Source organism: Natrix helvetica (genome assembly GCF_964273705.1).
Source record: "Natrix helvetica genome assembly, chromosome: 1".
Lineage (NCBI taxonomy): Eukaryota > Metazoa > Chordata > Lepidosauria > Squamata > Natricidae > Natrix > Natrix helvetica.
In genome coordinates this window covers 169991127-170135305 of record NC_138548.1, presented here as the reverse complement: position 1 = coordinate 170135305, position 144179 = coordinate 169991127, and the positions used below count along the sequence as shown (strand labels likewise).

The 144179-nt window shown below is 41.6% G+C and overlaps 2 protein-coding genes across 6 annotated transcripts in view; both read right to left on the bottom strand.

The window, feature by feature from the left end:
• The window catches only part of PPP1R1C (protein phosphatase 1 regulatory inhibitor subunit 1C), a 63779-nt gene extending 18114 nt beyond the window's left edge, over positions 1–45665 (bottom strand). Inside the window, exons 1-4 of one of the 2 annotated variants that reach the window (XM_081940962.1) lie at positions 45276–45665; positions 42881–42938; positions 20267–20307; positions 16583–16654 (exon numbers count right to left, since the gene is read on the bottom strand). In XM_081940962.1, the coding sequence (XP_081797088.1) occupies positions 16583–16654; positions 20267–20307; positions 42881–42938; positions 45276–45356 (252 nt within the window). In that variant the 5' untranslated portion in view covers positions 45357–45665. The remainder of the gene's footprint in view (positions 1–16582; positions 16655–20266; positions 20308–42880; positions 42939–45275) is intronic. The other variant, XM_081940961.1, reaches the window with a different exon arrangement.
• A 12247-nt stretch (positions 45666–57912) lies between these two features.
• On the bottom strand, positions 57913–131446 carry ITPRID2 (ITPR interacting domain containing 2). 4 transcript variants are annotated; one of them, XM_081934109.1, is made up of 19 exons: positions 131333–131446; positions 130307–130676; positions 129495–129540; positions 110126–110175; positions 109005–109061; positions 106562–106601; positions 104605–104703; positions 102421–102629; positions 100420–101108; positions 88280–88352; positions 81980–82071; positions 77156–78355; positions 74654–74731; positions 73059–73186; positions 70714–70864; positions 69048–69113; positions 66589–66975; positions 60387–60510; positions 57913–59069 (listed from the first exon to the last, which is right to left on the bottom strand). In XM_081934109.1, exons 2-18 carry the CDS (start codon positions 130506–130508, stop codon positions 60400–60402), a joined length of 3678 nt encoding a protein of 1225 aa, XP_081790235.1. In that variant the 5' UTR covers positions 130509–130676; positions 131333–131446; the 3' UTR covers positions 57913–59069; positions 60387–60399. The 4 variants fall into 4 exon arrangements, with proteins under 4 accessions (XP_081790235.1, XP_081790234.1, XP_081790236.1 ...); XM_081934108.1 differs by lacking the exon at positions 131333–131446 and having other exon boundaries at positions 130307–130990; XM_081934110.1 differs by lacking the exons at positions 130307–130676; positions 131333–131446 and adding an exon at positions 129944–130055.
• Between the last annotated feature and the right edge of the window lie 12733 nt (positions 131447–144179).

Below are 144179 nucleotides of genomic sequence, written 5' to 3'. Positions count from 1 at the left end.
GTTTTAATATCTGGTGTGTAACAGAGCTATCTATCAGCCACATTTAGGTTTCGTTTCTCTACTAGTGTTAAGTTTTGTTTCTAGGCTTTACTAGTGTTCAGTTTCGTTTCTAGGATAAGTTTCCTTTTCTTCTAAAGTTTTAAGTTTCTGTTACGTATGCAATGAGTCATGCTTTTCTGTGATTTCTATATGCTACTCTCTTATGCGTGTATCTCCCCCCGCCCTAAGGAAACTGCTCAATAAAAGAGTCTGTTGCGATCTATTCGGGGGACATAACATCACCCCGAGCACATCGTGCTCTCTCACTCCGAGAATCTTTTGTGTGGTGTCTTTTATTGGCTAATCCACCCTTGCGAGGGGCCCTCTAAATTCGCTCCTACGGGAGTTATCGACAAGGAAAGTCTGAAGAACCTCGGACAACGAGTGTGTTGCAGGCTCGCTGCGACACCAAATCAAATACAATGGTTTATGGCTGGAATGCATCTAGTTCAGGGTGTCAAACTCAATCTCATTGAGTGCTGCATCAGAGTTGTGTTTGACCTTGGGGGGGCCAGGTGAGTGTGGCAGGTCAACGTCAGTCATGTCAGGGGCACCTATGGTGCCCGAGCACTTTCCAAGCAAAAATGTGTGGCCCTATCATGCTTCATTTTTGTTGGCAGAAGCTTGCAGGAGGCTGTTGTAACCAAAAACGGAGCTCAGAGGGCAGACACGGCCCTCCTGAGCTCCATTTTCACTGGCAGAGGCATCCTGGGCCGATCCTTCGCTGTTTCCAGGGTGGCCTCGTGGGCCAGATCTAAGCATCCCATGGGCTGGATCCAGCCTTGAGTTTGACACCCCTGGTCTAGTTGATGGCTTAGCATGATTAGTCACACATTTATACCAACGTGTTGAACCAAGTGAATGTATGATGGGATCTTTTGGTTAAATGTTGTACAGGTAATCCTCAATTTACGACCACAATTGACCCCGAAATTTCCATTGCTAAGCAAGACAATTGTTAAGTGAGTTTTGCCCCATTTTATGACCTTTCTTGTCAGAGTTGCCTAGCAAATCGCTGAGGTTGTTCAGTTAGTAACATGGTTGTTATGTGAATCTGGCTTCTCCATTGACTTTGCTTGTCAGAAAGTCGCAAAAGATGATCACATGACCTTGGGATACTGCAAGCCTCATAAATACTTGCCAGTTGCCAAGTGTCCAAATTTTGATCATGTGACCGTGGGGAATGCTGCAACGGTCTTATGGATGACAAAAAAAGTCATAAGTCACTTTTTTCAGTGTGCTTCATACAGTCACTAAATGAATGGTTGTAAGCAGGGGTGCAATTCAGTTGGTTCTATCCGGTTCGGGCTCCGCCCACCCGCCCGAACATCATCACATCCCGTTTTTGATGCTCTGCGTATGCGCGGAATGTCTTTGGCATGCGTGGAGGTGGCGCGTGTGAGCGAAGCAAAGGTAAGTTGATCTCACTCCTGGTTGTAAGTCAAACGCTACCAGCATATGAAGAAGCAGTTTATCTCATGCAGAGATTCCTCTGCACATCCTACTGGTAGTGATGACCTGTCCCCAGTAAGGAGTGGTTCTTGGAGATGTAAAGGCTGTTTTAAGCCAGTTGGCATGTTGCTTATTGAGACTGCAGCAATAGCACTTAGACTTATATACTGCTTTATAGAGCTGTACAGCCCTCTCTCAGTGGTTTTACAGAGTCAGCCTATTGCCCCCAACAATCTGGATCCCCATTTTACCCACCTTGGAAGGATGGAAGGCTGAGTCAACCTTGGGCCTGGTGGGATTTGAACTGCTAAAGTGCAGGCAGCCGGCAGGCAGCCGGCAGGCAGCGGAAGTAGCCTGCAGTACTGCACTTTAACACTGTGCCACCGAGGCTCTTAACCACTGCAAAATGTGAGGTTTGAATCCAATGCAAGCTCATTCAAACCTATCACTCTCCAGAGTTAGATGTAAAATATCTATCACAAGCTCATAACTAAGCACAGTGCAGTCATGGAATTAAAAAAACATCATTTGGTGTATTTGTTCAGTTGCAGCACCACTTACCCTGGGAACTTTGAGGAGGCCCAAAAGAACCATGCCACTGATCCTTGATTGTCCTATCTTGGGGGGTGAAAAAAAAGGGGCTTTTTATCTGAAGGACTGTCAGTCTTCTATAGTTTTTTGCCCATCCAGCAGAGTCAGCATGTTCTGAGTCCCATTGATTAAGCCATGCTCATCTGATGGGACTTAGGAAGTGACCGTCTCTGTCCTAGCATTTCCCCAGAGATCTATTTGGCCTCAACCTCATTTAAACAAGCCCTGAAAACCTGGCTTGTTGTACCAGATTTTGGGCTTGAATGGGTTCTTTAGGGAGTTGTTTGTTATTGGACTCTGCTGTTTATCACATGCTCCTTTTGGGGTTATTGCATTTTATCATTGTATTTATTCGGGCTGCAATAAAGTTAGACAGCCTATTGATCAAGTAAGTAAGTAAGTAAGTAAGTAAGTAAGTAAGTAAGTAAGTAAGTAAGTAAATAAATAAATAATACATACATACATACATACATACATACATACATACATACATACATACATACATACATACAGGGTTGACCCCTCCCTAATTGTAGAAGCCATCCCTTCAGATAACTTAGTTCCCTTTGCTAGTCAGCTGCAGGTGTCCAGAAATCATTGATGTCACATTTGAGACATCTAGGCTTGCTTATAGCTGCCCACACAAGTGAAGCTAATTCCTCTTTATACTGAAGTGAATCTCTAGATTCAGTCTGAAAATAATCACTGTTCCTCTCACTATGAACAATGAGACTTTAGCCTTCTGTGGCGTTTTGGGGGGGGGGGGTCGTGTGCAGGACTGCAAGTGCAGCAAACTCTCTGAAGCACTAGAGGGCGCTTTGTCCCTAAAGAGCAAGCCATTTTTCAATTAAACATAAGGAATCCTTCTTTACAGTGGCCAAGCTGATAGCCATAGAAAGGCATTGCTTTGACGTGTTCCTGCCCAAAAGTCTCTATTTAACCAAACATTCCAGACGGAAACTAGAACTGATATAGAAAGTACATGTGTATGTATGTAGAAATGCTTTAGTGTTTGTGTCTACTTTCTACTCCTTATGCCTAGTCCCTCAAATCATGAGACATTCTGTTTATATCGTCCTATAAACAGAAGCCATTTTAATCTGTGATGTGTAATCATGTTTGGGGAAATTTCTGGTGACTTTACTGTTTATTTCTTATTCCCTGTTCAAAGATAGTTTCTTTTGGTATGATTGATTTTACAAGGAATCCTTCCAATACACCAGTCTTTGGTTTTATTGCCTCAAACACTTGTTTCACATCTTGTTTTATTTAATCAACTGCAATATGCATTCCAGCATAATAAACTGGATCCAAAGATTTCATCCCAGTTTTGGAAAGCTTTAGTCCATTTGTGGAAAGGAAACTTTAGTTGCTGTCCAAACTATCAGCTGTGCTATCTCCACAATAGCCTCAGAACTGGCTTTGAGTCATTTATAGGTGATTTATGGCCTTTCTGCTTTGCTGCATGACATCACACACACAAAGAGAAATACACATCTGTCTAAACTGAGCTATAGGGAAGGTTTTTGGGAATAAAAGAATTCCTAAAGGATTAATCCAGAGGCATGAGGACAATAATGAGGACATTATTAGGTTAAGAGGACAAACTTCACCTTTTCACCCTATTTTCAGAGACTTATAGAATCTGTTAGATATTAGCATATATCGTGATAAGTCTTCACTCAGGTCCTCCGCTAGGGGGGGAACTTGGGATCACTCTGATTGGACGAGAGGTGTACCCGATCCCTATAAAAGGGGAGCTCTCAGACCACACGTTAAGCTGGATCACTACTACTACTAATAAAGAGCTGTTAAGTCACTACTTGTCCGGAGTCTGTTCTCTCGTTGCCCGAATCTAACACTGGCGACGAAGGTGGGATCGAGAGACAGATAGGATGAAGAAGCTACCTCCAGAATCCAAGGATTCGATCCAGCCTAGGAATTCGGCGGAAATTCCGGCAGCCATCTCAGCGCGGCAAATTCAAACGCAGACAAGATGGCGATGCACACTCCTCCAGCTCCATTCGACCCAATCGCCGATCATTGGGAATCCTACATGCTCAGGTTCGAGTGTTTTCTCGAGGCAAACGAGTACACAGGAATACCGGACTCTCGAAAGAAGAATATATTCCTGAGCTACTGCGGCCGAGAGGTTTTCGAGATGGCCAGGGACCTTTCAGAGCCAACCCCCATTCAGGCGGTAACATGGACGGCGCTGCAACAGACGCTGCAAACACATTACGCGCCAAAACCTTCCCGCCACGTTTGCCGCCAAGGATTCAACACGAGGAACCAGAAGGCGGGAGAATCTATCAACCAGTACGTTGCAGCTCTACGGAAAGCAGCCATGCATTGTGGATTCAGGGACCTGGACAAGCAAATCCTGGATCGCCTCATATGCGGGTTGAGAGACATTTCCCTACAGAAACGGTTGTTGGCCAAACCCAACTTAAGCCTACAGATTGCACTCGATGAGGCAAGAGCTTCTGAATCAGCGGACAGATCGTCCGAGACCATACAACGCGGATACAGCGCGATCCAGACCGGAGCCAGACACGCCAGAGTACATTATGAGGACACCGATCAAGAGGTCGAGGACAGCGAGTTCGAAGACAGCCATCGTATGCGGAGCAGTCACACAAGACCGGTGGGGAAACCCGAATTCCGTTTGCCACCATGTGCAAGTTGCGGAGGGAACCACCCCCGGTCTACCTGTCATTTCAGAAACGTTGTTTGCTCGCATTGCGACAAACTTGGGCACATCGCACGAGTGTGCCGGAGCGAAGTCCCTGCCTCACGAAGGCAGCCTCCATTGTACCGCCAACAGAAGCCCAACCCAGGGGCTTGGCGGAAAAACAAAGGGCGCCCAGAGAGAGAACCGAGGGAGTTAGCCGAGAGAGAATACACACAAAGAGCTGAAAGGGCGTATTACCAGAGAGCCAAGAGAGAGTATTCCCAGGATACCGATGCGGAGAGAGAGTTGACCCAGAGAGAACCAATGCGAACCTATCTCACAACGATAGGTCAGGTCCGCACCAAGCGGCCAAAAAAGCTGAAAATCACTGTCCTCCTGGAGGACTCCCCTTGTGAGCTTAAAGTTGACACGGGATCGTCCCTGACAATCATTTCATGGTCCGCCATGAAAAAGGCAATCCCTAGCCTTAAGAAGCACCAACTGCGAACACCAGACATCCTGCTACGTGACTACCAGGAAAACAGGGTCCTCATTGTGGGTCAAGGCACGTTTCGGGTGCAGTTCAAGGACATCGTAGCCCAGCTGCCTGTGACCGTCACCAGCGCGCCATTGCAGAGCCTCCTGGGACTGGATTGGTTTGAAGCCCTGGGGCTAGAAGTCACCGGAATCAACGCCGTGGAGAACAGCAGCGCTGAACAGATTTTTAAGGAGTTCGAGGATGTGTTCAGCCCTGGTCTTGGTAAGTATGTGGGTAAACCTATATCATTCAATCTAGACCCCAACGTGGCGCCAATCCGACTCAAACCAAGAAGAGTGCCTTTTGCGCTCCGTCCCAAAATTGATAAGGAAATAGATAAGCTCGTAGAACAAGGGATCCTTGAACCGGTGGATCACGCGCGCTGGGAAACCCCCATAGTGACCCCAGTTAAACCAGATGGGTCAGTCCGCATCTGCGCGGACTATAAATGCACAATTAATGTCGCCCTACAACAAAGCGCATATCCTGTGCCAGTAGTACAACTCCTATTGCACTCGTTGGGGCCAGGGAAAATATTTGCAAAGTTAGACATGGCACAAGCGTATCAGCAGCTGCCTGTGGATAGCGCCACGGCGGAGGCCCAAACTATAGTTATTATTTATTATTTATTATTATTTATTAGCGCTTATAGACCGCCCCCTCTCCCGAAAGGGACTCGGGGCGGTGTACAGTCCGTATCAAAATACAACAAATTAAAACATAATAAATAGATACATAAATACGTATATGGTGACGCATAGGGGTGCTTTCAAATGCAACCGGTTACAATTCGGTGTAAGCATCGCTCCCGGTCTGTTCCAGAGCATCATGGAACGGCTTTTGCAGGGAATACCTGGAGTCGTCCCTTATTTCGACGACATCTTGGTGTCAGCTGCAAACGAGGAGCAACTACTAAAAAGAGTTAGAACTGTTTTGGCCAGAATCAGAGAAAAGGGTCTCCGCCTTAAAAAAGAAAAATGCCAAATTAACGTGCCTAGCGTAGAATTCCTGGGGTATAGAATCGATGGATTGGGCATACACCCAACATCGAAGAAAATCAAGGCGGTCCAGGACGCCCCCACACCACGAAATCAGACCGAGTTGCAGGCATTCCTCGGACTTCTTAACTTCTACAGCATTTTTCTAAAACAGAAAGCCACAGTTGCTGAGCCGCTACATCGACTCCTCGCAAAGAATGCGAAATGGACATGGGGATGCCCCGAGGCAGCAGCTTTCGCCGCAGTCAAGCGCCTACTCACGACCGACTCGTTACTCATCCAATACAGCCAAACCCTACCACTGGTATTGACCTGCGATGCATCACCGTTTGGCGTCGGCGCGGTTCTCAGCCACAGAATGCCAAACGGAAACGAAGCACCCATAGCATTCTACTCAAGGACTTTTATCATCAGCTGAAAGAAACTACAGCCAAATGGACAGGGAAGCGTTAGCCGCTGTGGCTGGAGTCAAACGTTTCCACGAGTATCTCTACGGCCGCGATTTCGAACTCATTACGGACCACAAACCACTGCTGGGTCTCTTGGCAGGAAACCGCCCCACACTGGTCTCACTCTCCCCACGCATGACCAGGTGGACTGTTTTCCTGGCTGCGTATTCCTACAAACTGATACATCGATCGGGATCCACACTAGGGCACGCAGACGCACTCAGCTGTTGCCCACTCCCAGAACTATTAACAGACCCCACTCCCGAGGTACCGGTTTTATTGATTGACTGTTTGGACTCAGGACCTGTTTCTTCTTTGGATGTTGCTAGATTTTCTGCTAAGGACAATGTAATCAGACAAGTACAAACTTGGGTATGGAGGGGGTGGCCCAAGGGAAATGTGGGACCCGAATTCAAACTGTTTTGGTCAAAATGTGATGAACTGTCGGTTTTACAAGGTTGTTTATTGTGGGGGGATCGAGTTGTTGTTCCATACGCATTGCGGAGAAATGTTTTAGAAGCATTACATGTTGGGCATCCGGGGATTGTAAGGATGAAGGTGTTAGCTAGGAGTTACGTGGCCAAACATGGACAAAGGGATAGAAGAATGGGTAGCCACTTGTGATCCGTGCCAAGAGTCTAGACCAGCACCCCCTGAAGCGCCCGCCACAGAATGGGACAAACCAAAAGGACCCTGGTCGCGAATACACATTGATTTCACAGGACCAGTCCAGGGGCAAACGTTTCTAATAGTTGTGGATGCATACTCCAAATGGTTGGAAGTAGTCCTGATGACTTCAATCATGGCAGAGGCAGTCATCAAGGTACTACGGCGACTTTTCGCCACTCACGGCCTGCCCGACCTCCTGGTTTCCGATAACGGGCCCCAATTCACGGCCATGCAATTCGAAACGTACTTAGCAAGTCAGGGAATTCGGCATGCCCTTGTCGCGCCATTCCATCCGGCCTCGAATGGACAGGCAGAGAGAATGGTGCGATCTGCAAAAGAGGCCCTCGCTAGGATGGGCCCAGGTGATTGGCAAACACGAATTGACCATTACCTACTAATCCAGCATATTACCCCTAGCGCCACGACGGGTAGGAGCCCCGCTGAACTCCTCATGGGCCGCCGTCTACGGTCTCACCTGGACCGACTTCACCCAAATTACTCTGCCACATCACCCCCAGACTCTACCAGCAAAATTTGGAATTTTAGCATAGGGGATTCAGTATACGCCCACAACTATGCAGGGGGAACACTGTGGATACCGGCAAAGGTAATTGGTATCATGGGTCCGCGATCATACTTGCTGGAACTAGAGGATGGTAGAAATTGGAAAAGGCACATAGATCAACTCCGGCGTCACCTCACACACTCCAACTTGCGGTCTGCTAACGAGGACTACATTCCGTCGGAAGACCAGCAGCCAGAGACTCCACACGCAGAGGACTACTGCATCGCGGAGCCTGGAGTGGAACCGGAGATCAACGACAGAACGGAACAACATCCGAGCGAAGAAAGTCTTCCACCCCCCAACTGCGAAACGGAACAAGCAGGACAAGCTGATCTCACGCCCACTCCAACTCAACCTGAACTCCGACGATCCACCCGCGTAAGACAGAAACCAACATACTTAAAGGACTTTGTTACGAACAGGAACACGCCGTCTAAAAGGGGAGGGGTGTTAGATATTAGCATATAATGTGATAAGTCTTCACTCAGGTCCGTCGCTAGGGCTGGAACTTGGGATCACTCTGATTGGACGAGAGGTATACCCGATCCCTATAAAAGGGGAGCTCTCAGACCACACGTTAAGCTGGATCACTACTACTACTAATAAAGAGCTGTTAAGTCACTACTTGTCCGGAGTCTGTTCTCTCGTTGCCCGAATCTAACAGAATCATCTTTGCTTTTCTTCAGTATTATAACAAGAGCTATTAGAACACCATGTGATGGACATGTGGGTGGGCAGGGACTTGAACTTTGGTTTGGGTGGGGAAAACCTGGAAACTTTCAGATTCTAGTTTTCCCAGATGTGCCAATATAACATCTCTAATGAAATGGAACTTTGAGGAGACTCAAGCTTCGGAGTCTTCTTTTGTTGGGGGTGTTACTTGGAATCCTGACAGAAGTTGCATCTAACAACTGGAGGTGATTTGCTTAACTGATATCGGAAATCTGGTGCAGTCATGTGATATTTCACTTACTGACTGTGGCTTAGCAATGGAATTGTGGTTGTTAAGTCTAGTTGTGGTTGTTAAGACTACCCGAATGTGCCTTTTAAATTAATAAATCTATTTTTATTCTACTTCTTCTCTAACAAATTTGTTGATTAGATTCTTATTCTGCCTTTTGTTCAAGAGTTCAAGAGAACATATATAACACCCCCTTCTCCAATGTTTACCCATAGCAACAATACTATGAAGTGGATAATAGAAAATATAGCCAGGGGTTTGTTGTTGGGTTTTTTTTTAGTGGGTTATGGGAATTAGGGTGAAATTAGTTATGTATTGTCCTCCTTCTGTGTTTGGAATTAATGGAAATAATACATATTGGGTTTGACATAGATATAATACTTATTATGTTACATATGGGCATCTGTTGATTGTATTATATCTAAGGAGATTCTATAATCTGGGAAGGTGCTTTTACCAGATATATTTTGATATTTTCCTCCAACAATCCACACCACATAATGCTAAATCACACGCATACACGCAGGAGTGGTCTGCTGGGGATTCGCAGGGCTTCAGGAGAACCTCTAGCTAACATTCTGTGCAGTTTGGAGAACCCCCAAATCCCACTCCTGGCTGGCCCCGCCCCATCCCTCTCACCCCTCCCAGGAGTCCCCACATGGCCTGTTTTGGATGCAGGTAAATGTAGGGCATGCAAGGAGCCTCGGGGAGGATGAAAAATGGGCCTATCAGAAGTTCAGGAAGACCGGAAATGAGCCCATTTCCAGCCTCTAGAGCGAATCCAGAGCCCGGGGAAGCCATTTTTGCCCTCCCAGAAGCTCAGGAAAAGCCAATGGAGCTCGGGGAGGACAAAAATACCCCCCCACGTGGTGTAGGAATCCAACTAGGCCACGCCCACCATGACCACACAAACACACACAGAGCAATTGGGCAGAGAACCCCTTGCTAACCCCTGTATACATCCACATATAAAAAGAGGGTGGGAAGCAGTGGTGGGTTCTGGATCCCATTCCAACCAGTACAGTTGAAACAGGCCCGGCATCGTCCACATGGACGTGTGCAGCACACGCATGCATTGTAGCTGCAAATGACGTTTCCGTAAGCCTCTGCAACACTCCAGCTGCTCGGCAGAGCGTCGCAGAGGCGCTGTACATGCGATGCGCGTGTGCGGAAGTGCCGAAAGCTTTAAAACATGGTAAGGAGCTCAGGTGGGCAGGTGGGCCCTCTGGAACACTGTACCAGAAAGGTATCTGGTACTCCGGGCAGGCTCCGGTACGCCTGCAACCCACCACTGGTGGGAAGCAACCTGAAGGTTGGGAAATGCTTAGAGGTGTCTCACATTATGAAAAAGAGGAGTTCTCTTTCTGATTTTTTCTTTGATGTCTAATGTTCATGCACTCCTTGGTGAGAGAAGACCTTCTGCCCAAGAACTGAAACTAGTTCACATGAATCAATTAAGAGCAGAGTTCTACCGTGTTTGCAATATTCGGAGCTTATGACAAATGAAAATCTTTTCCTGTACTAAATTCCATGGGCATGCCTAGATGATCAGCGGATGCCTTTAGAACTCCCCCCCCCCAAACTTTGCATCATTACATCAAAACTGTACAATATGTATAGGTGGCTGAGAGGAAGTGTGTATGTTTGTATCAAAAGAAGTTAATTACTTGGCTAGGACATGGGGGGAAATCTGCTAAAAACAGAAAGTCAGTCAGCTACCCCTGCTAAGCTCATTTTGGAAGGAGACAATCAGCACCGTCTGGAAGACCCAAAATGTAGAGGCCTTTTGAACAATGAAGGTGTCTCCCAACATCCATTAAGCATAGAAATACAATCTGCTCAAATATCCTGCCCTGAATAGGTCCACAGGCTGTTGCCTACCTCATTCTGCGATCAATAGCACTCACATTGATTTTTCCAGGGGCTGCATTCCAGTAAAATGCACGTGTGCATAAAAGAGTAAGTCATTTCCCACTTAAAGTTATTTGCTGATACCATGCAAAAATGCAGAGGAAACCAAAATACATCAAAAGGACTTGAGAGAAAGAGAGAAACAATGAATTTGTGTGATACTTTGATGTGTTGTTCATGCCTTATTGCAATTTCCAATACAGGAAAGAACGATCTATAATTTTGGACAACTCACATCCATTAAGCAATCAATCAGTCAGTCATAGATAATTAAACCAAAAAAAACCCCATTCCTATGCCTTATATGGAGAGACTAACTTTGTTGTTTCATCAATTGTTCAACAGATTGAAGGATATGCTAAGATTCTTGTAATAGCTTCATAGGCCAGACGATATGGCACCAATTGTTCTTTCTGCTTAAAACATTCTTTTTTATGGCTATGAATGAGATAAGAGTGTGTGTACAGTATGCTAACGCTGATTTAATATTTTGCATTAGGTTCAACTCAGCATTACAGAATACAGAATAACAGAGTTGAAAGGGACCTTGGAGATCTCCTAGTTCACCAACCAGATCAAGCAGGAGACCCTATATCACTCCAAACAAATGGCTATCCAATTTCTCCTTAAAAACCTCCATTGATGGACCAAACACAACTTCTGGAGGCAAGTTGTTCCAGTGATTAATTGTTCTCACTGTCAGAAAATTTCTTCTTCATTCTAAGTTGGATCTCTTCTTCATAAGTTTCCATCCATTACTTCTTGTCCTTCCCTCAGAAAATAGGTTGACCTACCTCTTCTCTGTGACAGTCCGTAAAGTAGTGGAAGACTGCTATCATGTCAACCCTAATCTGTTTCTTTGTCAAACTAGACATACCCAATTCCTACAACGATTCATCCTATTTTAGCTCCCAGATCTCTAAGAATCTTTGTTGCTCTTATCTAGGATTTGAACATCTTTTTTTATTGTGGCAACCAAAACTGGATGCAGTATTCCAAGTGTGGTCTTACCAAAGCAGTATAAAATAGCATCAACACTACATGTGATCTTGATACTATTGTTCTGTTGATGCAGCTTAAGATTGCATTGTCTTTTTTTTGTCAGATGTGGCACCCTACTTCCTCATAGATATGAGCCACTTAAATAAGTGGTTGTTTACTAGGAATTTTAGTTCCCTCCCAAAGTTACTCCTGTTGAGCCACATACCACCTATTCTATACCTATGCATCTGGTTTTTCTTACCTAAGTGTAAAACCTTACTTTTTTCATCACTGAATTGCATGTTGCTGGGTGGGGCCCAGTGTGCAAGTTTGTCCTTCTGGATCTTGAAACTATCTTCTAACGTGTTGGCTATTTCTTCCCCTGCAAATTTGATGAGTTCCCCTTCTATCCCCTCATGTAAATCATTTATGAAGATATTGAACATTCATTGGACTTACTTGGGCATTCTGTCTATCATCCAGCAAAGATTATTTGGATGCATTAGCTAGTTTTGGTGAACAGATCAAAACGTGCTGATCAAGGCCACCCTGCCCAAGGAGCTGAATTCAAATTCTCAAAAAGGGAGGACCCCTTAGGATGTTAAGCAGTGGTGGGATTTATTTATTTTTACTTCTGGTTCTGTGGGTGTGGCTTGGCTTGGTGGGCGTGGCTTGGTGGGCATGGCAGGGGAAGGTTACTGCAAAATCCCCATTTCCTCCCAATCAGCTGGGACTCAGGAGGCAAAGAATAGATGGGGGCTGGGCCAGTGAGAGGTGGTATTTACCGGTTCTCCGCACGACTCAAAACTTCCGCTACCAGTTCTCCAGAACTGGTCAGAATCTGCTGAATACCACCTCTGATGCTAAGGCATTGGACTAGGCTTGGGGCAATCTAGCTTCATTCTGTCACCAACCAGAATGGAAAATTATAGAGTGACTTGTTCTCTCTGACCAACACAACTCACAGGAACTCAAAAGAAAAATTGAAGGATAAATTCTGGATAGTTTCTGAAATCCAGAGAGGATGTAAACCTAGCAAAATCCCTGGCACATACAAAAACTTACTTTGCACATTGTTAGATCAGATAGAGAGTGTGCTCAGCTGAGAGAAAGAGGACCAAAGGCAGCTTCTCTGTTCTGCCATGAACAATATTAGTGTTAGCCATAGTGACTAGTGGGAAGTTGGCATGGGAGAAGCCAGTTGAGAAGTGGGCATTGGAATAGGCACTCCTGTGTTCAAGAATGTTTGGTCAATCTCAAACATGTTTGGATCAGTACTAAAAGATCCCACTTCTACTCCTGTGTGGTAAATCTTGGGCTCAATTTATGTTGTGGCCCACCAGTGGCCAGCAGAGCTGACAACAGATTCGGACAGTGAGGAGTTTGGGGGTAAACATGGACCAGTCCTGGAGTCTGGGGAAAGCTCTGACAAGTGCTCTGCATTGGAGGCAGAGATAGGGCCAGGGTCATCTGACAGTTATCAGCTGCCTTCAGAGTCAAACATCAGTGAGGCAGACAAACAGCTGGAGCATGTTCCCAGTGTGCGCATGCACAGAGTTGCCAAATGAAGGGAACAGCTAAGGAACAAGAGTCGACTTGGGAGTAAAGCTACAGGTGGATGATGAATAGCCCCTCCCATAGGGAATAAAAGAGGAACGAAAGGGGAGGGGTGTTTGCAGGAGACAATTAGTTCATTCCTGCATTCTTGCCAAGTATTGTGACGTCTGAAAGATATCAGCCTGGCCACTCTCCAAGCCTGATTAATTATGACCTATCTTGAAAGACTGTGGGCCAGGACTTGGCTGGAGAGGAATTCACTGTAAATTAAATAAAAGGAGTTTATCGGAACAAGGACTCAGCTTCGTGCTGTTGGGGAAGCCTAGGTCAGAGCAATTTACTAGATTGCAATTTTGTGCATATGTCTTTACTTGGGAGATTTATGTTATATATGAATATTAAAGAAGCAAATATTAGCATTTCCAGTTTATAGTTAAAGCCCCTATACAGTGTTGTGGCCCAGCAGGAGCCGTTGCAGCTGCCACCAGACTCCGAGAGTGAGGGTCCCTATGAGTCGGCTCAAGAGGAGGTGGAGGACCGTGGACAGGGTTCCGACTCTGAGCAGGGATCGGAGAGTCTGGTCGGCCACCAGGAAGCACCTGAGGCATGGAGCAGTGGTGAGAGCCAGAGGAGGGGGGCTCCCGATGCCATGCCTTGGAGCAGTGGGGAGGAGTCACGAGACAGTGAGTCTGAGCTGAACAGGGAGTTCCTGGACGCGCGTTATCGCCGCGCCCATAGACGCAAGGAGCGTGGGCGTAATTATCGGCGGTAAGGGCTCTCAGCTGTTGATCAGGAGACTCCTCTCCAGGCTATAAAAGGGTTGACTGTGCATACACCCTTTGCAGCAGTCAACAAAGGACTCCTGCAAAAGTCTTGGTTTTGAAACATAGCCAGCTGGATAGCTGCTTTCGTGTCTTGTCATTGTGAGCTTTGTCGTGGTGGTTTACTGCCACGGAACTGTCTGTCTGTTTGTAAAATAAACCCTGTTCCCTTGTATTGTTCCGGAGCGTGTTCTGTGTGGATGAAGGAGGAAGGGGGGGGGGGGGTTTCAGAACAATACAGTATAAACTTATTTTGTGGAATATGTAGGCTTTGGTTTTTTTTAGGGACATAATATATCTTGGCACTTTTTTTTCATAATCGAAAGCATAAATGAAGAAGTATCATGGCTCTTTATCAACTGTTGATTGTACTGGAAATAAAATGAATCAGAGTCTATAGTTGAGACTTCCTGGGGAAATTCAGCCCAGTTACGAACCACTAATTTCCTTCGCTATTAGGGAGTAATAACATATAGCAATCCCCTTTAAAGCTAAAGGCGAATGTTTTGCCTTGAGCCATGCTAACTACCCATATTTTTTTAATTTAAAGAAAGATTTAAATCATAAGGGCAGATAGAATAAGGGTTAGGGTTACATGACAGACATCAAAAGAGACTTATGCAGGCGTATCATTGTGCGCCTTTGAAAAAAGTGGTATCTCTCATTATGAAGAAGGTTCTCCGTTATTTTATTATAATTTTTTTAAAGCTTTGTGTGTTTCCTTGAAATCTAACCAGCTAAAACCCCAGTCTCTTGTATCAAACAATTCCACCTAATAGGATTCAGAAAGAATAACTTCCCAACTCCACCCTGAGTGAGATGTCCTGACTCTGTTAGGCTTTTTTATAAGGCATGGAAGACCTAGTTCTCTTCCCCACCTCCCACCCCCACCCCCACGCAATAGGCCAGGATGATTGCAGAGCTGTTCTTTGGTGAGGTATGGTTTTTATAACATCCTGGAGGTGATCTCTGGTTTTAATTTTTTTAAAAAAGATTTATGGTTGTTGTTAATGGATTGTTAGCCACCCAGAGTTGCGTGGCAAGTGATCAGCCCTATCAGCTGAATAAATAAATAGAGAGATAAGATCAGGGCTTGGAAGTGAATGAGGGAGGAGCCCATCCTTCACCTGTACAGGTACCAGAGAAAGGGTTATGATCTGGGTTTGAAGTCTCAGCCTTTCTGAAATCCCCTCCTTTCAATCCCAAAGGTGCTTCCCCCCCCGCCCCAAAAGGCAACTGGACTTCTTGGTTTTTTTCCCCTTGAAAACATTTTGCTTCTCATCCGAGAAGCTTCTTCACTTCCGGCTGAATGGTGGGGAATGGAAGGATTTATATTCCTTAGCATTCATCTAGTCATTAGCACTCTGGAGGTTGGTTGCTGACTCCCTGAGAGTCTTTGATGTCGGTTGCATGTTTACCTGTACTCTCAGGGCCTCCTGAATCGGAGTGCAAATAGGCGTGGAACAGAGGTGGGTTGCTCCTGGTTCAGCCCGATGCAGCCGAACCAGCAGTGGTGGCAGCAGGAGGCTCCGCCCACCCGCCTGGATGCTTCTGCTCATGCGCAGAAGCGTTGTGCATGTGCAAAAGTGTTGCGTGCGCAAGTGCGCATGTGAGCACAAGCGAACCAGGAGTAAACCGGTTAGCAACCCACAGCTGGCGTGGAACCTTCTTGGGACTGCTGAAAGGACAGTGTTGTAGACAGGTGATAGGTAGCATCATATCCCTCCCCCTCTGTTGAGAGAGGACCAGGAGTGGTATTCACTTACCTTCCCTCCTGGTTCACAAATGTGAGTGCGTGCATGAGCTCTGCCTTACGTGCATGTGCTTTGCCTTTAAAAAGGGCCTAAATGGGATGCTGTAGAGCTGGGAGGGGTGGGCAGGGCCAACCGTGATTTCCACTACCGGTTCAGGCGAACTGGTCAGAACCAGCAGAATACCATTTCTGGAGAGGACTAGTCAATTCTAATAGAGATGGCCCCTTTGACTCCTCTTTTAAACCAATGGAGACCAGCTGAGACTACAGATAAACCCCCAAGTGGCCCCAACGAGGCCATTAAGGAATATAAATATGAATCCTTCCATTCCCCACCATTCAGCCGGAACTAAAGAAGCTTCTTGGATGAGAAGTGGAATGTTTACAAGAAGTGGGGGAGGGGGGGAGACCAAGAAAGCCCAGTTGCGTTTTGAAAAGCACCTTTGGGACAAACATGGATAATTGAGAATCTCCATAGGCTTCCTTTCCATCCCTCTTCAAAGAACATCATCACAGACAGAGGCCTCTTTTGACCTTCATGGGATCATTAAGTACTCCAGTAACGACCGAGAGAGATGGTGACATCCAGACCCAAGAGGTGTTTGCATAAGAAGAAACAGTACCTGAACAGTACCTTTCATGGCAGGCGCAGTGTAGACACTCTGCTTCCTCTGTTTAGGGGAGACATTCTGTGACTGTCAATGAAACGAATGACCTTTTAGTGCAATCAAGAGCTAACGATAAAGGTATCACATGCCAGATTACAGGGAGGGAGCTTCTATAGCAGTGATGGCTAACCTTTTCGGCACCAAGTGCCCAAAGCGTGCACGAATGTGCACATCCATAATGCAATGCGCGCGCAGCCCCCCTGCACCCCCTACCCCCATGCATGCATGCACAACCTCTGCCCCATGTATGTCTGTGTGACCTTCATGTATGCGCGGGAGAAACCAAAAAAACTGTTGGTTAGCAGGGAGGCACACGCGCATGCGCAGTGGAGCTGAGTTGGGGCGGTGGCTCACATGCCCGTAGAGAGGGCTCTGCGTGTCACCTGTGGCCCGCCTACCATGGGTTCACCATCACGGTTCTATAGGCTCTTTTCTCAACGCAGGTCCATACTGAGTGTAATGGTATAAGAGAAAGACCTTCAGAGGTAGATCAAAGAATTGCTTCCTAGGGAATGATCAGATAAAAGGGAACACAGCCCAAAGCTTTATAATGGGTGGAAAGAGAAGCTCATGAGGGACCTTCCTTAGCTTCTCAGCCTGTGAAGGAGACGGCATTTTTAAACTAGTTAGTCTTCCCAGGCAGATTGTAAGAGGAAACATCTCCAAATGATCTAATTCTACTTTATTGTAAGACTATATTAACCAAATCTTGAAAGTCTGAAAGTGCAAATGTTCTGCCATCTCTTTTGCAGTCTGAGAAGCTAGGGAAGGTCCCTCACATGAGCCTCATTTTCCACCCATTATGCAGCAGTGGGCTATGGTCTCTTACCATTTTTTTGCATTTCTTTTGCCTCTTCTCTGAAGGTCTTTCTCCTATACCTGTGATGGTGAACCTATGGCACGCATGCCTGAAGTGGCACACGGATCCATGTTGCCTGGCACGCACGCCATTGCCCATTCCTCTTCCAGGTTTCTGGCATGCCACTTCGCACATGACGATCAGCTGGCCTTTGTGTGTCCAGCAGTGCTGGAAATGGAAGAGCTGGTCTTCCATTGAGCATGCATGCCGGCTAGCTGATCGGAGCGTGCGCATGCGCAGCAGTAACTGCAAGACTTGCTGACCAGCAAGTGCATGCCCCCTGGGCAGCTCCTCTTCCAGGATGTGGCCTAGACACATGCGCGTGAAGTATTCCCTTTTCAACATTCGGTGCCATTTGCACGCGCTCCCGTTTCGGCACTCAGTGCCAAAAAGGTTGACCATCACTATCCTACATCATTACACTGGGGAAGCCTCTTTGTTTTGGCTTTGAAGCATCCTCTTGACCTGGTCTGCTGCAGTAGTTGCACCGCAATATTTCTGCCTTGCAGTTTGAAGCAACCTAATCCATTCCTTATTTGTCTTTGAGAATTTTCAAAAAAGAAATCTATATAACTATTTTAGGGGAAGGCCGACTTCTTTATTCCCCTCTCCATTTGGGGGGGAGGGCTACACAATCAGATTGTAAAAAGAAAACCAGATGGAAACTGGTGGCATCTTTTCCAACTAACAATTTTTATTAAAAGGAATCCGTTTCATGAGCTACAATTCACATTTCATCAGATGCCACCATGTATTAATAGAGCCCTCCTCCAAAGGTGTCTACCACCTGGCTGTATTGCTCTTTTTTTGGCTTTGTTCCCCAAATCTAGAAGTTAGCATCAGATTTTTAAAGCTGCCCAGAGTTGCTCAACTAACAAATAAAGAAATACTGCTGGGTTCAGCTAATGGCATTTCGGCAAGGTGAAATAATCAATCCGCATATTGCTTCTTTAAAGAATCTCAACCATGCCCCAATTTGTTGTGTATATTTTAAGCATATCCCTTTGAATCAAGGAAGATTCAGCAGCTCTATAAGCTGCTCTGTGAAATGTAAAATGGCTCATAATATTTTATGTTAATGGATGGAAAGATGCTTTGTATGAATAAATTATTGGATGCATTCAGAGAGTGCTAACCATATTCATTGTGCGATAGGAGGTTGATTGCCATGATTTATTGCTTTTAAATGTTTGTACCTAAATTTTGGGGAAAAAAGAATCGATAAAACTTTCTTGCTATTAAAAGTAACACAGTAAAAAATTAACTTGGCCTGGACCATACTGTATAGAGGACAGAAAAATGGGAGAAACCCATTTCATAACTGACATTATATTGTCTGGATAATTATTTTTCTTTCCTCTATTTCAGTGATGGTGAACCTTTTCTGCACCAAGCGCCCATACTGGAACGTGTGCACATGCGCGCATGCGCTGGAGTGCCAGAAACCTGATAACCAGCTGGCCGGCAGGTGCATGAGCACTGGCCGGCTGGTCTTTGGGTTTCCGATGCTCGGGTGCGCATGAAGAGCAGCTGGCTGGTGCTCATTCAGAAGACCAGCTGGCGATGGCGCATGTGCCCACAGAGAAGGCTCTGTGTGCCAACTCTGGCATGCATGCCGTAGGTTCGCCATCACGGTTCTATTTTCTATAATATTTTTTTTCAATTTTCAAAATTCAGAGGCAAGCATGAATCCTTGTATAATTAAAACAGCATTAATGATACACAAATGGAAGATGTTAATCAACTTGGTGGAAGATTTGTTAGTTAAGAAGTACATTAAACAGGGATGGATGTCATCCAGACTGTCCAATGAGGATTGCACATGTAGTACTGATGATGGAGGAGGGAGAAAATAGAGGAATAGAATGAAATATCCTGGAAAGTGGGCAAAATGGCTAGAAAATTGAACAGGCCACGGCAACTATTTTACAGCCCCCATCTTTTTACAGCATAATAGCAATAATAATTTATGATTTAATTTTCGGCAAATGTACAGTATATCATGTGTACTAAATCTTTTTATTTTTATTTATATTGCGGGCCTAATTCGCAAAAGAGAGCTCGGGACTGTATGGGTTGAAAACATGTGGAAGAGGCCTTCATCCTGCCATAGGTAGACAATGCCTAAAATGATGACGATGATTTATTTATTTTTAATAATTATTGGAAGGATACAGCCTTTCGGGGATTAGAAAATGTTTTTCATATCTAACTGATTTAAGATCTTTTTTTCCCCCTGAAAAAAGTTTCATAATTTCAAATTAATTTTGAAGTCATGTTTACAGATAATCATTGGGTGTCAACAAAGAGATACAGAAAAATCAAAATCTTTGCTGCTATCTAGTGGCTGTCTACATTTTTGCATCTCAAATGTGGTAACCCTAAGATGGGTGTCAGAATGAGCCTATGCCTCTGATCTCAGTTCAAATATCTGGGTCTGTAGAAACAAAGATTTTTCTGGCACTCTCACCCGCCTTTAATAAATTGATCAAATTAAGCCAAAGCCGAATCAGTCATGCAAAGACCATAGAGGGCAACATTATTAAGAAAATATTGTAGGATCAGAAGGCTGACTTTAATAAATGACATTTATTAATAATAAATAAGTGATTTAATAAATGCCATTGAGCTGACTGTGTCTTCTACCCCCTGTATATCCCAACAGACAATTTAAGAATTAATATCTCTGCTGCGGTACAAGAAGGAAAGAAATAAGACATTTCTGAATGGTTGTCAGACAATGCAACAGTAATTTATTTTTTAAATTGCAATTAACTTACTTCATCTTGGGAGTTGTTGTTCATTCTCTTCTCATCTATTTCTGCAGAATACAAAAGCACAAATTAGAAGAAGAATTATATAATAACATCAAGACACCATAAATCTATTCTAAAGTTGGTCTCTGGTGAATCCAATAAATTTTACTTTCAGGACAATAGGTGCAGAAGCACAATTCAAAGAATGCAGCTAAAAGTCCAATCTAAGCAACTGTGATGTACTGTTCCATTCATGCTTTCTTGGAAGCAATCCCTGTGTTTTTTCTGAGAAAATATTATGTTGTCAGGTTACATTAAATTGGCTTCCTTATTACACTGTAATACTTATGATGGGCTGGAGCATACAATTATTGTCAGGGTTCGATACAAAGGGGGAAAAGATTGAGTTCTGAGGTAAAATTTTGCAGCCATTTATATTCTCATTATGAACCCCAATTTTTATTATGAACCCCAATGTAAATTGGAGTTCATAATGCTTTGATTAAACATTGTGCCTGGGGATATAAGTAGTTTTTTTCTTTTTCCTTTCTTCTTTTATTACTAAGAAAAGCATCCTTCAATTGGTAAAAACACTGCTAGACTGTCTGTCATGTAAGGCGTTGCAAGAATCCGGGGTCCATGAAGAGTTTCATTTCACTGTGGAAAAGCTAAACAGAGATCAACACAATACAATTCTCTTTCTCTCACACACACACACAAAGTCTCGGTTTAAAATTCATATTCTGTACCCATTTAAGGAATAGAAGCCATTCAACTCAAGTAGGTATAACTTAAAAATCTATCTTGACTTCCAATCCCATTTTGATTCCATTAATTCCATAAGCCTACGTCTGTTTTTAGCAAGATCTTGTACTTTTATTCGTCATTTGACTTACGAGACATTTCCTGTGTCAGTGTCTCTTCAGGCATTTGACTCTGTTTTTCCACAAGGCGTCTTTTTACAGTGAGAAACTGTAAAGTGGTTCAGAATTCAGAATTTTTATTTTCACTTTATTTACATCTTTCTTCAGTGTGTCAAACATCTTTCACCGCCAAAAACCTCGTGATGTTTTATTTTTCAAAACAAACAGGCAAACAAACAAATGGTGTGTTGTTCCTCAAGGCACAGAAATAGTTCATTATGGTTCATGAAAATAAACTTCCATTTTTGGAGAGTGAAAAAAGATTTCGAACAGATGGTCCAATTTATGCTAATGTTTGCATAAGAGATGAGTATGAGATTAATTATTATTACCTGTGAAACTGAACTGGTTTTGCTATCTTTTTTTTAAAAGGGGGATAAAACTAGCAAGTTATTTAAAGTGAAATACAAGTAGTCCTCAACTTATGACCACAGTTGAGTCCAAAATGTATGTTGTTAAGTGAGAAATTTGTTAAGTGAGTTTTGTCCCATTTTATACTACTAGAAGGGGTATTTGCCAGTTCTCCGAACTACTCAAAATTTCTGCTACCAGTTCGCCAGAACCGGTCAGAACTGGATGAATACCACCTCTGATTTGCAGGTGGTATTCTTCACTCATTCATCTTTTGTTGGCACTGATAGATTATGTATTACCAAACCCTTAATGCATAAATTGTTGTTTGGTTAAATTGCTTTGTTTTGGTGCCTTTGAGTCAGTATTGACTCCTGGTGACTATGCTCCTGGTGGTATTTTCAGAATTGGTTTGCCAATACCTCCTTCCTAGGGTGACTGGCCCAAAGTCACCCAGCCAGCTCAGTGCCTAAAGTAGGACTAGAATTCAGAGTCTCTTAGTTTCTACACTGGTGCCTTTAATCATTGGATCAAATTGGTTGTCAAAAAGATATTTGTAAAAGACACCATTGGCTTCATTTTTACAACCTAAAGCGACTGAAGAAAGCTCAAAGGAACTATCAGTTGAGCAAATGTTTCAAACTCTCTTAAAGGGACAGGACGAATTGAAAAAACATCTGGCAGACTTAAATGATCAGCTCAGAGAAACACAACAACAAACAACACAAAATAAACAGAGAATAGGGGTGCTGGAGGAGGGCGCGACTGGGCTGAGGGAAGAGTTTAAGGTAATCCAGAAGGGGAATGTAGAATTTGAAAACCATATGATATAGGTGGAATTTGAGAGAATGTCTTTTTTTCTTAGATTCCAAAACTTGCCAGAAACAGAGAATGAAGATCTCAAGGAGATTATGACCACAATTTTAGCAGAATATATTAAAAGAAACAAACAACAGCTATGGTGGGATATTGATTTGATCTATAGGATTAATTCAGTATACGCTAGAACACACAATGTGCCAAGGGAAGTACATGTTAAATTTCTTAGAAAGACCACAAGAGATGAGGTTTTAGGAGCTCAAAGGGTGGGACCACTAAAATATAAAGACAAAGAAATAACCATTCTTAAACAGATTCCAAAGAAAGAAAGAGATAAGAGGAAGAAATACTCCTCTTTAGCAAAGAAATTATATAACAATGGAATTTGGTTTAAATGGTTGTTTTCCAGAAGGAATGCTAATTTTCTGGGAGGGCAGTAGAATTAGAATTAACACAGTTGCGGAGGCGGAGGCCTTTATTAAAAAAAATAGTGCCCTCCTAGATCAAACAGGGGACAGTACACAAGATGTGAAGGAGGGAGGGGCCGCGGCTCTGCCAGCAGACAGGGGGGAGGACACAACACTTAGAAGACAGATCACAAAAATGAGTTGAAACATTTTTGCAATTGTTGTTATAATGTAACTCTCGGAAGTGATACAAAAGATGATTGAATATATTGATGATTGAATGTAAAAACAAAAAGCTGCCAATGTTTATTCAAATTTTGATGTTTTTTCTTTTCTTTTTGGTTAAAGTTGTGAGATTCAGGGGGATTTCTACCTCCTGCATGATGTAGCTGTCAAAATTTTTCTACACCTATTTACCTTTTCCCCTAAAACATTTGTAAAAAACCAATAAAAAATGTTACAATTAAAAAAAGATATTTGTAAAAGAATCTTAAGTTGAAAAATGTCAGGGATCGATTCTGGTTAGAAGGAAAAGGCATCTTATGTTGGTTGTGACTGCCAAAACACACAGAGGCTGTCTAACCTTGATGAATAACACACGTGCCAACTTTCAACTTTGGCCACCATTGAACCTGTTGAATTATCTGTCAACCGAGATGAAGAGCCTTCCCATCCTTGCATCTAGTGACAGCATGGATATGCTTTGGCAACATCTGTTTTATGCCATGTCCCCTGACTCTATTTTCAACTTGTCCTCAAGCCATCTGAAAAGCAGCTTCAAAGTATTTTCTCTTCAAAGCAGCTAATAGGTTGCAACAGTTTTATCATGGGTTCAATGCAACATTCTTCACCCAGCATTTTGTCAGGGTGGCAGTCAGCTGGTGGCATCAGAGAGAGAGAGAGAGACATTTTCTGAAAAATCTAGTCCAGTTTATATTTAAAAGAGTTTAAAGAATAACTTGACTCATTTAAAAAAGGGGGAAAAACACAGTTAAACAGAAATGTAAATGAACAAGTGGGTAAGTATTTATGTTCCTGATATGGATCTCTGTTGTTTCAGTTTTCGTGGTGAAGGCAGCAGGGAATAACATCACTTAATGGCTATTATCTCCTGCAAAGGCTTGTAAAGATAAAGAAATTATGTCAATTATAAAATGACAAATAGAAGTTGCTCTGCTTTGAGGATTAATAAATCAGCCCCTGGCTAATTAAATTAACAAAGCCAGCAAAGTGGAGGGAGAGAAGAATGAATGTGGAGATTTTAAGTTCTTTTTGAGATGTGAGAACCATAACTTCTCTTTCATGGAATGAACTGTCTCCAAAATTGCCACTGGCATTGCATCCTTTCTACCTTCAGCTTGGGATGTTAATTTCTGTGAAATCAAACCAGGGCTTCAAAATGAATCCTTTGACAAATTAAATCTAGCAATGGCAAGGAAAGCAGAAAAATATTTTTCTCACATGCAACATCTAATAAAATCTAATCCAATTTTCAGCAAAGAATACTGTCACTGTAATAGTAAGACTATAGTAAATGATTTTCTGTTCTATCTTCTGGTAGAAGATAGAACTGCATTACATTAGGAAGAGTTCCTGATTCTTTGTCATTTCTCACCAAGAGAAAGAAAATGATTTTTTCTACCTAAAGCGAGGTCGCTAGAATTAAGAAAGCTTGGAATCAGAATTAAAAATGTGTGAAATTATTGTAAGCCAATTCTATGCCAAGAATGTACAGAGAGGCATGCTTTGATTTATTATGAAGCACAAATATTTGGATAGTAGCATTCACGGAGGTACAGCAGTACTCAAAAAACAATCAGGTGAATTGGGAAGAAAAGACAAAAGAAGCAGGTAGAGTTGGATTGAGATTATTTTTTAAATCCTTGGAGTGCACAAGAACACAGATCCTTCCATGCCCTTCATCCACTTCTAGCCTTTGCTGGTCAGTATTGCTTTCTGAGGGCATGTGCTGAGGAAACAGCAAAGGTGAAATATTAGGTCTTATCCTGCCATAAATTGGTCATGTGTGCCATCCACCATTTTGGTGAGGTAACAGATCCCTCACATCCTGGACATCAATTGTTTCAACTTCTCCCCTCAAAATACACTATAGGGCACTGCACACCAGAACAACTAGACACTAGAACAGTTTTTTCCAGAATGCCATCACTCTGCTAAACAACTAATTCCCACAACACTGTCAAATTATCTACTAAGACTGTATTACTATTATTATTCTCTTCCTTCCTAGTACCTATCTCTTTCCTAGTATCTATCTCTTTCCACTTATGACTATAACCATGTTCCTTCTATCTTTAAAATTTATATTGTTTTATTTGTTTCCTAGTATAATTTGATTGCTTATTAGTAACCTATGACTATCACTAAGTGTATCTTATGATTCTTGATGAATGTATTCTATTTTATTTTTCTTTATGTACACTCAGAATATACACACCAAAGACAAATTCCTTGTGTGTCCAATCACACTTGGGCAATAAAGAATCCTATTCTTTCTAAAGTTGAGAAAGATTGAAGGCGAAAGGAGGAGGGGAAAGGCAGAGGATGAGGTGAAAGATACTGGCATGAACAGCGCTGGAGAGAACAACAACAAAATAACAACAAAATAACAATGAGGAGGAGAGCTTCCGGTGATGGCGGTCGCCTCCTGAGCTCCGGAGAACGCAGCAGAGTTCCCCGATGGATTAGGGCTGCTGCCGGGCCTCATGCCATCCGAGGCCCGAGGGATGGATAGCCTGTCCACCCTGGCTTGTTTTGAGGCCATTTTGGGCTGCCAGGGTGGTCGGAGGAGTTCGGAGTCTGGCGGAGAGCGCGGAGAGCGCTGAAATGGAAACAGAAGGAAGGCTGTTTGGAGCGAGGAGAAAGCGGAGCTGCAATGGTGGCTACAGTGAGAACAGTAACACGGAGCGGAATAGCAGCACGGAGCGGACTGCGGGTTGCCCCAGGACGAATGGGCAAGGTGAAAGATACTGGCATGAACAGCGCTGGAGAGAACAACAACAAAATAACAACAAAATAACAACAACCAAAAAAGGTCAGATGGGTGTGAGGCTTGAGGCGCAAGAGATTTGCAAGAGATTTGCATTGCTGCTGGCAACTAACCTAAGACCGGGGGGGGGAGAATAAGGAGAACAAGATATGGCTAGGAGTTGGTGAGTTAGCCGGGAGAGACCAACTAGAGGTGGCTATGGCGGCGGGTGAGGGAAAGGAAGGCCGCCATTGCCTGGACTTCTGCTGTTTTTTCCATCATACCCTGGCTGCTCCCAACGCCCCTATGCCCCCCCCCCCAGGCCTTGTCAACGCCAGCAGGGGACACCAAACTCTAACTGTAAGTCTCTGTGGACCTCTAGGAAGGAACCACCCTGAACCAGCGTGAATAATCTCCCACGTTTGGGTCACTCTGCCATGGAACATCCTGAACATCTTGAACAATCTCTCACCTTGTGGTCACCTTCGTCCTTTTATGCAATTTTATGTAATTGGGGGTATTCGATCATTCCCACCCCCTTCTTCTCTATCTAAATATCTTAACATCTCCTTTCTCCCTCTAAGACCCCGACTCATTAACCATCAACTTTTATGAACTTTTACCAACTTTCTATCAACCTTTATTAGCATCCTGATTCCATTGGACTTTTAACGAACTATTTATTCGAGGTTGGACCTGCTCCGCCTGCGGGAGGCCCCGCTCTCGCAGGTATGGCCCTTGGCTCTCTCAAGGGCCTGCCTTGATGACGGGTTTGTGAACCCCGAGAGGTGGAAGAAACGGAGGCTGAGGGGCTTTTTATCCAGAAGTTTTTTATTGTTATTAAGGGGTTCCAGGGAGGGGGGGTGTGATAACCAGGCCGGGAGAGGCGCCAGTGCCAGACGGACAGGTGAGTCCGGGAAGGAAGTGAGCGGAGCGGGGGGGGAGAGGGAACAAGTGATTCCAATAGAGGGTTGTTTGATTACAACGGTCGCGGGGAGGGGGGGATGCGAGGACAAGAGAAGATTACAAGGTCGGTTGGGAGACCATGGTTGTTGGCTATGCCCGGTCGTTTGCACCAACCCCCGCAACCTAGGTGGCCAGGAACTACAGAGCCCAGGCCTACGGCTGATGCTTTGCAATGCAAGGTCCGTAACCAACAAGGCCCCCCTCATTAATGAGTTGATCTCTGAGGGGGAGCTAGACCTTGCAAGGATAACGGAAACCTGGTTGGGCCACGAGGGTGGTTTACCCCTCGTGGAAATGTGCCCACCAGGTTTCCGTGCATTCCATCAGCCTCGGGCCCTGGGTAAGGGTGGTGGGGTGGCGGTAGTTATACGGGAAGGTCTAGAGCCGAGGGAGTTCACTGTTCCTCAGATATCCGGGTGTGAGTCCCTTGGTGTGAAATGGGGCCCAGGGAGGCAGTTGGGTTTGCTGATTGTATACTTGGCTCCTCGCTATACATCAGCAGCCCTGCCCGAGCTCCTCGAGCTGATCTCGGAGACGGCGGTTGAGATCCCCAGGCTTGTGGTTATGGGGGATTTCAACCTGCCGTCGACGGGAGCAGCATCTGAGGTAGCTCGGGAGTTCATGGCTTCCATGACAGCCATGGCCTGACCCAGTTAATTCAGGGCCCCACACACGAAGGAGGCCACACATTGGACCTTGTTTTTGTATCTGAGCAGTGGACGAGTGATCTGGGTAGAGGGGATTTTACTGTTACACCCCTGTCATGGTCAGATCACTCATGTCTCCGGCTTGACTTCCCTGGCGCTACCCCCCACCGCGAGGAGGCGGGACCAGACGGTCCACGCTGGTACCGCCCCAAGCACCTGATGGAGCCGGATAGGTTCCAGACGGAGCTTGGGCCATTACCTGTAGCCCTGACCCGCGCTCGGTCGGAGGACCTAGCGGCCGCCTGGAATAGGGCGGCGGCTGGGGCCTTGGACCGGGTTGCGCCTTTGCGACCTCTCCTGCAGCAGCGACCCACCCAGGCTCCTTGGTATACCGAGGAGCTGAGGGTGATGAAGCGCCACAGGAGACGTCTAGAGAGCAGGTGGAGGTCCTCACCCTCCGAATCTGATCGAACACAGGTAAGATCCTACTTGCGGACCTACCTTGTGGCATTAAGGGTGGCCAAATGTAGATATTGCGCCACCCTTATTGCGTCCGCAGATAACCGCCCTGCCGCCCTGTTTAGGGTGACCCGCTCCCTCTTGTCACAGAGGACACAGGGGGTACCCTTACAGGGCAGAGCAGAGGAATTTGGGGAATATCTGCAGGACAAAGTCGCTCAGATCCGGAGCGGATGGGCCCCACTCAGTGGACCAGACGGGCCGCCAACAGCGAGTCTTGTGAGACCATCCTGGGAGGAGTTTGATTCTGTTGCCCCCGAGGATTTAGATAGGTTGCGTGGATGGCTGCGACCCACCACATGTTTAATGGACCCGTGTCCCTCCTGGTTGGTACTGGCATCTTGGGAGGTGACCCGAGGCTGGCTTCTGGGCCTGGTGAATGCCTCATTGGGTGAGGGATCCTTACCAACCGCCTTGAAAGAGGCGGTGGTGAGGCCCTTGCTTAAGAGGCTTTCACTCGACCCAATGGAGCTAGCTAATTATCGTCCAGTCTCCAACCTTCCGTTTCTAGTGAAGGTTGTAGAGAATGTGGTGGCGCAGCAGTTTCCACGACACCTTGACGAATCCGAGTATCTAGACTCACGCCAGTCCGGCTTCCGACCCGGGCACAGCACAGAGACAGCCTTGGTCGCGTTGGTTGATGATCTCTGGAGGGCCAGAGATAGAGGTTGTTCCTCTATCCTGGTCCTATTAGACCTCTCGGCGGCTTTTGATACCATCGACCATGGTATCCTATTGCGCCAGTTGGAGGGGATAGGAGTCGGAGGTACCGTTTTGCGGTGGTTTGGCTCCTACCTCTCCGACCGGAGGCAATGTGTGTTGACAGGGGGACAGAGGTCGACCCCGAGGCCACTCACTTGTGGAGTGCCACAGGGGTCAGTCCTCTCGCCTCTCCTGTTCAACACATATGTGAAGCCGCTGGGTGAGATCATCCGTGGTTTTGGGGTTGAGTATAACCTCTACGCTGATGATACTCAGCTGTATATTTCAACTCCAAACCACCCCAACGAAGCTGTCGAAGTGATGTCCCGGTGTTTGGAGGCCGTCGGGGTCTGGATGGGGGACAACAGACTTTTAAACTCAACCCCTCCAAGACTGAGTGGCTGTGGCTACCGGCACCTCGGTTCAGCCAGCTGATCCCATCGCTGGCCATAGGGGGCGAACAATTGCCCCCTGTGGAACGGGCGCGCAATTTGGGCATCCTCCTTGATGCCCGGCTGTCAATGGATGACCATGTGGCAGCCGTGGCAAGGGGGGCGTTCCACCAGGTTCGCCTGGTGCGCCAATTGCGCCCCCTACTGGACCGGGATGCCCTACGCATGGTCACTCATGTGCTGGTGACGTCCCGCCTGGATTACTGCAACGCTCTCTACATGGGGCTGCCCTTGGGACGCGCCCGGAGACTGCAGTTAGTTCAGAACGCAGCCGCGCGGGCTGTGATGGGGAGTACGAGGTACTCCCACGTAACACCTCTCCTGCGCGAGCTGCACTGGCTGCCTGTGGTTTTCCGGGTGCGTTTCAAGGTGCTGATTACCATCTTTAAAGCGCTCCATGGCACGGGACCTAGTTACTTGCGGGATCGCATCCTCCCACATACATCCCTGCGGCCAATACGCTCACACAGGGAGGGACTTCTCCTGGTGCCGTCCACTAGGCAATGCCAGTGGGCGACACCGAGGAGTAGGGCCTTCTCTGTGATGGGCCCAACCCTCTGGAATGACCTTCCCCCCGACATTAGAACCACTTCTGACCTCCGCTCCTTCCGGCAAAAACTGAAGACCCACCTGTTCCGACTAGCAGGCCTGGCATAATTCAACTGTCCCTCCTGGCAAATGTATTATATCTGGTTATTTTAGGGGTTTTTTAATTTACTGTATTTGTTTTTAGGGGTTTGAATTTATTTTATATCTGCTTTGTACAGTTCTTTTAACTACATTTTAACCTCCTCCATGTCAATTGTCAACTGTACATATTTAATTTAATCTGATTGTATCCTGTTATATTTTGTATGAACTGTACACCGCCCCGAGTCCCTTGCGGGAGAGGGGGCGGTCTAGAAGCATTAAATATTATTATTATTATTATTATTATTATTATTATTATTATTATTATTATTATTATTATTATTATTATTATTATTATTATTATTGTTAGATAGTGTCATCAGTACAATGAACATGAATTTAGGCAACTCAGGAAATAGTGGAAGACGGGGAGCCTGGCGTGCTGTGGTTCATGAGGTTGTGAAGAAGTGGCTACAGTGGTGGGATTCAGTCAGTTCACACCTATTCGGGAGAACCAGTTGTTAACTTTCTAAGCAGCTCAGAGAACCGGTTGTTGGAAGAAATCTTATTTTGTTTTTTTTCCCACATTACAGGGCTAATCCTGAAAGGAAGGCAGGAAGGAAACATTCTGCTGTTGTTTCCAGCCTAATCTTTATTGCCCTGCCTACTGAAACTGCCTCTCTGGTTAACCCTTTTTACATTGCAACAGCTAAGGCGAAGAGCCCATCAACATGAGTGATGTTGAATTGGCCACACCCATCCAGTCACATTACCACTGAGCCACACCCACCCAGCTAGTCATTAAGGCAGAGAACCAGTTGTTAAATTATTTGAATCTCACCACTGACTGGCCCAACTTAACAACTAAACAACATTTTATTACACATATATTTCCCTTACATGCAAACCAAGGGTCATCCTTTGAGAAGAATAATGTTCATTTATACATAAATGAAAGAAAAAGGAATAGAATAAGGTCCTTCTTGAGTTTTTACAATGGTGGAATGTATTCATATGGATCTTGGAAAGGAAAAGCCATCTGTCCATTTTAACTGCCTTTCTGATGGAGGTTGTGAAGTCATGAACAGCCTGAGAGATCTTTCAGAAATGTTTAAAAAATAAGGTTATCATCCCTAGCCAACACAGCTGTCCCAAACCGAGAACAATAAGAATCCCCTTGTTTCAAAAAATCAAATTGACTTGCTAATGATTGCATTAGCAACAACAGTTTCGTTGTCGAAGTTGTTGGTGGTCTGCATATTTATAATTGTAATATAATTTTTATTTGCATATTTCTGTGCCCTTTACTGTCTAAAGCTGAGTCACAATTGTTACTGTGTTTTCTTCATTGATTGTTTTCTTTAACAAATTAGACTGGTGAAGAAATTTTATAAAGTTCAAATTAATTTCAGAGTGTGACTTATTTTTTCCTCCTTTAAAAAATGATTGGTCTCTCTCAGCTCTCTGTTTTTGCTCTTAGTAGCTGCTAAAATCTCCAGACACCAATTTTCTAATTAAATTAATATAAAGAGCATTTTGCTCCATTGTATTGCTATCACGGAGAGAGAAAAACAAAAGAACTTGTAAAATCAGTAGTCCGTGAAGACTGTTTTTGCTGATATATGGCTTTGTCAGAAGAGTTTATGATTAACAATTATGTACAATATTGAAAGCAGCTGGTGTTAGTTCTGCTAGGTTCCAGATTCCTGTGCCAAAGGAAGTTTGTGTGGTTGAAAATAATGTTGTTACAGGAGACATCTTCCCCTCCCTAAATCTTCACTGAAAATTGAGCAGCCTGTAATGCACTCAAAGAAAGCAGTGTTTCTCAATCTCAGCAGCTTCAAGATGTATGGATTTGCTGGGGAATTCTAGGAGTTGAAGTCCACAAGTCTTTAAGTTGCCAAAGTTGGAGCCGCCTGATCTAGTGGCATTTTTATTCTCTTTTGAGAGCTAGAGTTTTCTAGACACAAATGCCAATTGCCAAGAGCCACATGACCCCAACATAAAACAGGGTTTCCATTAAGTGTTTCAGACCGGGATCTCCCCTGAAAGTGAAGGAGAAAAGCCACTTATTTTCAGCTGAGGAGCATAAAATATGGGTCGCAGCCTTAACTATAAGAAGGCATTAAACTGATTTAGGCAACTTCATTCTCAGCTGCAATCAAGATTGTTTCCTTTTTTAATTTTTTAAAATTTTATTTTAAACACTTAAACACATCAACAAAAACAAACACGTAACTTACAAACAACACCGGAACTGAGCGTTCCTTCTCACAGCAGATATCTATCAGTGCATCTTTACAGTTATTATTTCCCCTCCTATACATTTTAATTTTGCATTTGTGGTCATCTTGTTTCTTACTCCTTTAGCCATTTGTATCAGACTATAATATTACCTTTATTATATTGTGTATATTTTTCTTACGTTTGTGTGTCTTAATTATTTTCCTATCCCCAATCTTATCGCTGTATCCTAATTCTCCTACTATACATTTTACATTTCCTGATTTCTTATTTCTATCATCTAACCATTTGTACCATTTTTCCCAAACTAAATAGTATTCTGATTCCTCCTTTCCTTGAATTTCCTTTGTCAATTTATCCATCTCCATGCATTCTACAATTTTCCTTATTACCTTGTCTTCGTTAAGATACTGTGTTATTTTTCCATTTTTGTGCGTATGATATTCTGGCCACTGTAATAATATATAAAATTAGGTATAATATTTCTTTATTGTACTTTGTTGAGGTTAAACCTAGTAGAACTATCTTTGGTTTCCAGCAAGATTGTTTCCTAATCCTGCTATGTGGAGTTTGGGGAAAGCTTTGACCCAATTCTTAATTGGCCCAGAGCCTGACCCTCTGGAGATATTGAACTGCTAGCATTGAGACTCACAACAGTGGTAGACCCACACATCTGGAGAACACCTGGTTAGGGAAGTTATTACCAACAAAGCTAAATTACACTTTAAATCAGTGGGGGGCCATGATTTTTAGGACACAAGTTATCATCCAACTTCATAGCACAACCCAGAAATATTCTCCATCGTTGTGGCTGACCTGCATCCATCCCAGAAAAGAGTTTACTTCCCAGATGAGCATCTCTGTAGCCAGAGCTTCCTGCTGTTTTCTGCCTTGGTTGGACTTTGAGTTCCCGCTGTTTCCTACAAGCAGCTCCAGTGATCTGAATCTTCCCATCTGCAGATTGTATGATGCACCACAACTCATTAATTTGCCTTGAACATTTTTGGGAAAAAATATTGCGGTCTTGTTGCTGGCATTTTGTCTCGATTCATTTTTTAAAGATTTTCCTATTGAAAGCCAAGTTGTTCAAAAGTAACAACACTTAGTCATCCATCTTCTGCACAGAGTGTTGCAATGATTCTTTGACATCTGTTCTTCATCTACTTTGGTGCAGCAGAGAAAGCCTTCTGGACAACGGAAAAAATATTTCAGGGAAAAACAAGGAAAATCACCTGCTGCCATTCTACAAGTTTAATTTTGTGGTTTCTCGGAATGGCCTGAAATATTAGGAAAATTCTATTTTGATCCCTTCTCAGGGGATGTTTGGAGGAAAAATTATTTCGTTTCTCCAATTTCTTTTGGGGTTCAGCAAAAGCCATATAATCCCTGACTACATTCTGCTGCTTCACTCTTAACATTTGAGGCAACTGCTGAATTTATTAAGCTTTGTCTCATGAAAACAAAATTTGTGGCAAATTATGACATTTTTCATTCAACAAAATTCTCTGCTGGAATTGAAAATCATTAGAAATAATATTTCACCACCAATTACTATGGGAAAAAAGAGAACCCCACATGTTTGTCATATACAGGATTGAGCAGCAGGGTGGCCTAGAGGTGGAGCTCTCATCTCACAATCAGAAGGCTATGAGGAAGTGGCAGATATTTCTCTCTCTCTCTGGGCATAAAGAGAAAATATCTGCTGTGAACTCCACTTAGGCATCAGGAAGGGTATCCTGCCAGTAAACGCTCAGCTCCATTAAGTGGTCCCAACTCCACCCTGACGCAAGGGATGACAGGGTTGTCAAAAGAAAAACAAATTTCATATACAGGATTACTTCCTGGATTCAGGATTATTTCCTGTATGTAATTTAACTTTCTCCATGTGATTCAAACTGTTCCCATGTGATTAAAATTTCCTCTATGTATGATTAGAGTCTGGCGGGGAGCAGAGACATGCTGGTCGGTCCAGTCTTCTCGAACATTCCTTGTCCCCAGCCCCACAATCCTTCATGTTCAGGAAGTTGTTTTACTTGAGAACTGAATTGCAAATTTCAGAGAAGTATGTGACATTTTCTTTCATTGGGAAATATAAATATCTATGTTTTCTAATTACAGTGGTGTCCAAAGGCTTCAGAATGACAAAAGCAACATCACACTGTAAGCTCTAATTCTTTGTGTGTGAGGTGTGGGGAAACAGTGATGTTTCAAAGCTCATAGAAAAGAGTCACAATTGTAAAACAGAGCTTGTATCACACTGCTCCTTCCTTCTGCCTCCCTTGCAGACACTACTTTCCAGATGCTGACTCTTTTTTTGTTTCAAGTTTTTTATTTTGTTTTACAGATACATATCAATGTGTGAACAGTGTGGCACCTGGGTGTCATACATCCTAATACAAATAGAACTAGTGAAATGAATCATAGTTATTACATTCAACCAACTTATATATTTCTAATAATAATACACATTTATATTGAGTTACAGTCTATCATTATTTAATTATTCCATGTTTTAATATATTGCTCTAATGCCACACACATTATTTATTCATACATAATAATACCGCCATTCAATGTCTAAGCTTCCCTCTTGTTATTGCTTTTATTTTGTTATGTAAAAATGCATACACTAATATTCCCCCTTTCTCTTATTTCTATCTCTATTCCAACTTTTAATCATGTCACTCTTTTATTAAAAGATGTTTTCTTTCTATCCTACCTAGCTTCTAATCATGCCACCATTCTAAAAAAGAAGAGAAAGAAAGGGGGGGGGGGGAAGCAAACCAGAACAACAAAAAAGAGAAATTCTTTCCTTTCTATCCATTGTCTCTTGCCCGCTTCAGTACTTTAGTTGCTATGCTTTTTTTGACTTGCCTCCCATATTCCTCTCTTGGATCTTTATCTCTGTCTGCATCTACTTCTGGGCTAGTCAATCTAAGTATTTCTCCCATCTCTACCCTCTTCCACTGCCTAGCTTCCAAAATATCAGCCCAAACTCCTATCTCCCTTTCAAAAGTATCTTCCTGTGTCTTCAGTTCTCTTTTCAACTCTCTTAAAATATTTCCCCCCTGGTTTAATTCATCAGTCACAGTTGTTTTTATTATTAACTCCTCCTTATATTCTTATTTTATTCGCTGGTTCTTCAGTTCAATCTTTTCCTCCATTCCTTCTATTAGCTCCTCCTTTTTCTGAGCATCCTGATCTTTACTCATCATCGTATTGTATTTTCCATTTTTTTCATAATCTCCTTAAATCCTTTCTCCATGATGTCCTTTGTGCTTTGGAAAATCAATGCTAAAGTTCTACTCATTTCTTCCTTGTAAAGCATCTTATTTTGTTTTTAAAAATCCAACTTTTGTCCAGTAATCCAAGAACCATTTATTCAGCCCTAGAGTTGCCCTTCAAGAAGTACATTAATCACAGCTCTTTGTATCCCATAGGTAATCAATCAATTCCATTTAAATATTCTCAGGAGTTATCAAAAGCCTCTTTACGTCCCCTTTGCAGATTCAATCTTCTAACGTAACATTCAGGGGTCACTTTAATTAAATAACTTCCTTGTTCTCATATTTGAGTCTCCAGTAGTCATGGGGTAATTAGATGCTTACACTCATAGCCTCATTGCTCAGAGATTATGAGAATTGTGATCCAAAATCTCTATAAGAGGCAAGGTTGCTCACCTCACAAAATTTATTCATCTAGGAAATATGATCAGGCTGATTTCTTTAGACAAATGAAATCCTCACACATTTTTAGCTAGCTTGGAGCTTATGGACTCAGTAGATAGGCTCACACATTGCATTGCAGATTGTTTGATTTGGTTTTAGCAATATGGGTAAACTCAGTCACAATGGTTGTAAACCATGACTTATGGACTAAAACGTTGTGCAACTTGTGTAAACCAACTGTGATTTTATTCAGTAAATAAACTTTTACAGTCAGAATTTCAACAGATCACAATAAAATAGCTAATAGTATCCTCCCATCAGCCTTAGTAAGGACTTTTATTGCAGTAGTAAAATCTCCCACATAAAATTCTATGGAGGGTGGTTTTATAGCAGATGGTAGTATTTTTCTTGCTATTTTCTTTATGTCTACAATATATTCCTTCCCAGGGTGTTCCTCAAGGCCTCATTACCATGGCATTCTCCAGTCATCGAATCAGGGATGTTTGTGTCAGTATATATTCTGCTGTCATACCAGCTGAACCCCAACCTGCTACTGGAACACAAAGATCTAGTGATGGGTTTGTAGAGAGTTAATGCAGGACTAGTTAAAGAAATACAGAAATACAAGGACATGGTGGCTCAGTGGCTAAGACGCTGAGCTTGTCCATCAGAAAGGTCGGTAGTTCGGCAGTTCGAATCTCTAGCACCACGTAATGGAGTGAACTCCCGTTACTTGTCCCAGCTTCTGCCAACCTAGCAGTTCAAAAGCATGTAAAAATGCAAGTAGAAAAATAGGAACCACCTTTGGTGGAAAGGTAACAGCGTTCCGTGTGCCTTCAGTGTTTAGTCATGCTGGCCACATTACCACGGAGACATCTTCGGACAGCACAGGCTCTTCGGCTTTGAAACGGAGATGAGCACCACTCCCTAGAGTTGGGAGCAACTAGCACATATGTGCGAGGGAAACCTTTACCTTCAGTTAAAGAAAATAATTGGTGGTGTCTCATGTTTTCATTTCCCTTCCAGCTAGCAGGAAAAAACCTGCCAATTAATTGTTCTCCTTAACATATAGTAGAATAAGATTAGGCATGTTGCCTGGGTGATGAATCACATATGCAGATTAGCCTTTGATCATTCAGGCTATTTCTGAATAGTAGAACACTTTTTAAAAAGTGTTCAAAAATAGCCTATTTAATGGGTGTGGCAGAAACACTTCACTCTGTGCACCTGTCATTTAGAATGTTTATGATCATGGGTCTAGCATTCTTTGGAATGTAGCCCAGGTAGAGCACTTCCAAGGTAGAAATGCAGAGGAGGGACTTTACGGAGCAAGAACATTGGAAAAACATTTTTTGCAAGGATATTTCCGGGTTTTGCAATATGACCTTTCTTTCTCCACTTTCATCTGACATTTTGTTATTGAGCAATAATATCCATGGCTATGTAATTCCTCTGCAATTCTCTCAGAGATCGAAGTTGACTGTCTGAAGCTTCACAAGCGCTTTGATCTGCAAAATTTCCTGCAACACAACTGTCTCAATTTTTTTTTCTCTATCCCACACAGTAGATATCCCCTTTTGGCGTTTTGGTGAGATGAGTTCCTGGCAAAATTATGGGGGGCAGAATTAGCCTAGGTATGAAAAAGTTGTCAATATTGAAGATCTAAGCAAGAGGAAGCAAGTTAAATGCATCCTTGTATTCATGTTGTATAGAAATAGTAGCCACCAAGAAATCCAGCTGTGAACTTGGGGTCAGAAGTACTTGGAAGTATCCCATGAATGCAATTGGGATGGTTCCATATGTAAGAACAATAACTGACACCTTGACACTGGTGCCATCAAAGCTAGAGTAGAGTAGGAAAATTGTTTATCCCTTTCCCTCCACCCACTCCCAACACCAACAGTGTTGAGGGCAGCGTAGGTAGCAGCACAATGCCACAAACACAGCAGCTTCATGATACACCAATAATGTAGACCACTCAGTTGTAGTAATCATGAGTTATTCCCCAGAAATAATAAAAATGGTGTAAATGGTAGAGCAACACATAACCTATATTATAATTTTTGCTAACAGACTCACCAACAGAGAGCAAGAGGGACATATTGGTGCAGTGCAGGAGCGGGTTCCAGCAGGCACAATTGCCGGTTCGCTCGTGTGCGCTTCGCGTGTGTGTGCTACGCATGCATGCACAGTGCAATTAAAATTGTTCTGCGCATGCGTAGAACTGAAAAACCAAATGGTGCTGCCTATGGCGCCACCCAGGGAACCAGTTCAGGGGCGTGGCAGGCCTGAGTCATTGCCTGTTCCAGCGACCCAGGCCACCAAACCACTACCAGTTCAGCCAAACTGGTCTGAACTGGTAGGAACCCACCACTGGTTCGGTGGTTAGGATGCAGTATTGCAGGCTTATTCTGCCCACTGCCGGGAGTTTGATCCTCACCTGCTCAAGGTTGACTCAATCTTCCATTCCTCCAAGGTCAGGACCCAGATTGTTGGGGGGCGATATGCTCACTCTGCAAACCTCTTAGAGAGTTCAGTAAGCACTATGAGCAGAATATAAGACTCAGTGCTATTGCTACTGCTGTATGCATGAGCTATGAAGTGTAAGACCTGAGAAGTACCTTGGAAAATGTGAGTCAGGGTTTTCAGAGTCAGGTGTCTCTGCAGAAGCCAGATCTCTCCAATAGTCAAATTCAAAGTGACCTAGGATGGTAGCTGGAGTGTATCTCAGTAATCTGAATCTGACATATCCCAGTCCCTGACCATATTATCAGCCATCGCACCAATCAATTATAATGGCTCAGATCCATGGCAAAGTAACCTTAAAAATAAAAGAGATTATTTTGAGATGTTTCCACTATAGGCTGAAGAGGAGACGAAGCCAATGTCACAAGCAGCCGACTAAGAAAAATGGCATCTTTGTGCTATCGGTTAGGCAGGCATGAAGTCGACTCCTTAGAAAGTCCCACTATTTCTGAGCACAAGACATACGTTCCCTGGGAAAATAAGTGGGCTTCTTATAACTATCATTCAACAAGTTAAAGTGTGCAAAGGAATAATTTCCAGTCAATTTTCTTCATGTTCCATGAGCCCATTCCTTGAAGCCAAATGTATTGCCAGGCTTTAAACAACTTAATGTGGTTTTTAATTATTTGCCTCCATGGGAGTGGAAATAACACGACCATCTCTGAGTGCCCTGGTTAGTAACTCTGTTGCTGTGTCTCAAGCAGAAGAATATTTAGCGCCTGTTTTGGGGGTTTGACGCTTCTGCTGTGGACAAAGGCTCTTGGTCCAGGTAATCCAATGCTTGGCTTTCACAAGTGTTTCATTTTTCTTGGGATGAAGGCTCAAACACTTTCTCCCAGTAGAATGTTTCCATTGAGTTAGCCATGAGGTTATGTGGCTTTCCAGAAGACTTTGAGATGGCCAAGAGATTTCCATCTCCATCTCTAAGCACATGCCTAGAAGATATATCTTCTTCCCTTCCCCTTGACTGCCTAAAGACATTCTGAAGTTGGGCTTACCACAACTTGCTCAATTACGTCATGTTTCAGGCTCACCAGCCAATATGTATATTGGAAGAGCCTGCCAGATTGGGCTTAAAGTCCAATTTCTCCCAATCTCCTGTTATGTACGTTGTTTCTGCTAGCATATCAGGAATTTTTGCTGGGCAAAAAATTGGCTTGTACCTTTTCTGGACCCCAAAGTGTCTTCTCACTTAGATTAAAAATCAATCCGTTCTTTATGGTCTGCTTCAGGACTGGGAATTCTTCTAAATATCAGCCTCACCTCCATTAGAAATTATTGGAGTTGTATACTAACAACTAAAAGTTACTGATTGCCATCCCTGATTCACACTCATTCATAATGTTTTCCTAAATAGCTTCCATAAAGTTTTGGTTAATTTTAAATTATACATTCATTCAGTAGATGTAGGAGCAGAAAATAGCAGCAACAAAAATCTTGTTGCATTCTTAAAATGAATACTTAAAATGGTATGTAAGAGAACAAAAAATAAAATAAAAATCTGAAAAAAAAAATCGTTGCATTCTGGTGTAATGCTCTATTATAGTTTTAAAAACGTTCATGGTCATTTGCTAATACTGCCTCCCCCCCCCTTGAAAGTAGATTTTGTTTGAGAGGAAAAAGTGGCCTATTGTTACCCAACCTCCATCTAGAGTCCGAGCAGGGTCAATTTGCCAGAGCTGGAACCAAGTAGTCTAGCAATGCTTAATGGGCATGAAATGCCGTAAAGCTTTTATAGAAAATGTGGAATAAATGTAAGAGAGAAATGAGGTTGCTTCGCAAATAGTTTTTAAATGGACAGTGGTAAAAATTGATTAGGAAATCTGTCAGTAACATGACTTTGAGGGCATGGTATACGGAGTAGATTTGGGCTGGCTCCTGAACTGCTGTACATCTCAGATGGGAAAAAAACATATTTATTGCATAGACATTAACATACTGAAAGCTCTTTTGTATCACAGTTCCAGGCAGAGCTGTCAGCAATTACAGACATCAAACACTTACATAGAAATGCCAGAAATCTCAAAGGCAAATGTTGCTTTGGGCTATATAATGTATTGGTAGATATATAATACTTTGATTTAATACATATGTTCTAACTGTATTTTTGGACAACGTGTCATCTTGAAGCCAACACCAACCATCAATGCAAATATTAACCATTATTTGATTCAAGGTTGTCTGAAATTGAGGGAAACACTGTACATGCCAGTTTTGGAAAATTGTTGTGTACAGCATCCTTCTTAAGATATCTGTGGGTTGTACGTGTAGTTGCACACATTTTTCCATAAACGTCTTGCTAGAGCAATTGTGCAGCTTGTTTACACAGCTTTGCCTTTCGTAGATTAGTAGAGAGAAACTGCTATTTATTTTTCCAGCTTTCCTAGATATTTTGGGGTGATTGAAGGAAACACTGAGAACCATTTTAATGTCCCATTGTGAGTTCTAGTCCTGCCTTAGGAATGAGGCCAAGTGGATATCCTTCAGCCAGTCCTTCTCCCCTCCCCTCAGCCATAAGAAGGCCAGGACAACTCAGTTTGGGAAATCTTGTCAAGAAAACTGTAGCGGTTTATCCAGCCAATTACCAGGAGTCAGGACAGAGTTGAAGGCATAATAATTATTAATTAAACAAAATGTTAATAATTTAAATCTTTTAAAGACTGGGAATATAACAATCTTCTTACAGTGGAATACTGCAGGAACAACAATAGCAAACTGTGATGGGATTCAGCCAGTTCGCACCACTTCAGGAGACCCGGTTGTTAACTTTCTGAGCAGTTTGGTAAACTGGTTGTAGGAAGAAATCATTAGGGCAGAGAACCGGTTGTTAAATTATTTGAATCCCACCACTGAAACTGAATGTTTGTGAAAAGGATGGAACATGCATCTTGATATCACAATGCCAGTGTGAAAGTGGAAAAGATTATATTGCACCATGTTACATCATTCTCAGCCCGCACAGATGCCCAAGGAAAGCTGTATTTTTGTCCTTGGCATTTTATTGCTGAGTTTTGGCAAGTATGATCAAGAAGAGTGCCAGGGAACCCACATATGGATTTTTGGATTATAACAGACCACATGAGGGCACTATCCTGGTACAGAGAAAGGAACAATGACGCAGACATTAAGTAAAGGTAAAGGTTCCCCCTCGCACATATGTGCTAGTCATTCCCGACTCTAGGGGGCAGTGCTCATCTCCGTTTCAAAGCCGAAGAGCCAGCGCTTTCCGAAGACATCTTTGTGGCCATGTGGCCAGCATGGCTAGATGCCGAAGGCGCACGGGATGTGGTTACCTTCCCACCAAAGGTGGTTCTATTTTTCTACTTGCATTCTTACATGCTTTCAAAATGCTAGGTTGGCAGAAGCTGGGACAAGTAACGGGAGCTCATCCCATTACGCAGCTCTAGGGATTCGAACTGCTGACCATTCTGATCGACAAGCTCAACATCTTAGGCACTGAGCCACTGATGCAGACATTAGGACGTTAATAAATTCAGAAAAACATAGCTTAGTCAAATATTTGATTCAAGGAGTAGACTTGCTCTGAAAGCGTGGGGAAGAAACCCTGCCATCTTCATCAAAGGGAAGATTTAGAACACCAATTGAGAAGACGCAGCATTAAGCTTTACTTCATGTCCTGAAAGCATGGAGTAAATGACTACATTGCTTGCTTAACATCCAGTCAAGGAAGATTATTAGGTCTCGTGAGAGTTCAGTGCTCCATTTGCAAGATTTCAACTGTCATATAGGCATGTGCCAATTTGCAGTCTCAAGGGATGTCAAATGCATTTTTAAAAATGTCTTATTTTCATTTATTTCTGTGCATCAGCGTCATGTGCAAAAATTGTAGGATAGTGTCTGAAGTCTGAAAAGTTTGCTAATTTCTGACATAGGTTTTTGTGAATCCCAGTCCATTTCATTAGAGATAGTTGGTACAGTGCTGAGAAAAGGTTAGGGTTTTTAGAGAAAGTAGGTTGGGATAAGAGTGAGAGTGGAAAATTAGAAATGGAGAACGGTTGAGTAGTAAAAGGAAAGGTGAGAAGCAAAATTATCTCTAGATTGTGACTATGTATTGTGATAAATTAGTTAACACATGTAGTCTGACTGGAATGTAAAAAGAAAATCTTAACTCCTCCAATGAATTCTCGTTCAATTGTTTTGCTCTTTGTAATTTCTTGTTTTCCAAGGTGGCTACCCTGTAGTTTATGAAAAGATGTCTCCAGGAAGCATCATGATCTTTCATAGGTTTTTCAGTATTGGTGATTATGCTATCAGGTCTTTTATACACAAGGTATACCAAAAGTCAGATCCCACATGTGCTTGTTTGGCACATGGTCTTTGAATCTTCCTTAGTAACATTTTCTCTGAAAAAATATATTGTGCTAGGCCTATGGAGCCTGACTTTTGTTGCATCTTTTTATACTCTGTTATTATACACACACACACAAATACAAACATACACACACACACTTAGTTGGTCTCACTTTCCTTTCCTCCTTTCTTACTTATTGGTGCGTGTGTGTATGTTTGTGTGTGTATGTGTATGTATGTAAACATTATGAAGGTTGTAATAGAATTTTTATAACATTCTTAGAGAATGAAATGGATTCGTGATTTAAACAAAATAATGAAAAGTAAAACCTTCTAACCCTTAAAGATTTCAACTGTCATATAGGCATGTGCCAATTGGCAGTCTCAAGGGATGTCAAATGCATTTTTTAAAATGTCTTATTCATTTATTTCTGTGCATCAGCGTCATGTGCAAAAATTGTAGAAAGATGTAGAGTGGACTTACCAGGAGATGAATCATTCATAATTACTAAGGATGCTGGGGTGGGCCTTCTTTTCCTGATCTGCAGAAATCATGGGTACAGGCAGATGGATCAAACATAAATGCAAGCAGCTATGTCTCTAAATTCACAGTTCATGAGAAGTTACTAAGCTAAGACAAATAGAGCTAAGTATTCAAATCATTGACTTCTTTTAATTACCATCAAAATCAGAAAAGGCTGATTCCACTTTCTAGTTCAGGAACAAAACACAGCAGGTTACCATGAATTTGTACTGTTAGTATTACTAACACCATCAAAGCTGACCCCAGCCAGAGCATAGAAAAACTCAAGGAAGTAGTGCAAGATCGGAAGATGCGCAGAGATGTGGCACATAGAATTGCCAAGAATCAGACACAGCTGAAAGGATATTATCATCAGTATTACTAGTATATCACTTCTTTACTGGGTTTTTTTTTTGGGGGGGGTCCGTATTGTACTGGATTTCAAATTCAGTAAGACCCCAAAGGCCATGAATAATCAAGTCTGCTGATCAAGTGTTGTGGAAGGAGTGTGAAATCCTGGATCTTTGTGCGGTTTCCATCCCAAATGGCACGTTAGCTATATTCCAGAGCTTTCCCATCCCAATTGTGCAATGAGCTTTTAAATTCCAGTTAGACTCTCTTGTCTAAAATGACCCCATGGTCTGTCTCACAGCTATGCAACCTTTACTTATTCTCACTGTGATACTATCCACTCCACTAAGGCCAACCCTGGCTGAAAATACTGGACAGCTGGATTTCCCAAAAGCTGAATTTCATTGTGTCATACTGATTGGCTTCCTAGTTCTTCTGTGATCAGTCACCTGTGGGCCCGAATCATTTTCCTGATATCAGGAGACAATGTCGGAATATGCATTTGCTCCTTACAGCATACCACAAATTGCTTTTAGTAATGGAAAATCAATTCAAAAACCATTTGGTTTAGACTACAGACATCAACGGTTGAAAGCAGGAAAAAGAAATCACAGTTGCCTTAATCTATTGTAAATCACTGGCTGCTTTGAAAGTCATCCTCATGTTCTCTTAATAGCCAAGAAGCATAATGTTACAGTATATTTGCACAAAATCCAGTACTTTGATCTTTAGCATCTATGCTGTTGGCTAAGAATCATCCATTATATGGGAACCATATAATGATATGGATGTCTTATACCACACAACGTTAAATGGGAGAAAATACAGCCTTTCTCAAGTTAGTACCCCCAAGTTTAACATAACTTCAGCTCCAACATTCCTAAAAAAAACTCCTCTCACTGACTGATTATTTGGAGAGTTATAATCCCTAGGAGCTCTACAGTGTACTAAGTCGAAGAAATAGAATATGAGCGTAATTCTAAGAATTTCTATTCCTACATACAGAAAGATGACTAAAGATATTGGTCTCTTGAAAGCCATGCATTTTTTACTCAGAAAGTATATTTATTTATAGGAGAGGGGTGAGATGTGAAGTTTTTCTTGAGTAGGAGAATAGCATCCAAAATGTTTTCTGCATAAGAATATCTCGTTCTGTTCAGGCTTTGTCTGTTTTCTACAGCTGTTATCTATGACCCTTCCTTCTAGTGATGGTTCTTTTCATAGTTGTCATCTCAGCCAGAACATTAACATGTACCTTCTCAGATATAAATTTAATTCAGCTCAATGGGACTCAGCAGACTCAAAGGTGCATAACTGCAATTACCATAAGTTTGTCCATTCTGTGTATCAAAAGCTGAACGGTAAGTCTGAGAAGCAATTCTGAGAAAGATCCTGATTTGCAGGTATGACCGTGCACCGTCAGTGAGGGGAACATACCATTTCAAACAGCCAAAGAGAAGATGCTTTCAACCTGTATCAATGTTTGTTGTGTGATGCGGATAGTATTGCATTGTTTTTGAAAATGCAATAATATAAATTTAGGCAACTAATGTGACTGCTCAGAAATCACCTTGGAAATATTGAATATCTAGAAATAATACCCTTTTCTTGACGTGCTTTCTCCATTTGAAGATGCAGGAGATCCTTTCATCCACCTGTCATTTATAGCCTTTTAACTGAACTATCTTCTTACCTATCAATCAATCTGCTAGCATTAAATACCGTCAACAATTTTTATATACAAAAGTCCCAAACTCACTATTGGAATGCTTCTCTTTTTAGAGAGAAAGAGTTTGCTGAGAAAAAACACACTCACCTAGGCTATCCTAAAGACAAACCTCCTCCCTTCTCTTCTTTCTCTCTTTCTTTCCTTCTCGCTTTCAAAGACAAGAGACTTCTTACGGAATCCCAGAATTTCTCCAACGTTGCACTCCAGTTTCCAGATTTGGAAACAGGGTCCCCTTAACAAACTTTATCATAGGCAGTGAAGATAAACCCAGCTTACCTGTTCAGCTGCTTCAGAATCAATTTGACTTTGAAATAATGGCACGGCGAATTGTATCTTTTTAGGACTGTTTGGTTCCATGGCAGTATTAGGAACAGCAGAAGTAGGGGGAGGGGAAGATGTGGCCTGCTGAAAGGAGAGACAGGAAAGTTCCTTCCCTTCTTATCTCCTGGCAAACTCCTTGAAGCCCAGCGCTCCCCTAACAATCGCAACAATTTCTGCGGTAGAGAGAACAGAAACTGCTTGAGCTGTGAAATCCCCTTCTTCCTTCTACATCCACAGCAACGTCCCTACTCAGAGATGCTGCTCTTCCTCCTCCACTTCTCCAGATGATCCACTCAGCACCAAACCGAAAGGAACAAGAAGCTAATTGTGTGCAGATTCCCTTCTGCAGATGCCAAGCATTCACTCAGAAGCTAATTGAAAATACAATACTAGCCTAGTCTTGGCCTGCTGCCCTGGGATTTGAAATGGAGAATCTCTATACGGCACATTATTTGCTGACAGCACCAAAGTGCAGGGTAAGAGCCCGCCCTTCGGAGTATTGCCCTGAATTATTGATAGACCCGTGATTAGGAAGCTTGCAAAGCTGATATGTGGAGATGGCATTTGAAGCAGGTGAGGACAACATCAGAAACTTCTCTACTGACGCGGTCTTTCTAATTGACTGAGAAGCTACGTTTTTGGCTGTGATGGAATGGGGAAATCACACCAGTCATCATATGGCATTATCCTCTGTGAAATCAGAAATTGGTGATGGTATGTCGAAAGCCTTCCATAACTTGATGCCTTCCAGATGCCTACCATTCATATCTGAATGGTACAACATACTTCGAATGTATGATTGGAGAAGTCTGGTTTAAAGATTCTTGTCTACATTATTAATTGAGGAATATTTGAATGAATAAGACCCTTAGAGCTTGTCCGTACGTTCTTAAATTGTCCACACGCACTTTTCTGTATGTGAAAATTTATAATCTTTTTTGGGGCAGAACATCCAAGAATCAGGTAAGATTAGCAAATTTTCTTAAGATGATCATTCCATCTCTAGATCCCGTTAAACCAACAGGATGCTGCTTCAGTTCAGGACACATCCTTTATGACTTACATTATAAGAAGCTGGCCCTAATTTTGCACCAAAATTGGAAGATGGTATTTTTCAGGAACTCTGGGTGCAAAAAGGACCACTAGCAGAATGTTATGACAATTCTTATTATGATTTTTTCCATCTCAGGCTTTAGCTTTGTTAGCGCTCGGCAAATGTCTAGCTTGCACATTTAAGTGCGAAGCGTGTGTTGAGGGTGAGAAAGCACGTTAGACCAGTCCCGAGCAATCTCTCATATTTAATCTGCAAGCCTGCAGTGGCTAAAATGGATAAGCCACTGGCATTTGCCTGTTCTATTCACCCAAGTCTAATTGACCTAAAGACAGCGGTGATTCCAATTGGCTACATTGGGCACAGAATGACTGAAAAGAGCCTACCAAGGAATTGTATTTTCTCCATAACTGTGAGTTGGAAGAGATGAGTTGAGCAGATACATAAATTTGATGCTGATAATAATAATAATAATAATAATAATAATAATAATAATAATAATAATAATAATAATAATAATAATAATAATAATAATAATAATAATACACCAGACATCACACTGGTTGAGAAAAAGAAGGTTACAATCATAGACATCGCAATACCAGGTGATAGCAGGGTTGAGGAGAAGGAACATGAAAAAGTCACGAAATACCAGGACTTAAAAATTGAAATCCAACGATTATGGCACAAACCAGCAGTGGTAATTCCAGTGGTAATCGGCACACTGGGTGCTATTCCAAAAGCACTGGAATTACATTTAAAACAGTTAAAACTTGACAAAATCACCATCAGTCAAATGCAAAAAGCTGCACTGCTTGGATCTGCACGTATATTACGAAAATACGTTACGACGTCCTAGGCCCCTGAGTGGGGCCCGACTAGTAATCAATGCCAAATCCGGGGAATCAACTGGCCGCTGTGATACAATCGTATAGTAGTAGTAGTAGTAGTAGTAGTAGTAGTAGTAGTAGTAGTAGTAGTAGTAATAATAATAATAATAATAATAATAATAATAATAATAATAATAATAATAATAATAATAATAATAATGGTTGATACCTAGGATGCTGGCAGCAACACGAATCAACCCTTAGTGCCATTCAGTGGTATTTGTGATGTAGTTTTGAATGTTCAGTTGGCTGAGTTTCATGTTTAATGAATAAAGTAAATAATAATAATAATAATAATAATAATAATAACAACAACAACAACAACAACAATAATCATTTGGATCATCATTTGGAGCACAACATGCCATATATCACGGTTGTAGAGGGCCAAAGTGTACAGTTTATTGATATGGCTGTTCCTAGAGATGCCAGAGTCGAAGAAAAAGAATTAGAGAAAATCATGAAATATCGTGGCCTGGCCATTGAAACTACACGGCTATGGATGAAGCATGTAACAGTGATACTCATTGTCATCGTGGCACTTGGCGCCATGTCCAAGAATTTTACAAGATACATCCACAAATTGCAGCTTCCTGCAATAACACCAGCAGAATTGCAAAAAACTGTGCTACTCGGAACATCTTATATTTTAAGAAGATACTTGGTTGATACCTAGGACGCTGGCAGCAAACCATATCAACCATTAGCACCAGTCACTGGTATTTGTAATGCATTTTTAAATGTTCATTTGGCTGTGTTTCATATTTAATGAATAAAGTATACCGTGTTTCCCCGAAAATACGACAGGGTCTTATTTTCTTTTTACCTACAAAATATGGCTTGGGCTTTATTATGGGGGGGTGGGTTTATTGTTTTGGGGTTGCTGGGCAGCTGCTCTCTTGCAAGTGGGCTCCCAAAGAGCCGGGCACAGCCTCATGGGCGAATGGCTGTGTTGCGCTGTCGCAGCAGCACAACACAACAGCCATGAAGCGACCACACTCACGAGCAGCCACCCGGCAAACCCCCTTTACAGCCGGGCACAGCACCATTCACTGACCTAGGGGTATCGCCAAGCAGTGGCTTGGCACCTTCCAAATGCCAGTGAATGGCGCTCTGCACGGCTGGAGAGGGGGGTTGCGCGAGTGGCTGTTCTGCTCTCGCTCACCCACCTCCCAGCCTCACGATGCATGGCCCAGCTCTCATTACGGAGCCAGGCCACCTTCGCTGCCACTACCATCCCAGCCTGGCTCTTTCCGCGGCTTCCAACCTGAGTCTTTTGGCAGTGGCCGCTCTGGGCGCATGCTCTATGGTTGTGGCCCAGCTGCCTGCAGAGCATACAACCATAGAGCATGAGCCCAGAGAAGCAGTTGCCGAAAGACTTGGTTTGGAAGCCGTGGAAAAAGCCAGGCTGGGATGGCAGCGGCGCCCTGGCTCCATAATGAGAGCTGGGCATTTGGAAGGCACCAAGACGCGGGAGCCGGGTAGCGGCGAACAGGCGCTCACGTGGCTTTGCGATACCCCTAGGTCAGTGAATGGTGCTGTGCCTGGCTGCAAAGGGGGTTTGCCAGGTGGCTGCTCGTGAGCGTGGTCGCTTCATGTTTGTTGTGTTGCGCTGCTGTGACAGCGCAACACAACCATGAGGCCATGAGGCTGTGCCCGGCTCTTTGAGAGCCCACTCGCAAGAGAGCAGCCGCCCAGCAACCCCCCTCTTCAGCTGGGCACAGCACTGCTCACCAACCTAGCGGTATCCCGAAGGCGCCAAGCAACACGATCACCTTTGCCTCACCCCAGGTTCCCGCGGTTTGGCACCTTCAGGATACTGCTAGGTTGGTGAGCGGCGCTCTGCCTGGCTGGAGGTGGGGGGGTTGTCTAGGGGGCTTATATGCCGGGGGGGCTTATATTTTTGCCCACCAGAAAAATGTGGCATGGCTGTATTATGAGGACATGTCGTATTTTCAGGGAAACACGGTATAATGCTGTGAATCTCACTAAAGATTAAAATAATTATAATTAATTAATTAATTAATTAATTAATTAATAAGAAAAAAGTAAAAAGTATGGTTCATTGACATTGCCAATACCTGGTGATGCATGAATTGAAGATAAATAGCAAGAAAAAATCACAAAATACTGGGACTTGCAAATTGAGGTTGAATGACTGTGGAAAAAGAAATCACCCACTGACCCACTGTCTACTAACTTTCCATCACCAGCACCCTGACCCCACTGGGTTTTTAACAATCTACTCGAGGTCAGACCTGTTCCGCCTGCGGGAGGCCCCTCTCTCGCAGGCATGGCCCTTGGCTCTCTCAAGGGCCTGCCTTGATGACGGGTTTGTGAACCCTGAGAGGTGGAAGAAACGGAAGCTAAGGGGATTTTTAATTAAATGTTTTGTATCATTGTTAGGGGGTTCCAGGGTGGGGGGGATGGGTTAACCAGGCCGGGAGGGGAGCCAGTGCCAGACGAACAGGTGAGTCCAGGAGGGAAGTGAGTGGGGTGCGGGGGGGAACAAGTTATTCCAACAGAGGGTTGTTTTATTACAACGGTCGCGGGGAGGGGGGGATGCGAGGACAAGAGAAGATCACAAGGTCGGTTGGGAGACCGTGGCTGCTGGCTATGCCCGGTCGTTTGTACCAACCCCCGCAGTCTAGGTGGCCAGGAACTACAGAGCCAGGGCCTGCGGCTGATGCTTTGCAATGCAAGGTCCGTGACCAACAAGGCCCCCCTCATTAGTGAGTTGATCTCTGAGGGGGAGCTGGACCTTGCAGGGATAACGGAGACCTGGTTGGGCCACGAGGGTGGTTTACCCCTCGTGGAAATGTGCCCACCGGGTTTCCGTGCATTCCATCAGCCTCGGGCCCTGGGTAAGGGTGGTGGGGTGGCGGTAGTTATACGGGAATATTTAGAGCCGAGGGAGTTCACTGTCCCTCAGATACCCGGGTGTGAGTCCCTAGGTGTGAATTGGGGCCCAGAGAGGCAGTGGGGTCTGCTGATTGTATACTTGGCTCCTCGCTATACATCAGCGGCCCTGCCCGAGCTCCTCGAGCTGATCTCAGAGACGGCAGTTGAGATCCCCAAACTTTTCGTTATGGGGGATTTCAACCTGCCGTCGACAGGAGCAGCATCTGAGGTGGCTCGGGAGTTCATGGCTTCCATGACAGCCATGGACCTGACCCAATTAATTCAGGGCCCCACACACGAAGGTGGCCACACACTGGACCTTGTTTTTGTATCTGAGCAGTGGACGAGTGATCTGGGAATAGGGGACTTAGTTATTACTCCCCTGTCATGGTCAGATCACTCATCTCTCCGGCTGGACTTCCCTGGCGCTACCCCCCACCGTGAGGAGGCGGTGCCAGACTGTCCAAGTTGGTACCGCCCCAGGCACCTGATGGAACCGGATAGATTCCAGACAGAGCTTGGGCCACTACCTGTAGCCCTGACCCGCTCTCGGTCGGAGGACCTAGTGGACGCCTGGAATAGGGCGGCGGCTGGGGCCTTGGACTGGGTTGCGCCTTTGCGACCTCTCCGACGGCAGCAACCCACCCGGGCTCCCTGGTACACCAAGGAGCTAAGGGTGATGAAGCGCCATAGGAGACGTCTAGAGAGCAGGTGGAGGTCCTCACGCTCCGAATCTGATCGAACACAGGTAAGAACCTATTTACGGACCTACCTTGTGGCATTAAGAGCGGCCAAACGTAGACATTGTGCCGCCCTTATTGCGTCCGCGGATAACCGCCCTGCCACCCTGTTTAGGGTAACCCGCTCCCTCTTATCACAGAGGACGCGGGAAGCCCCCTTGCAGGGCAGAGCAGAGGAGTTTGGGGAATACCTGCAGGACAAAGTCGCTCAGATCCGAAGCGGATGGGCCCCCTTCAGTGGACCAGGGGAGCCGTCAACAGTGAGTCTTGTGAGACCATTCTGGGAGGAGTTTGACTCTGTTGCCCCCGAGGATTTGGACAGGTTACGTGGACGGCTGCGACCCACCACATGTTCAATGGACCCGTGTCCCTCCTGGCTGGTACTGGCATCCTGGGAGGTGACACGAGGCTGGCTTCTGGGCCTGGTGAACGCCTCGTTGGGCGAGGGATCCTTACCAACTGCCTTGAAAGAGGCGGTGGTGAGGCCCTTACTCAAGAGGCCTTCACTTGACCCGACAGAACTAGCTAATTACCGTCCAGTCTCCAACCTTCCCTTTCTAGCGAAGGTTGTTGAGAATGTGGTGGCACAGCAATTTCCACGACACCTTGACGAATCCGAATATCTAGACCCACGCCAGTCCGGCTTTCGACCCGGGTACAGCACGGAGACGGCCTTGGTCGCGTTGGTTGATGATCTCTGGAGGGCCAGAGATAGAGGCTGTTCCTCTATCCTGGTCCTATTAGATCTCTCAGCGGCTTTTGATACCATCGACCATGGTATCCTATTGCGCCGGTTGGAGGGGATAGAAGTCGGAGGTACCGTTTTGCGGTGGTTTGGCTCCTACCTCTCCGACCGGAGGCAATGTGTGTTGACAGGAGGGCAGAGGTCGACCCTGAGGCCACTCACTTGTGGGGTGCCACAGGGGTCGGTCCTCTCGCCCCTTCTGTTCAACGCATATGTGAAGCCACTGGGGGAGATCATCCGTGGTTTTGGGGTTGAGTACCACCTGTACGCTGATGATACCCAGCTGTACATTTCAACCCCAAACCACCCCAACGAGGCTGTCGAAGTGATGTCCCGATGTTTGGAAGCCGTCGGGGTCTGGATGGGGGACAACAGACTCAAACTCAACCCCTCCAAGACTGAGTGGCTGTGGTTACCGGCATCTCGGTTCAGCCAGTTAACTCCATCACTGGCCATAGGGGGCGAGCAATTGCCCCCCGTGGAATGGGCGCGCAATTTGGGCGTCCTCCTAGATGCCCGGCTGTCAATGGACGATCATGTGGCAGCCGTGGCAAGGGGGGGTTCCACCAGGTTCGCCTGGTGCGCCAATTGCGCCCCCTACTGGACCAGGATGCCCTACGCACGGTCACTCACGCACTGGTGACGTCTCGCCTGGACTACTGCAATGCTCTCTACATGGGGCTTCCCTTGGGACGCGCCCGAAGACTGCAGCTAGTCCAGAACGCAGCCGCGCAGGCTATCATGGGGAGTACTAGGTACTCCCACGTAACACCTCTCCTGCGCGAGCTGCACTGGCTGCCTGTGGTTTTTCGGGTGCGTTTCAAGGTTTTGATTACCATCTTTAAAGCGCTCCATGGCACAGGACCTAGTTACCTGCGGGATCGCATCCTGCCACACACATCCCTGCGACCAATCCGCTCTCACAGGGAGGGACTTCTCCTGGTGCCGTCCACCAGGCAATGCCAACGGGCGACGCCTAGGAGTAGGGCCTTCTCTGTGATGGGCCCAACCCTCTGGAATGACCTCCCCCCCGACATTAGAACCACCACCGACTTCCGCTCCTTCCGACAAAAATTGAAGACTCACCTGTTCCGATTAGCTGGCCTGGCACATCCATAACTTCTACCTCCTGGCAAATATATCTTAACTGGTATTTTAGGGGAAATGTTTTTTAATTTAACTTATGGGATATTTTTAAGGGTTTTTAAAACTATATTTTAGATACTTTACTTAGATGTACAGCTCTTCTTTTAACCTCCTCCATAACTATTTAACTATTTAATTATTTAACTATTTAATTATTTAATTATGCATGTTATGTATTTCTATGTATGGACTGTACACCGCCCCGAGTCCCTTTGGGAGAGGGGGCGGTATATAAGCGCAAATAAAATAAAGTAAAGTAAGTAATGTGTTGTCCCAATTGTAAGTGGAGCCCTTGGAGCAATACCTAAAGGGCTGCCTCGCTATTTGAAAATTCTAAATTTACCTGACTTGAACATTCTAACTCTACAAAAAAATACCCTACTTGGAACAACTTATATCCTCCGACGTTACCTTAACAGTTCCTAGGTCCTTGGTTAGGACTCGAGCTGTTAGGCTACCAACTAGCCCCAAAGGCTGTGAATCTCACCAAAGATTAACCAAATAATAATAATAATAATAATAATAATAATAATAATAATAATAATAATAATAATAATAATAATAATAATGGGACTAGCTCTCAAGAGCATCAGCTAACTCACACTCATGAGTTGGTTAATTGAGTGGGATTTATTTGTTGTGGGTCTTTTGACTAATCAATCAAGTTAGGCTCCTTTCTATTTTGGTACCTTGCCTCTTGCCTTGTGTGTTCCTCCTTGTTATTTTGCAAACGGTATCCTTAGACTCATCATATTTTAGACGTCAAAACTGCTGTCAGCGCTTAGGCTGAATATAACATGACATAAAAATGGCCACAATAATGGATGCTTAAAGTGCATCTGTCTCCTTGCCAAAGAGAAGACAACAGAGCCTGCCATGCCCTATCAGCTCTGGATTAAAAAAACAAGATCTCAAGATAGAATATCTGATTCCATGAAGGCCGGGAACCATTGCTATGCCTAATTTTGGAAAAATGAAGGTATTCTTCTAACACGTTATCTATTTAACAACTGCCCTGCCTTGATACTTTTACCCAAGCAATTATTTTATAAAAATTGCAAAATTGATGTATAGAAATAAGAGATTAAATAGATCCAATCTTATGCTGAAACCATGTCAGTTCAGTTTATAACATCTTGCTGACGTGGAATTTAGATTAAAAAATCTGATGCAATTTATTTAATTGGGAAATAATCTAGTATTTAGAGATAGTGCCATAATGACTGAAAATCAGTGCAGATTCTTGGAATCAGCAGATGTGAAGAATTAGCATTAAAAAGATTTAGAGAAGGAACATCGCTACTTTTCTGTCTCCTGTACAGTACTTTAATTATATGTTTAAAATATCTGTAGAGATCTTCAAAGACACATTTGAAATGTCCCATTCTCTTCAATTTGCTTTATAAACTAACATTGCCTTTTCACTTCTAAGACCAAGATGAGGGAAGCTCAAGGCAAAGAAGTAGCATGATCTTCTTGGGTTCAGACTTTGGGGCAAAATGAAGAATAATTGGGTGGCCTTTTTGCCCTATTGATGATCAGTTCAAAATAGCTCAATGAGGCTCAGCAAATTTACCTTATACAGTAGGTCTAATTTTAGAGGAATGCCTGAATAGGATATAAAGCTACAATGAAAACAAGATTCTTCTCTCCACATTTTTATGTTGGATATATAGTAGAAGATAAAACAAATGGCTTTTTCAATTCAGGAATAATAATAAATTCTCAAAGAAATGAGAATTTATAATTCAGCTATGTTGATATTGTAAGCTCAGTTTTTTTTTCTTTCGTTATCCCAATGTGAGGTTTTTCTTTTTATTAAAAAAATCCAACAAATGCAAATAGAAAGTTGGAAGTTACATAGACTGGGATGGGCTGCTTACAAGTATCAGACAGAAGACCACCCTACCATAAAAGGTAAAAATCCTTTCCAGTTTATCTCAATCTCTGGTGAAACAGGGACAGAACTTTGCATCAAATTGCCATTGTTCCCTTCCCCTCTTTTTCTTCTTTTTATCAGTTTGTATGTATCTATTTTTTTAAAAAAATCTTTAATAAAAATTATGTATAATGTATAAAACATAAATTAAGAATTAAATGCTTGTCTCCTGTGATATCAGCCTCCCTCACACACTATAGGAACGTCAGTGTATTTTACGGCTCTGCCTGCATGAAAAACAAGCTGGAAGAAGTGTTTTGGACCTAGCATAAGTGCAACATACTTGTGATATGCTAGCCTTAAAAAAACGCCAGACTTTTAAGAATCATTTTAAATGATTCAAATCATTAATGCAGCTGCATCCTTAGTTATTCTTGAAGTAAACTTCATCCAGTGTGTGTGTGTGTGTGTGTGTGTGTATACCAGTGGTGGGTTTCAAATTTTTTTAGAATCTCTTCTGTAGGTGTGGCCTGTTTTGTGGGAGTGGCTTGCCAGCCATGTGATTGGGTGGGAGTGGCTTGCCAGCCATGTGACCGAGTGGGAGTGGCTTGGCAGTCATGTGACTGGGTGGGCATGGCCAACTGGTAAAATGTGGTGACACTCACCTAACAACGCTCTTGCTTAGCAACCAAAATGTTGGCTCAGGAACTCTGGCATTGAAGTGTGCAAGTCTTAAAGCTGTCAAGTTACAAGACCCTTGCACCCCTAACCCTTTAGGAAAAAACCCCAGGAGTGTTCAAACTTGACAGCTTTAAGACTTGTGGACTTCAACTCCCAGAATTCCTCCTCTCGCTCTTCATCTTGATGATGTGCGGACGGGCGGGGGTAGGGAGCTGGAACCGGTTCTAAATGGTACTGTAGATTTATGGAACCTCTTCTATAGAAGAGGTTAGAACTGGCAGGAACCCACCGCTAGTGTATACATACATACATACATACATACATACATACATACATAGAGCGAGAGAGAGAGAGAGAGAGAGAGAGAGAGAGAGAGAGAGAGAGAGAGAATAAAAAAACAGTCTTAATAGAGTATCTAATACAAGTTTTAGTATCATTGACTTCTAAATCTGAGACAATGATCTGGCAAATACAGAACTGTGAATGGTCATTGATCCAAATACAAAAAAGGAAAATTCTGGAAAATGCAAATGTTTCAAGCAGATGGATATGAAAATGACGATAGCAGGAGAGAGTAGGCAAGCAGTAACAGAACTACCAAGGCGGTGATTATCTTATGTCCAGGATCTAAAAGCAGGGTGAGGCAAAAATTCCTGCCAATGGAAAAACAAACTGCCTGCAAGAGCTAACACTGAATCAAAAGAGAAAAAAACAACAACCCTCACCTCTTAGATTAGCTCTGATCTTAAATAAACTGATACAGAGCCAGAAATACGAATTAGCTTTGCACGCACACAAGTACGGAGCTGATTCTCTGATGCAAAAAATCTAATGTAAATATGCCCAGTCTGTAAAAGGAATTAATAAAGCATGGGAAGTGGGGCAGTCCAGGGCTTTGAAGGCAAAAAGTTACCTCAGCACCTGGGAGCCCAATTGTGAGCACTTATCTAACTTCTTAAAAGAAAGGTTCTTTTATTGAAAGGGTTCCTGTTACTACCCTACAAGTAGGAAAGCATTTATTTTATTTTTTTGCTTTTGAATCTGATGTGCTGGCAAATATTTGGTTCAGCCAGAAATCATGCTCTGTACTTAGCAATATCTACTGTAGCAACATGTCCTGCACACCATCTTAAGATGATGAAGTCCGATCCTGTTGGCTGAGATTGATTGGCATTCTAGTCCAATATGAAAAAGGCACTGGGCTGTGAAAGGTTGAATTACAACTGCCATCATACACTCTTTTGTAACCTTTCTTGTTGTTTCTAACCAAGCTTGCAGAAGAAAAAAGAAAATGACAGTCCCCGTTGTAACATTTTAGCCAATTGCTTTGGACATGTGGAAATGAAAACCTACAGCTTCTGAAGCTGATATACTGTTTTTTGAGGAATATCACATTTCAGTCAAATTAAAATTTATCATTTTTCTTATCTATGAACGTGGGCTACAACATTTAACAAGTATGCAAACGATAAAAAAACCTAGTATTTGCACTGCGATATTTTTTAATAGATTCAAGGGAACATAGCTTATTTCCCTCAAAATAGTTAAAACACTGAACTAGTGTTTCTCAACTCAAAGGAACAACCAATTAAATAGCCACAACTCCCAAACTATGTTCTAAATAGTTTCATTTTATTAAAAAGGTAACTTGTGCATATTTGAATTATGAGAGCACTTAATTAGATCTTTCTTTCTTTCTTTCCTTCTCCTCCTCCTTCCTCTCCTCCTCCATAAAGGCGTCTGTTGTTTTCAGAAACAGTATTTCATAAATTCAAACGTAATTTGACACATAGTGTAGAAAACTTGGAATTTGGGAAGCATCAGTTAGTGATTTGTTGAGTCTTGGACAAAAAATCCAATACATTGATACTTTAATTGCATCAACTAGATTGACATAGACATAAAGCATGTTTTAGTGAATAAGCAGCCTGCTCCTGCAATTTGTCATTGCTATCAATGTGGTCATTCTAAAAAATAAATAAATGTGAGGATGGAGAACATCCAACTTCTCCAGAGTTTGTGGAACTGCAGTTCTTGATCATTGGCCATTCTAAGTGGAGCTGTAAAGAGTTGTGGGTTCAGTAAATTCTGGACAATAGCAGGTTCTCCTTACTGAGGTATGTGTGATTCAATCATAATTACCTGAGCCATGAGGTTGGGCAACTCTATCCAAGGCAAGTCATCCCTTTGGCTTGGGTTTTATTAAGTATCCATGCAGTCACACTCATAGTGACAGGGAGTCTATGGAAGGTCAAATAAATGTGTAGGTGGCTTTGTTTAAAGTTACTTCAATGAAGAAAACTTGAGTAGCAACAGCAATAGCACTTAGACTTATATACCGCTCCATAGTGCTTTACAGCACAACATCAGCATAATTGCCCAACAATCTGGGTCCTCATTTTAACAATTTTGGAAGGATGGTAGGCTGAGTCAGCATAGCAGTGGGCAGAGGGTAGCAGCAGAAATGGCATCAACGTTATGGATGAAATTAGGACTCCCAAATTCTTTTAAATATTTTGATCTCCAGTATTGAAATGTAAGAAGACACATCATTACATCTTTAGGCAAAATAAATATTTTTATTGGCACGATAGCCTTTTTAAAAAGGATTTAGCTCTTGGGTATATATTTCCAATGCAGTTTTCTGACATATTTCTCCCAATATTGTTACATTTTAATGAGTCACTGATTATTTAACAGAATCTTAATTTTGTTAGCTGAAAACATATTTTAAAAAACATGTAAGGTAGTTGATTAGCATTTAAGACATGGCTATATTCCAACTTTTGAGCATTACTGTATTAAACTATATATTAAGAATAACACCTGCTTCCATTTTTATTGGCTGTGTTGAATGTCGTTTTCTTTAGGCTGTAGAAAAAAAGAGTGAAAAATTTCCCCATAACAGCAGTCTAATGCTAAGCCCATGTTGTTATATGCCACTTGTTTTGCCTTTTAAACTAGTGTTTTTTTTTTCCAGACTTCTTTTAATAGGCAGAGGAAATGGCTAAAAATCACCTCTCAATATAATTGCAGAGTAGTTCATACATTAAGTAAAACAAAAACAAAAAAACAATATCCCAAGAAAAAAGGGAAGGATAAAGAAAGCAGAAAAATATATAAATCTTTTTTTTTAAAAAAAGTTATCTACTATACAAAGATCAGGCTTTCAGTGTACGTATCTGTAGTAGTTTTAAGTAAATTTGTGTAATTTTCTAAACTCTCCGCAAATGACAGCTTCTCCCAAGCATTCCTTTGTACAACAGCGTCTTCTCTTTTTTTAAGTGGCACTTGATTTCCATAGCAGTGGAAACAATTACTCCAAGCTCTCAAAGTGAAACAATTATTGCACAGTTAAATACCTCACAGAGGTCAGTGGGGATTTTATTGTTGTTGTTGTTGTTTGAATCTATAACAATCCTAGGCTATTTATAACCAGGGAAGGTCCAGAAATCTTCAAGTCTTAAGAGGAACACACAAATAAATATTAAGGCCTGCAAGATAATCACAATTCTCTTGATCATTCACGCACATCAGTAAGGAGAAAAGTGCCTTGATCTTAGCACATAGACCTGAAATGGGAAGACATGCAGAGCTCAAGTCACTGCTGCATACAACTAGCAGCCTCCTCTGGTATCAGGAGACCAGGCAGATGCATCCATCCACATGTCCCAAAAGTAGACATCCATAAAGTCCTCTGGATCACATGCTAAACCCTTGAGAAAAGAAACAAACGTGTTATGTGAAGTCAGGAAGACACATGCTTAGTTACCGTATTTTTCAGAGTATAAAACTCAACTTTTTCCCTCAAAAAAGAGGCTGAAAATCTGGGTGCATCTTATACATCAAATACAGCATTTTTTTGCCTCCCGAAACCCCGTCCCCTTCACCAAAATGGCCGTGCATAGCTTGTAGGAGGCTTTCAGAAAGCTCCTGGGGGCTGGGGAGGGCAGAAATGAGCAAAAAACGGCCCCACTTTTGCCCAATGTTAACCCCCTCCAGCCCCAGGAGCACTCTAAGCTTCCTAAAGGCTATCCATGTCCTTCTTTTTAATGAAAAATGGGCCTGTTGTTTGCTCATTTCCCCCCCCCCTCCAGAGCACTCTGCAAGCCCCTAAAGGCTATTCATTCCTTTTTTTTGGGGGGGGGGGAAACATTTTTGAGAGGTTTGCAGAGTGCAAAACCTGTTTTTTTAAATTTGCCTCTTCAAAACCTTGGTGCGTCTTATACTCCAGTGCGTCTCATACTCTGAAAAATACGGTACTTAAAAGTACTAGTGGGATATGCATTAATATTCTAAAAATCACGCTTTTTAATCCATACTTGGATTCAAAAGTAGTTGCGGACAGGTGGCTTCGGAAACTTAATCAGAGAACAGGACACCTTGTGGTTTAATTTTAAATGTGAGGTTTCTACTACTCTCCTTACATGCAGTTTGATATTTTTGTTCTGGGGGATTCTGATATGTCTAAATAATTAAAAATGGATTTCTCCAGAGTCAAGATAAGTAAAGGCGGGTATGTTTCTCTTGATAGGTAGAGAAAATTGCTTTTCTCTGCAAAGAGCAGCTGAGACATGTTCGGTGGAGGTATTTGGAAAAAAACTACATTCTATTAACTACAGTTCTTACTGAGAAAGAAAGGAAAGATAAGAGACAACATGTTTTATGGTAGACTATGTCTCCGTTCTATAATATTCCCAGCCATGTGAGTATGCAGAAATACACAGGAGGAACCGCATCACAAAGGAAAATGCTGTTGTTGTTGTGTCTTTAAGGCTTGTTTTATACAGGGTAAATCCAATTTCTGGTCATCTCAATCTGACATTAGTTTTAATACCGTTCTTCCCCACTCAAAGGGGACTTAAAATTAAAAAGCATTTAAAAACAATGCTGACTTGGCAGCATTAACAAAGACAGGGCCTGGCTGTACTGCATAAACAGATGAAACGTTAGGAATCTCCTATGGGTTATGTGTAAACCTTCACTGTTTTATCAAACAGGCCAACTGATGGGCAACCAGCTGAAGATCTTACCTGTAGTACCGATTCATGGCTGGGATTCTTTTTTAGAATTAGCTGATAGGCCTGGGGCAGAAACAGCTGCTAACAGCCCACTTACAATTTCCCGTCTGATTTCACCAACAATGGACTCCTTGATCTAAAAAAATAAAACCAGAGGTTATGGCCTCTACCAGATACTTTATTTATACAGGTCTATAGCTCACCCGGCCTCACTGGTTCTGAATGGGAAATCCTTCTCCCCCCCCTCAATTGTTATTCCCTACTTTGGAGTGAAGTGGAGGAGAAGGTGGGGAATCTTGTCATTCCTGCTTATTCAGCCTTCACCTGTCTCAGTAGTTTCAAAATTTGGAGGTTTAACACTATGGCTCTTAAGCTCACCCCAAAAAGCAGCAGTTCCGTAGTGAACAAAATGGCTGGGTTTTCCATGTAGGACCAAATACATCATTTCTTGGGCCAAATCAGTAAACACCTTTCTGCTGGCGATAAGCAACTTGCAGTCTTTAAAAGTCTCTTTTTTTCTTCATCCCTCTGAGCTCCTTGGACTAAGGCTACTGAAAACTAACAGTAGTTTCCTAACCCTCTGTGGTTCAGGGTAGCTTATAAGCCCTAAAAGACATTTAAAAACAAAGAACCCTGCTCCCCCCATGTGACGGGGCCCTGCATCCCCAAAATGTTCAATGCTGTTTTTGTTACAAAAATATTACACGCCATTATCTACAGCAGTGTTTCTCAAACTTGCCGACTTTAAGTCCTGTGGACTTGAACTCCCAGAATTCCCCAGCCAGCTAGCTATGCTGGCTGGGGGATTCTGGGAGTTGAAGTCCACAGGACTTAAAGTCGCCAAGTTTGAGAAACACTGATCTACAGGGTAATCCAATTACAATGCCAACTAGATTTATGTAAGAGGATAAATCACTGTGTGGTTTAATTGCCTTAGTGTGTTGTTTAATCCCAACGGCTGTAGTCTTGGAATCACGGTTAAGCTTTTCGTATGCTGTGGGCAAAGCTGGCATAGCACTGTGTGTGAATCCGTTATAATGTCAGTGACTAAATTAGCATGTTCCACTTTTAACCGGTTCCCTTTCTCTTCCAGTTAATGCAGGAATATCCTTCCTTTATGAGGCAAGGGGAAAAAAGCTGGATGCCCTGGACATGGAAGATCCTAATTGGGGACCCCTGGGAACCACAAACAAAAGCAACTGGATGGCACCAGTTTGCTTATCCCTATCCAAACGGTCAACAGGAAGAGATCTCACCAAGGCCATGTTTTCCATATGATTTTACCCACCCCAGCAAGACCCATCTGACACGCAGCTCCCTGCCTTTCTGCCTTCATAAAGTGTTCAACTGCCTTTCCAGAACGGGTGCAGGAACTGGGTATGTCTAGTTTAATGAAAAGAAGGACTAGGGGAGACATGAGAGCAGTGTTCCAATATCTCAGGGGTTGCCACAAAGAAGAGGGAGTCAAACTATCCCCCAAAGCACCTGAGGGCAGAACAAGAAGCAATGGGTGGAAACTAATCAAGGAGAGAAGCAACTTAGAACTGAGGAGAAATTTCCTGACAGTTAGAACAATTAATCAGTGGAACAGCTTGCCTCCAGAAGTTGTGAATGCTCCAACACTGGAAGTCTTTAAGAAGGTGTTGGATAGCCATTTGTCTGAAGTGGTGTAGGGTTTCCTGCCTAGGCAGGGGGTTGGACTAGAAGACCTTCAAGGTCCCTTCCAACTCTGTTATTCTATTCTAACTGCTGGAGCAGCTGTCTTCAGAATCAAAGGCTCTTAGTTCTAGTCTCACTGATTCTGGAGGCTCCTCAAGAGCAGCAGAGTAAGGAAACTATGAAGACACTTAATGGAAATCAACAGTACATTCCGGGTGACCAAACGAAGAGATGAATCTTTCTGAGAAGAGGAAAGTTGAGTTTACTCCTAGCTTAGTAACACAACCGGACTTCCTGTGTGACCTTGGTAGGAAGCTGTAAGCCTTCAGTCTTGAAGTTTGCTGGCTGGTTGAAAGATACATCTGCACCAGTGGTGGGTTCCTGCTGGATCGCACCGGATCGCGCGCGCTCCCTTTCAGCGCTCCACCTGGCTTGCGCGCTCCCTTTCAGCGCTCCACCTGGCTCTCGCGCTCCCTTCCGGCGCTGAAACCGGAAGTACAGTCTTGCCCCGCCCCTGGCGAAGCAACGACGCCTGTCTGCGCTCCACCAGCTCGGCTGGGAACGGAGATGTTTCCTCAGCGGAGCGCCTGAAAAGTCTTTTCAGGCGCTCCGCTCCGCTGAGGAAACATCTCCGTTCCCAGCCGAGCTGGTGGAGCGCAGACAGGCGTCGTTGCTTCGCCAGGGCCGGGCAAAACTGTACTTCCGGTTTCAGCGCCGGAAGGGAGCGCGAGAGCCAGGTGGAGCGCTGAAAGGGAGCGCGCAAGCCAGGTGGAGCGCTGAAAGGGAGCGCGCGCGATCCGGTGCGATCCGGGAGGAACCCACCACTGATCTGCACTGAGGTATAAGGCAGGGATGGCGAACCTTTTTGGCACTGAGTGCCCAAAGCAAACGTCCATGCATGCGTGTGTGTGTGTGCTGGAAACCCGAACATCAGCTGGCTGGTGCGGAATGCCTGTTTTTGGGGTGTTTTTAGGATGTTTGTGGGTCATTTCCAGGCCGATTTCCAGGCTTTTGGGGGCCCAAAACCCGAAAACCGGCCCAAAAAGCAGCTTGGTTTTTGGCCATTTTTGGCCGTTTTCTGGCACACCAGAAACCAGAAGAGCAGCTGGTGATGGCATGTGTGCCCACAGAGAGGACTCTGCGTGCCACCTCTGGCACCCATGCCATAGGTTTGCCATCACGGATATAAAGCACACAGCTTTTTTACTGGAAAGTAATCCTAAAGAACAAGACTTGGACCATAAACTATGGCTGAATATATTAAAAGGACATTAAAAGAGAGGGGGGAAGGCAGAGAAGAAGAGATCATATTCCCATATTTTCTGAAAACCAATACTCTGCATAACAATCTGTTTGAATGAAATAAACGCTTTCTGGTTCTGGAAAAAGTTTATAGGAAATGGAGATGTTTCACCATTATTTTTCTCTAATAAAATCTCCATTATGATTTGCAATAGTGCACCAGAATCTTAGGGTGGGCGGGGGGGGGGGGGGGAGAAACTTCTCAGAAACTACTAAAAACCACGGCCTTTCCTTTCTCCACAGTATCAATCCACTTATAAAATACTTTTCTCCTTTTGTTTGTTGTGGTTTGTTCCATTCAGTAAATAAAAGGTCGGAGTGTAAGTTTGTCAAACTTACAGACAGAACGCATCTTGACTTCTTTATTTTGCAATGGTTTTTTTTCTGTAGGAGGAATGTACTCATTTATTCTGAAGGGTCAGAAGGCTTTTTTTTTTTCATCCTAGTGAAGAGAGGTCAAAAGCTCAAACGCATTACAGGCCACTCAAAAATGCTCTGAAACAGTTGTTGTTTTTTGTACGGCCTTCACCCTGCCCCCACTGCAAACGAAATAATTCAAACACACAGAAGGGGATAAATCACCCGTATGCCCGTCAGCTTAACATTGTTGAGGAAATATCAAGAATGCATGTTAAATAAGCCTTCTTGCAAGAGAGCCGTTCTGTTCTGAAAGCAAACAAAGCCTAGCTAAAGCTCTGGGTATTTATGAGTATATAGTGACACACATGGCACCCAACACCCCCTCTTCCTGCAACACATACGACATTCAGCAGACTGACCAACTCTGGAATTTGCGAGACGGGAGCTGCACCCTTCCACCCACTTGCCTGGAGAGCAACCAAGAGAGCTCAATGGGACTTCTGTATAGAAATGTGTAAGAGGCAGGGGGGATAAAAATCGATGATTATTTTAAAATATATATATTAAAAAATCAGATTTTTTTAAAAAAATTAAATCGGATTTTTTAATTTTTATCAAATTTATTTTAATGTGCTTTTGGAGTAAAAATCTATCTAAGGATAGTCTTCCATTTAAGATTCATTAATAATTTAGCTTACTCGGCATGAAATGGAGCTTAGTTATGTAGCACGAGGCCGTATATTCTGCAATATTGGAACTGTCCGTGAGTCAACAGCGGGTCAGAGGAGGAGCTGCTGCGGGACAGAGATGACAGTTGCTCTTTAAAAATTATGATTTAATTCAAGTTGATTTAAATCAAGCCTTTTTACTAGTGATTTAAATCATGATTTGAATATGATTTAAATCAACCTGATTTACATCAAATCCACCCTGGTAAGAGGGTGCAGTTAAAGCTGCTTGAAACTCAAGACAGTCCACTTCATCTCCACTAGTAGGCACTGAAGAGGTGTGGGGAAAGGTTGAACGCAACTCGATGTCTTAAAGCACTTGCCCCTTAACGGCCATGAGGTTCTTGGCAACCTCATGTGAGGGCTTTCAAAACTTCAGACTTGTTCATACGGTATAACTTAATTATTGAATTATGTCCAGATTTGAAGAAGGGCTAGATGTTAGTCATCACTGAGATGAAATTAGATGAGAAGCAGGTTGTGTCCAGTTTTATTTAACCCCGGCTTCACAGGAGTAACGGAAGGAATAACAGAATGCTGTTAATCAGTGGAAATGTGTATAATGTGTCTCAAAGTGAGAATGATCAATCTCTAAGCATGGCTATTGGAAATTAAGCTCCATAGTACCCATCAAAATGTGCATTTAATTCATGTCTTAGGATAGTTTGACTGCCTTCTAACTGTGTAGGAATCAGCTTACATACACACAATTTGCATGAACAACATGCAACAATGTGCTCCAGTCATTTATCTTACACAAAAGTAAGGGGTGCAACAGAAAGATCCCTGCCACTCGCACTGAACAGACAGCCAACTATGTGAGCTAAGACTGAAACAATATTTTGGACAATGCATTCCCTCAACCAAGCCTTTCTTGCTATCCTCAATCAAAACGACTTGAACCAATGATATGCAGTGTCTACTCTGTGAGACTGAAATGCATTCAACTAGCTACCCAAATTTCTTAGTTTGAAGGTCCTTGTAGTGACCAGTCCTATTTTTAAATACAACAAAGTATTAGTTATATAACTGTAAGGGCAAGGACAAAACAAGCAGCTGAATTCTCTGGAATTCCAGCGTCAGGTGGAGTAAACAGACTTCATTACCTGATGGACTAATACTCTGGCACAGCATAACTTGTTTCAAAGATCTGAGAATTTGCTGCTTATCCAATTCTGCAAATCCTTGGAAATCTAATGACCACAACTGACCAAAAATGGCCTAACATCCCAGAAACAGCCATTGGAGAACAGATCATGCGTTCAACGCTGCTTGTTTCCAATTAAGTGAATATATTCTGAAACTAAGAATATATTTTTAAAAAATCTTCCTTTAATTTTGGCTGTTGGCTTTTTCTCCCTCCAAACAATTAAATTAGGTAGCTCCATACTGGGTTGATTTAATGGCTAACAAATATTCTTTCTCTGCTTAGTTAGCAAGGTGCTAAGTACCTATATAATGCAATTAGGTTGTAAAATAGAAAATATAGCATTTCCAGTCATATTTATTTATTCACTTATTAGGATTATATCCTTGCAACTCTTGATTCATAAAAGTTTCCACTAGAGGACCTCTTTCATTCCTTTAGCTGTTAAATTCAGCTTTCATTTTTTCTGCAGTTTTCCCCACAGAAACTCTGGGCTGCTACTAAAGCGGGGGAAACTTGTATCCACTTAGTATCTCTTAGTGGATGAACAACAATAGCTTAGTTAACTGTTACATTTTAAAAATAAGCAATTAGCCAGTTGTAATTGACTAGCTGGTCAATATCCTTCTTGCCAAGATGTTCTGACTCTTTCCACAAAACTCATTTGTTCTGTTTAATTCCTTCTTGCCCAGTTTTAGCTACCGTTATGGGGCAGTCATTAGGATGCAATATTACAGGCTAATTCTGCTGACTGCCAGCAGTTCGATCCTCACCAACTCAAAGTTGACTAATTCTTCCATCGTTCCAAAGTGGGTAAAATGAGGACCCAGATTGTTGGGGGCAATAGGCTGACTCTCTAAACTGCTTAGAGAGGGCTGTAAAGCACTGTGAAGCGGTATATAAGTGTAAGTGCTATTGCTACTAATTTTCAGCTCAGGCAAGATCTCTGACTTAAAGGGCATAAGCATACATAAAAGCAAGCAACACATTCCTCCCTGTAGCATATCTCTGTCCTCACCTCTCGAATGACTTGCTGCAGTTCCTCGTTCTCCACACTCTTGGACACTTCCTCACTCGTAGGCCCAGAGGGTAACTTTTCAAGTTTATGCTCCGCAGTGGACTTGGATGTCCAGGGCTCCTCCTGCCCGATTCCTGCTCTTGCCGGGGGAGAGGGCATCAAGGCTACACTTGCCCGGTAGACTTTTTGACTGGATGGTCTGTACCTTTCAGATGACCACCCATGGGCTTTTCGGCTGGCTTGACTAGAACACACCGAAGAGGAATCAGAATGTGTGCAGTGTTCAAATGTCGATTCCGAGCCTTCGGGAGGAGGTGTGTGCATGCCGGGTTCGCCTAACCCCAATTCTGATTTCAGAGATGACTGCTCTCGAATGAGTTCAGAAACCTGGGGATTCAGGGAGTGGGAAGAATCAAGCAGCCGTCATAGCAAAAGCATAAACATAGTATCTTGTTTTGGGGTCACAAATTACCTGCATCCCTACATCTCTAAAGCTTTCAAGAAGAGTAACAACACTAATAAATCTAATAACTGGCATGGGCCCAGGTTACCTGAGGAAATGTCTCGTCTAAATTTACACTGATCTCTCCCGCCTACTCTGGCACAAAGGGTGTGCTGTATACCCCGTTGGCTACGGAATTTTGATTGGTAGAGTCTAGGAGGAGAGCCTCTTCTGAGATATTTCTATGAAAATATTACCCCCCGGAGGGGAGGTTGGCTTCTGGTTAGCTAGGCACCTAGGAAAGCCCTGCCTTCTAAAAAATTTCAGAAACTACTGTATTTTTTGGAGTATAAGATGCACTCCCCCCTCCCTCTCTAAAAGAGGGTGAAAATTTGGCTGCGTCTTATACACTGAATGTAGCCCTGTCCACCTGCCGGCCCCCACCCTTTGGCCATTTTTGGCCTCTGCGCATTATGTTTTAGACCTGTTCCATGCTGCAGGGATTGCCACAGACCATTGCTGCCTCCGTGCCTTGCGTTTTTGGCCTCTGTGCCTTGCGTTTTCAGCCTCCAAACATTCAGTTTCAGACCCATTCAAGGCTGCAGGGATCGTCAGAGCATATCACCGCTGCCTGGAATTGCCCCAAAACACGATGTGCAGAGGCCAAAAACACAAGGCACGGAGGCGGTGATGGTCTGTGGCAATCCCTGCAGCCTGAACAGGTGATTGGGGGTATTCTGGGAGGCCAATCCACCCGCCAATCAGCTGCTTGTGCTGAATCAGGCTGCAATAATGTGCTGAAGCTGACCTGGTTGTTTGCTATTTCCTCCCCCAAAACTAAGGTGCATCTCATACTCCAAAAAATACAGTACTTTGCAACGACAAGGAACTAGTCCTTTCCAAGGTAGGACATGGCCTTAAGAATAGGGTCCCACAAGAACCCTGAAGCATCTTTTTATATTTACAATCGTCAACCACTGTGTATTTCAATTTTGATGATTTTTTTAAATTTTTATTTTTATCTTATCTTTTATCTTCATTTTACCTTATCTTACAAATATTTTTATAGTGTTTCTAAAATGCTTTTCTGATTTTCTGTAAAGTTAATTTAAACAATAATAAACATCCTATTTTGTTATGGAGGATTTCCCAACTTTTAGGAACAGCTTGAGTAAGCATGTGTTTGTTGGGGGATGGGAAAGAGATTAAACCCAACAAGCAAAAATCACATGTCCCTATTCCTCCAACGGAAATCCTATACTGGATAAAGGTAAAAGTTCCCCTCGCACATATGTGCTAATTCTTCCCAACTCTAGGGGGCGCTGCTCATCTCCGTTTCAAAGTCGAAGAGCCAGCGCTGTCCAAAGACGTCTCCATGGTCATGTTGCCGGCATGACTAAACTCCGAAGGCGCATGTAACACTGTTACCTTCCCATCAAAGATGGTTCTTATTTTTCTACTTGCATTTTACATGCTTTCGAACTGCTAGGTTGGCAGAAACTGGGACAAGTAACGAGAGCTCACTCCGTTACATGGCACTAGGGATTCGAACCGCTGAACCTCCAACCTGATCAACAAGCTCAGCGTCTTAACTACTGAGCCACCGTGTCCCATTCGGTGATACGGATACTGGATATCAGCCTCTAAATCAGGGGTGTCAAACTCAATCGCATCGCAAGCCTTATTGTGACATATTCTGGATGGGTTTTTTTGCCTTTGTGGAGCCGGGGTGGGCATAGCCTGCATGGGCCGTATCCAGCTTGCAGGCCACCAGTTTGACAGGCCTGCTCTAAATCATCAGATGCTCACTTCCATCAGTACTTATCTTCATTTATTTATCTTATTTAAATTAAAACTGAAATCAAATAGAAAAGCTTGCTTCCATATTCTGAGCTGCTTGTACATACCCATGACATTATGCATAATTCTATCTCTAGCAATGAAAGAGGCATATTTTTTTTTAATTTCCCCCCTAGGTCAACTCTGATTAGTAATTCTGCACATTCGGATTACTTACTGGCTCCATCACATTCAACGGAGAAGAACATGACAAATTATCAATACTTCTGCTTCCATACATTCCCTGGAAGGGAAGAGAAAGGAGAGGAGGATTAAACATTGTTTAATTGCCTATGTATTTTGAGATAAGGGCAATCGAAAAAGCATATACGGATAATCCCCGCCTTCCAATCACAACTGAGTTCAAAATTCCCATTACTAAGCAAGACAGTTGTTAAATAAACAACTGCATTTTATGACCTTTCTTGCCACAGTTGTTAAGTAAAACACTGCAATTGCTAAGTTAGTAACACGGTTGTTAAATCTGCCTTCCCCATGCACTTTGCTTGCAGAAGGTAGCATGGGCGATCACATGACCCCGGGACAATGCAACTGTCATAAATACATGCCAGTTGCCAAGCGGCCAAAATTTGATCATGTGACCATGGGGATGCTGCAACAGTTTTAAGTGTGAAAAAGTGGGGATAAGTCACTTTTTCAGTGCTGCAAGTTTGAACAGTCACTAAACAAACAGTTGTTAGTTGAGGACTACCTGTTATGAAAAAAGTGAAGCCTATTTGAGAAGTAAAAAGGTATTTATATAAAGATAGTAAGAAAGGAAACTATTTAATGCATCATAAGCAATTAAATTGTCACCCACTCATCCCCAATCACCACTAGCCCCAATCTCCGCCAGGTTCTTTCATCTCTCTCATATTTGACTGTTCCCCTTCCAGGGAGAGAGAAAAATGTATTAAAGGCAACATTTGATAAAAGTGCACTCCACAGATTTACTCTATAACAGTTTAAGTTGTCCATCTATGAATCGTATTTTCTACAATTTAGTTTCTTCTGCTTCCCTATATAAAACTTTCTTTACTCCATTTTTTCCACATTAAGGATCCAGAGAACTTAATAAAACTATACTAGTCCACAAAGTAGTTATTGAGTAACAGAATAAGAGGCAGTTCCAATACAGTAACACATAATTGATAATGAAATCAAACTGTTAATGATCTTATCAAATTTAGTGTCAGGCATGGAAGCCATCTTTTGCATTATGTCTACTTCAGGATTTCATTATTTTAACAAGAAAGCCACATATCTGCAGGAACTGAGCCAGTATTTTACCAGATTCTTCAGCTTACACTGAGAGAAAAACAACCTTAGAATGAGCTAGCCTGCCAATCTTCCAAATCCCTCAAGATTTATATCTGAATCTGCACGTCTTCCTCATCTATGTAGGCTGCCCAACGTTCCTAATATTACTTCGTGTTATGCCTCCAGCCAATGTTCCCAATATTAAATTCTATTAAGCTATGAAACCCAGATCCACCTGCAAACTCACCATATCCCAAAACAAATTGCTCACTTCAACAGTTGCAAAGACTGAAGGCGTAATAAAAATTGGGGACAGGAGCATAAACCTTACTTCCCACCTATGCGGCAGCTTTACTTTTCTTAATTAGCAGAAGTTACCCTGAAATTATTCTTTAGTTGAATAGAAATTGCATCTTTAACTATATCAAATCGAGACAGGGCCTCTTCCCGTCAGACAACAGGAAATTTGTACCTCTTTGGATAGAAACAATCAGGCTAATATCATGTCCTTGCTTTGTACTGAGCAACTGTACATTTTTGATAGACACACGATGCTTGAGACAATGACCAAACACAATACCCACCATGAAGGTTTGTGGTCTGTAAGGTGGTGACTCATGTATGCTCCTAAGCTGCTCTTCAAGAGCAAGCAGACGTTCCTCTAATTGCATTTCTAACTCCTGAAGTTCCATTCGAACCGATTTCCTCAGAGTCTGGAGCTGGTCAGCTTCATACCTAAATCAAAAGTAAGTTCCATGGATCAAAAAGAGTTTTCTCATTGTATAAAAATAAAGCGGTGAAACAGAGATGAGCGGTGCTCATCTCCGTTTCAAAGCCGAAGAGCCAGCGCTGCCCCGAAGACGTCTCCATGGTCACGTGGCTGGCATGGCTACTCTGAAGGCGCACAGAACGCTGTTACCTTCCCACCAAAGGTCGTTCCCTTTTTTCTACTTGCATTTTTACATGCTTTCGAACTGCTAGGTTGGCAGAAGCTGGGACAAGTAATGGGAGCTCACTCCGTTACACGTTGCTAGGGCTTTGAACCACCTAACTGCCGACTTTTCTGATTGACAAGCTCAGCGTCTTAGCCACCGCGTCCTTCTTTGTATGGACCATAACAAATAGAAATATTGATAATCATCTAAAACAGTTGAGGAGCCTTAACCCAAGGGACATGCAGATTATAGACATTCACATGAAGTGAAAAGAGGAGTAAGATGGGTCCAACCTACCTAATTATAACAGACTTGAGCTTTTAAATTCATTTAAACAAGCTAAATATTTAATGTTAAGTACTGTATTTGCCTACAGTATATACAAAGATATCATTTTCTACAGAACTGACCGATCCAGAATTATTTTCATAATGCTGTGTCCAAGGTGAAGGTGCATTGATAATCATGACCATGTAATGCCTCCAAAAATCTTAAAATAGAAGTATGTTCCAGAATATCACCAGCATTTGAAAAAAGGATGAAATGCTGAGAAGAGGAAATGATGGTGCAAAGTGGATGAGGCCCCATCAAGGACACAGAGGTATGTCCAAGATTCTTTTTATTTCATGGATTGTTTTTTAGAAGGGTTTGTTTTTTTGCTTATTAAGCCTTACATTTAGAGCTTAGGCTGCATCTGTACAGAAGGTATGTCACCAATTTTCAGTTATTAAGTCAGAGAGGGATTCAGGTTTTGTAAAACAGAATTCAGGGGCTACCTAAAAAGACTTTTAGTTTCCATAGCCACAGCCATGATATTTATCACAGTAGGTCAAACAATCTACCGGAACTGATAGTAACACAAGGCTAAAGAAACTTAAAGAACAAACATGATTTTCAGAAAGTGTTTTGAGGTGAACATAATTCAAGTATCAGATATAGTACATGACAGACACAAGGAAGAGAGCTGACCATACGTTGTGTGCATAATGTGCTGGATTAAGCAATTGCATAGATGTAATTTGGCAACACAATCCAGGCAACATTTTCGACCCTTCAGGGGACAACCTCTGCAGAAAAAAATCGAATTTGATACTGTTTTGAAGGGTTTCAATGCATAATGGAGCCAACTTGGTAGACCTCAAAAAAGCTACATTAAAAAGGGCTAAATTAGGAAGGGTTGCTCAATCAGAAACAAAACATCTGTAATATATTGCTATGCTTTCCTCCTAGAACATATTGTGAATAAAAAGGAGTGATTCAGATTAAATTAATAACTAGCCCCCAAAAGTAGATAGCCTTGGGATCACTCAGTTTTCCAGCTAAATGTATTTCAGTGATTGGCCATTGCCTTTCTTTTTACATTTTTTTTTAATTTAAAAAAAAAAAACTTTGTCTAGTTTACAGCCAGGAATTTATGTGGCATTAAGTGATAATGAAATCTGCTTCATTTTTCCAGTCAAGATTGATTATAAGTATGTTAAAAATATAGCTGTACCAATACTATACATACTATCCAACATAGTATGGATAAAAAGAAGTTTCCCACAAGATTGGGATCTTTCTTGTTGGAAACATCCCAAATCCAAAGGACTAGGAACTTGAACTGATGAATGAATAACCAAAGAGAAAGAAACTTACCGAGAGAGGAGATCATAGCAAAGGACAAAACATTGATCCAGTCAGAAGTATTTGGAGCAGAATGAGCAGGAGAAAGATGGCAGGAAAAGAAAAAGCAGTGTGAGAATAGTTGCAGCAATTTAACATCAGTGGTGATGACAAACGATTGTTTTAACAACAGAAGCAGAAGACTGTATGAGCAGAGGACGAGCAGTGGGATTTTTATTTTGTTTAGGTGGACAACAAGGAGGAGAACCATGTTTAAGGTTAATTTAAGATTGCATACCTAGAAGGGAAAAGAAAGTGCTCAGAGAAAGTAATGTATGGGAGGATTTTAGTAGAAGAGAAAGGGAAGAATTCTTTATTGCCACAATTACCTCTCTTCTTCGGTCATGTGTTGATAAACAGCAGTCTGCTGGCGCAACATGGCCAATTCTAAATCCATCATTTGAGTTCTAAAGAGGTTTAGGTTCCTTCTCACCACTTGAAGATCCTGGAATGTATTCTAGAGAAAAAGACCCAAACACACACTTGAGCTCCAGTTTGAAAGACAATATCCTGGCAATATATTCTCCTGGACATAATAAGGACGGGTGTGTGTGTGTCAGAAAAACTGAAAATCCTGCATTGTAGGCTGACATTCTTCCCCTCTAGCACCTGCTAAAGGATTCTTCATTCCACACACAGACACAAAAAAAAAAACCTCAGAAAGAGGAAGATGAAAATAGTCTCAGTATTCCTGACTCAACAATGGCAATTAGGATCAGAATATCGGCCACTAAGCAATGGAATTGTGAAGTGTGATGTCATGTGACCGCATCACTTAGCCATGGAAACCTTAGCAGTCTCCACTGCTATCCTTATGTAAGGACCTCACGGGACAGCAAGGTGCGACTTATTGCTGGGGAAGCCAGCAGGAAATCGCAAGTCCAGGATGGCTTGCAAGCAGGCAGGGGAGTGTAATGGCGTGTGATTGAGCAGGGGGTGCTATGGCACCGTGGAAGCACGGCTAGGCAGGCAAGCAGGAGGCATACAATATGAAATGTGGGCAAGGAGGCACATGTGCTATGGTGTGTGACATCTCTAAAGAGGGCTCTTTGGGATAGGAAGTGGCAGGAGTAACTTACCAGAGAGACTTGTTATCTTTCCTACCAGCTTCCCCATTAACTCTGCTTGTGGGAAGCTGGCAGGGAAGGTCACAAAGGGCAATCACATGACCACGGGACACTGCATCTGACCTAAGTGTGAGCCAATGGCCAAGTGCCCAAATCAAGATCATGTGACCGTAGGGATGCTATGAAGGCTGGAACCTCAAGGACCAGTCGTATGTACCACCTGTTCAGCACTACTGCAACTTCAAATGGTCACTGAATATGTAGTCCTTAACCAGGGACTATTCTTATGTAAAAGTACAATCGATACATGTTATCAATTCATTTTTTTCCCTTTTGAGAAGGAAGACAACAGCCAACTAAAACTCATCACAAAAAGGCTTCGTTGACATACATTTGTACTATATGCCCCCGATGGCGAACCTATGGCACACATGCCAGAGGTGGCTTACAGAGCCCTCTCTGTGGGCATGCCTGCCATTGCCAGCTGCTCTTCTGATTTCCAGTGTATGCATGCACAACGGCCAGCTTGTCTTCACGCATGCCGGAAACCCGAAGACCAGCTGACCAGTGCACATATGCGTGTTGGCCACCTAGTCTTCGGGTTTCCAGCACATACAAAGAACAGTGGGCCAGTGGGCCTGTGTTCACTGGAAACTCAAAAACCAAGTGGCCGGCACGTGCATGCGCACTGACCAGCTGGTCTTCGGGTTTTTGGCGCTCAGCATGTGCATGCACACATTCCAGTTTGAGCACTCGTTGCCAAAAAAGTTTGCCATCACTGCTATATACCTACAGATAACATGGACACCCTGAAAATGGCGTATTTGATGGATGAAAGGAAGAAAAGTGCCATTTACTTCATAGAGAGGTAGAATGGATGATTTCTGAGTGCTGTAAGAGGCTCCAGTGAAGTCATGACTTCTCATCGTAGTGTTCTAGGGAGAAGAAACACAAACATACACCTGTCAGATAATTTTAACCCCCAGAGGCAATGAGAGTCAAGCCCTGACACAGCAGGCAATGTGAGAATGAGTCACGGACTTACAAAAGGTGCATCTTCCGCTTTTCTAGAACCCAACTTGCTTGATGAATTTGACACACACACACACACACACACACACACACACACACACACACACACACACACACACACACACACACACACACACACACACACACACACACATATATATATATATATATATATATATATATATATATATATAGTGAAGTCAGGAACAGATTTTTCATCCTCAGCCTCCAATCTGAGCCCCTCCCTCAAAACGAGCAGAGTTCCCTCCATCCCTTCTCTCTCTGCAGATGTGGGATTTCCCTTCAGATTGACTCTGCCTCCGTTGCAGAATCCTAGACTTCCGAAGAACGTGTTGACACGGGCAAGGAAGTTTCGCCAAAGTGTTTCCCCGAAAATAATACAAAGTCTTATTTTCTTTTGACCCCCCAAATAAGGGCCTGGCCCTTATTATGTTTTGAGGTGCAGGAGGCGGCAAGCGTGGTCACCTCACACGGCTGTTGCTGTGTTGCAATATTTTCAGGGAGGGCTTATTTTCGTGGGAGAGCTTATTTTAGCACCTGCTCACAAAAGCCTGATTGGGCTTATTATCCGGGGAGGTCTTATTTTCAGGGAAACAGGGTAGCACTTGAAAATATAGGCAAATGGCAGTCTCTCATGCCAGCTGATGCAATTATACAGACAGCTGAGGATTCTTCAACTAAGCAAAGGAATCGTTTTAGATTGAAACCCTTCTCCACCCTTTCCATCTTTCTCTAAATAGCAAACCGAACACCACCCATGGAGTTATTTATCTGTGAAATAGGTTGCACAAACAGACACTCCCCTAGAGTTGTTTAAAAATGGCTGGGCCAGTACACCCTGGAGCTTTATGAACTAAAGATGCCAAGGGAAAACATTACATTCCGTAAACAGAGTGTAAAAGCAATTTCACATTCAGTCAATGGATTTCACAAGACAGCTGGTTAACTCTATTCGCTTTCCGCTCGATAATCCACAGGAAAAACAATTATGCCACTTCAGTTCTTTTATATGCTAAATGAGGGATTTTATATTCGAAAGTTATGTTCAAAAAGGTTGAATCTTTCCAACACTTCCCTGCCAAACACAAGCCTTTGGCAATCATCCTGCAATGTGACAGAGAAATTATGTGACAGAGATATAAAGGACAAATTGAGAAAAACAAAAGTTGACATTTTTTTGTGGAAGCAGGCTGCTATAGGAAGGCTATTTTGTGAAATCCATTGACTGAATGTCAATGATAATGGATTAGTCAGAGAAGTAAAACACAATATTCAGGTTAGTTGTCTTCATGACAAAACATGGGCCACAATCCCAGAATTCCCACATGGGCCCCTTTCTTCAGTTTTATGAATGCTGTCTATAGATTTCCATGGCATAAATTGCCCCATAATATGTATGTATGTATGTATGTATGTATGTATGTATGTATGTATGTATGTATGTATGTATGTATGTATCTGTATATAAATATATATATTTCGTAGATTTTCACAGGTGTAGGTATGCTGGTCTTGTTGTATTCGGGTCTTTTCCCATGTAAGATTGAGATTGTCTTGGCAATGTTTCGGCGAGGTCTCACTCGCCATCCTCAGGCTGGTGTTTTTGGCCAAAACGTCGCCAAGACAATCTCAATTTTACATGGGAAAAGACCCAAATACAACAAGACCAACATATATATATATATGTATGTATAAATAAAGTCTCCCTTTATTTATTTATCAGTACAAATATAACACACACACACACACACACACACACACACATATATACATACATATACACATACACACACACCTACCTACCTATCTATACACACACACACATATATATATATATACATACATACACACACACACACACACACACATATTCAATTTAATTTGTATATGTAAGAGGCAGCATAAGCCATTGGAAAAAGGCATTTTATCTGGATCTGAATACTCAAATCATAGCTTAATGATTGTTCTTGAGTCAAAAACTTCTTGTCTTAGCATAACAATCATGAAATATCTGCTTAACATCCCTTTGATCTCAAAGATTATGCATCTAAGTAAGAAAATAATGGCTGTATGTAAAAATCCCCTACTCCTTGTCCTGTCAGCCCTACGTCATTAATACGCTTTACCCTATTCTGCTTTCTAAGCTACAGAAACCAGTTGTTCTTTTACGTTGGGCAACCTTTCCCATCATCCACAATGATCCATTCCATGTGGGTGGGGAAGATGGGCACTGCAGTCCAGCATACATGCATGGTTCTAGAACAGAGAAAGGCTGAATTCTAGCAACCCATTCCACTTCCCCTTACCTGTGAGAGGTTTTGCAGGGAGTTCCTGATTTCATGCAAGACTCGTCTCAGTTGCATTTCAACAGTGGAGGGAGGGTTTGTGGAAGGAAACCGGTGAGGATGTCCAACGTGCCTCAACATATGTGGGCAGCCAAAAGGGGAGGGCAATCCCCCACAGGAAGAACCAGGGGTGCTTGGGATGCTGTGTGTACTAAATGTCCTTGTTTGGCCATGGAAGTGCCGGTCTGGAAGGTCAGAGTGGAGAGAATGCAGAGAGCATGAAGATTGAGACATGCACGGCGGGAGGTGCAAAGGGCAGCTCTGGATTCTGCTACAAAAGAACTCATCCTGACCCTTGTTTCCAACAGGCTGGGAAGGTTCCTTCCTCATAGGTGACGGAGCAATGTGGAGGGTAGATTTACATAAAGGAGAAGAGCTCTTGTCAGTGTCTCCAGAGGACGTTTCTTCTGGGCTATTTTCCTTCCCGGGATCATCCTCTGTGTCATACAGATATGTGAAAGAAGGAGGGCCACACTGCATTTGCTTGCCTGGGTTTAGCTGGAGATTCACCGAGGAGACAACTCGCACTGGGTTGAGAAGAGTGGTTGGGAGGGACTGGGAGCGTCTCAGGGGATAACCCAGTTCGGAGACCTGATGCCTCTTCTTAAAAAGAAGGTCCTTTGATTTGAGCAGGGGGCGATCTGTTCTGGGACTGGAAGACGCGCTGTCCTTTCTCTGGGCTCTCTGTAAAGCAATATTCACCCGCTCCACAGAAGAAGGAGAGGAACAGCTACTGTCTAGAGATGACATTGATTTGAGAATGTGGTGAGTTTTATAGGGAGGGAACTCGCATTCACTGCTCTTATCCACATCACTCTCTTCGCTGCTTTCGTCCAATGCTTCCAATTGTGCTCCGCAGACTGAAGCGACTTCGTTTCTCCTTTCTAAGCCGCCTCCGCCAAACTCTTCCTTTTTGCCATTTGAAGAAAGCCCGTCTTGGCGTTCTAACGTGTCCTGGCCTCCTCTTACATCCACCTCAGCTACTTCCTCTTTCTCCCGCTGCTTCATTTCCAAGAGGAGGAAATTCTCCTCATCCAGCTCACTGAAAGAGCACACTGGTTCAGCCACTGGCGTCTTGAGTTCTTCGCTGTAGGATGTCACTGTGTTCTCACTGTCGCAGCTATCGGCGCTGCTTCCCATGGCCTGCAATGAGTCGTGTCCCTGAGGGGAGAACATATGGAGAAATGGCGGCATGAGGGAAATCAGGAGCAATAATACAATAATACAAAACAGTACACTTGTTTCTTTCCATGAAAAAGGTGATTCCACAACATCCACAGCATACATTGTTAAACAAGGCAATTCTATTTCAAGGAAACTTGTTCACTGGGATTCATTTTTTTTACTTTTTCCAGGCAGTTACTTACACACTTGGCTGGCTCTGACAATTTCGCAGAGACTCAGGGAAGGTAGTTCTCTAAACCTCCACGGACCAAGCTTCCGTTGCTCCAGACACGTTTTTCTCCATCTTGGAGTATTTTTTTTCCCCAGACAGGCACAACAGGATCCGTTTTTTTCCCTGGATCACTGTTTTGCAATTGCATTTGCAGTGAGGCGGTCAGTAGGCCGCATATAAAATATACGCAGATAGTCCTTGATTTACAACAGTTCATTTAGAGGCTGTTTGAAGCTACAACGGCACTGAAAAAAGTGACTTATGACCATTTTTTAGACTTATGACCGTTGTGGCAGCCCCATGGTCAAATGATGTGCATTCAGATGCTTAACAACTGACTCACATTTATGACGGTTGCAGTGTCCCAGGGTCATGTGACCATCTTTTGCCATATTTCTGACAAGCAAAGACAATGGGGAAGCCAGATTCACTTAACAACCGGGATACTAATTTAACAACTGTGGTGATTCAAGTAACAAATATGGCAACAAAAGTCGTAAAATGGGGCAAAACTCACTTAACAAATTTCTCACTTAGCAATATAAATTTTGAGCTCAATTGTGGTCGTAAGTTGAGGACAACCTATGGGTAGTATTTTTTTTATATCGTACTCATGTTACAGGTTATCCTCAACTTACAACAGTTCATTTAGGGACCGTTCAAAGCTACAATGGCCCTGAAAAAAGTGACTTATGACCGCTTTTCACAGTTACGGCTTTTGCAGCATTCCCATGATCATGTGATCAAACATCAGAAGTTTGGAGAATGACTCATATTTATGACGGTTGTGGTGTCCTTGGATCCTGCGATCAGCTTTTGCGGACGTCTGACAAGCGAAGTCAATGGGGAAGGCAAATTCACTTAACAACCATGTTACTAACTTATTGTGGGGCTTCTCTGAACAACTGAGGCAAGAAAGGTTGTAAAATGGGTCAAAACTCACTTAACAAATATCTCACTTAACAACAAAAATTGGGGGCTGAATTGTGGTCATAAGTCAAGGACTACCTGTATATTGTTTTTATTTCTCTTTGTTAAATTTCACTAATATTCTTTTTTTTAAAAAGAAACTGAAAAAGCATTCCAAGTTTTGATTATAAAAAGATACTGGTGGCTTATAAGCTATGAAAATCTGGAAAACATTGCCCTAACTTTGAAAACTCTTATCAAGACTTGTAAAACACACACACACACACACATAAATAGATCTACTTTTCACTTGAGAAGTCTTGACATTATTTAAAGGTGATTGTGAAATTCTAAAGAAGCTTGCGATATAATGCACTTATTCCCCCAACCCTGCTTATCTCTTATTTCCAGACTCATTATTTATTTACCCGTTTTTGACCTTTAAAGTCTCAAGTAAGCTGGAAACAGAAGGAGGCCCTCTTGCCCTTCTGCTAACTTAGGTTCCCCTCCTTCGGAGCCTTTCTTCTGTCTGCCTTTACCAATAAAATCTGGCAGGCAGGAGTGATTTGTCTTTGAATAGAGAGGACCCTCCACCCTTTCCCGTTTTGTCCTCGGCACCACACATGAGTTATATACACAATCTCCCATTCCAAAGAAGAACTGGGTACACTGAGTCCCCGAAGTTCAGCAGGCTGGGGTTTTAGGTTTTTTTGCCCACACACTTTGTTTGTTGTCCTCCTGGCTTCTTTATTAGGCATCAGGCAGAGCCATTATTCATGCCATCCACTCCCAGGGAAGCAGGAAACCAAGCAGAATTAAGACAAAGAAGTAACAGTCAGGAAGTAGGACACAGAGACCCTGCAGCCCTAAATACAACTATGCAATGGGAGGGAGTCAAAGAGAAACAATCCAAAGAGATTGTTGTTTCTCTCTCTCTCTCTCTCTCTCCTTCTCTCTCTCTCTCTCTCTCTCTCTCTCACTCTCTCTCTCTTTCTCTCTCTCCCTCCCTCCCTCCCTCTCCCTCCCTCTGTCTCTCTATGTTCAATTTTACATGACTGCAGTGGAATGAGATTTCCCTCCTGCAAGTCCCCTCTTAATATAGATAGTCAAAGGAACAAGCCAAAAGCAAGAGAAGAAAATTCACAATTTAAAAAACAACAACCAACTTCCTATTTTTGACTGTTTCTGATTTGACAGCCATATCAAATCCTTCCCAAGTAGTGAATTTAATAGGTCTTTTGCCCGAGTAAACACATTCATAATACACTACATATTTCCTTTTAAAAAATTACTCAGATCCTTTTTATAAATCTGTTTTTTGGGTCGCATAGCCTGTTTAGAAATTTGTCTTTACCAGTCTACCCTTGGGCAAAGTATGGACTCTCAAGAAAATTCCTTTTGAGCTTTCCTCACTACAATAAATTCCTTCTGTAAAGCAGAAAAACACGGCTATAGAAAATGTTGCAACTGTGGGTCTTAATCACCCTTCCTTTCAATTTACCCAGACACTCCCTTGGTTCCCTTTTGTTTATCCTGAGCAACGGGGGTGGAGGGGTGTGTGTGTCTACTATCTAGCAGAGATATTTGGGCTCAAAGGACGGCTTTTGTATAGGATGAGCAGCAGATCCATACATCTCCATGGCATCACTGCTCTCAAGCAGGTGTGTGCGACCTCAAGCCCAGAGGCCACATGCAGCACTGAACAGTTAGTGACACAGCCCCACAAGGTAATGAAAGATATTTTAAAAATAAATGAAGTCTGTTATTTATATATATTGACTTTTATGTATTTTATATGCGGCCCAGACAAGCTGAAATGTTAGGCAACCAGGCTCTGAAGTGACGTATCTGCTGGCTTCAGTTTGGCTGATATAAAATGGGTTTCTGCTGGAGCCATCTCCAAACTTAATGGGTCATAAAGTGAGTCATCTACCAAGAGCTGCAGGTCATAATGCTTCTGTTCAGTATTTCACTCAATAAAACACAGGAAAATGGATAGAAAACAACATGTTGTCGACTCTTGATTTAGGTGGCGGGCGTTCAACAGAAACATAGCCTTCAATATCACCCAGTGCTCTTTCCCAAAGAAGTTTATGAAGCCATGACATATACTTTTAGGGTCAAGAAAATAAGTCGGCATTTCCAGAAATATTTGGCTGATTTAAGTTAAACTTTTACAGACTCTTCCCTATTCAGTGCTCTATGCGGTTGTGAGTACTGCATTTCTATGTTGCTGGTGGTTTTATACCTGGAACGTGATGATTACATCTTGCAATCATGGTGGAAAAAAGAAATATCGGGTCTGCTGCAGTTCAATCCAACCATCCAGGCAACAAAGGAAATGTCCTGCTACTGAATCACAACCCTAGAAAACAAGACCTTTCCCACATTTCCTCTAGGGATGCCGAAGGGTCTCCTTGGTCACACGGCAGGCTGCTAAGAATGGGGAAAGCAGAAATAGAGCAACCCAAGAAATTTACCTGCAGTTGATTGAGCAAGAAGCAGTCCGTAGAAGAATCTTCTGCAAAGCCGCTGCTGTCGGAATGCTGACTTGCTGATCGTAAGAGCTGATCTATCCGTGGGGATGAGGGGAACGGGAAGGGAGACAAATGTTAAAAGGCTCAGCAGATTTTCCAGCATGTACACAATTCTCCATTTAGCTGGCAAGAGGATACGTGCATTTGTGCATTCAGCTGAGAGGCCTGACCTACCAACCCAAAAGCTGGCTCTCATTCTCAGCTTTCAGACAAAGCCTGATTGTTTCTCTGGCTCTGCTTAAGCCCTTAATTGGGCCTTTAGATGGTTAATTTCTTTCTTTACATTTTATGGTGACACTTTATTCCAAAGTGCTGGGGCCACCCCTCATTTTATTCTCAAGACAAACTTTTGGAGTGAACAGTGCTGAGGGATAGGATGTAACCTAAAAAGAGCTATTGAAATTCTCTGGTTACGACTGGACTTTGAACCCAGTTCTCATAATTCACAGATTAATTAATGAAACATAACACACACATACACTCCCCAGAAATTAGACCTGCTCCAACCCTGCTGTCTTTTTGCAGGGTACTAAAAACCCTGTTTTGCCATGAAGTCTAGGATCCTGATACCATGGGTGTTTCTCTTTCATGACTTAGGTTGAGTATTTATTTATAAGTATTCTTATCTGCTTTTATGTTGTTTTTTTTGTCAGGTGCAAGAAATCAGGAAGCAAGGGGGTTCAAATGACTATAGGTTTATTGTATGCTAAAGCTCTTCACAAGAATCTGAACTACTAACAGTCAAAGCAAATTTGTGGTAGATAAGAGTCAATGGAATTCAAGGGGGCCTGGACCGCTTGTAGGTGGGAAGGGACTCAAAACTGTCGGCGCTTTGACACCTCCCTAAGGCTCAACCTGGTCATCTCCTACATCTTTGTAATTTTTCATTCTAATTGGGGGGGGGGGTTATTCCTTTTTATTCTTTTAATTGAGAGCCATTCAGTCATGTATATGAGATGGGAAGCTTATAAATGTACTAAATAATTGAATATCAATTGCACAGAGTATGTTCTTAATTATTTTTATTTTTTGCTTCAGTGGCATACTGTATGTTTAAAAGGATACTGTCTCCACGTACAGCATAGCAATATAAGTATAGATACTGAATGAATGAATGAATGGATGAATGAATGAGATACTGCATCTCAATGCTTTAAGTATTTTTGAACTTCTCATTTTTCTTTTACTTAGAAAATGTAGAAGTCTACTTTGAATTTTTGTTTAAAGAGACGTTTTAGTCACATGATTTTCTGAGGATAAACGAAAGTGACACAACTCAGAGCCCTAACCAACGAAAAGACACAGAGGCAATTGTTCAGCTAGGACTGAAGCAGGCTAACTGGACAGAACCTATATCTACTTCAAGCCAACCCAGGCATGGCTCAGCATGCTACATGCTGCAGCTTCATCCACAACGTGCAAGAAAGTTCGGGAAAATAGTCCATGTTTTGTGTGGGGCAGATTTTGAAATATTCCCACAGGGGCAGGGTATTTAAAAAAGGCCACAGAGTGGTGATTTTCAACAAAGGACTTGTATAGACACATTTAAAATGTACAGCTACTTTTGATGATCCAAATGCAATCCATTGTTCGGATTCCTGGACTACATTACTTGCAAAAACTGTATAGTTTATAAAGAATGGAGCAATAAGCGGATTGTAGACAATCCTAAACTACCAGAAACATCAAGTGTTTTACATCCTTAAGATCAAAAACAGCTTTAAAAACTCAGAACAAATGAAGGAGAATTCCAAGTTCTCTATAATCTTCCAGACTAGATAAAGGCAAATTAAAGTCAATTTGTACATATTGGAAACACATCCCCAGACATTATTAATATATGTTGCTTCTAAATGTAAATAATCTGATTATTTACACAAATACATAGCTGAGAGATGAACAACAGTTAGTTTTGAGGGAAGACTTCCAAATTTTTCCTCTCTCCTTTTAGAAGAATGTTGGCCTTATTTTGTGTGGTTTTAAAATATAACACAGATGGCACTCTTGTAATCAAAATAAATAAAACACAGCAAGGCCCTTCATTGCTTTTGATCCTCAGTTTGCATGACTCTCTCTCTCTTTCTCTCTCCAATGGATTTTCATATTGCAAAGATAATATGCTTGGAATTCTATTATAAACAAGAAGGGTGCTCAGAAGGAGAATGTCCAATCATAGAGTACTGCATTGTCACAGCTGTAATGCTGCAGAAACAATGGTCATGGGTCATTTACACTGAAGAGCTGCTGAAACTCAAGCCATTCTTCACACAATACAAGCCCTTAAAGGGTCCTAACTGGGCTTTTAAGGTTTGAAGAGCTCAGGATACAATGGACTGAATCTAGCCTTTCTTTCTCTGCCTTTGGCAACATCCCACAAACGGAATTTAACTAAAGGCAGCAAAAAGGGGAGAGCTGAAGAGACGATTTTACCCAGAACAGCAGATGATTAGGGTTTAAGAGCTGGGCTGGGGAGATATTTCATTAAAGTTGCCTCGCTTTTTCCACTAGTGGACACACACTTTTGAATAAGCAGCATTCCACAAAGGAAGCTTGTTTGTGTTGATACTTGTATCTGTCTGGGCATGCCTGCCCACAAACAGAAATATGTATATAAATAGAATGTGCTATGCAAATGTGCTTGTCTTTTCAATAATAGGAATAATTGAGCAAATATAGGGGGAAGGGATCAATAACCAATCTCATCCCACTCTGTGCTAAAGCATACCCTTGTAATTCTAATGAATACGTTATGACCAGAAAATATCCTATAATATTCAATGAAATGTCCCACTATGTTCACTGCATTCTGATCAACAATAAAGCTTTCTCCAATCTGTTCTCTTTGAATGTGTCAGATTGCCATCCTCCACAGCTATAAGAAAAGAACAGCTCTACCACATCCGACACATACAAATCTTTTTGTTTCTTTCTGAGATCTGCCTTACAAGAAGCAGAAGGCAGACTTATCCTTCTCCAGCCATTGCTCCTCTGCAACTAGTATTTGGAGGTAGGCTGTCCTGTATCCCTAGGTAACACTGAATAAAGGTAATGGTTCCCCTTGGACATATGTGCTAGTTGTTCCCAACTCTAGGGGGCGATGCTCATCTCCGTTTCAAAGCCGAAGAGCCAGCACTGTTTGAAGACATCTCCGTGGTCATGTGGCCGGCATGGCTAAACACTGAAGGCGCACAGAACGCTGTTACCTTCCCACCAAAGATGGTGCCTATTTTTCTACTTGCATTTTTATGTGCTTTCGAACTGCTAGGTTGGCAGAAGCTGGGACAACTAATAGGAGCTCACTTTACGTTACGCGGTGTTAGGGATTCAAACCGCCAAACTGCCGACCTTTGTGATCGACAAGCTCAGCATCTTAGCCACTGCATCCCTATAACACCCGTAATTAGGTCTTCCTTGAGTTTATCCCCTCCCCTTTTAAAACCATCCAAGTTAATGGCCATTGCTACACCCTGTGATAACGAATTCCACAGTTTAATTATGAGCTGTGAGAACCTCTGTCTGCTTTAGATTTCCTTCCAGACCCTTATTCTGAATAGCCTCGAGTTTTACTCCTTTGAGAGAGGGAGAAATTCTCCTCTCCTTCTCCACACTGCGCATGATGTTATGCATCTGAGTAATTGTAATAATAAATAATACAAATAAACCCCAGGTTTTAAACTGCCTCAAACATTTTAACCATGATTGAACCCTTTGATCGTTTTGGCTTCCCTCTTCTGTACCGCTTCCAGCTGTCATGTCATGCCAACCAATATGCCGTGCAATATTTTTGTTCCAGCAATTTATAAGAAATAGCAAAAGCTGAAGACTGGAATGTGTAAAAAAAATCACTGTGTGAGTGTTTACTATTCGGTAGGATCAGTAGAATAGAGAAGGTGCTAGACTAGGAATAATGAAGATCTGTTAATAAAAGAAGGGCTGTGGAGTATGGTTGGATAAAACATGGGAGGCTGCTGCAAAAATAAAACATGGAAAAAGAAGAAGTCTACATATTCAGACCTGAGCTTTTTAGAAGGAAGTGACAAGAAAATAATGATCAGGGCCATGTCTTCTAATTTAGCTCAAACAGAATGCTAGTTTGAATTAATCCTGAATTTCAGTGTATAGCCCCACTGTTTCATCTTAGAGAGCATATACTTTGCATCCAGGAAAAGGTCAGCCTTGGACCAGGGTTCTTAAATTAAAGGCTTTTTAGGAAGCCAAACCTTTAAGAATTGCCACTAGCCGGAATGGAAAATATTATCTCCCCGATAATCAAACAAATCCACTCACTATAAACCAGATTTACACACGCATGTTTCTATTTTAAGCTGTTAAGATATTTGAATGTTCATTTTTTTCCTTGCAGAGTTAGATAATTTATTTTTAAATGTGTATTTGAACTTTGGCAAATGCCAGTAAGGCAAATCTCATGGCCTGTATAAGATATACCCATTAGGCCATTCATGAATAAAAAATAAAATCATTTCCTGAATCAACATTTTTTTTAACAATATTGAATATTGTGCCTAGCAACACTTCATATTATAGTATATAGCAAATGAAACTTTTTGTTCCAGGCTGTCCTTCACCAAAGGAAACCTTGTGAGAAAAACATACCTCTACTTGGGTTATGTAATAACAAATACCAATGCTGAATACACAAAAGAGAAACTTGTTTTCCTGTAACTAAAATTCATTATCTAAAAGGAACATCATATTAACTGTACTGGAGAACTGAGCTTTTTCTCCCTGAACAATGTGTTACTAAGTTAATATGATGAACACTTATATTAAGAAACACTATTCAGAAAATAGACAAAGTAAATGTAAAAGCTTGCTGTTAATACAAAGAAATGGATGTACAAATTCTATGAATTTAATATAAAAATGTTAATGTTTTTAATCTTTATGCCTAGGCTTTTTAAAAACAAAAACAAAAGGAAGAAAGCCAATGAGATAATCCACATTTTACTGTAAACTTATTAAATAAGTTCTTGTTAGCAGCTGCAGTCTGATCTTTGAATGAACAAATTCTGTGGATTTAATATTAAAATGCTAACTTTTTTTATGCCTAGGCTTTTTTAAACAAGGAAGCAAACCAATGAAATGATGCATATTTTACTGCAACCCTATTAAATAAGTTGCTGATAGCAGCTGCAGTCTGATCTTTGAATGAACAAATCTATGAAAAATAGATGATCAGTTTAACAAAGAAAAAGAAAACAAAATCTAAGTAGTAGCTTTGGAGGCGAGTCATAAGCAAACAGATAAAAATAATACATCTGTTGTGAACATACTTAAGAAATAAGCAGTGGAAATAAGTTTGACAGATAGCTAACAGATTGAATGAGAGACCATCCAAATCAACGTCAAGGATTTTCACATAGGGTATAAAGCCAAGCCTGAAGAGCTCAGACTCACAGATTTAATCTGGTAGTAACTGCTTATTAAATGTACTTATAACCAAAGAGTAGGTGGTCAGATATATGTGTATCGAAGCTCCTGAGCCAGGATGTAAATATATATATGCTACATTCTCAACCTCCTAACGGCAATGGGCAATGGCTGGCGCGTTCGGAGATGGCTCTGTGTGCCACTTCCGGCACGCGTGCCATAGGTTTGCCATCACAGTCCTATAGTGAGCAGTAGAGGGATGTAATTAAAGTGGACACGCAACAAAGGGAAAAACTACATGAGCATTGCTATTATCAGTCACTGCATGCTCTGGTCTGGAAATAGAAAGTACAGTCCTAGAACAGCCTTACTATGGCGGAAACCTCACTGAACACACTTGAGGCTTAACACTTGTGTCTTATGGTAATGCTCAGGGCTCCTGTGTCCCATTATCTCAATGGCTGAACACTGAAAACTTTTGAATCATCAGCATTTGGAGAATAATAAAAAGCTTTTGGGTTTGGGGTATGTCATTTTAAGGTTCAAAACAGTCCTTTTAAATGACAGGGCATCTTTCACTCATATAAATATATTGCACCACTTCAATTCCTCCACCCCGTAACTGGTGAAGGGTCAGAAAAGCCAAACCCTTAATTAAGGTTACACGTCTGATGCAGCCTCTGTCATTTGGGATGCCGTTTCACAAGAAGAAGGCACTACGATCTGAAATGTAATTAAAGGGCAGACTAGGATCTTATGGGTGGGCCACGACTTAAAAAGCTTAAAGTACTTGGGTTGACATTTAGTGGTTGGGATGTTTCAGGAGGATCAAGAAAAAATGAATCTACTCACCTTTTTTTGTTCTGTTTAAAGCCCGCTGACTTGCATTAGGAGCATGTGGAATCTCTCCCTCTGTACTTTGAATCTGCAGAAGAAAATTAGTGCATTTTTAAACCTATGCTCCCAGGCAATAAGCTTTCTAGTGAATATGCATGGAATTTATACCTTGCATAATTGGCTATTTAGTAATTAACAATTCCAAACACAATAACCTTGGCAATCCAAAGGAGTCTATTATTGCTGTTTATTATTATGGTATTATCTTTTTCAGACTTCCTGAAGTGATAATGCTGAAGTTGGAACACAGGAACAATAAAATGTGAAAAAGCCATGACATCAGTAATTTAGGATAAAAGGCTTTTTTTAAGAACAATGATGCAGAGCAAAAATAAAAAATAAATCAGCAGCACATCCCATGAGGTTTGCTTTTGGAAAACCTTTAGGCAAACAAAGACAGAGAGTTGTTAGTTCAGTAGGAGGGATGTGGGGGGAAAGAAAGCTGTAAAGCTGACTCAAACTCAGAAAACCATGATAGCTAGTTTATACATTTCACAAATGTCTTGTTCAGGGTCTACGTTAAAAAGGACGAAGAACAGGGGAAAGAAGAAAAATATATTCAAGGTAAGGTTTCTATTCTATGGCAACTTTCATGAAACTTTCTAATTTTCTTTCTCAGTGCTCCACAAACCTTCAAATCTAAATAAAGACTTCTGAAAAATTAAAAGCTACCGCAGATTGCTTTCATTTTTAGTTGATGCTGTATTTCAGAATATGGCAGATTCATCCTCCAATGATTACAAATTAAAAACACAATGTCTTACAGTGGGAAATACTGCAAGCTTCAGTTTGCATGTCCCCCTCGGAAACAGCAAAAGGAAACTAGAGAGGAAGTTTTCGTTTAAAGAGAAAAAAACAAAAACAGTGTCCATTTTTTATCTATGTCACAAGACAATTGATAGCAGCTCTCTGGGCTAACTTCCTTATGCAAAAATCTAATTAACTTTAAGACTTTAAAATATTTTGGATAATCTGATCCAAAGCTACCAATCCAAGGAAATATACCTATGTTTAATAGCAATTGAGAGCTAGGAAATTATGAATGCATACAACTTTCAATAAATACAAACTAAATGTAATCCATTCTAATCTTGATCGCAGGAAAAACGATTTCAACAATAGAATAGTAAATGTGTGGAACACCCTACCCGATCCTGTTGTTAGTTCCTCTAACCCCCATACCTTTTACCTTACATTGTCTACTGTAGACCTTATACCTACTGTCCCTGTCCTCCTGTTCCGTTTATATGTACTCTTTTTAAATGTTTATGGCTAGTTTTGCATATTTATATGCCTTTATTTGTGCCATTTTTTTCATGTGTTTTCATACTTGTTTCTTTGTACTTGCCGACAAATAATAAATAAATTAAACAAATAAACTTTTATGACGAAAAGTCGTAATTTACCCTCCTTTTAATAAACAAATGAACAATACTATGAACCCACATGCTACAAACAACACACTTGGCAGGAGCATAAGATGACAAGCTGATAGAAGCATAAGATGTTGGTGAAGTCCCAAGTATTATAGTATATATATTTAATGGGACTACATCATACATAACTCATTTAGTGTCTGTGAGTTTGCCTTTGGGAAAGAGAAGTGGCCGATCCACCAGGCAGCTCTCCTACTGCTTGGTGCTGGCCCAGAAGCGGATGCCATTTGGGGAATGGCATGGCCGCTTCATGCCATCCTGCAGCAGGACTATCCTAGAAAGGGCTGCAATTCTCACAACCTGAGAATGGCCTCTGCTTCCAAAATGGTGCCCACTTCTGGGAAGGAACCACACTGCTTCCATTGAGGAAAGCCACATGGTGGATCAGCTGCTTCTCCTTCCCAAAAGCCATCTTTGGAAATAGTATGGTGGACCAAGGCATGGAAGGGTGGATGGGACCCAGAGGGATGGGAAGCGGAATGGGGTGCCTCAGGATTAGGGGAGGCCCTGGGAAGCACAGGGGAGGCCACATGCGAGCTGGGGAAGTGCTGCAGTGCAGATCTCCTAGGGCCTCCCCATCCCCTGAGTGGAACCCCGTGTTCCACTTAACAATCGTAATGGGGAGAACAGGGATTGTGTGCATTAAAGCCCTTTGCTTAATGACCACGACTTACAACCATATTTCTGAGCTTAATTATGGTCATAAGTCAAGGACCCCATATACTGTTTTCACTTTCTCCCTTTAAAGTTCCATTTGCCCGAGTATCTTCTTTCCCAAGATCATGGATTCTTCTTCAAAAACTGTGGTGTTTTTCAATCACTGTGAAGCTACCATTTTTATTTTGAATAATTTCATTGTTCTTAATTTTATCTTCAGAACCTTTTCCTGGGCACTGAAATGTACTAGTTCGCCTCTGAAGCTTTAAAATAAAATAGAAGTGACCTAAATAGAATTTAAGTAATTCAAGCAGTGTCTTAAATAAAGCATGGAATCTATTTGATTCCATTGGCTTTTAGGTACATTTCCTTGTTATTTGTCCTCTCAGCATTATAGACATAGGAAACAGGTCTTCACTTTTTTAGATGCCCTCTGAAATCTAGTAACACATGGAACTATAAATAGCCCTTTTAATTACAGAGGTTATATTCAAAATGTGTAGACAAACTGCAAGGACAAAACCTTTCCAGGTTTTTTTTTAAATCTAGAGGTAGTAATTAACATAAACTTGAAACTCTAGGGTATTTAATTCTAAAATTCCAATTTCAATCTGGGGAATTTCAAGACATTTCACTATGAGTGATTATTCTGATTTTTCAAATGTTTTAAGGAGAAAAAAAGGGAAAGAGAAAGAGTTGCAGGGGGCAGTAAAAAAAGAATATTAATCAAGCCTCACACATTTTGCCTATGCACCTTGTTTCAAGGGAACCGTAGAAGAAAAATTTGAAGACATTCATTAAACATTATAATATTTGTTAGAACACATGCTTTTTAAATTAAAAATATAAACATTGTATAATTATATAATTGTTACATCACAGAGGCACCAAAGTATACCTAAACACTGCTTATTTAATCTCCCTGAATCTAAAAAGACACATGATTTCATAAGTTGGCACGTACTCCTGCTATTAAGAAAAATATTTTTTAAAATATAAACACGTGTCTCTATTTTTAAAAAAAAACCAATTTTAAAAGAAAAAAAAAGTACAGTTAAAGAACTCCTAAAAGCAATTTTTAAAATAACCTGGCTATCTCCTGAATAACAAATAAGATGGTATTTTTATTAATACATGTAACCAATAATTACAGTAAGGCAGTAATTTTGAGGTGTTTTATTTTTGACAGCATGACTAAATATTGGCTGAACTCGTTGATGGCATCAGAAGGGACTGATGGTGGGATCTGTAAAATATTTCCCCTTGATGATCTGAGACTATGAGGAGATCTGGACAGAGTAGTCCTTTGTAATCAAGGCACCAGATTTGAAACTCAGTAATCATGAGTTCTAGTCCTACTTTAGGCATGGTAGCCAGGCAGGTGACCTTGGCCAATTGCTCTCTCTCAGCCCTAGGAAATAGGCAAGGGCAAACAACTTTTTGAAACCTTGGGAAGAAAATTGCAGGGACTTGTCCAGGTAGTAGCCAGAAGTAATACTAATTGACATTATCTAAAAGAATAACGGGGCTCAGTGAATCCCTACTAATATTTAAAATATGATAAGGAAAATGAAGATTAAAAATGCATTAAAAATCCATTTCAATAGTTGCCACACCAAAACTGTTGGAATGCTTATTTCTGTTGTCTTTTCCTTCTCCCATATCTATGATGGCAAATCTATGGCACGTGTGCCACAAGTGGCATACAGAGCCCTCTCTATGGCCATGCCAGCCATCGCCCCAGCACAGCTCCACTGTGCAGTGTACGCCTCCCGCTGGGCAGTTTGTCTTCGGGTCTGCCGCGCAGAGGATGCACACATACATGGGGGGCATGTGTGGGGGCGGGACGCATGCGTGGGGGGCAGGCACTTGCATTGCATTTTGGGCAGCACCACGCAGTACCCTTGCATCCTGTTTTGGCTTCCAGGTTGGTGCAGGAAGACTTCCAGGCCCAAAATGGGGCGTGGGGGGGGGGGGGCGCTTTCAGCACACAATGACAAAATAGTTAGCCATTACTGTCCTATTTTAAGAATGTAATTCTGTACATTCCAAAGGACTGGAAAAAAATTTACATAGCAGGAGCTGGAATTAATATATGTTTAACGCATCTTTGCCACACTGATATTATATCTTTGAGGAAAAGAGCTGCACTATATATGGGATTTATTGAAGTCCTTCCATGAACTCCTGTTCTCAGAAACTTTATCCAGTTTGTATGATTGTGAACATGCGTGCCACCCAGCTGATTGTCACAAGTACATGCACGCCAGAATCTTGGAAGATTAGCTCGCTGGTGCGCATGCATGCACCGAAACCCGGAAGTTTATTTTCTGGTTTTCCGATGCGCATGCATGCGCCCTGAGAACCTCCTCTTCCAGGTTGCAGCCCACATGAGCGTGCACTCCTTTATCGGCACTCGGTGCTGAAAGGGTTCACCATCACTGTTCTAGGCTATTTCCATTTCTTTTAAAAGGTTCTTTGGATTCTCAGAACAAATTGCACCTGACATTCTTCTTTGCCCAGTATAGAGAAGTAGATCCATACCAACATGGGAAGCTCCTAGCAGGCATGATGGACTTACCTGCAAGGTTGAACTGGAAATATTCCCATTTAGCTGTCTTTATGCATACTGCTATTGAGGCAGAATGAGTAAACTACGGTATGAAACCATTACAACAGCCTCATTGTCAGCCACAATATGAATTCTGAATACCAATAAAAAGGGAACTATATAAGTGCTCAGCCTCTTTAAATGCATGTGTATGGTTAGTCTTTCATCCTGACATATTATGGAACACATCCAGACGGTGCCACCTATGGGGGAAAAATATCTTACGCAGAATTCCTACTCATAAGCAACTATCCACACATGCTCCCTTTATAGGACTGGAGACTCTGCCTATTCAAAAGCCGTTGATTAGACACAACAACCTATTGGCCTGCTTAATGTTGATAAGGCAGGAGTTGGAGTTTTGATGTCCCTGTCCGAATATTTTGGGCTACAACCCCCACTGTTTCTGCCCAATGGCCATACTGGTTGGATTGGGAACTGTAGTAAACTTTTTTTTGCAAGGCATTCAGTTTTATGTACCTGTTTAATATGAGTAATGGAGGAATATTGATAGAAGCATTCTAAGATGAGAGTACAAAAACATAAGAAAAATCACAAGAGGTGAAATCAAGAAAAAAATAGAAAAATATGACTTTTCTGATATAAAACAAAAAAGAAAGATAGCCCTTTGAAACTCTGCTATTAAGAGTTGCCAGATTGGTTAAGCAGTCTCCAAAATCTGCACTGCTTTCTAAGGGATACGGCCTCCTTATTTCGTGACTACTCCATTTTCAGACACTTCCTTGGCTCTAAATTGTTTTTGGTGATAAAATCATCCAGTTAATCTTTTTCATATAATACATTCAGACAATACTTCTTTATTAAAATAGAAAATCCAAAATCAAAAGGACTTCCTTTTAGGAAACAAGCCTATTTTCAAAACACCAAACTAAAGCATTGTGTTCTTGTTATCACCATTTAAAAAGAACACAATCAATACTGTTGAAATGAAAATACATTGAACTTGATTCAAGGAAACAAAATAGGGATATTTCCGTGTGCAATTTGCAGTAATATGATTCAACAGATGCTACCGCAAATTACATTTATTTGCAATCCTCCAAATGATTTTGTGCAGCCCAAGTCAATAATCTTCATACCCCCAAAATTAAGCATTCTTACTTGAGAGTGCGGGCACCGTATTTTATTAAAAGCATTAACAGTTACCCATTTGTGTCTGTGCAAGCCACTTTTTGGAAGAGAAACTGATGAAGAGGTATCTTAAGCCAATCACTTTTGAGGACAGATAATTTTACTAAAGTTTTGCATGAGGAACGACCGGCAAATTTGATCACGTGGAATACAAAGAGGTAAGTAGCATTCCTTGCTACCAGGAGAGACATTGGCAATAAGGCAGCATTTATTTAATGTCTCTATTGAAAGTTAAGCAAGGCTATAAAGCCAAAGGTGCAGTAACAGCCAATCTCTGGAGAGGAGATTTTGGACCTACATCAAGTTTTCTGTTTTTTTATGTGTGCAACTAACAACTCTCTTATGGAATACAGGTAGTCCTCGACTTACAACAGTTCACTTAGTGACCATTTAAAGTTGCAAGGGTAGTGAAAAATCTTAGGATCACTGCAGCATCCCCATGGTCACATGATTTACATTCGGATGCTTGACAACTGATTCACGTTTATGACGGTTGCAATGTCCGAGGGTCATGTGGATAACTTTTGGCAACCTTCTGACAAAGCCAACGAGGAAACCAGATTCACTTAACAACCATGTTGTTAATTTAACAACTGCAGTGATTCACTTATCAAATGTAGCAAGAAAAGTCATAAAACGAGGCAAAACTCACTTAACAAATTTCTCACTTAAGGAACATAAATTTTGGACTCAATTGTGGCCGTACGTTGAGGACTATCTATACTACTTCTTGGCTGCTCTTGGACAGCAGAATTGGAGGATCTACTGGTAGATTTTTGGTTGGTTTCCATTTGATTGCTAAGTGTTTTTGTTTTCTAATTAGACTGTAAAGATGAAAGAAATTTTTGGCCACGGTTTTATGCAACTCAACTGTGATCCCATTTCGAGTATAGAAAATAAGTTTCTGAGCCAAGATACTGAGTCAGAGACATAGTAAATCTTTTAACGGTGAAGTTTACCTTCTAATCTGAAGCTACTTCTTTGTGCTTGAATTTCAGGGTTAAGGCATAAACCAAAATTAGATCGCGCAAAGCTAAGCCTGCATGCCCTTAAACTCCTTCATAAATGAGTCTTCGAGAGTCTCCCATTGTTCCTTTTTAATCAGCATTCTCCACAAAGAAACACCCAGCTTCCTGCCTGCCAGATCACAAGAACTGCCATTTTGCTGAAGCAAACTCAGATTATGCCACTTAATTTTTCTCTTCCCATATGATTCAGAACTGAAGTTAATGATACTAAAATCTAGTATCGGTAAAGGTTCCCCTCGCACATATGTGCTAGTCATTCCCAACTCTAGGGGGCAGTGCTAATCTCCGTTTCAAAGCCAAAGAGCCAGTGCTGTCCAAAGACCTCTCTGTGGTCATGTGGCTGGCATGAATAAACGGCGAAGACGCGCAGAACGCTGTTGCCTTCTCATCAAAGGTGGTCCCTATTTTTCTACTTGCATTTTTTACGTGCTTTCGAACTACTAGGTTGGCAGAAGCTGGGACAAGTAACAGGAGCTCACTCCGTTACACGGTCGGTACAAGGAAACCGCCAAACTGCCGACCTTTCTGATCGACAAGCTCAGCGCCTTAGCCACTGAGCCACCACATCCCTGACTAAAATCTATACATAAATAAAATCTATACAGGACCAAAAATGGCCTCTATACATTTGAATCAGGAAAGAAATAAAGGCAAGATGCTGGAATAGGGTTGCCATTAGTAAAAATTAGAGCAAGATTAGAGCAAAAATCAGGCCGGTTGCATAGCAGAGTAAAAAACAGCAAGGATATAGAACAGAATATTTATATATTCTGTTATAATATATTCTGCACATAGAATATACAGTTCTTCTTAATGTAGCGTCCATAGCAAATATCTCCTTTTAAAGGAGATTTCGGTAAAGATACGACAATTGGGAGATAGACCCACACTAAAAATGTGGGGAAGCCAGGATATGTTGTCATTAGCAAGTTGCTACCTTCAACTATACCTGTCCTGCAACCTCTAAAGCTACATACAACACATAACTGAAACATCAACAGCAGCTCCTTTAATACTCCTTAAACAAAACAAACCCAAAAGGCAAAAGCACATAGGTGTCTCTGCAAGGCAAAATTACTACTGTTATCAATGCATATAAACATCCATCTTACAAGCCATTTGTTAGGTCTCAGTTTGCAAAGGCGGCTCTTCCGTGACTTCATTTGCTCCTAGGGCTGTGCTGAAGTTTCTTGTCCTCCCTTTCCCACTTGGGGATTAGGCGGTTGGGGTGGGTGGGATAAGGGGGCAGATCCCTTTCCTTCCCCCGCCTCTGCTGCGGGTCGCGGGGTCAGAGCCCTGCCTGCATTTCTATTTGCAATCTTTGCCCTCTTCCCTCCACCCTTCCACATCTCCTTCGCCAATATCAATAGAAGGATGCCAGCACAAACGCATCCGATTGGCTGAGAAGGCAGAGGCCAAAACTCCTGGGAAAGCTGTGCCTTGACTCACTCTCCCACGCTGGCTATCTTAACAGCAGCAGACTTCCGACAGAAGCCCCGGCCACAAGAGCTCTGGGACAGCTTGGAAAACTGTGCCCTGGATATCTCTGCCATGATACGTGCAAAGAAAACATTCGAACGACAAACTTGGAAAGAAGAAAAGTAGACCTTTAGGGCACTCCCGACTCTGTCTCATAGTGTTTTTCTAACCACAAGAGAATTAGAAAAAAAGAAAAAAAGAAAAAGGAAGTACAACTGTCCTCATTTTTGCCATTAATAGTTAGATTCCTCACTTCTGTGAACTAACCGTAAAACCATAAACATAACTTAGTCACGTTATTTCAGGCGTATTCCTAAATTGCTAAATTTGCCAAAAACAAATAAACCCTCTTATGTTAGTGTGATATGGGAACATCACAGGGAGCAGATATTTTGCAGTTCCAGAAGAGATCTAGGGCAGTAGCCCCCAACCTTTGGGGCACCAGGGACTGGTTCAATGGAGAAAGGTTTTTCCCTGGACCAGAGGGGGCGTGGTTTCCCGTACTGTCTACAGCCCCCAGATAGATCTTTGCTTATTTGCATGACCTGTTCGCATGCTGCAGCCAAGTGCTGGTCCACAGAACAGGGGTTCGGGATCCCTGATCTAGGGTTGGATACAAAATAAAATGTGCAGCTGAGAGGCAAACAAAGGCACTTTAAGGCCTCCATCAAAATTAGTACTGCTCAGACTTGTCACATGGGTAAGGTTCAGTGGTGAAATTCAATAATTTTCCCTACCGTTTCTGTGGGCGTGGCTTGATGGTCATGTGATGGCTGGCCGTGGTTTGGTGGTCATGTAACTGGGCAGGTGTGGCTTGGTGGTCATGCGACCGGGCGGGCGCAACTGACTCACACACAATGTAAAAGCAGATGGACTTCACACAAAATGGCTCCTGCAACTAGCAGGAACCACACAGAGTCACAGAGAGCTCAAAAACCAACTATCACACTTTTCACAAAAATAACACAAAAGCTGCACAACTGACTCACACACAATGTAAAAGCAGCTGGACTTCACACAAAATGGGCCCTGCAACAAGCAGGAACCTCACAGACAATCAGGCACAGCTATTTTTAGCATGTTTTGTACTACCGGTTCAGGCGAATAGGTAGTAAAAAATGCTTTTAAAAAGTTCCGACGATTGTGCAGCACAACTGATTGTCGCACAGCTGATGGTCTAAACCAGTGTTTCTCAAAGTGGTCCGTACCGCCCCCTTGGGGGGCGTTAAAGAAGTGCAAGGGGGCGGTAGGAAGTTCTGCCTTACATGGGGGCGTTGAACGTACAGAAGGGGGCGTTGAACAAATTCTATTTATTACTTGTTCTGTGACTAGGCGGACTCACACAGCAGTCATTGCGCGCGGCACGTGGGCAAACCTGCAACACCGATCGTTGCTGTTGGAAACATGGCTTTCATACGAGCGAATGTGCACTTCCTTAGTCAGTCTTGGGTCTAACATTGCGTCCCCAGTAGCGCAAAGAATAGAAAATTCAATAAAATCCCATAGAATGCTGATCAAATTTCTATGATATCCTATTCAAATTTCTATGGCTGTGCTACTGGGGGTCTAGTGTTTGCTGCGCGCAGTGTGAGTCAGCCTCCTTTCACTGCGCCAGGAATGGAGGCTTCCCCAGTAGCACAAGGAATAGAAATTTCAATAGAATCTCATAGAAAGGTGATCAAATTTCTACGGTATTCTATTTAAATTTCTATGGCTGTGCTGTTGGGGTTGCTGGGTCTTCTTCCTAGAGTTTAGGCGTCCTTGGCACATCTGACGAGCGAAAATGCCAGTTTCGGATACGTCCTTCCCTTCTGTCTGAACAGCCAATCACGTTACAGATCGTCATTTCTGTGTCAGACGTCGGAGATGCCCAGTAATTACTACCATAGAGTTATGAATAGAATTTCATCAAATTTCTGTGGTATTCTATTGATATTTCTATGAATATTGTTTTACTGGGATTTTTCAGAAATTTGAGTCATATACCTGGTGGAAAAAAGTCATAGAGTTATGAATAGATTTCCATAGAAATATTGTAAAATTCTATTGATAACTCTATGGCTTTTTCCACCGGGATGATGATGTTGTTAATCGACGGATTTTCAAATTAATTGTACTATCAGCCATCCTAAAATAAGGTGAGTGTTTGACCACCTCTATGGTCGTTCTAACCGTTAGAACTATTGTTATTGATATAGAATTTAAATAAATATTTCGTATAAGTCGATGTACAAGATTACAACATCCGTGCTTCAATATCTTGTTATAAATTAATAGAGTTCAGTCATAAAGCTGGCCTATTGTTTCTGGGGCTCGTAACATAAAAGCTAAGCTGCTTGCAAACTAGGATATAGCAAGCACTTGCAAACATTCCTGTAACATAAAACGTCTTTTCTTGCAACTGCTTGCATAGCCACACGCAAACGTAAAAAATGCAACCACTTGCTTTTGGCAATGTAACATAAACCTCCAATCCGCTTGCAAAGCCGTTCGCAAATTTGCATGCAGCTGGAGGCGCTTGCAAAGTCACCTTTCTATGATTCATCGATGAGAATGAAGAAAAAGCCATAGAGTTATCAATGGAATTTCCTAATACTTCTATGACATCATGTTCATAGATCTACCGGTGAAAAATTTATTTACATGTAATACATTTTGCAATTTAATACATTTTGTATATTATACAATTAAATAATCTTTAGGGGGCGGTGGCAAATCAAATTGTGTCTTAAAAATGGTTAAAAAAAGTTTGAGAAACACTGGTCTAAACTTTTTAAAGCGTTTTTTACTACCGGTTCGGGCAAACCGGCCCGAACCAGTAGCATTTCACCTCTGGTAAGGTTATTAGAAAGTCAGGACAGAAATACAAATGATATCTGATCATTGGCATCTTTAGGAATGAAATTCAGTGACTTGAAATACACCTCGAATAATGATATATAACTTGGAACTCTTCAGAATGTTATAACCAACTTCCAGTTGTTATAGCTGGCATAAATAACAGAAAGGAATGGTACAAATTGCAGCCCAGATTATCTGGAGAGCACCAGATTGCTTGTTCCTGACCTAAAAGGATAAGGCTTTAAATTCATCCACTTGTCTATCTAATTCAGTATTACCCATACTGGAATAGGAGCTTCTGATTAAATTGCAATAGGTTGATGGGCCTGTTTTAGAATTTAAAATATAGTTCTTACTTAATTCCCACCTAAAATGGACACAAATCATGCTGTCAGTAATCATATAGAGCTCCAAAGAGCATAAACAAATAAAACTAAGACGTCACAGGCTGTCCATCTCTAACAATAACAAACATGCTGTATCTCTGAGTGATCTTTAGGCACAATTTAAATAGGAGTATCTCAGAAGAGTATAATCTTCCTTCACATTAGTAACCCCAACCCCTTTTTATGACCGTACCTATAGCTGAAATACACACTAAAATGGATCAGGGTTGTGTATGAAGCCACAAAGGATCTGAATTTAAAATTGTAGTTTAAGATCTTCTTCTACACTGTATACCAAAGAACCACTTTAACGGCTTTATCAAAACTCTGTATCCAACATTTGTGCAATCTAGAGGGACAATAACTCTCCAAAGTCCTCTACATAGTTCTACCAACATGTACCAGATATCAGACTAGAGAAAGTGTGTGCAGAATATGTAGGGGAATCAGCACTTGGAGAACTGCAACATCAAAGCAACAATAATCCTTATCTCTTTCCACATACCTCCTCCATCTCAAAGGAGTCCTTCTGCTGCAGCATGAGGCTGGCAATCGAGGGAATGGTTAGAGGAACAGAGGCCTCTTTATCAGCCACTGAAGTTGCAGGCATTTGAATTGCCCTGGTATCTTTATGTTCAGAGCTGGTCGATTCCAGAGTATCACCTGTGAGATTAGAAGAGTTCATAGCAGCAATCTTTTCATGAAATCCACCTGTATGTCCAAAAGAGTTATTATTTTGCTGATCTTCGTAAGAAACAGAATAACCTTGAGTTTCTTGTTGAACGCTAGGACAAAGTTCTGAAGAATCCGGAGCTCCTAACAGGCTGGACTGGTTGCAAGGGGCTTCTTCTTTTACTGTTGCCAACAAAGATGCTTTGAAGTGCTTTGGAGTTTTGACTTCATTTTTCACTTCTGATTCTTCACTCCCACTTTCAGATTTGCCCTTCTCAGTGGATATATTACTGCCGCCATCCCCTGCTTGAGTGTTTCCGTAGAGATTGAGCTTAGACAGGGTCTTCATCAAACGATTCGCTGTGTTACTTCGTGCCAGAGGCGGTGGACTGGAGGCCTCTTTACTGGAAGATGCTGAATTCATGCTCCCAATTTTCTGCAAGGGAGTGCCAGAAACTTGAGAGTACAAGGAAGAGAATGCATTGGCCACAGTAGTAAGCACTTCGATTTGACGAAAGCGACCTGGCAAAAAGACAAAACCAAGTGACAAAAAGAACAAAGGGCAGCACTGTAAAAGTGCAACATTGAAACAACAACTGAACTTGAAGCTTGCAAAGTTAAAAACAGAAACACCAGAACATCAGCACCAAAGCCAAGCCCGACTTCTGACTTTCAACTATCCTTGACTTCTGAAATCTGAGGGAAGTAGGGTAAAAAAAAGGTAAAGGTTCCCCTCGCACATATGTGCTAGTTGTTCCTGACTCTAGGGGCGGTGCTCATCTCCATTTCAAAGCTGAAGAGCCAGCACTGTCCGAAGACGTCTCCGTGGTCATGTGGCCGGCATGACTAAACACGGAAGGCTCATGGAACGCTGTTACCTTCCCACCAAAGATGGTTCCTATTTTTCTACTTGCATTTTTACATGCTTTCGAACTGCTAGGTTGGTAGAAGTTACCTATACACTAATTCCATGCACTAATTCTTTACCAAAATGTTACTTGTAGTATTCCCTGAGGAAAAGTTGATGGTCTTGAATTGTTTTGTCATGGGATCAGTCTTAAAAAACACATCTGTCTTTGAACACTCAAAAAAATTGTTTCCTTTTTATTATTTTAATTTTCAGTAGGGATGTAAGCCACTCTATATCAACTCTGTAGCATATACACCCAAGAAATTAATGCACACCGAGCTACATCATTGGGGAACTGTTCAGAGGAAGAAGAGGGGGAAAATATGAGATTCCTTCCATCACTTTTCCACCAAATAAAAACACCTATCTCCTTACTGAACTGTATTTTAAATGAGCTCCATTCCCTCTTCTCTGAACCTTTTCTAACATTCCAGTTCCATAGGCTGCATTTTACTCCTACTTCATTCTGCTGTCCATGGACAATTGTGAGTAGGATGGTACCAAAGTTTTAGAACTGATTCCATCATCTCTAGTTAGCATAAGGAAGAGAAGCTAAGATTTAGGAGTTAATTTTTTCCAAGGAATCCAGGCTGGAAAAGGCTGCTCAATTGCTCCTAATGCTTTGCTAGTTATCTACACACTATCATTTGAGAGATTGACTTTTCGCACTGCATAATGAAACGGTAAATTATAGAGGGATAGTTAGCTGCCTTGACAACAAGTGACTAGGTTCAGATGGTTTAAAATTAGAAGGGCTTTTCATTTGATCTATTTATTTCTAGTTTACCTTTCTGAAAAACAAGGAGATTAATCAAGTAATACCATATTTGCCTTTGCCAACTTTTGAAATTATTTAGGAACATATCAATTTTTTATCCATTTATGTTTATTGAATGTGTATATTGCCCAGTAAGAAAAACATACTTGTCAAAGCAAAATTGGGATTTTCCACTTCCATCCGCTGCAGTTGTGCACTCAGAAACACTTTGATATCTATTCCTCTTGCAAAAGATGATGAATTAAAAAACCTTGATGGAATTTTAGAAGCAATATCTGGTTCATCACGTCCAAATCCAAGATTATAGAGAACCTCTTCAGGATCTTCCTCATAGAGTTCCAGTAGTTCAGACACACTATATTAAAACAATAACATAAGAATTGCATTATATACTCTGCTTTTCTGGTTAGGTACAGAGGGGAAATCTGTAAGACTATTAAATTGAATACCTGGATTAAAAGATTGGGACCGCAATTTTTAGCTTTTAAAGGAGGTAAAAGGAAATGACATTATGATTCTGTGATCTTACTTAAAATATATTTATAAACATTGAAATATTTGTGGTGTACTCTCTCATAATTCTATTAATCTCAACACGACTTCTCAGCACATCTATAATAAATTTCACTGGAGTGGCTGAGGAATTTTGGGAGTTGAAGTCCATAAGTCAAGCTGCCAAGATTGGATACTCCTGAGCTACACTGTTAATTTAGTTTGGATATTAATGAGCCGCAAAATTTGCCTAGAACCATGATGGCGAACCTATGGCATGCGTGTCACAGGTGGCACATAGAGCCCTCTCCGTGGGCACATGAGCTAGCGCCCCAGCTCAGCTCTGCCACGCGTGCCTCCCGCCAGTAAGCTGGTCTGCGGGTCTTGGCGCACACGCACAGGGCACATGTGGGAGATGCACGCACATTCATGGGGCACATGTGTGGGGGGGTCACACACACATGAGAGGGGGACGGGATGCATAGAGGTGGTTGTGTGCGCATTGAATTATGTGTGGCCGCTTTTGGCATTCTGTGCCAAAAAGGCTAGCCATCACTGGCCTAGAAGAACGTTTAAATTTGTATGGTTTCGATCAATAATAATTATATACAAGGGCAGATTGTCAGCTACCCCAACCTTGTTCCAACTTCCTTGAAAGCAAAGCCCTACTCACAAACCCCGTAGTCCGACTATATAGCTCTGAGCAGACTTTGCCTGTTCATCCAGTCTTTGCTATCATAACTACATTGTTAGAAAACATTTAAGACGTGTACTTGGTCAGCAAACTCACTGCATCCTGTAAGATTTGGATTCTAAGCAACCAATAAGCCAAACTGTTTTGCAGAATGTGTGACACCTTGTCCTTCCCAGCTCTTTATTTCTTAAATTCAAGGCAACGATGGCCTGAACTAGGCTAGGTCTATCACCTGCAACTTAGAGGTACTCTACCAATCTCCCATGTCACCTCTTTTTAAAAAATACTTAACGCCCACTGACTTGAGTTCATGCTGGCTTATTTTGTAAAAAGAGCCTGCACAGCCTCAATAAGGAGCTTTTCTTTTTTGAAAGGATATGGGGAGTGAAGATTAGGCTCCTAGCCTCCTGCACACATGATCTTAATCCAGCGTCGTTGTAATAACAATATGAGAAATGGTGCGCAATACAATGTACTTTATACTCCACTTGATTTGCTCCCAAATTGTGCCTGGAGACTTTACAGATAGAGTAGGTAATCCGCTCAAAATCTTTGCCTTCCAAAGCATAGGAAGCCAGAGAAATGCAGACTGAACCACACGGACCTGCTCTCTCCCTTACAGAAGATAAACTGAGCTCATCTGCATGAACACATTAGTGTAGAGTTATTTTGGCAATAGAGGAATGGTTTTCATTGCCATTTTCAAAAAAAATTCAATTTGAGGACTCCTTGGGCCTTGTTGTTTTCTTGCAGACGTTTCATTAACCAAACTAGGTAACATCATCAGTACTAGTGCTAGGACTAGCACTGATGATGTTACCTAGTTTGGCTAATGAAATATCTGCAAGGAAACAATTAGGCTCAGAGAGCACCAAGGACTATTAAATTTAAATGCAAAACATATACAAAAAAGACAGAGAAACATGCATACTGCCGTAATACACAGTATGCCAAAATATCATGAAACTCCAAAGGTGACCATATTTAATGTATTTCAAAAAGAGATATCACCAAACTGCAGACCCAAGGAACTGTGATAAAAATGTATAAAATGTGATTTCTTTTTTTCCAGAAGAAAAGAAGAGGTGGAATAAAAACAAAATGCCACTGGTTCTTTACTCCACCCTAATAATCCTTTGCTTACCTAGAAACAGTTGCACTGCTTTTTCCTGAGCCAGTGGAATTCATACTTCTCCCCCTTTGATGGAACTGAAGCCTCTTGTCCTTTGCCAATATACTGTTGCTGACAACACAAAGGGAATTCATAATTACAAGGGTGGAGAGCTTGCCTCTTCCTTTAGGAATATCCCAAATATCCAACATTCTACTACTCCGTTTTTTCTTAAATTCACTTTGGTTGCCCAAGAGCAGCTTTTCATTGTAAGCCTCTTGATCCCTTCCAAACCCCACAACTGCTTCTTTTGCTAAAAGCACCCCACCTAGTTCGATTTACCACATCCAAAGAACTGCATGGAACTTCTGCTTTTTTTTTTTTTTTAGCTCAGCACAGAATTTTAGTTTGAAAGAAATTAAATATACAAGCACAAAAGGAATGGCAATTCAATAGAGTTCCTTATTTCCTCAGCTGAAGAGTAGAACTTTTTCCTTCCAGATGTTTTGGGCTGCTGCTTACTAAAGCACAACAGTGGGAAACGTCTGTAGACCAGATCAGTCACACGTTATTGGCTCGATGAAGAGCAGCGTTATAGAAGGCAAGACAAACAATACAGGGTATGGTGGGGTTCAGACATGTAAGCAGAGCCAGAATTTTCCATTTCTGGACAAGGAAGGGGGTTCAGGGGAGGAAAATATCCCCCCCCTTTTAATTCTATCAAGCTGATTTTAAATTAATACTACAGCTTCTTTCAGTGGTGGGATTCAAAAAAAATTACTATCTGTTCTGGGGGCATGGCTTGGTGGGCGTGGCAGGGAAAGGATACTGTAAAATCCCCATTTCCTCCCCACTCCAGGGGAAGGTTACTGCAAAATTCCCATTTCCTCCCAATCAGCCGGGACTCAAGAGGCAGAGAATAGATGGGGGAATGGCCAATCAGAGGTGGTATTTACCAGTTCTCCGAACTACTCAAAATTTCTGCTACCGGTTCTCCAGAAATGGTCAGAACCTGCTGAATACCACCTCTGGCTTCTTTTCAAAACGTGGGACACTGAATTTAGAAGTACAATTTGGGAAATTTGAGGATCAACCCAAAAGACTATAAGTTTCTCATCTTTGGTTGATATAACTTTGGAGTTATAATCAGGATGACAGGTAAATGTGCTTTATCTGTCAAATAGGCTTTTGATATTTCTATATAACATGGAAACACAAAATGCTGCACTCTTGGCTTTTCTCAATGGCTGGAACTACAAGGAATTTTTATTGGAACCTTCAGTAACTACAGTAATGCAATGGTAATGCAGTTACTAGACTCCAGCACCATTCACCAGAGAGAAGTTTTTACAAAGGTGTCACTGTCACTGCGTTAATTGTTTGCTAGCTGAGCTGAAGAGTTACTGCGCAGGTCACAGGCCTTATCTGACAATGATTTACTGTGCATGCTTCTTAACACGTTTTTTAGTACATCACACATTCCAGAGACTTCTGATCTTCTGTTCGTCTGCCAAGAAGGTGGGCGACAATTGCTCTTGCCAAAATGTAACAATTAGATAGATTTGTTTATTCTTATTTTTATATTAAAGTTTGTTTTTAATTAGAACATGTTATCGGGTTTTATTTCTTATCAAGAGATATGCTAACAAGGAGGGGCGACGGTCCGCACCTCAATCAAAGGTAGAAGGGAAACTTTCCATTCCTTCTCAGTCACGTTAGGCGGTATAAGTTCCATTTATCAGACTGGGATTCGCATTGTAGTTATGGGGGTAAAAAGTGTACACTTTTTAATTATCACTCAGAATTAAAAGTAAAATCCAAGGCTAACAATGTAGCTGATCAGAAAGGAAGAAAAAACCCAGCTGCTCACATCTGGGTCTCATCAGCTTATAGTCTTGATGACAAACTATTAAAATGAATTATGCTCATAAAGATCAACTTCATGTCAGATATTATTCCAAAGCAAAAAAAAAAAAGTATGAATTTTTACCAGATTTCCATTTGTTCAATGCTTTGATGCAGTTGGTTAGCTGAAAAAAGGGGGAGGGAAGAGGAAGGAGAGAATGAACATAAATCTGTACATTACAAATTATAGAAACAAAAACGCTTGGTAATCATTAACAGAAATAACAAACAATTCAATCACTTTTATTTTATAAATAGTATTTTGAATACTATACTATATATGTACTGGCAAACTGTTTTTACAATGAACTGCTGGAGAAATCTCAATTGGCTGGATTCATGCAATATGTTAAGTCACAGACCACGGTTCACAAATCACAAAGATGAGTTGACACAAGATGCCTAGCCACACTCACATAAATGGCATTGAGACCTAGTGCACTGGATGAACTATCTATAAAATGAGAGTAGGACAGTGATGGGTAACCTTTTCTGGACCGGGTGCCCAAAGTGCACACATGGGCCCCAATGCAATGCGTATTCCCCCCACCCTCACGCATGCACCCCAGCCCTACACATGCACCCCTGCCTGCACCCCACTCTCCTGCGCAAACACACAGGCCCCCCATACGTGGCAGAACCCAAAGACCAGCTGGCCGGTGGGAGGCGCGTGCACATGCGTGGCGGAGCTGAACTGCGGTGATGGTTTGCATGCCATCAGAGAGGGCTCTGCGTGCCACCTCTGGCAGGTGTGCCATAGGTTTGCCATCCTGGGACTAGGATAAATATGTGAGCAATAGGTGACCCTCTTTCATTCTGAGCCTGAGAAAATGATCCACCGTTAGAATTTCTCGCAAGTCCCTTGCATAAATATTTATTTGGCATGAGGCAAGGAGAGCACAAGAGAATTTGCTTCCTTCCTTTACCGTCAGTTTCCATAGGACTCATTTGTATTTTTCTCTGTAGAATGAAAGTATATCTCTCTATGTGTGTGGTTGCTCTTGACTAAGTTGCATCTCCCAATGTTTATGCTTATTTATGCAATGGGAAGCCCAGGACAGAATGGATACACTCAGTTCTGGATTACGTCATTGGCGGGTGGGGGGAGAAGGAAAGCATTACAATGGAACAGTCATAGCATCTTTCTAGGCTGCTGCCCAAAGAGATTCAATGGGATCTCTTTTTTCCCCCCTGCTCTACATTCCCCACTTGATCCAGCCCACTTGTCAACTCTCTTTCTTTTGCTGTCTTCTTTCCACAGACCAAGTCTGGTCCCATTCTGTTGAGTTGTCAGAGTTTCTCTGCTGATGGAGAGTCCCAAATCTTTCTACCTAATGTCCTCCCAACATTCTGTTGGGTTAAAAATAAGAGAATTGTGGTGCAGGATTTCTGTTTTATGATTAACAATCATAGCTTGGTATTTTTGGCCTGTATTTAAAATATATCACCTTCATTTCATCAGGACTCTGCAATCAAAACTAGGAGCATCCTTTCGATATTAACAAGATTTGTTTATAAACAAAATCTGAATAATTAAAACATTTTAAGTCAAGGAAAGATGCAAGGAAAGGGGTATATTTTGTATTTTGTTTTCAGATCAGTTATCTTATTAAAATATGTGGACTTGCTCTTCATCAGCTGGGTGATTTGTTTGTTTTAAACCACAAACCTTCAAGATTTGGGCTATTGAATCATTTATTCCTCATGCCTCATTTGTGTTTGTATGACCTGATTTTATGTAATAAACAATCACGATGTAACTTGGCTTAACATTTTGTCCAGTTATCCCCATTATTGTTTCCTTTGCAACCCAGCCCATTATTGCAGATCAGATAGATGCTTCTTATTGTAGAAAAATAAAATGTTACTTGGAGAAACTGAGTTGCTCAACATTTCAAGCCTGAACAACAAAGCCCAAATATACCTGACTCCAAGAACAATACAATACAATACAATAGTAGAGTTGGAAGGGACCTTGGAGGTCTTCTAGTCCAACTCCCTGCCTAGGCAGGAAACCCTATACCGTTTCAGGCAAATGGCTATCCAACATCTTCTTAAAGACTTCCAGTGTTGGGGCATTCACAACTTCTGGAGGCAAGCTGTTCCACTGATTAATTGTTCTAACTGTCAGGAAATTTCTCCTCAGTTCTAAGTTGCTTCTTTCCTTGATTAGTTTCCACCCATTGCTTCTTGTTCTACCCTCAGGTGCCTTGGAAACCTGCATAATATTTTGGTTAATATGAAACAGAGGGGTAAAATTTCAAGAAAGTTGTAGCGTCTCACTGAAACACAATTTGCCATGAGTAGACTTGTCTCATTTTGAAAACTGAAAAAAGATCTGCAGGTACTATTATATTTTACTGAAAGATTTCGGAGACATTTTTCTCAAGGATCTCTTCTTACATTTTTATAGTAACAACTAGTAAGCTCACATGCTTCAATCAGAAAAAAACACACTGTTCAGTTTTAGAAAAGCGGAGTACTTTTGTTGTTTTATTTTTAAAGCATATGCTTAATGTCACACCCACCTTCTGCTCCCAGCGACAAATCATCTTCAAAGCTTCCTCCATTCCTCACCAGCATGCCTAAAAGAGATATCAGTTTGTCAAAATCAAAATCTATTGCTGTGGTTATTTTCCAGCAATACTGTCAACTGTAAATTAAAACACTGAACATATTTTGGAATATCTATTTATTTGCACCTCATCTTTCCTTTATATAGCATCCCCTTCTCCACTTTCTTTCCTCGTCACAACAGCCCTGTGAAATGCTGACTGACCCAAATTATATTAAGATTCCACGGCTGAAAATGGGCTTACAGCTGGTCCTTGCCCTAATCCCCATACTTCAACCACCACATACGCTAGCATATTGTACAAGGTTGGAATGACATTTACAGGCTTTTTACAGTCTAATAACTGTAGCACTGGCAGTTTTGAGAAAAAAAAATGACTAATCTTATAAGACATAAGGAAAATCTCCAGCGATATTGTCAAGCTGAAAAGAAAAGAAAAGAAAAGAAAAGAAAAGAAAAGAAAAGAAAAGAAAAAGCAGCAATTTCCTATTTACAAATGTCGCATAGCTTAGTACTTCTGATTCTCATGAAACATGGCACAAAGCTTTAACGCTCTGAAACTGCTTACCAAAAGTTTCAAGCCTAAATATTATCTGGGAACAAACATTCCCTTTCATCCCTGGAAAATGAAATGAAAGAACTCCAGCTATTGCAGAGGCTTCTTCTCGGCCCTGTCACTACCTGCACGTTCTTGTCGTACTTTGAACTTTTGCATTCTGGTTTGTGCAGGTGGTAACTTTTCAGGTGTGGTGAGTTCAGTCAGAGCCAGTCAAGAAAGGGTGTTCTGAAAGGCTGACCTACTTCACAATATGCTTCTTTCTCGCTCTCTCCTTCCAACAGGCATATCTACACAAGAGTCTCACTTAGCTTTGGCAGGAGAGAGTCATGCTTACTGTAAATACTTAACCATGAACAGCCCATTCTTATTCAGAAACAGTGCTGGGAGAACAGGAACCCAAGACTCTCTTTACAACCTCCAAACAGCTTTCAATTCAAACTGCATTTTGGAGAGTTATTATACTTTCTGCCCAATGAGCAAGAAAACAAAGAAGTCAGAAAATGCCAGATATTTACCTTTTAATGCTGGGTTGCTCTGCTCATCCAGGGAAGCTCCCAATGGTGTTCTAAAACCACAAAAGAGATTAAAATATGCATGACTCCTTTAAAACTTGCTTCTTCACATCCTTCCTTTAAAAGCTGACTTTCTCACATCCGCCAACTCCTCTTCCTGAAATTGTGCATGCACGCGTACATACAACTTACAAAGTCCACTCTGAGAAAACGGAGTCTCTAATACCGATACCAGTTGCAAAAGCCAATTAAGTTGTGACTACAAGAAGTGAACTCTGCTGGATCTAATTTCCAAATAAGTATGAGCAAGATTGCACAAGCTCTCTTAAGTGTGGGCTAGCACAGCAACATAAAGGTGAAGAATTAGTCATGTATTCAATGCCTTAATGATTCAGAGATAAAATACATGTATTGAAAATTCTTTCATATTTTAAAACACTTATTCCTATATCCAGTTTGGAAAGAGTAAACAAAATAAGCACACTTCAGATGTAAAATTGACCCACTCAACCACATAGCCCAATGTGGCCACTAAGAAAAAGATTCGTCATTTTATTATATTCTGCCATTCAACTTATACTACAATTATAAAACACCGTAGTAAACAACAAGCATCTAGTGGAGCTTATTTCTAGAAACATGCCAAGTGGATCATAATGTTGTATTATGAACTCTTTGTAGGCTTGCCAACAGTCAAATCGATGAGCATGGTGTTTCTGAAAGTCACTAAAACAGTAATACAGATGTGAATCCTAAAAATATGATAGCCTGCTTATCTGTTTACCCTCTGCCCCAATTATGGCAAACGGGCATTATCTTGCCAAACAATGAAAGCAGGGGAGGAACCTTTGGAGCCCACTGGTCCAGAGAAACATGGGTCCTCCCTTCTCCCATGCCTTCAGTATTTACAACCACAGTGCTTCACAAAGAGCCCCAGTAGAAGCTGTAATAAGGAAGCAGTTGAAGGAATGACAGGACAATGGAAGAAGAAACTGGTGCTGTATTTCACATCTTCCCCCTTCATTGCGACTCTCAAATCTATCATAGCAGCACGGTTGCTGCCAGCCTACTCTTCCTTTCATTAGCCAGAGAAGGCATATTTTCCCAGTGACTCCAGGTGATCAAAGTCCCTTATGGGTCCTTGGGCCCATTACTATAAAAGGGAAGGAGCAGCCATCCTTCTTCCTTTGCTCTGCCCACCCTCAGTGTTGCAGAATGGGATGGGAGCCCAGTGCCTGAGCTCTTTCACCACTGGAAGACCCATCTGAAAATTCATAGCACCTCAACAACTCTATCCATATGTCGGTTTTTGTGTTACAGTACAATGTGTATTGGGAGGAACACATACAACAGCTGTGTGCCATCTATTCCCTTGTGGCAGATTTGAAAGAAGAGGCCTTATTTCCAGGTCAACTGTTGATAACTCTAGGACTTCAGCAGCACTGCCAACCAAGAAAAACAGCTCAGCCAGGCCTGCTCTAATCCCATCAACAGATGCCTGCTGCACAGAATTTAGCAGGTGGGTCTGTTTACCTGCGTGCTGTGAAGAGTTTCACCTGCTGGTATGGAGAAACCAACAAGTGAAAGTATTCACAGAACCCAGGCAAACAAGGCCAACCCTGCACACTAAACAGGATAAAGACAAAAGATATCGCAGCCAGTGAAGCTGTCTGCAACTCAGCTCTCCAATTAAAAAAAAAGAATCATCTTGGATTTGTTTTTACATGCATACACACACTAACTCCTTTAGTATGACACATCATACAAGTGAAAAAAAAACATTTTGATGTTAAATAATCTTTAATTATTACCATCGTAATTAAATCACATGATTTACTACCCACTTCAGTAGATTATTTAGGCTGCGATGCTACAAATATTTACCTAGAAGGAAACCATAGAGCGGGCACAGAAGACTGTCACCATAAAGCTGCTTATTTTCTCCAAAGATCGTAACACGCCATTTTGTGCAATTATTTCTAAGGTCATACAAATAAAGTGGTCAGGCAGCTGATGAGATAACGTTCCCTGCCAAAGTCATTCAGGAAGAGAACCATGGGGGAGAAACCATAAATTGCTTTCCTAATGTTGTTCCCTTAACACTGTTAAAAATAAAAGTGGAGTGGCATGGAAACAGTTCCCCAGATTAGAACTGCCCTTATTTTGAGTTTCGCCTAGTGTGGGATATAATAGATATAGTGATCATAAAGGAGTAATACATTTGTTGATATGTAGATGGTTATTTTTATTCTTTATATGTATTTCACTGAAGTAAGAGAAATGTAAGTCGCTGTGATATTTCTTTTAAGAAATGACTGAATGCTTAATGCTATGCCTAACTTAATGCCAAAAGCTTCTAGTTTCAATCATTACTTAAATGTAGCCTTATGGCTATTCAATTCTACGCTTTTTTAAATGTCTCCATCCTTATCCCTTATCCATCCCTTATTCACAGCTCTGCATAATATTCAGCTTGCTGAATTTTGAGAAATTTCTTGCCATGCTGCATTGAATACTTCAAAATCATGTGCTAAAGATGTGTTATCTTCTTAAGGCCCAGCATGGATAATTTTGGTTTTCAGACTGTTTTGGGTTTTTAGCTTATTTCTGATTCATAGCCTTTACTTGTAGCTGAAGTAAAATAGTGCAACCATCACTGACAAATCAAATCAAATCCCTTACTAGAGGCCAGTTATCCAGACTAAATAAAAATAAATAAAACCCACAGAGTAGAGGTACAAAATAGAGCATACAACACAAAATAGAGCATACAAGATTTAAAAAAAACACACACACAAAGGTGCTTGGACTATTTTGCTATCAGCAAAATGCAAGTTTTCAAGCTGCAAAAAAATTTGCAACTGCAAGAATTACTAATAAATTTCATATAACATTATTCAGTCCCATCCTGGAAATGGAGTTAGATGGGGAGTTAAGAGCTCTTTGTATATGGTCTCAACTGAAAGCGCAATATAATAGAATATAAATTCAAGTTTCAATATTACTGTCTTCACAAGGGCAGAATCTTTCCATAAATGGAATTTTATCACAAATCTTTTATTGCCCTCTGCTTAAATGCTTTATTGATCTACAGTAGCATACCAATCAAAGAGAATATTATTTCGGAATAGAAGCATTCCACAGAAATAAAACAAGCATGTGTCAGCTCCAAAATGACCATTACAGCTGAAATTTTTATCAGACTTCCAGTTTGTCTAATATTCTTCTAAAAGAGCAAGAGAACTTTGGCCTACGATTCTTATCACCCCTGGCTAGTGGCCTCACAGACGGGAGTTGAGATCCAGCAACACTTAGAAGCCAGTAGGTCCCATGGCTGCTGTTTTGGGGCTCTAGGTATTGATGAATGGCATCAAAATTGCAAAAAACAAGAACTTTTATTAAGACAAAGAGAAAATTAAAACACATATTAACTTTAGCATAAATTTAAAAACCCAGAGTTTATATTTAAAAATACGATCCTGAGCAGAATCTCTTACTGTATCCTGGTAACATCTGTAGGCTTTCTGCCAGCTGCCATGTCCTCAAAGTCCTTAAATATGCTATCATGCCACACTGATTACTGGGTTGAGTGAAGTAGAATAGTAACAAAGCAACACAAGTCAATGTTACACTACTAGTCATACAGGGAAGGCATGTAATATGAAAAAGAGATTAAGCCTGATTACCAAAGATGTTTCTCCTCTCAATTAGAATAGGAAGCTGTTGTATTTTGCCCTTGTTCATTCATTGCATCGCACAGGGATAGGCAAGCTACTGCCTCTGCAATATTATCCAACCAGTTCCAATATCTTCAATCAGCACAGTCAATAATTTGGCATGTGAGAATTGTGGTTACAAAGCCACCAGTTATCTACCCTCCACTAAAGCGTGAAAACATGTAAGTTCTAAATTAAGATTAAAACCTGAGAAACAGAAGAAGAATTTGCTGACTGGCATTAAGTTATTCATGATATTAGGGTTCCTGTGAAATCAGTGGAATTTCAGTACAACGTATTCAGCTTCTAGGTATCTTGGTAATAGTAACCAAGAAAATAGCTAGTCTGCTGCATTGTTGTGGTCTTTCCTGCATCTTTTTGCTCATCCCATTTCCAAAGCCAAATGCCATTACAAACCTTTGTCTCTGTTCCCTTATTTGCACCTCCAAAACAGTACAGAGTTGTCTCACTCATTTTAAGGGGACTATGACCGGAAAGCCACTGCAGTAGTGTTTTAAACCCATCCCCTCCTTTTGAATGTGGACAGAAAATATCAAACCACCAAGGCACTTTAAAGGGGTATTCAACCTCTGAAAATTGCTATCCGATGAAACTCTTGAACTTTTGTATGTCAATGAAAGAAGACTCAGTGGAGGAAGAAAAAAAAAGGGATTTTTATTAAAAGGTTTTCAAGCAACAGCCTTTCCAACCCAGAATTTAAACAAAGGCATTCATTGTTTACGCCATGGGCTTTTAATGGTTCTTTTAAAATTCTTCTGATTCTCTTTCCTTAATGGCCACTCCAGTTTCTCCGGATCCTGCCTAGGCAGTTGCCAATGATACATGGTGCTGGCTGGTAGCAAAATGGTAAGTGAAGTTGACATTCTCTCCCAGAAAGCAAACCTTTCACCTCTAGAGCAGATTAACAGCTACCAGCAAAACCGCTCTGTCAAACAGCCTCCATGTACTTCCTACACACGCGTGTGTGTGTGTGTGTGTGTGTGTGTGTGTGTGTGTGTAATTTATCTCACTACAATGAAAGCAATGTGAGAGAGAGAGAATGTATGTTTGAGCACAGGCAATTTATGTGCATAAAAAGCTCTCAGAGAGCCCAGCTGGACAAGTGGACTATTTAGAAATGAGTTACTTCACAGCAAGTTGCTTAAGTCAGCCGAGCCCATTTGGAAGTGAATTATTTGGCTGAAAAGGAAGGCTGGTTCTGGAGGAGGAAAAGCCTTGGTTATTTTGCACTTGTTTAAAACAACTTGTTTTGCAGATGGGGAGGAAGGGGGGGGGGGAGATCTTTCCTTTGCATTTAGCTAAGCAGGCACCCAGAAGTGGAATGCAGAAAGAGAGAAAGATGATTATGATAAAACCAGAAGCACAGACTGAAATGGAAAACTAAAATGTCTTCGCATAGCTGCAGAACCAATTTCATGTTTTATTGTAATGCTCTCTAGCATGATAATTGTTGCAGTCACTACAGGAAAGAATTGCTGTATAGGACATGGTGGTTTTATGAATGAGTGCTAACAGGATATTGTATCCAATGAAAGGTCTTGGGCTAAGGGGCCTTTAACCTTTTCCCCCCCCAATGTAATCAAATTTGTCTTCTAGGGTCATGATGGAGAACCTACAGCACGTGTGCCCAAAGTGGCACACGAAGCCATGTTGCCCTGCATGCACGGCCTTGCCTGTTTGTCTTCCGGGTTTCTGGGGTGTATGCGTACACCAATAATCAGCTGTTCTTCGTGCACACGGCAGTGCCAAAAACCGGTGTGCACATGCACACTGGCCAGCTGATTGTTGGGTGTGCATGCATGCCAGAACCCAGAGGTTTGGCTTTTCCAGAGCCCTTTGTGCGCGTGGCAGTGCCGAAAACCAGCCTGCACATGCGCATTGGCCAGCTGATTGTCGGGCGTGCATGCACGCTACAACCAAGACGTTCAGCTTTTCCGGAGCACGGCCCTGATGAGCGCACACGCACATGATATTTCCACGTGACCGTTTCGGCACTCAGTGCCAAAAAGGTTCGCCATCACTGTTCTAGGGCAGTGATGGTGAACCTTTTTTTTGGCTCGCGTGCCACAAGTGGGGGGAGCGCAGGGGGGTCGTGTGCGGGCATGCCGCATCCATAATGCAATGTGCGACCCCCCCAGTGAGCATGCGTGCACAACAGGTGCAACCCCCCCCCATTTTTACATGCTTTTTTCGCCCTCCCCAGGCTCCAGAGGCTTTATTGGAGCCTGGGGAGGGCAAAAAGAGCCTCCTCCGCCCTCCCGGAGGCTTCAGGGACTGTCCGGAGGCTTCCCTGAAGCCTTTGGAGCGCTCAAAACGACCCTCCGAGCAAACCGGAAGTCACTTCCGGATTGCTCGAGGGTTGTTTTAAGCGTTCCGAAGGCTTCAGGGAAGCCTCCGGACGGTCCCTGAAGCCTCCGGAGGGCCTCCGGGGGGGGGGGGGGAGGCTCTATTCGCCCTCCCCAGGCTCCTATAAAGCCTCTGGAGCCTGGGGAGGGTGGAAAATGGCTTTTAAAAAGGGTGAAATCAGCTGGCCAGCGCGTGCATGCACACGTGTGCCATAGGTTCGCCATCACTGTTCTAGGGTATAAATGAGACATGCTTTTGAAGGCCAGGAAAGAAATCTCCAAATATCCAAACAGGGATGGCAGCAAAGTTCCACTTTGTATTAGCAAAGGCACTCTTTAACTGAAAACAAGTAAACAACACACACACAAACACAAAAACCCTGTCCAATCTGCTGTACATTAGAACGGTTACACAACAGCTTCTTTATTTTAATTGGCCTGCAAAGAAATCCAAAGCTCTGTGATGCAAGAAAAGTCCAGTTTGGCCTGTTTGCAGCCAAATACCTGTCTAAACCAGGACAGTACTTCTTAAATCCATATGTTTCCAATATCAACGATAGCAGTTCCAAGAGAACCCATAAATGTATTAATCCTGGGTTTTTCAACTTCCATGGATCCCTTCCTTAAGATTTTGTAAGAAATTCATGGGGTTCTACGAGATAGTAAAGCCAGATTTACTAACCAGATATTAAAGGAAAAAGGGACAAAAGGAAAAAAAAACCTTCAAATGCAGCCAATTTTCATTCATAGCCAGGTTTCTTCTTGATCAAGGATTCTGAGGGTTTTTTAAATACATATATATATTACAGGGTCTGTGGCCTAAAATTTGAAAACTCTAATTGACAAATACACATTAGTGTTTATGATTTGTGGCATATCAATAGTCTGGGAATATGATCAAAACAGGCAGATTTGCCCTGGGTCATTTTGTTTCTCTGATTAGATAAGAAAATCTCTCAGAAATGGTGACCCAAAGGATCATTAGTTGACTAATTATTACCAAGAAGATCCGAAGTCATGTCTTGCATCTTTTTGCTTTCTTTTTTCCCACTTTAAGTTTTCTCTTCGGTTTTTTTTTCTTACTTTGTATTAGTTTTCCTTTTCCTTTTCAATGTAAAAAAGAGGTTTATTGAATACTGTATCATACTCAGCCTGGCATTGATCACCTGAGTTTTAAACTCAAGTCCAGCTGTTTTAGAGATGGCAGGTACTGAACCTGAGACTGTCTACATCAGGGATCGGCAACATTAAACACTCAAAGAGTCACAAAAGTCCTAACCGGAAGCCCCCATTCAATTCTGGATCCGACCGGAAATCTGGTTCCCCCACCATAGAGTCTTCTCCTAATGCGGTGTCCTTTTTCCTCTACCTGTCCTAACCAAAAGCTCTATCAATTGTTGAGCCAACCAGCGACAGGAAGCCGCAGCAGAGGGATGAAAGAGCCACATGTGGCTCCAGAGTCATGGGTTGCCGACCCCTGGTCTACATCAAAACATATGTTCTACCACTGAGCTATTGTTGTGTAAATCCTTTAAAAAAAAACCTCTATAAAACAACATACCAACCTATTCTTGTTTATGTTACAGTCGCTATAAATGAGAAGTAACCAATACAGTCAGTCTGCCTTATCCTTCTCACTAGGAATTTTAAAGATACCAACTTTTCAAATTGACTAAAGTGTTTAGCTCTCAGGCTATAATAAAGACATCCAATTTGTTCTGTTGCTGGCACTTTACAAACTGCCTATTTCTGGAAACGTTTACACATTACCTATGTACTATCCAATTAAAATGTCCCTCCCCTTTTTTTTAATATATATATTTTTTCTCCTCTGCCATGGCAATGAAGGCTCTCCCACCCAACCTCCTAAGAGGTTCTCAAGTTTGGATAATAAAAATCACTCCACAATTAAGGCGGAGGATTTCCTTGTTTATATTTCAATGTGAGTTAAAAAAAAATCTAAGGATATGGTTAGTTTTAAAAAAAAGGAAATTGGCAAGCAAGCACTTTTAAAGTTCATAAGTTTTATAAAAAAACATATACAATTTGCTATATTAATTTAAGCAAGTACCTGAATGATTTTTTTTAATTTATTTACTAATTAATGTGTCCTGCTGGATTCCAAAGGCTTCAGCAAACATTTTTCACACAATATTCCAGTAAAAAAGTTATTTATAAAAACATCTTACTCCCAACCCCCATCTCAACTTATTATCAGGAAATAACTCATTCAGTTCCAGCGAAACTGCTTGTTTTCTAGAACAGCTACACAAATTTAGAACACAAGGACAAGAGAGGAAATTCTGCCCAGCCTTGATATCACAGCAAGGAAATGCATTATAAATTCAGATGAAAAGCACCAGAATGGGGCCAAAATAATCATAGATCCAGACAGACAAATGGCAGTTCCTCCTCCTAAATCTATGATGGATTGGGAATAGAAAAGATCCATTCTCATTAAAACTCAAACTGGATTAGTGGAGAACCTGTGACCCTCATATGTTTCTGAACCATAAATCCCAGCAATCCCGCTCAGTGATAAAAAAGGATGTTGGGAGTTATAGTTCAGCACTATCACTGGCTATTTAGTTCACATCTGCTAGCTTTCACCAGGACCCTTTGGTTAGAATAGCCGAATGCTAAAGAGGAGAGCATTTTAGGGCTGGTATAGAAGGAATGATTATGATGCACGGATATGTATTGTTACTATATGTGCTCATATTATAGTGGGATTAATTAATGTAATATAATGTATTTGATTTGATGTAGTGGTCCACTCCAGAAGACTCTCGGCAGCTTAAAAAATCCACCCAAAAATCTATTAAACGCACATAAATACCGTAGGTAGTCCAGACTGTCAAATAGCACAAACAGTACAAAATGAGAGGGAGCCCACCAAAAGATAACTAATTATTAATCCCAACTTGGGAACATAAGCAGGTTATAAGAGCTGTGATTGAGATGGCACACTTTCTTCGTTCCATAAAATGACAGCATTAAATTGAAAGGATCTGAAGCACACCCAGTCTGCCCAAATTATGTATGGGGTAGGTAGGCAGATGCAATTGGAGATAGGCCTTCCCTCAGATAACTAGGTCCTATTCTATGAAAGGTTTTGAAGTTGGTAACCAGTACCTGGGATTACACCTAGAAGCCAATTGATAACCAATGCAGTTCATTTAGCAGCAGTGACACATGGGCCTACTGTGAAGTGCCTGATACTGTTTGCACTTTTGCATTTTGTACCAGTTTGTAACTTCTAAATGGTCTTCAATGAATTCTAGTGCTTATATATGTATTATATTACAGTCTTCCTGTTTTACTGACCAATAATTTTTCATCAGTTAACAGTATAGTATTAGTAGAACTAATATCAGCAACAATAATAAAGCAATAAAGCTCTTTTGCATATAGGCAACATAATCATGTCAAATATAAATGCAAACGTAGTTTTAAAAAATTGGATCTAGGGGAACTGTAAGTGCTGAAGACATCTTTATATTATAACTCTATAAGGATAGCATTTATTTATTTTAAAAAAACCTACTTGATCCAATATATTTTATATGAAGAAGCATATCAAACCAAATGATTTTTCATCATTTTTTTTGTATGGATGCAACTTAAGTTTAAGATACTAGATGGCTTTAAGTCCAACTCATTGCATATTTACTCAGGAGGGAGTCCCACAGAGATTCATTTCCAAATAAGTATACATATGGAAACGAGGCTTAGACATGCTTTGTCACAGCAGGTAACATAATCTAGCTGCCCCTGGTTCAGACTGAAAAAGCTAAGAACAGTTGGACGTAGTGAACACTGACTAAGAAGTCAGTTTAGCCCAAGGAAATCTTTATTTAAAATTGCCAATTTACAAAGCCTGCTAATATTCAGTCGATTGCTTTTGCTCTTGCACCCTGCAGTCAGCCTACAGTCAAATGAAACTAAAGCTAGCTGAAACAATTTCAGTTCTGTACAGTGACATATGCCTAAAATAATGACATCATTCAGTTGCCTTCAAAGTTCTAGTACTATTTGCTGCTATAAGGAGAAGAATATCTGTTCAGAACCTTTGAGTATTTTGGGCTCGTATTTATGTGGTATTATTCTGCTCTATTGGGAGCTATTTTGGTTCTGAAGAGAAGTTCCACATCTCCCCTAAAAATTAACAATCTAAGTCCCCCTGCAACATCCCCTGTCACTTAATGGGTGCTTATGGAGTTTCCATAGTGTATAAGGCAAACTCTATCCAGGCACAGCGTTTTTGTCACTCTATTCAATAATATGGACTAGAGGAAAATATTTAGATTAAGGGTTTTTCAAAATCAGTCTTGAAGAAGTTTAAACATCTGAAAACTGAAAGGAGTGTCAACTCTCTATCTTCCCTTTAACAATTATAATATTTCATTTTCTCTTGGTGTATATATGTTGAGAAAAACAAACAGGTTGAGTATCAGTCTGCCATACAGCTATTCAAGAAAGAAGTCCACAAAAATTGTGAATATTGTGTGGTGGGTATCATGATTTGTTTAAAAAGCATGCAACCTCACTGCCTTTTCTTGCAGACTGACAAAACATCTTAATCTAATCTAGTACGCCAACATTCATGGCTATTAGAATGGTGTGTGTGTGTGTGTGTGTGTGTGTGTGTGTATAATTTTCAACTCAAGGTAGCAAACATACCTATCACTCCTGTTTCTATTTCTATTTTCCTCACAACAACAACCCTGTGAGGTAAATTGGGCCGAGAAAGTGACCGGCCCAAAGTCATCCAGCTGCCTTACACACCTAAGGTGAGACTCCTGGTTTTAAGCCACACCTTAATTACTACACCAACATAACTAAAATAAAAAGGCACGGTATGCAAAATGTCCCAGATAATTTAGCCTCTCCTATCTGCTGATAGACTGGAAAAGGCTCCATTTTGTAATCTCAGTTTCAATATAGTGTAACATGCCTCACCCTGGCACTTTCCAGATGTGTTAGGGTACAATTCCTATTATCCCCGTTGAGCACTCCTATTGTGGCTGAAGGTTTTAGGAGTTGTAGCTCTGGAGAGCACAGGCTGGGCACTAGGTCCAAGCCATGCTAAGCCAGTGAATAAATGGAGGAAATTACAAGTAGACCTCAACTTACAATCAACATTAAGCCCAACATTTCCATTGCTAAGCAAGACAGTTGTTAAGTGAATTTTGCCCTATTTTATGGCCTTTCTTGCCACAGTTGTTAAGTAAATCATGGCAGTTGTTAAGCTAGCAACATGGTTGTTAAGTAAATTTGGCTTCCCCATTGACTTTGCTAGTCAGAAGGTCTCAAAAAGTGAGCACATGTTCCCGGGACACTTAAACTATCATAAATACATGTCAGTTGCCAAGCATCCAAATTTTGATCATGTGACCACGGAGATGCTTGTAAGCGTAAAAAAAGTCATCAGTCACTTTTTTCAATGTCACTGTAACTTCAAATGGTCACTAAATCAGAGGTGAAATTCAGCAGGTTCTGGAGAACTGGTAGCGGAAATTTTGAGTAGTTAAGAGAACTGGCAAATACCACCTCCGGCTGGCCCCAGAGTGGGGAGAGAATGGAAATTTTGCAGTATCCTTCCCCTGCCATGCCCACCAAGCCACACCCACAGAACCAATAGTAAAAAAAATTGAATTTCACCACTGCACTAAATGAATAGTTGAAAGTCAGAGACTACCTGTTTATAGGGACTATGTATAGGAACCAAAAAACCAGCAGGAAAAATGGAATTCACTGGGTGAATCAGGGCAAATCACTGAGTTGCTATTGTATGAAAAAAAAAACTGGAGGAAACAGCACTAAGTATGCATTACCTGCTAACAATCTTTAGCTCTCAGAGGAAAGGAAGGTTAAAATTTAGCAATCTGTTAAAACATGACATCTGACATAAAAGAGAATACTGTCTGCTACTATTAGGAAATGATAAAAATCAGAGTTTATGAAGTTTGAATAACTAATAGGGCAAGCAAACCATAGAACTGGAGGCTAGGGAAATAATAATATGATTGACCGCATTGGACATATTATAACAGATAATAAGACGAGACAGTCCTCTCATATGCTCCATTTGAAGCTCCTTAGAGAAAGGGTGTAACACAACCACAGTGCATTCTAAATATGACTAACCAGCCAAATGACTGGCTGCTGCCTTTGGTGGCTTCGGCCTCAGACCACACTGACATTTTATATCATCTACACACACTCAAGTCATTTTAATATAAAACTTTATGCCTTTCTCTCTCACACACAGATTGATAATAAATGCATGCATTTGCATACATTCATCAGGATGGAATCTTATACATGAGTCATAGAATTAAATGTGAATATTTTAAATTTATTTCTAAAACCACCCATCTACGACTGCTGCACACAAGTAAATCAATGGTAAAAAAAAGACATGCAATTATGAAATAAAGCATAAGCACACAGAAAAATCCACTTCCAAGAAAAAAGATGATCCCAAGCAAACTCCCCCTGCCTCCCTGGAAGACAGGATTTCATAGAGCATCTAGACTTGCATTTCTAATTGTCCTGTGTTCTTTGATCAAATCCTCCATCTTTTTTATTTCCACTCAAAAGGAAAGAAGGCAAAACAAAGTATCTGATTGTGCTTTTTTGATGAATAGTGATGGCTGTTGTCCATCTGAAGCATCACAAAACATGGACTATAGCACATATTTTAGTTGAAATCTCATCAACAGATGCAGACTCACAGACTGTTTAGAACCACGGGGTGTGTGTGTGTGTACACACACATACACACACATACAGTATGTATGTGTGTGTGTGTGTGTGTGTGTGTGTGTGTATGTATGTATGTATGTATGTATGTATGTATGTATGTATTTGTGTTACAACCCCTGGTATGCCCAAATATTTCCCTTTATTCTCCCTTTATTTATTTATCAGCACAAATACAACATACACACACACACACATATATATGCTGGTCTTGTTGTATTCGGGTCTTTTCCCGTGTAAAATTGAGATTGTCTTGGCAACGTTTCAGCGAGGTCTCACTCGCTATCTTCAGGCTTGGTTTTGGATCGGAGCTGCTGTCTTTCTATAAATCTTGGTGGTGGGGGGTTGGAGTGCTGGCTTTGTTTCAGTAAGTGGAATGATTAGTTGCGTGGTTGTATCATGATTGGTAGATTGGTGCTGATTGGTGCTAGCTGTGTTTCTATTGTTGTTTCATGTTGTAACGGCCTGGGTGGTGGGTGGGACTCATTTGTTGACTAGGGCTGGTTTCCAGATGTCTGGTAGGCGGGAGGTATCGTCACGTTTATTCATGTTGTGGGAGTGTTTCTCTATTTCGATAGCTTCCATAATTATTCTCTTGTTGAAGTGTTCAGTTTTGGAGATTAACCTGGTTCCTTCAAAATTAATTTCATGTCCTGTAGCTTTAAGGTGTTGGAAAAGGGAGGAAGTTTTTTCTTTTTTTCTTACTACATTCTTGTGTTCCGTGATGCGTGCATTTATTCTCCTGTTCGTTTGTCCTATGTATGTTGCAGGGCAGATTTTGCATGGTATTTCGTAGACTCCTTGGTTTTCTAGCTGGATTTTGTCTTTGGGGTTTCTTAAGATGTTGGCTATTTTTTGGTCAGCGTTAAAGGCTGTCTTGATATTGTGTTTATGGAGAATTTTGCTGATTTTATCTGTGGTGCGTTTGATGTAAGGGAGGAGGGCGATGCCGTTGTCCTGTTCTGTGTCTCGGTTTTTTGGGGGAGTCTCCTTTTGGATTAGGTTGGTAATTGTTTTTCTTTGGAATCCATTGGAGATTAATACGTTTGTGAGAGTGTGTAATTCAGTTTTCATGTGGTATTTGTTGGCTAGGCATTTGGTTCTGGAGATAAGGGTCTTGGCTACAGAGTTGATCTATGCAGGGTGGTGATGGATTGTGCGTTTAAGTAGCGGTTGGTATGTGTTTTTTTCCAATAGATGGTGTGTCCTAGGGAGCCATTGGGTTTTTTGTAGATTAGGACGTCCAGAAAGGAAAGTTGGTTGTTTGCTTCTATTTCCATGGTGAATTGTATTTTGTGGTGTAGGCTGTTGAGATATGTGAGGCAGTTGTCCAGTTTTTCTTTCCCATGTGGCCAAATCATGAAAGTGTCATCAACATATCTAAGCCAGAGTTTGGGTTTGTGTTCAGATTTATCTAAGGCGTTAGTTTCAAAATGTTCTGACACTTTCGTGATTTGGCCACACGGGAAAGACCCAAATACAACAAGATTGTGTGTGTATGTGTATGTGTATGTATATATATATACACACACACATATATACACTGTGTGTGTATGTATGTGTGTAATATATATATATACAGACATACATAGACATAGACATAGACATATATATTTATATTTATATATGTATTTGTGTTGCAACCCCTGGTATGCCCAAATATGGGAGGGAGCTCACTATTCCCCCTTTCTGTCCTTCGGCTCATTACAGAGTACCATCCAGGCAGAAAACTATATTTTTATTTTTAATGTTGCCTTTTTATATTTGTGTTGTATTTGTGCTGATAAATAAATAAAGGGAGACTAGTATAGATCTATTTCAACCTATTTAGGTCTCATCAGCTAGCCATACCCTTACTGGGAATCGAACCAGGGCTGTATTGCATATTAGGCCGATGTATCCAGTAGATGGATGTATATTATGTTAATACTCTGGTACAATGAGATTTACAATACAGGAAAAATGTACAGGATTGTATTATAAATCCATTAGATTTTTAAGCGCCACAAAACTCTGGATTTTCTTGCTGAAAATAAACTATGTATGGAATTTTATATATGTATAATTCTCCTATTTTTCCCATAACCTCCACCCTATGCGGTGGGGTGGGTTGATAGAGAGGGAGCAATCTGGCTTTCAGGCCTAAGACGGGACTGCAACTCATAGTCTCGTATTTTCAAAGTCACTGGACCAAACTGGTTCCAAACTACACCAGAAATATAAAGAAATATAGGGGACTTTTTGTTGCAATTCTATTTTAATAACCATGCTATGGGCAGAAATATTTAACACAGAGCCCAAGAATATAGAATTATCTGGAATAAATGAGTACTGTGTGTCTAGCACTAGCACTTAGACTTATATAGCACTTCACAGTGCTTTACAGCCCTCTCTAAGCAGTTTACAGCGTCAGCATATCACCCGCAACCATCTGGGTCCTCACAGAATTTTCTGAATAGATGAGTGCAGTATATCTGATTGAACAGGACAATAAAATGAACTTTCCTAGTTATCACACAGGCACATGAAACCAAAGCTCTAATCTTCTGGAAGTAAGCAATCTTCTTCAGGACCAATATTCAAACAGCTTACATTATTCCAATTAGTCATTTTAAGCAAGTTTTTTATAGACCAATTTCCCAAAGCATGATGCTCCCTTGTGCTATTGGAATCTCACGTGTTTAGAACTTCCATTTAAGCAAGGGCATTTTTCCCATCTGTATGACACTACAATTTCCATCATCCTCACGCAAGTAATGCCCACCCTGTCACACAAGATCTCTGCAGAAATCCAACCTGGGACCGACTGGCAGAGGAAAGTTATTCCACACTGAAATTAGATTGACAGATTTAGAAGTGATCTACTAAGCACTTGGTCTAGCACATCTAGCTACTTTTGAGAACTGGCCTTTGAAACTGTACTTCTCTATTCACCTTGTTAATTTAAAGATGCTCCAGGGAATCCTTACAAACCGCAAGGAGATTCTGTACAAAAAAAGGTCTGTGGATAAGCAAAATGCCTGGAGAACAAGAACAAATTCTCTCTAGAAAAAACTTATCATTTACATAACATGACCATATAGAAGATGCGTCTACTCATCTAACAAGTCTTTCGCTCTATAAAAATAAAAAGTGAATGATCATTCAAATGTGCCAGCAAGTCATCAGAAAGTAAAATGTAATGTTCCTCCTTCTCTTTCTCATTACATTTTTTATGTTACTAGAGTTTACAATTGGTGAGATATTCCAGATTTAAATTCCAAGCTGTCAGTCCAACACAAATGTTAAGCCTTTTTAATTCCAGATTCCTCAGTATGAATCATACAGTCACATTTGAGACTATAATTAAATAGCATCCTAAAAGAAAAAGATAAGATCCTTATCAAAGTAGCTGTAAACAACTCCTGAATATTGAGTAACTGGTGATTTTAGAAATATGCATGTAATCTATCAAGATCTGGTTTTCCGAAGTGGTTTACACCACATTAGAATTAAAAAAGTACTTTTAGCTCCCATTTACTTGTTGTTGTTGTTGTTGTTGTTAGTTGCAAAGTTGTATCTGACCCATCGCGACCCCATGGACAACATTCCTCCAGGCCTTCCTATCCTCTACCATCCTCTGGAGTCCATTTAAGCTCATGCCTACAAATTCAGAGACTCCATTCAGCCACCTCCTTCTCTATCTTCCCCTTCTTCTTTTGCCCTCAGTCTTCCACAGCATTAGGCTCTTCTCCAGTGAGTCCCATTTACGAAGAAAGCTTTTAAAAACATATGAATGACAGTTAATGCCTAATCTCAAATGGGATTACTAGTGGCCTTATATTTAAGAAACTGAATCTTGTCCGACTCTTGGAAGCTTCATCAAGGCTGTATCATCTCCTCATAGATCCTTCACATTAGCTAACAATTAATATTGCTAATTTGGCAGTATATGCACAGCATTCCTTTCAAACAAATTGGATTTTTTTCATACTGGGATTTGAATGAGGAAGTGCTAAATTTCATACTTGGATGTCTTTGTAGACTGTATAATCATACTATATATGATTATTTCAGTCATTAATGAATAATCATGTTCATATTGCGTAAACACAATAGAAAGACATCAAAAGGGACAAAATATTCTATAAAGATTACAACACATATGTAAAACCTTTGGATAAAGACAAAACTGAAAGATTGATCATATCAGTTACCACATAACAATATAGGAATTCTGCAAAAACAAGATTATCCAGTCCTGAAATTGAACAAAATAAAATAAAAGCAGTTGATTTTCAAGTTTTTCAAGATTTCCAGATTATTTCACTGCAAAGACCTTAAGAGTTTCATTATGTTTTTCTTGAACCTGACAACACAGCTCCCTTGTCTCCGTTAATATTAGGGAAATAGTTTCCTCCAGAAAGAAAAACAAAACAAAAAACACAGCTCTCTTTTTTCAGTGGCCATAGCAGACAATATCCTTTTTAACCAAAAAGATAAGATTGCTTTTATTACACAACAAGCTATTTTGGGACAGAGGAAGCGATAACTTTCATGCTACATGCAACAGAGTCCAAATATGGTCACAATAGAGAGGGGGGTGCATTTATTGAGTAGAATGCTGTAACAGCCTGTATTAAATAAAGCATCAAGGATTGCTGGAAATACAAAAGTTTTGTTTTCAATCTGCAAAAAAAAAAAAAAAACCTGTGAAAGGCACTATCTTGCTGTTACACACATGCCCTCAAATCCCTTACTCATATTTTAGGGGGGGGGGGGGTGTTACACAACCTGGGATTAATTTTGCAGAATTATGGGTTGCCTTAAACTGCAGATTGTTCCTATCTATCTCCGCTGGCTATTCCCTGCACCGTTGTCATGCTCACCAGGTAAACTTCTGCCCTTCCAGCAGAAGGTGACATAAGGTTGAAAAATTGAAAATAATCATAATAATAACCACTAGCCACAAAACTACTTAAGGTTCATTCAAAAAATTAGAACATTAGAATAATTTCCCCTGAGCAAAGAACTACTACCAACAATACTTTAAAAGTTCCTTTTGTTTCAATATTGAAAAGGAAACTTTTTTAATAGGATGCATCATTAGTTGTACTCTTCCTTTGGATGTTGGCTGATAATAACATGTATTATTTATGTACTTTTATTAATTTACTGCTTATAACAAAAGGAGTAGGAGTGGCATATCCTTTGAGTTATGCAACAAAACTATCACAAAGGTAGAAAAATAAGTTAGGGTTGTTTTTTTTAAAAAAAAACCTCACAAACTGCCCCTAAACCCAGAGGAAAATTGTTGCAGAATTTAGTTCTACTCTTAGCCCTAATCATTTTGCATAGCTGCTCTGTATCAATCTCCATCCTCACCCCCAGCCAAGAAGAATTAAGTGCATAATTTATCAGGGGTGAAAGTGCTCTTTTTCTATGCTACTTTTTCAAGCAGAATTGCATTTTGCACTGTAAACTAAAATGCTTTCTACATCTATGTGTAAATGTTATTGCAGAATGAGGAAAAAGAAAGACTATCAGAAGTAACCCCAACCTACAAAAATATAATGATTTCAACCAAAACTCATTTAATTTTGTATTTTTGATTCATTTCTACTTTTTTCTTTATTTACTAACATTTGGTTTTTAAAGTTATCCTTATAATTAGAAAAATGAAAAGTTTACTTAAAAAATATGGCCTTCTAAAACACTATGTGTAATTTAAGCAACATATAGCAGAAAAACACTTGTTTTCAATAATGACCCTGACCAGGCAGCATTGCCTTTCCCCTTTTATCTTTTTTTGATAATTCTGTAAGCTAAGGTAAGAACCAAGATTAACCAGTTTGCAGAAAGATCAATGTGAAGCTTTATAGTTTAAATCCAACACCAACTAGTTAACTTGTTCTTTAGAAAAAACATTTGCTCCAACTTCATAATATTGCAATCATTATTCTAATAAACTTTATTTGTTACAAATATGAACAAAACCCTTTGAACACCTGACACAAAAAACAGATTATGTCATCTGAGATATGTTTACTTAGAAGTGAACAAACACAAGTTCTCTTAACTTAAAACCTGCTCACAAACATAGATGAAAACCCAACTGGTTGCAATAGAACTTCCTTCCTGATAGAAGTATTTAGGTCTGCAGTTCTACAAATTTAAAATCCAGCTGAAAAAGCAAAAAAGCAACCAAAAATATTTCCTTTGTTCCTATTATATTTCAAGAAAATACTTTACAATGAGCTAGAAACTTTACAAACACAAAATCTTTAAACCCTGGAAAACAGCTGCTATATTCTGAACAATATAGTTCCAATAGAACTGTCAAAGCAATTTTCATTTTTTCTCTCTCTCTGTTACACACACACACACACACACCCCAAAAATAAAGCTGCTTCTGCAGCATTCTAATCACAATGAAGAATTATATTCCACCCATGCACTTGCTGGCAATCAAAAACAGTCTCTACTTAATGCTGAAAAAAAACACATTTAATAATTGCACAATACTTCACAAGAAATGCTTACCTACAATCTTTAAGCCATATTGCAATCTTTTCATTGGGAATAGCACCTGCAGGACAGAGGGAGGGCAGCAGAGCAAAACAAATCCAAGGGGAAAAGAGTTAGTTGAGGAACCATTTTTTAAAAAAAAAAACTAGACAGAATCTTAAACTAAGCAACCTGCAATGCAAATCAATCCATGCACGTTGTTTGGGAGCAGCTGTGATCATTCATAATCAGAGAAGACAGCAAACATGTACAATTTAAGCATCAGCTGTGTAAATCATATACCCTCAGGGAGTGAGACCCCTTTAATTCAATTCAACGCAATGCAGTAGGGCTCTAGTACTTGATCAATACAGTGCAATAAGCACAGAAGAGCCCTCTTAGGTAAATATATTTTATATTTAAAAGCCGGCCAGGACAGAGATTTGTGAGAAGCAAACCTTCTCCACAAGGTCAGCAGAGCTTACTTTCTCCAAAAAGAAAAAAAAGGAGTTTCTATTGAAGCGGGAACTAGAAATCCTTCCCACCCTGTCCCGGATTTGTCCCGGCAGGAGCAGGCAAAGCCTGGTGTCTGGCATGTGAAAGGCTAACTAAGCCGATTTCCTGAGCTATAAACTTCAGCGGACGTCATCGAACGCCTGACAGAAGCGCCATCCTTCGCCTCGCGCATCAGAATGCGGGAAGCGCCAAGTATAAATCTGCGCTTCAAAAAGCCTTTCAGGTGTCGACGAGGCTCTTTCTTTCTTTCTTTCTTTTTCCTTCTTTCTTTCGCACCTCGCTACCCGCGGGGAGGGCGGAACGAGCGACTCGCTGCGCCCGAAGAGACTGACCTCCTTCCGCCGTCAAGGGCAACTTGGCACCGCACAACTCCTGTTCCGCGGCCAGATCCGCCGGCTCTGGAGACAGGCGCTCGGCCTCCGACGCTTGCCAGGAGTCCCTGCTTTTAGCCCAGGCTTTTCTCTTTTGCGCCACACCTTGCCATTCCTCGCCAACAACGGCGGCGGCGGCCACCATCTTCTCCTCTTCCTCCATTGGGGGCTCCTGCTTCTGCTCCCGCTCGCTTGGCCTCCCGACGCCGCCGCGGGGTTCCTCGCCGCCGCCTCCTCCTTCTCACGCAAAGCGACCTGGCTCGCCGGCTGCGGACGGGCGGCCGTTCCTCCTGCTGCTGCCGCTGCTGCTGCTGCCAAAAACGCCTCCAACCTGCACGGGGAGGGGAAAAAAAGCAGATCCGGAGGCGGGTGTCTCTCAATCGAGCAGGGCTGCGAGGAAGCGGCAGCTCGGCTTGAATTCCGGCGCAAAAAGCCGACCCTTTCCGAAGTTGCCGTGGCGACCAGAGAAGCAAGCCGGAGGGAGGGAGGGAGGGAGGGAGGGTGGGGGTGCCGCCCCAACATCTGCCTAAAAAGCACAGCTGGCAATAAGAAAGCATCCCGACCGAGCAATAGCCTCCTCCTCCTCATTTCCCGCCTTGCAATGCCGAAAAAGCCCAACTTTCTCCCCCGCCCCCATTTTGTTCCCCCTCCTTCCAGGGCTGCAGGACAAGCTTTCTTCCCTGCTTACAGCCCGAAGGGGGAGTCAGGAAGGGGGACGAAGCGAAAGCAAGCCAGCGCCCAGACAAAAACTTAAACCAGGCTAGAGACGTGCTTGAGAGTGCGCGGACCCCCCATTATAGTTTCCAATTAATCTTGGAGGGGAGGGGGGTCCTCTCCCCTTGCCTTTACCCTGCCCGCCTTTTGAGTTGACCCGTTTGAATACGGCTTCTGCTGCGCGGGGAATGCGCTCTCTCGACAAGGACAGTCGGGTCCCCCCACCCTTTCAATCCCGGGCGAAGGAAGCCTTCGACCGGCTTTGAAACTCACGCACAACGCTCGCTTCCCTCCGCCTGTGCAGCGCGATGGCAACGGGGCGAGGGCGCCTCTCGCCGACTTCCTCATACTGCGTCTGGCGGGAGGCGAGCATTGCGACCGCCGCGGCGGCTTCTGCTCACGTGACGGGGGAAGCAGAGGCAACCCGGGGCGGCCTTGATCGCGCCGCCGGGAAGGGTTGGTGGGTCGGGTGGCCGCTTAGCCGGCGATTGGAGAACCAGCAATAGCGTTTAGACTTTATATATGTACCGCTTCACTGTGCTTTACAGCCCTCTCTAAGCGGTTTGCAAGAGTCAGCCTAATTGCTCCCAACAATCTGGGTCCTCGTTTTACCGACCTCGGAAGGATGGAAGGTCCAGTCGACTAGCGAGCGATGGCTCGCCGCAATCAATCAATCAACTTTTATTTATAACCCGCACCCTTTCCTAAGCAGGACTCGGGGCGGTGTACAGTCATTATTAAAAACCAAATACATATCAAAATGGCATACATAAACATAAACATAGACATAGACGGAGGAGGTAGAAAATATACTGTACCATATTTAGTTAAAATACAAATAAGATTAAAATTCCCTTAAAAATTCCACGATAAGATGTTTGCCAGGAGGTGAAAGTTGGAGCTATAAATCGGCTAAGCCAGCTAATTGGAACAGGTGGGTCTTAAGCTTCTGTCGGAAGGAGCGGAGGAGCGGAGGTCGTTAATAGTTCTAATATCGGAGGGGAGGTCATTCCAGAGGGTTGGGCCCATCACAGAGAAGGCTCTACTAGGCGCCACCCGTTGGCACTGCTTGGCGGATGGCACCTGGAGGAGTCCCTCCCTGTGAGAGCGGATAGGTCGTAAAGATGTGTGAGGTGAGATGCGATCCCGCAGGTAACTAGGTCCCATGCCATGGAGCGCTTTAAAGATAGTAACCAACACCTTGAAACGCACCCGAAAAACCACAGGTAGCCAGTGCAGCTCGTGCAGGAGTGGTGTTATATGGGAGTATCTTGTTCCTCCCATGATGGCCCGCGCGGCCGCATTCTGAACTAGCTGTAGTCTTCGGGTGCATCTCAAGGGGAGCCCCATGTAGAGAGCATTGCAGTAGTCCAGGCGAGACGTCACCAGCGCATGAGTGACTGTGCGTAGGGCATCCCGATCCAATAGGGGGCGCAATTGGCGCACCAGGCGCACCTGGTGGAACGCCCCCCTCGCCACGGCTGTCACATGGTCATCCATCGACAGCCGGGCATCAAGGAGGGCGCCCAAATTGCGCGCCCGTTCCACGGGGGCAGTTGTTCGCCCCCTATGGCCAGCGATGGCATCCACTGGTTGAACCGGGGCGCCGGTAGCCACAGCCACTCAGTCTTGGAGGGGTTGAGTTTAAGTCTGTTGTCCCCCATCCAGACCCGAACGGCTTCCAAACACCGGGACATCATTTCAACGGCCTCGTTGGGGTGGTTTGGGGTGGAAATGTACAGCTGCGTGTCATCAGCGTACAGATGGTATCCCACCTCAAAACCACGGATGATCTCACCCAGCGGCTTCATGTATGTGTTGAACAGGAGGGGCGAGAGGACCGACCCCTGTGGCACCCCACAGGTGAGTGGCCTCAGGGTCGACCTCTGCTCCCCTGCTCCTCGCCTCAAGAGTTTCAGGTTGGGGGGAAGGAGGGGAAACGAATAACGGAGAGGTGGGTGGGACGAGAAATCGAGAGACCCTTCCTGGCCTCGTTTCGTGCAGCCTGTTTGCCTCCCTCCGGTCCTGACGTTAACTTTGTATCGTATTTATTTACGGTCTGTTTTATTGCTTACACACCACCCCCCCGAAATCTCCGTTGACTTAAAATACAATGGCAGAAAAATTCAGTGGCGAGAAAAATAAAAATAAATACAAATTTAATAACCCACCAAAGGAGCACAGGTTAAGTCTATGCACTAAATGTTTGCCAGAATAATGCTGTTTTTAAAGCTTGGCGGTTTTAGGTGACAAGGTATTCTGATACATGGGCCACTAAAATGTGTGGCAAATATTAGCAGTAGCACTTAGACTTATATAACGCTTTCCAGTGCTTTGCAGCCCTCTCTAAGTGGTTTTTACAGAGTCAGCATATTGTCCCCAACAATCTGGGTCCTCATTTTACCGACCTCGGAAGGATGGAAGGCTGAGTCAGCTTTGAGCCTGGTGAGATTTGAACTGCCAAATTACAGGCAGCCCGCCGGCAGCAGAAGTAGCCTGCAGTACTGCACGCTAACCACTACGCCACCATGACTCATATTAAATGTCTTTTGACTATTAAAATTCTTGTTTACTTACTTACTGTGCTGTTGATTGTTACCTCCCAGCCTTCTTTCGGGACTTCATTATATTCCAATTCTCCCCACAAGTTGAAAAAGTTTACGAATGGTGTTAGCAGACGTTTGTCCCGTGACAGTGGCACATAGTACAGGTATTCCTCGACTTAACAACAGTTCATTTAGTGACCAAAGTTACAAGGCAATGAAAAAAGGGACTTAGGACCGTTTTTTCAGAGATATAACCTTTGCAGCATTCCCATGATCATGTGATCAAAATTCACATACTTGGCAACTAGTTCATCCTTAAGATCGTTGCTGTATCTCAGGGTCATGTGATCACTTTTTGTAACCTTCAGAGAAGCAAAGTCAATGGGGAAGCCAAGAAAGGTAGTAAAATAAGGAAAAACTCACTTAACAAGTATCTCACTTAACAACAGATATTTTGGGCTCAATTGTGGTCGTAACGTATTGGGTCAGAACTCTCAGAGCTCTTTTACGGCTATTGGTTCTGGAAAGGACTACAGGTAGGCCTTGCTTAATATCTATACATTCAGCAACCAAAGTTACAATGGACCTGAACAAATGGACTTATGACAGATCTTTGAAGTTCCAGTTGCTGTATTGCTCCTGTGGTCACATGAACAAAATCCAGACCTATCCATATTTACAGCCAGCTTTTGGCAGCCTACCTAGCTTTTACTGCCAGCTGTCCCAGCACTCCCATTGCTGCTGAACCTATCACACTGCCCACCACTATTGGGGCCTTCTTTCACAAATATTTCAGCATTCCAGTGTGCAAGAAGGCATGCAAAAGAAGATTCTTGCGGTACAGTAGTGGTGGCAGGGGTAGCTGGCAGCAACAAGTAGATGGGTAGCCCAAAGGGCAGCAGTGAGGTGGATAGGGGAAGTTAGAATGGAGACAGTGTCTTCTCTCAAGAATGGCTTGCGTACAGGTGGGTCCTCACCTAGTGACTACGTGGGATTCACCTAATGAAACCAACTGAGATTGCCAGAACTGCCTTCATTAAGTGGAGTAGTCGCATTACATTTTGCTTAATGTCCACATCTGTTAGTGAGGGAATTGCTGATCCCAATTAGGATTGTTAAGTGAAGACTAACTGTACAGCATCATTCGGATAAAGCAGCAGAGCAATGCTATGACCCCTTAGCTTGGGGAGATAGAAATTTGAACATTGAAATTTAACATCTCACCATACCATTGATGTAAAAATTGAAAAGCAAAGAAGCCAGAATCCATCCCCCTTTGAGTGTTTTTTTTAAGTTTTATTTTTCCTTTCAAATTCATTCTTAATTAAAAGAGTTTTATACAAACAAATTTTCCCCCTTTTCACCCCCCACCATACAATGTAAATCTCATACAGATGCTATGCCCCCCCAACCCCCCCAAAAATTTTCTCATTCAAATGTTGTACTAAATACTTTACCCCCTCCCCTCCCCCATCTTAAAATAGATTACTCATTCACATATTATACCCCCTCACCTCCCAACAAACATAAGTTTCTCTTAAAGTAACAATAGCCCATTAATCCCATCTTCTAAGTTAGTTGAACATATATAAATCATAATATAAATTTCTCTTAAAATAACAATATTTCATTAATCCTATCTTCTAGTTTAATTATACATATATATTACCCCACCCTCCACCCTAACCCACCCCCACCTCCCACTCAAGCCCCCCCCCCTGACTTCCGCTATACACCACTCTAACAATTCCAAGCAACCCATGTATTATTTACTCGAATCATCTATCAGTCTAAACATTCTTTCCTAAAGGCTACATAATAACTCCTAGTCTGGTATTTATTCTGTATATAATCAATCCATTTTACCCATTCCTGTGTATAATCCTCCTGCTTCTGAGCTTTTAAGAAAGCTGAAATTTTTGCCATTTCGGCGAACCCCTTTGAGTTTTGACCATCTTTTTGAGAAACCCTAGTGTCACAATCATGTGAGCACAAGTGACAGTGACAGAGAAAAATGGCCCAGAGTCACCTAGTTGTCCAAGCTGAGGATGAACTTGAACTCAAGTCCTGGCCTAGGGAAACCTTAACCACTACAACACATTTACAATTAACATATTCTGAATATTTAGATCCTGATTTTTCATAAGACGGTTCCAGGTTAACTTAAAAGACACTAAAGTCACCATCATTTTGTAAACAAAAAAATATTTACAATCAGCATTGGGAATTTACAGCAACCAGATTTTAAAATCCCAGCCACAGTATTGTAACACAGAGTTACTGTTTCCATCCCACCCCCGAAGCTAACAGTGACTAAGGACAAATTGAATATAATATAGGAGCATGAACAAGAGTCATATGGAAGCCAGGGGATTCCTCATCAGTCATTCGTCCCACCATTCTCCTCTTCCTGCTCTCTTTCTAGATCAGCACCCTTTCCCGCTACTGGATGGGAAAAAAACCCTCAGCCAAATGGTGGTTTGTACCATTTCAGTCATTTTTGCCCTGATTACTTCATGACTTGACTCTCTTGACTGTCTCTATCCTGGAAGTTTCAACTGGACCACAATGCAGAGGTGCAGGCAGTGATGGACATGCCTTGGTGCACCCATGTAACACTTATGAGTGATGTATGTCCTTCCTTCCTCCCTCCCACCCACCCTCCCTCCCTCCCTTCCATGGTTTTCAACTAACTTTCCAAGGTTCTCAACTGTCCAAGAAGTTAATATGAAAATTAGATAAGGGAAAGTAGAAGCAATTGGAAGTAAATAACTAGCTTATCAGTGATACATCTAAAACAGAAAATTCTAAGGCATAATCATACTTTCCAAAGCAAGAAGAATACTCTTTATTTGTTGCTTCCGTATCTCCTGAGATTGGAGTAGAGAGAGCTAGGTTATAACTGTAGCAATGAAGTGGAAGCAGGTTGGAGAGACACTTGAACTTTTCATTCAATGTACATTAGGTCCTGTTGTGATATTAATACCATTTGTCAGATTAATTTACTCTCTTCCTATTGTTCCTCATAACAAAGTTCTGTGAGTTAGGTTGAACCAAGAGATACTGATTGTCCCAATCCAGCCCTTAATATACTGTACAGCTCTATAGCTATTGGTCAGTTTTTAGTAATAAAAAGTCAAGCTCAAAATCAGTATATCATGGTATATATGATGAGAGCTGCTGTCTTTAAGCTGGGGGAATTTTGAAATCTTGGCAGGCTCAAAAAATGGCTGCCACAAGGAATGAGTATGCGTAAAATAACTGCTTCCATGGATACTGCACATCACAAAATATTTTACAAAACAATAAAAACAACAGATAAATGTATGAAACTTAAATATAGTTGAGCGAGAACATTAATTGGTTTTTTTTTAACCAATTCCTGATTTCATTTCCCCCTGCTTTTTATCAATCTGCCTTATTCCTCAGTTCATAAGCATGGGCAGAACATAAAAACATACTTGGAATAAGCCAAGAAACCATGTACTATGTATCCTTGTTTATACAAATAATGGTTAAACACATTAGTTTCAATACCATGGTTTATTTACTGGCATTTACTAATTTTACTAGTTCATAAGCAAAACATTTTCTGGCATAGAAATGAATCTTACTAAGACATTTTTGTAAAATCTCTTTAAACAGCAGCCACATGCAGAACAAAAGGGTCTTGGTATTAGCTCATGCATTTCTTGTCATGCAATATGTTGACTTAAACTGTCTGGTTTTTAAATGAAGCTTGTAGCATAGAATATGTGGAAGATTGATAATCACTGTGGTTTAAAAAGAAAACAAAAACTGAAGATCTTAGTTCAACACTGAATCTGGTATCTGTATACTTCACTGGATTGGGGCCAACATAGTCAATGAATTCAGTGTGTTTTGCTAATTGAAGTACAAAAAATTCTTTTTCTGAAAAGAAACAATGTTCCCTTGGGCCAAGCAATGGCTTTGAAACGATTATTTTCATAAGCCAAATACTGAAGTTTAAATAAAGTACACAGAATAAAATAGTAGCCAGCTGACCAACATATCCCCAGAAGCTGTGGTCTGGTTTGTCAGATTGTTAAATTAGCACATGTGTTCAAAGAGTTTCAGCTCAACTCTCATAAGACTGAAACACTGTGGGTACCACATCAACAGCATTTCAAGTTCTTAATTCTGCTCTTGTGAATTATTCAAATTAGTGAAACAAATTCACCAGTTGGCTATTGCAAGGGCATAGCACAAATCCACCAAGACAAAGAAACATTATGAAAATTGGATTAACCATTTATTTTCTTTCATAGGAAACAGCCTGAAATGAATCTCTACTTGGAAAGCTAGAACAGAGATTGTGTGAGTGGGGAAAAATGAATGGAACAATATCACTAATTTTTCAAAATGTCTGTCATTCCATCTGTATTTAGAAAAGGCTGAAGTAACGTGGACTGACAGAGACTGGCTCAAGTCACTCATTGGGCTTACCCAGACCCAGCCCAACTCTGTTATCCCTCCATTTGTTGCCTCTTTCTTTCTTCTTCACCTTATCCATTGCTTCCTGGTTTTTTTAGCCACCTTTCTTATGTGTATTCTCGCTCTCGTTTGATCTGCTCTGCAGCCTTCTCAGCCTCTCACAGTTCCATAAAACAGTTCCTCTACTGTAAAAACTGAGTAAGGTTTAATAAGGGCCAAAGCATATTTTTCTCAAAGAAAGGAGTTAAATCTGTTCGTGAATGAAAGCAATCTTTCATTTCTAAATCTGTTCAGCTCTGCAAAGTACCATCCAAGAGTTTGTGGCCATCAGCAAAATATAATATAGATGAAAATTTTGTGGATTCAGAGGTCATCATCCCTCTTAGGTCCAGGTTGCTTTGTTTCATTGTGGCATAAAGATCTGCAGCTGAAATAGAAGTCTAAAATTTGTTACCTTTCCTCTAGTAGTATAAACGTGTAGGCAAAACCGGTTTCATCACATTTTTTCCTACTTATTTGGGTTATTTATTTAGGCAACTTATATGACCACCCATCATATATATATATATATATATATATATATATATATATATATATATATATATATATATATATATATATATATATATATATATATATATATATATATATATATATATATATATATATATATATATATATATATATATATATATATATATATATATATATATATATATATATATATATATATATATATATATATATATATATATATATATATATATATAACTTTGGGCAGCTCTTTGCAGCAATAAAAACAAGAAACTATTTAAACACCACCCCCACCCCCCAAAAAACAGTGCCCAGTACCCTAAAGCAGGACTCCCCACCAAATATTACTTTGTCTCACTCAATCCCAATGCTTGGGGAAAGAGCCAGCTTTTTAAAGCCTTCCATGAAGTTAGAAGAGTGGAGGATTTTAATAATTGATTGTTCATATTATAGTCCTTTATTGAATAATATTTTAGAATATTTTAGGCCCAAAGTGAGTAAGACTTCAGGATTACCTATATTATTTCGGAATGCTATAATATGTTGTTCAGCTCCCCTGTTTTCAGTTCTTTAGTTTGACAAAACAAGCCCAGTTTTAAACGTTTAGTGTTATTCTGAAAAAGGTTATCAGAATTGTGATGAAGCCATGTAAAGAGAAAATACTGGTAGTTGCAGTGGCTAGCTCACCAGAACATAATTGGCACCTAGTCTGTTTAAAAAGAGAGGGAATTGTGAGAGGGGAACTGAAGAGACCGGTGAAAGAAAAGAAAAAATTGATAGTAAAGTTTTGTACTACTAATTCATTGGTACAATATGAATTGTACAATAAGAATTATGTAGCCCCACAATCTAAACAGTTGTACTTCTGTCCTGCTAAATACTGTTAGGCAAAATAAACCCCTCTCCAAAATAAAAGTTACTTTATGGGGAAGAATAGATGAAGTGATCTAAAATTCTGTCAGGCCTTCAGGGTAGGCCAGGCCAGGTTGCAGACACCAGAAGAAATATAGGAACTCTGTTGATGTAGGGCCTTACATTGTAGGCTATAATGACAGAATCTTGAATGCATAGCAGTGTTTCCCCTTCCTCTCACTGTATCCCAAAAAGAGTAAATGTGGAGTAATCCTGAGGTTTTTTTTCACATGCTCCTTTTTTTTTCCAGGCCTAAATTCATGTTTTATTAATGGTCACTGCCCTTTTCCTCCAACGTAATCTCCATACTCCTATACAAGTTCAGTGACATTTAAAATAACAAACTCACAAAGTCACTTGGTGCCATAACTATGCTCACACCAACAAACACATACACATCCATAGGTAAAGGTTACTTAATATGAGCAGAACATGATTTTATAAATTATAGCCATAAAAGCAAGGATTTTTCAGTTTTAAAAAGCAAAACACTGCAAAGAAGCTCTCAAAAATTCAGCAGAATTTGATTGATGCTTCACTAGAAGGCGGAATTGCTGCATACAAGACTATCGCTATGTTATATACGGTATTTCATATTGCATATCACATATGGAATATGTAGTATATGATATTATTATATAGACAACAGATCTGCTTTATATTTGATGGAGACAGGTGTTGGGGAAAGGAGCTTTCACTTTCAACTTCAGCCTGCCAGCCTTCTCAAAAACTCACATAGGTTGGGAAAGTAGATTTTGTTTCAAGAGATAATCATAGGGTCTTGCATGAACTGCCCTCACATTACAAGAAAATTACATTCTACAGTTACAAAAAAGGATGAGCCAGATTTAAGAAGCTTCAGTGACAAACTGCTTTTCTTAGATGAAATATTGCACTCTGCTATAATCAGAGGCAAGAAGTGGTTTTGTTACTTCTAAAGCATTGCAATAAATGGCTTTGAATCTTTCTATCATCAATTCTCCATAATCATAATCCTTAATTATCTTCTGCGGAACTGACACTTCATATTTGCTAGCTCATTAACCTTTCTCATCCTATCTCCTGTATATGCCTGCATCGAAAATAAGACGAGCCCAGTAGAAGCAAGACCAATTTTTCTAACAGATACCTTATTTAGTCTTTCCAAGTTTGATTCACTATTATGGTTTACTGAGTAAAAACTACTGTATGTTGCCCAGGGAAATCTAAGACAATGTAAAATATAGGAGATGCTATTTTATCTACTTACTGATTTTTCTCCTTCTAAAAGAGCCCATAGCAAATAAATAAACGATTTGTTCCTTTAACTAACTGTTTCTGATAAGCATGCCCTAAGGCAGAAGTCACCAAGAACTGTGCCACGAGAAACATCCACCTTTTGGGCACCATGCCTCAATGAGAAGAACCTTATGAAAATCTGGGTGCCATCAGGTTTATGCTTCTAAGAAGTAATCCCTACCTGGGCTGAGCATTCTGAAAGGCTGGATTCAGCAGTTCTGCCTTCAGAATGGTTCCAAGGGAATAACTTTTTGTGGTATATGTATAAGAGAGAGGAAGAGAATCGATAGAAGAGATGAATAGATGAATAGAAGGGAGAACATGTGCATAAGAGTGTGCATGAGAGCCGTGATGGTGCAGTGGTTAGACTGCAGTATTGGAGGCTAATTCTGCCAACTGCCAACAGTTCGATTCTCACCAGCTCAGGTTTGACTCAATCTTCCATCCTTCCGAGGTTAATAAAATGTTCTTGGTGACAATATGCTGACTGGAGGGCTGTAAAGCACTGTGAGGTGGTATATAAGTCTAAATGTTATTGCTAGTTCTATAAATGGATTAATGAAAGTTTGGATCCCAGACCCCACAGAACTATCTCCAGTGGCATATAATTCTTGATAGTAAAAATGATGCCTATCTTGAGTTAAGATTGCATGGATGGGGCTGTTTCAGTAGGAAAGGAAGGACTGATATTGATGTACCAAGTGTTGACCCATCAGTAAGTCAAATATGTTTTATATCATTCTTCATTATATGCTTTATGTTCAGGAAAAAGTAATAACCTCTGTAAAAGAGAGATAAAAACATACATGAGGATAGATAGAGATAACAATAGAGGGATAGAATGATTTTCAGTATGGCTCTTGATTAAAATATTAGATTTTAATCTATTGGGCTATTAGTTCATTGGTCCATAAACATTCTCTTTCGTTCTTCGTTCACACATGTACACATACCAACACATATAAGCACCCTGTGCAAATCATACTTCAACAGATATTTCCATTTTAGACAACTGTTGTTTATTACAGCAATAAGAACTATTCTACTTTTGACATCTGCTAATCATTAAAAATAAAAAATGGCAGGTGTCAGCAACATACTTGTCAACAATGTAATGCCAACAATCACCAACTTGGCATTATGAATCAAAATACTGCTGTCCTGAAATCTTTTCCCCCCCACTTGCCAGTAATTGTTTATAGATTAAGTTACAAAGACAAATGACGCAAGTGTCCCCTTTTATTGTTGTTGCTTTAGCTAAAGTTGGATCTAATCCACCTGCAGCTTTTCACAGGCTCTTGTTTTATACAGGCTGCTCTCATCAGCATTTGAAAGAAGCCCATTGAGGTTTTCCATGAAGGACCCCTCTGTGCAGGTTTTCTTTCATAAAGAGGACATTATCCTAAGGCAAAACTTGACTTCCCAGGCAAGGAAATAAGGAAATCCGGGGTATTTTGTCAGCACCTTCTTATTGACCATTGACTTGTATAAAATGAAGGTGTAGATCAGAGGTGTCAAACTCGATTTCATTGAGGGCCGCATCAGGGTTGTGTTTAACCTCGGGGAGTCAGGGTGGGCATGGCCAGGGTGGGCATGGCCAGCTCAACATCACTCATGTAGGGGGTGCTTGTGGTGACCCGAGCATGCTGCCAGTGAAAATGGACTCCAGAGCTATGTTTTCACCTGTGATGGCCTCCTGTAACCTTCTGCCATCAAAAACAAAGCCCTCGCAAGCTCCATTTTTGTTGGCAGAGGCACCGCGGGCCGATCCTTCACAGTTTTCAGGGCAGCCCCGTGGGCCAGATCTAAGCACGCTGTGGGCCGGATCTGGCCCCTGGGCCTTGAGTTTGACACCCCTGATGTAGATCCTTAGCTGCAGACTTTTAGGTACTTTAAAAGATTCTTTATAGATTGTCATTTTTCATATGTCAAAAGTGGGGAATGATTAAATATGGGACTGGAAATTAATTGCATCAGCTACAGTATGCTTAATTTTAATTATTATCTGCACATTAAATCAAATGAAGGTTTTTCTACTTTTTTTCAAAAATGGTATGTAACCCTCTACTCAGAAACCTCTGCCAATCCATCTGCCTCTCCATATACTAGCTTACCTGTCTCCGTGCACTAATGTACCTATCTTCCTATTCTATTATTAAAAAATAACTAATAAAATTATGTGCTGCTCCACATAAAAAGTTAATAAACTCCTAGTGTCCCCACTTCCATATTTTCAGTGCAGATGAAGGATATGCATGAATTCATTTCCCAGGAAACTTAAGTGACTGAAAGGGGGGAGAATTGCAAATTCATCTATCTTTCCTCCACTGTACTGGAGCAATAAAAGTGAAAACAAAGCATATGGGCCATTTGAAGTTTATGGAGGAAATGGGAAATTGCTTTGTTTTATAATTCAATAGCTCCTGTTAGGCACAAGTAATCAGATCCACATACAAAGAGTTCAAGCTAACTACTTTATTATATTCTGCCTCTTATACAGGAATCTCCCAAGACGGCCTATCTTCTTTAGGGAACAGATACTGTTCTATGAAACTTTGTGGGAGATGTTCAGTCCTGGATCCCTTATGGCTGCACAATATTGCAAGGCTAATCCACCATTTCAATCCTCCTCCCTACCTGACTGGCATTTCCCAACAACTCCCAGCATAACAATTTATGTGGATCCATAAAGCAATAAAACCAAAGCTAATTAAAACTCTGACATTCATAATATCATTCTCCTAGCAATGTTAAATACGCTAAAGCCCACCCAGCAGAGTGTTTTCTAAATCTTCAGTGGTGGGTTGATCCATAGGGATGGGGTGTGTATTGAAAAACATTGTTTCCTAGCTCTCTTTCCCCAAATTTATAAGGAAGACGATACTCAACAATCCTAGATAGGACATATATACGGAACAGGTAGATAGTTCTGGAAATACATAGATGCCAGGCCATGTAGAACTTGATAGATAATGACCAGAACTTTGAACCATACTGAGAAGCCTACAGATCAAAGGTGGAATTCAGTCGGTTCTGAATGGTTCTGGCGAACCAGTAGCGGAAATTTCGAGTAGTTCAGAGAACCAGCAAAAACCACCTCTGACTGGCCCCTCCCCCGATCTATCCGCTGCCTCTGAGTCCCAGCTGACCAGAGTCCCAGCTGATCGGCTGGGTCTTCTTCTTGAATGGAGCTAGAAAGCAGGTTAGTGGGGTAGGGAGTTTACAGTATCCTTCCCTGAGGAGTGCAGTGGAAATGGGGATTTTGCAGTAACCTTCCCCTGGAGTGGGATGGAAATAGAGAGTTTACAGTATCCTTCCCCTGGAGTGGGAAGGGAATGGGGGTTTTGCAGTATCATTCCCCTGCCATGCCCACCAAGCCACACCACACCCACCAA

Excerpts from the sequence above, each read along its gene's own strand:
- ITPRID2 (XM_081934109.1), bottom strand. The coding sequence starts at position 130,508 with ATGGAGGAAGAGGAGAAGATGGTGGCCGCCGCCGCCGTTGTTGGCGAG. Across the intron at positions 88,353-100,419 it reads ACTCCTTTGAGATGGAGGAG|ATTCAAAGTACAGAGGGAGA; the intron begins GTATGTGGAAAG and ends TTTCTTCTGCAG. Across the intron at positions 74,732-77,155 it reads CCCTGCAAAACCTCTCACAG|AACACTACGATGAGAAGTCA; the intron begins GTAAGGGGAAGT and ends TCTTCTCCCTAG.